The sequence below is a fragment of the Oncorhynchus tshawytscha genome, linkage group LG05 (genome assembly GCF_018296145.1).
Source record: "Oncorhynchus tshawytscha isolate Ot180627B linkage group LG05, Otsh_v2.0, whole genome shotgun sequence".
NCBI classification, from domain to species: Eukaryota; Metazoa; Chordata; class Actinopteri; order Salmoniformes; family Salmonidae; genus Oncorhynchus; species Oncorhynchus tshawytscha.
Genome location: NC_056433.1, coordinates 52,957,894 through 53,086,879, shown reverse-complemented (window position 1 = coordinate 53,086,879; position 128,986 = coordinate 52,957,894). Strand labels below are relative to the sequence as shown.

General features: G+C 42.7%; 3 protein-coding genes and 2 long non-coding RNA genes across 10 annotated transcripts; 3 read left to right on the top strand and 2 right to left on the bottom strand.

Annotated features, from left to right (window-relative positions):
• The first annotated feature begins 75,854 nt into the window (after positions 1-75,854).
• Positions 75,855-78,502, top strand: LOC121846601. The gene is made up of 3 exons (XR_006083523.1): positions 75,855-76,048; positions 78,139-78,261; positions 78,406-78,502. It is a non-coding gene; the product is annotated as an uncharacterized LOC121846601 (long non-coding RNA).
• On the bottom strand, positions 78,035-78,820 carry LOC121846602. The gene is made up of 3 exons (XR_006083524.1): positions 78,795-78,820; positions 78,395-78,497; positions 78,035-78,198 (listed from the first exon to the last, which is right to left on the bottom strand). It is a non-coding gene; the product is annotated as an uncharacterized LOC121846602 (long non-coding RNA).
• A 10,501-nt stretch (positions 78,821-89,321) lies between these two features.
• On the top strand, positions 89,322-96,796 carry cirbpb (cold inducible RNA binding protein b). 3 transcript variants are annotated; one of them, XR_002953581.2, is made up of 8 exons: positions 89,322-89,448; positions 90,461-90,570; positions 92,289-92,395; positions 92,485-92,620; positions 92,727-92,913; positions 93,068-93,135; positions 95,618-95,685; positions 96,379-96,796. XR_002953581.2 is itself a non-coding variant. In XM_024421327.2 (7 exons), the coding sequence occupies exons 2-7, from the start codon at positions 90,471-90,473 to the stop codon at positions 93,582-93,584; spliced, it is 612 nt and encodes a 203-aa protein (XP_024277095.1). In that variant the 5' UTR covers positions 89,322-89,448; positions 90,461-90,470; the 3' UTR covers positions 93,585-94,536. The 3 variants fall into 3 exon arrangements, 2 of the variants coding, with proteins under 2 accessions (XP_024277095.1, XP_024277094.1); XM_024421327.2 differs by lacking the exons at positions 95,618-95,685; positions 96,379-96,796 and adding an exon at positions 93,571-94,536; XM_024421326.2 differs by lacking the exons at positions 95,618-95,685; positions 96,379-96,796 and having other exon boundaries at positions 93,068-93,581.
• A 571-nt stretch (positions 96,797-97,367) lies between these two features.
• Positions 97,368-104,847, top strand: LOC112250844 (cold-inducible RNA-binding protein B). 4 transcript variants are annotated; one of them, XR_002953582.2, is made up of 8 exons: positions 97,368-98,052; positions 98,959-99,073; positions 99,193-99,299; positions 101,292-101,463; positions 102,111-102,201; positions 102,446-102,480; positions 103,176-103,282; positions 103,817-104,847. XR_002953582.2 is itself a non-coding variant. In XM_024421328.2 (7 exons), exons 2-7 carry the CDS (start codon positions 98,974-98,976, stop codon positions 103,834-103,836), a joined length of 525 nt encoding a protein of 174 aa, XP_024277096.1. In that variant the 5' UTR covers positions 97,870-98,052; positions 98,959-98,973; the 3' UTR covers positions 103,837-104,847. The 4 variants fall into 4 exon arrangements, 2 of the variants coding, with proteins under 2 accessions (XP_024277096.1, XP_024277097.1); XR_002953583.2 differs by having other exon boundaries at positions 97,396-98,052; positions 101,292-101,442; XM_024421328.2 differs by lacking the exon at positions 103,176-103,282 and having other exon boundaries at positions 97,870-98,052.
• A 3,825-nt stretch (positions 104,848-108,672) lies between these two features.
• si:ch211-212d10.1 (granzyme-like protein 2) lies at positions 108,673-113,127 on the bottom strand. Its single transcript, XM_024422736.2, has 5 exons — positions 112,988-113,127; positions 110,505-110,667; positions 109,709-109,838; positions 109,262-109,489; positions 108,673-109,104 (listed from the first exon to the last, which is right to left on the bottom strand). Exons 1-5 carry the CDS (start codon positions 113,043-113,045, stop codon positions 108,973-108,975), a joined length of 711 nt encoding a protein of 236 aa, XP_024278504.1. The 5' UTR covers positions 113,046-113,127; the 3' UTR covers positions 108,673-108,972.
• Positions 113,128-128,986: the final 15,859 nt, after the last annotated feature.

Below are 128,986 nucleotides of genomic sequence, written 5' to 3'. Positions count from 1 at the left end.
TTTAAAACACTGAGAAGTGGGGACATTTCAACGGTCCCCAAAAGGAAAAATGTTGTTTTTAGGCTTAGGGGTTAGGTTTAGGGTTGGGGTTAATGTTATGATTAGCATTAGGGTTAAGGTTAGGGTTAGGGGTTAGTTTTATGGTTAGGGTTTCAGGGTTAAGGTTAAGGTTAGGGTTAATGTTAGGGAAAATTTTGTAAAAGAAACGCATGTGTGTGTGCACCTGTAAATTATGAGTTCATTGAAAGGGCTATACAACACTGAGCTGACCTTAGGGACTATAATCTCAGCCACAGCTGCCGAGGCAGAAGCAGTGCCTCACAGGGAGACAGAATGAATAAATCCAAGATGGCGTAGCGGTCAGATGTCTTTGTCTTTGTCTTGTCTCATCCTATGTGTATATATCTTTTTCTTCGCGTTCTTTTTAATATTTTTCCTAAACCTCAACTTCAAAATACTCTCCTGCAACCCGCCTCACCCAATGTGGTATGGATCTGTTTTTTTTCCTAAAGTATTTCTATCTACCTCCGAACTGGAATACCTCAACCGAAGCTAGATAGCTAACTAGCTACCAGCTATCAGTCAGCTAACCACTGCTAGCGGTCATCAGCTAACCTTTAGCTCGGAAAGCTCTCGCCAGTTCGTACAATGAGTTTCAAACCAGAGCGTACTGGACCTATTTTTCTCTCCATATCCCCGAATTCCTACCACAAACTCTGAACCCTTTCATCTGGATCATCACAGCTAACCGCAACCCGGGTTGACTACTCCTGGCTAACGTTTCCGTCACAGAGCTCGCACATGCTAGACCCATCTCCCGGCTCACTCCTGAGCTACAATATCCGGACCCCTTCTACTGCCGGTATGGGGCACGGAACCCCACCGATTCTCTACGACTGGAATACTGACATAATCTGCCCGAGGATTCCAACAGGCCCCTCAGGCGCGACGCCCGCTGAAGGCCCATTCTGCTAATCTGCTAGGCCTGCTAGCATCCTAGAGCTACTTGGAACCCCACTAATCCACGACTGGTCTATCGACATCACCGCACCAAGAGGCAAAAACAGACTTACCCCCATCGCGACTTCCCCATAGGCTAACTTGCTAGCCCCGGTCTGCTAACTGCTGGCTTGCCTACCCCGGTCTGCTAACTGCTAGCTTGCCTGCCCCAGTCTGCTAACTGCTAGCCCCTACTAACTGCTTGCTTGTTAACCCGGTCTGCTAACTGCTAGATTGTTTAGCCCCGGCCTACTAACTGTTAGTGTATTAGCATCGGCCTGCTAACTGTCTAAAGTGCCGTGTCCCCAGTCAGCCTAACCACTCACTGGACCCATATGTTCACTTGGCTATGCATGCCTCTCTCTTGTATCAATATGCCTCATCCATTACTGTCCTGGTTAGTGTTTACTGTCTTATTTAACTCTAGAGCCTCTGGTCCTGCTCAATATGCCTTAACCAACCATGTTGTCCCACCCCCTACATTTGCGATGACATCACCTGGTTTAAACGTCTCTAGAGACTATATCTCTCTAATCATAACTCGATGCCTAGGTTTACCTCCAATGTACTCACATCCTACCTTACCTTTGTCTGTACACTATGCCTTGAATCTATGCTATCGTGCCCAGAAACCTGCTCCTTTTACTCTCTGTTCCGAACGTGCTAGACGGCCAGTTCGTGTAGCATTTAGCCGTACCCTTATCCTACTTCTCTTCTGTTCCTCTGGTGATGTAGAGGTTAATCCAGGTCCTGCAGTGCCTAGCTCCACTCCCACTCCCCAGGTGCTCTCATTTGTTGACTTCTGTAACTGTAAAAGCCTTGGTTTCATGCATGTTAACATTAGAAGCCTACTCCCTAAGTGTGTTTTACTCACTGCTTTAGCACACTCTGCCAACCCGGATGTCTTAGCCATGTCTGAATCCTGGCTAAGAACTGCCAAAGAGGGTGGTGTTGCAATCTACTGCAAAGATAGCCTGCAGAGTTCTGTATTACTGTCCAAGTCTGTACCCAAACATTTTGAGCTTCTACCTCTAAAAATTCACCTTTCCAGAGACAAGTCTCACTGTTGCTGCCTCCCTCTGCCCTCGATACCATATGTGAATTGATTGCACCCCATCTATCTTCTGAGCTCGTGCTACTAGGTGACCTAAACTGGGACATGCTTAACACCCCAGCTTGATGCCCTCAATCTCACACAAATTATCAATGAACCTACCAGGTACAACTCCAAATCCGTAAACACGGGCACCCTGATAGATATCATCCTAACTAACTCACCCTCCAAATACACCTCTGCTGTCTTGTTCAATCAAGATCTCAGCGATCACTGCCTCATTTTTTTTCTCCTTTATTTAACTAGGCAAGTCAGTTAAGAACAAATTCTTATTTTCAATGACGGCCTAGGAACAGTGGGTTAACTGCCTGTTCAGGGGCAGAACGACAGATTTGTACCTTGTCAGCTCGGGGGTTTGAACTTGCAACCTTCTGGTTACTAATCCAACGCTCTAACCACTAGGCTACCCTGCCACCCCATTGCCTGCATCCATAATGGGTCTGCGACCAAACGACCACCCCTCATCACTGTCAAACGCTCCCTAAAATTCTTCTGCAAGCCTTTCTAATTGATCTGGCCGGGGTATCCTGGAATGACATTGACCTCATCCCGTCAGTAGATGAAGCCTGGCTATTCTTTAAAAGTGCCTTCCTCGCCATCTTAAATAAGCATGCCCCATTCAAAAAATGTAGAACTAGGAATAGATTTAGTGAGTTAGGCATGCTTTCCACTTAGCTACCCCTACCCCGGTCAACAGCCCTGCACAATCCACAGCAACTTGCCCAAGCCTCCCCCTTTTCTCCAGCATCACTCACACAATCTAGAACTGGCTTCCTATATTGCAACAAAGCCTCCTTCACTCATGCTTCCAAACATACCCTCGTTAAACTGACCATCCTACCGATCCTCGACTTCGGTGATGTCACTCTACTCAACAAACTGGATGCAGTCTATCACAGTGCCATCCATTTTGTAACCAAAGCCCCATACACTACCCACCATTGCGACCTGTGCGCTCTCGTTGGTGTGCCCTCACTTCATACTCGTCGCCAAACCCACTGGCTACAGGTTATCTACAAGTCTCAGCTAGGTAAAGCCCCGCCTTTTCTCAGCTCACTGGTCATCATAGCAGCACCCACTCGTAGCACGCGCTCCAGCAGGTATATCTCACTGGTCACCCCCAAAGCCAATTCCTCCTTTGGTCGTCTTTCCTTCCAGTTCTCTGCTGCCAATGACTGGAACGAACTGCACAAATCTCTGAAGCTGGAGACTCATATCTCCCTCACTAGCTTTAAGCACCAGCTGTCAAAGCAGCGTACAGATCACTTCACCTGTACAGGTACATAGCCCATCTGTAAACAGCCCACCTGTCTACCTACCTCATCCCCATAGAGTATGTATTTATTTATCTTGCTCCTTTACACCCCAGTATCTCTACTTGCACATTCATCTTCTGCACATCTACCATTCCAGTGTTTAATTGCTATATTGTAATACTTCGCCACCATGGCCTATTTATTGCCTTAACTCCCTTATCTTACCTCATTTGCACTCACTGTATATAGACTTTTTGTTTTCTTTTGTTCTACTGTATTATTGACTGTATGTTTTGTTTATTCCATGTGTAGCTCTGTGTTGTTGTATGTGTCGAATTGCTATGCTTTTTCTTGGCCAGGTCGCAGTTGCCAATGAGAACTTGTTCTCAACCAGCCTACCTGGTTAGCCTACCTAAATAAAGGTGAAATAAAAAAATACAAATAAAAATGTGACACCACACCGGGGGGGGACTAGGGAGAGAGTGGAGGAAAGGCCAGGGACAACTGTAATGACACCTACTGTTGGTTCTTCTCATGTCAATGACATGTCAATCATCCTCTGCATTATCTTATCATCTGTGTTACTGACAGTGGAATTCATGATTAGAGCCGGGAGTTAATCCTGGTCACGTCCTGACCCTGTGCCCAGAGTTTTTCTTGGCCAGGTCCCGAGGTCAGAAAAAAACTCCTGGCTCTACTCATGGTATGGCCAAATATGTGATAGGATACCTCCATCAAAATAATACCTCTGTCAAAATAATACCTCTGTCAGAAATACTGTTCCTGTTCTGTTTCTCAAAGTCCTTCCTGTTACCTGGCTGTATCAGGGCTGTGATATAACACTGCGTGCAAGACTGGGTGCATGCCGAGTCCTGTCAGTACTCTGCTGTATGTAGGACAGCATGAGGGCTGATAGTCTCAGCACTGTCCTTCAGATGGCATTCTCTCTCTCTCTCTCTTTCTCTCTCTCTCTCTCTCTCTCTCTCTCTCTCTCTCTCTCTCTCTCTTTCTCCCTCTCTCTCTCTCTCTCTCTCTCTCTCTCTCTCTCTCTCTCTCTCTCTCTCTGCCCTCATGTGCTGTGATGTTCGGAGCATGAAGTACCAAACAGATACAGTGGTAGGGACATAGCCTGATGGGACAGAATGTCCTATGGTGTAGAGTATGGGTGTTAGACATTCTGACACAGTTATGTAATGTAAACAACAGCCTGACTATACCAAACAGTCATTATCTAGAAATGTACCACTTACAGACAATGAGTTGAAACACTTGTAATTCCTGTATTGCTTTTTCAAATGATCGCAAAGAAAACGCTAATACATTCTTTGTGGGTTTTAATGCACCGAGCAGCCAAATGCAAGTGATAAACTCATTCACTGTCTCTCTCTGTGTCTCTCTTTGTCTCGTTCTCCCTCCCCTCCATTGCCTCTCACCATCCCTACCTTTTTCTCTCTGCTGCACTCACCCACCCCACCCTCTCTAGTGTCAGGTTGAGAGTGTGGGATGATGGAGTGGACTGTCTGTGCCCCCCTCCATGCCCACTGGCACTGCTGTTGGCCCGGTTGGAGTCAGACAGAGAAACCAGCCTAATGCACCAAGCACCATCTGAATGGAAATCTTCTCTCCTTCTCTTTCTCTTTCTGATAACTTGCTTTTGAAAGATGTGCTCCTCTGCGAATGCGTGGGTTCATATGAAGTTCAAGGCAGGAAATGAAAGGAACTGGAGAGATGCAATCTTGGGTGGAATGAGAAGAGAGGAGAGGCAGAGCACCAACCACTCACAGAAGAAAAGAGAGAGAGAGAATGGAGAACCATCTCACCATTCTCAAATTCCAGGAAATCTGTGTGCATTGACCTATTCTCACCAGGATTAGAACAGCACTAATGATTTAAGATTCTTGAGATGGCAACACCATTTACACTCATATTATGAACACTCCAAAATATTACAAATATCATGATCTAGTATATTTTGAGAAAATCACATTCGGATGAAAATCACATTTGGATGAAAATCACATTTGGATGAAAATCACATTTGGATGAAAATCACATTTGGATGAAAATCACATTTGGATGAAAATCACTATGGTGAGAAAAAAAGCTATTTTGTCAGAACAGCATCAAAGCTTTAAGTCTAAGATTGAAGGAGTCAGTATGATTGAGCTTCAATATGTGACCCCTCCTCACCTCCTCCACTGCTCATCCACACAGATCTAAATGATATTGACAGTGGAATAAATTTTCTGCATGAAATCTTGTCACCCCCCCCACCTCTCCTACCCAGTGAAGTGCTAAATAATTACATTAATATCCAGAGCCTAATTTGACTGAGAGCAATAATCTAGTCACACGACATCATTTATTTTTCCTTGATTTCAATGTCAGTTGTGGTAAATCAAATTGAACGATAGGTTGTGACCAATGGTCCCATAAGCACAGCTTCCATTGTACAAATTCAGAAAGGTTGTATTCTCTTAAGAGTGATTTTTCTGTGGTTGACGGAAGTGTCCCAAAAATTGGCTGTTTTTATTTTTAATGGAACGTTAATCAAGTTCACTGCGTTTCCAAGTCCTACTGTGTCCTTTCTTCACAGTCTAGTGGATGCTGACCACTACAGAGGGAGGCACGTTTCTGAATGTTTGGTATCGTTGTTGTCTGCTTGGTGTCAGTGGGTGAGTAATGGAGTATGTGCCTCTGTGGTGTTCACTATTGCTGGTATGTAAGTAAAGTTGAGTCTGACTGGTATTTCCAGTGCGAGAGCAGGGAGTTTCTGCCCCCTGGTATTTCAATCACTTTGTGTCTGACTTCTTTAACAGTGTGACTTCTTCTCTTTGTTATCTCTGGGAGGATAATGAGGCGTTACATCACCTCTGGAGGGGAGAAGCGCCTCTATCTCGCTCTCTCTCTTTGTCAATCTACTGAAAACCTACCACTTCAATTAAAACTAGACAATGCTAGACTAATCTTGCAATTGCCTGATTGATCCAAGTGTAACCCAGACAAAATGTTGTTTAATGATTCAGGAAACCTAGACATTCAAGTGGATGAAGAAGCATTACTCCATTGTGTTATTGTTGTGAAAACCCATTAGCGCACTATGCAATTCCATCTCAACAGATTTGTAGTGTAGTGAGAAACATGAGGTTTGGCATGGACAAAGGTAGTTTTCTGCAGGGTGAAAGCAACCTCGGCTAAGTACCATTCAAGCTTCCTCTGGCCGAAAAGCCTTTTAATCCCGACACGGACAAACAGCGTGCTGATGACAGAGCAAGGGGTAACACTGAAGGATGAATGATGATAATGATGAAAACAGAGAACCTGACTGCCCCTTTCCCATGTGTAGACACACACACACACAGAAATGCATGCACATACGCACGCTGGTATACTCAAGCCTGAACCTAACACGCGCGTACACACGGACGAATGCGCACACAAACACACATACACACTCACACACACACTCAGCGAAAAAACACATTATATAAACAGACATCATTGTGTGTACAGGAAGCTAACATTCCCTGTTCTGAGGGAGTCACATTTCTCGCCCTCTTTGACACAAGCTCTCCCACCTCCAAATGTATTACATCTTACCATCATCATTGCCCCTGACCCCAAAGCTCAAGGCAGTTTTACCCAAACTTCCCTCCCTCCCGCTCCCTCACTTCCCTCCCTCTCTCTCGTCTTTCGCCTCCTTTGGCAGCTGTGTCAACACACACATGGCCCTGGCCTTAAACAAACCCTGACCAGCGCTATTGTATATTCTCCCCTTGTAGAACTAGCTACAGGAAGTCAGGACAGACAACTCTAGAAACGGCGAGAGTCAGCCCACAGAATAACATACATTTCACAAAATGTCTTTTACTTGGTTTATTTTTAGGGAGTTTCTAATGGTTAAAGGAAAAAGGAGCTTATGGGGCCGATTGATATTTGTGTTCATTCTCCATTTTCCATTTTCTTTTTAACTTGTTCTTAAATAATTTTTGGACACACTCATTTCCCTTTCGCTCAATGGGTCTTTATTGCTAACATAAATTTCGAGTGCAGGCTTTTTCTCCAAGATCAGGCCTCTCTGGTCAAGGAGTTTAGGTGGATATTATCCTAACTGCTGGACATTATTTATCTTTAATTTGGACATTCTCTCGTTTCCCCTTTAGTATGTTTTTTTTTCCACCCCGCCTGTTGTTTTGTGTCATAACAAACTACCGTGCCCTAACCCAGTGGTTCTCAACCAGGGGTACTAGGACCTCTGGGGGTACTTGGCCTATCCACAGGGGGTACTTGAGAAGACTCATGTATCCATAGGGTTGCTGGTCAAATGCACGTGAGGGGGTACTTCAGGGCTACTCCGGGCAGAGCAAAATGTATTTGGTGGTACAGTAACCAAAACAAATTGGGAACCATTGCCCCAACCTATATTCCCTCATCTATTTTCATATGCTATACTCGGAGTGTGATTTTGTGTGTGTGTGTGTGTGTGTCTTACCACTCCACAGTGATTCTCTGCCTGATTTTCAGTAGAGCAGCGATGCACAACGCCTGGCTAGTTATTTCCTCTCCTGGTCATGGGGTGTTAGGCTATTTTATTTCACAAGGCATGTCTGTCGGGGTGGTATGACGTCAGTGGCTTGGAGGGTCACTGGGAGCTGAGGTAGGTCTGTGCGTCTGTGGACCCATTACGGCTCCCCCTGTTCTGTCCTGAGACTACGTAGTGTAAGTGAGTCACATCTGCCATACCCTTTATGGGGCCGGTGCCACGGTGGAGCTGAGACCAGAGAGCCAGGTGATGATAGCCGCCTGCTGCCCCCTGACACTCCACAATATTAACGGTAGCTGCGGCCACTGCCAGCTCTCTGTTTCCACCACTCGGCCTGATGGCATGTAAAGGTTCTGGAGTTAGCGAGCTCCTCCTGGAACCGCCGCAGGCTTGGCTCAAGGCCCTGCCGGGATCATAGCGTCACACAGCCCGGTGAGTAATGGGCCTGGCTGGGTCTAGGGACACACACGCACAGATGCACGTAGACAGCACTTATGCACGCATGCATGCACTGAGGCACACTCTCTCTCTCTCTCTCTCTCTCTCTCTCTCACACACACACACACCCACACGTACGCACAAGAGTACACACACACAGGGCAGGGCTCTGTCTGTCCCTCTTGTCTGTCCCTCTCTGCCCTGCAATTCAGCAGTAAGAGAGAATGAGAAAACACTGGGGTAGAGATATACTACTGCCAATGGCGACACAGGGGGATGCTGCAGGCAGGCCAGGACAGAGGCCACAACAGCTCTAGAATACGACTTGCTCTCAGGATAAATTACATAATGTAGCTACCAAAGACAGCCTGCGACCCATCTAAACAGCATGCAGCAGAGAACTGACTGAGAATTACATCACACATGAGTCACTGCGGTGAGAGGGCACCGGGAGCAGACATGATGTACTATCTATCTACAGTGCCTTCAGAAAGTATTCACACCCGTGACTTTTTCCAAATGTTGCTATATTACAGCCTGAATTTAAAATGTATTAAATTAGGATTTATTTTTGTGACCAGCTTACACACAATACCCAATAACGTCAAAGTGGAATTATTTTTTCTAAATGTTTACTAACTAATAAAAAAATGAAACGCTGAAATGTCTTGAGTCAATAAGTATTTAATCCCTTTGTGATGGCAAGCGAGTAAAAATGTGCTTAACAAGTCACTTAATAAGTTGCATTATCGGTAAGGTCCCTTAGCCAAACAGTGGATTATAAGCACAGATTCAACCACAAAGACTAGGGAGATTTTCCAATTCCTTCGCAAATAAGGTCACTGATTGGTAGATGGGTAAAAAAAAAAAGCAGACATTGAATATCCCTTTGAGCATGGAGAAGTTATTAATTACACTTTCAATGGTGTATCAATACACCCAGTCACTACAAAGATACAGGCGTCCTTCCTAACTCAGTTGCAGGAGAGGAAGGAAACTGCTCAGGGATTTCACCATGAGACCAATGGTGACTTTAAAACAGTTACAGTTTAATGGCTGTGATAGGAGAAAACTCGGGATGGATCAACAACATTGTAGTTACTCCACAATACTAACCTAAATGACAGAGTGAAAAGAAGGAAGCCTCCTAAATAAAAATATTCCAAAACATGCATCCTGTTTACAACAAGGCAATAATGTAATACTGAAAAGAATTAGGCAAAGCAATTAACTTTTTGTCCTGAATACAAAGTGTTATGTTTGAGGCAACTCCAATAAAACACATTGCTGAGCATATTTTCAAGCATAGTGGTGGCTGCATCGTGTTATGGGTATGCTTCTAATCGTAAAGGACAGGAAAGTTTTTCAGTAAAGAAATTTATGGAATGGAACTAAGCACAGGCAAAATCATAAAGGAAAACCTGCTTCAGTCTACTTTCCACAAGACACTGGGAGATGATTCACCTTTCAGCAGGACAATAACCTTAAATACAAGGCCAAATCTACACTGGAGTTGCTTACCAAGAAGACAGTGAATGTTCTTGAGTTGCTGAGTTACACTTTTGACTTAAATCTACTTGAAAATCTATGGCAATACCTGAAAATGGTTGTCAAGCCATGATCAACAACCAATTTGACAGAGCTTGAAGAATTTTGAAAATAATAATGGGCAAAAATTGTACAATCCAGGTGTGGAAAGCTCTTAGAGACTTAACCAGAAAAATTCACAGCTGTAATCACTGCCAAAGGTGCTTTTACAAATTAATGAATACTTATGTAAATTAGATATGAGATATTTCTGTGTTTTCAATCAACTTGAAAACATTTCTAAAAACATGTTTTCACTTTGTTGTTATGGGGTATTGTGCGTAGATGAGTGAGAAAATCATACATTTATTCAATTTTGAATTCAGGCTGTAACACAACAAAATGTGGAATAAGTAAAGGGGTATGAATCATTTCTGGAGGCACTGTACATGCAATGATAAGGACTCAGCTGGACTTCGAAAGAGTAAAGATAAACATTTTCTCTTCAGGTTACTTCCTGGCCCCGGTTCTAAGTTTGGTCCTGGCAAGAACCAAGCACATCTCACCCAGCCCAACATGTGGCTGGGGGCCATTTCCTGAAGTCTTTAACCTTTCTGTCTCTCTGCCGGAGATGAAGATCTGTGAGGCCCGGCTGCTGACACATCAAACCACAGAGAGAGAGAAAGACAGAGACAGAGCAAAAGAAAAGAACTGCATGGCTGACAATGCTCTTGAGCAGTGATTGTTGAATAAAATCCTGGTGAATGCTGAACTAGGGTACTGCTCCCTGGTCGCCCAGCACAGGAAGCTACCCTTTTATGTTGAGCTTTTTAACAAAGAAACTAAATGCTGACCACACACCACTGACCCCGGCACACAGCGCAGGCACTTTTATTGGTGACCTTCAGATTGGTTGGTTGGCTCTCTGATACTGCTTCTCTCTTAACTCTCTTATCTTCTATTTTAAGGGATCTTTGAAAATGGCCTCTCCTCCTTGTGTGTTGACTCTGTTTGCTTTGTCCAGGGGTTCTCAACAGAAGTAATCTTTTCAGCTTCGCAGAGCGATAAACCATGACTGGGCAAAGAGAGAGAGGACTCAGAACTACTTGCAGATGTCAACAAAACTGCACTTCCCATGTCTACACCACTGTTGTTTTTCCCTATGGGGTTGCTTCCTCTTATTTCTTTGAAAGGTCCAATGCAGTTTTTACCTCAATATCAAATCATTTCTGGGTATAAATTAAGTACCTTACTGTGATTGTTTTCAATTACAATGGTCAAAAAGAAACAAAAATAGCTTCTTAGCAAAGAGCAATTTCTCAAGCAAGAATTTTGCTAGGACTGTCTGGGAGTGGTCAGATGGGGAGGGGAAAACTGACAATTAGCTGTTATCTTTTCAAAGAGCTCTTACACTATCATCATTTTCACAATTATTCCAACATGATATTGTGGAAATATATATAAAACACTGGAAATTCTAGTTTTTGACTGCACTGGGCCTTCAACAGCTACAACATTAAATGTATCATGAATCAATGTGTTTTTCTCATGTAATCAGAGTAAACTCAGTCTGAAAATATGATTTACATTATATTAGGTTGTTCCATTACTACCATGTTCCAAATATTACCATTCTTCACCGAAATCAATATCCCACTGATGTGAAGCTTACATAAATATTGTTTTATACTGTGATCCATTTGTGTCGGACAGCACTATCCATGTGTTCAAACTATACTTTGACTGCCACAAAACCTCTCGTCTGTATGGTTTTGTCATTACATGCCCCATTGACTGAGCTTTCTGACCACAGCCCTCTAGTAGCGGTTGCGTGGGTAAAATCAATGGGGAAGCCGAGCCAGTTAAAAAGCCATATTACAACCGGTGTTGTGATAATTGCATTGTTTTCTCTATAACCCGTTTGTTCATTTGCCACCATGATATATACAGTGGCTTCAGAGAGTATACATACCCCTTGACTTGATTCCACATTTTGTTGTGTTACTGCCTGAATTCAAAATGGATTAAATAGATTTTTTTTCTCACCCGTCTACACACAATTCCCAATAAAGACAATGTGACAAAATTAATTACAGAAATACAGTATTTAATTTCCATAAATATTCACACCGCTGAGTGTTAGAATCACCTTGGTCAGCCATTCAAATCAAATAAAACTTTATTTGTCAAATGCGCAGAGTACAACAAGTGTAGACAGTGAAATGCTTACTTTACAAGCCCTTAACCAACAGTGCAGTTCAAGAACAGTTAAGAAAATATTTACCAAATAAACTAAAGTAAAAATAATAAAAAGTAAGAAAATAAAACAGCAATAACGATGTCAGGATGAAACAGAGGTCACCAAGCGCAACATAGCTTCAGCATGTAAATCAGCTAGAAAGATGTGTCGGCATCGAGTAATTGTCTCTGGCCCCCTCCCAGTTAGGGGGAGTAATGAGCTCTACAGCAGAGTCTCACAACTCAATCGCTGGTTGAAAACTGTTTTCTGCCCCTTTCTGGGACTCACCCACAAACAGGACCAAGCCTGGCCTGTTGAGGAGTGACGGACTCCATCCTAGCTGGAGGGGTGCTCTCATCTTATCTACGAACACAGACAGGGCTCTAACTCCCCTAGCTCCACAATGAAATAAGGTGCAGGCTAGGCAGCAGGCTGTTAGCCAGCCTGCCAGCTTAGTGGAGTCTGCCACTAGCACAGTCAGTGTAGTCAGCTCAGCTATCCCCATTGAGACCGTGTATGTGCCTCGACCTAGGTTGGGCAAAACTAAACATGGCGGTGTTCGCATTAGCAATCTCACTGGAATAAAGACCTCCTCAATTCCTGCTATTATTGAAAGAGATTGTGATACCTCACATCTCAAAATAGGGTTACTTAATGTTAGATCCCTCACTTCCAAGGAAGTTCTAGTTGATGAACTAATCACTGATCATAATCTTGATGTGATTTGCCTGACTGAAACATAGCTTAAGCCTGATGAATTTACTGTGTTAAATGAGGCCTCACCTCCTGGTTACACTAGTGACCATATCCCCTGCGCATCCCGCAAAGGCTGGTGCTAACATTTACAATAGCATATTTCAATTTACAAAAAAACGTTTTCGTCTTCTGATCTTCTAGTCATGAAATCTATGCAGCCTCACTTTTTATAGCTACTGTTTACAGGCCTCCTGGGCCATATACAGCATTCCTCCACTGAGTTCGCTGAATTCCTATCGGACCTTGTAGTCGTAGCAATAATATTCTCATTTTTGGTGACTTTAATATTCACATGGAAAAGTCCACAGACCCACACCAAAAGGCTTTCGGAGCCATCTTCGACTCAGTGGGGTTTGTCCAACATGTTTCCGGACCTACTCACTGCCACAGTCATACTCTGCACCGAATTTTGTCCCATGGAATAAATATTGTGGATCTTAATGTTTTTCCTCATAATCCTGGACTATCGGACCACCATTTTATTACGTTTACAATCGCAACAAATAATCTGTTCAGACCCCAAACAAGGATCATCAAAAGTCATGCTATAAATTCTCAGACAACCCAAAGATTCCATGATGCCCTTCCAGACTCCCTCTGCCTACCCAAGGACGGCAGAGGACAAAAATCAGTTAACCACCTAACTGAGGAACTCAATTTAATCTTGTGCAATACCCTAGATGCAGTCGCACCCCTAAAAAGTAAAAACATTTGTCATGAGAAACTAACTCCCTGGTAAACAGAAAATACCCGAGCTCTGAAGCAAGCTTCCAGAAAATTGGAACGGAAATGGCACCACACCAAACTGGAAGTCTTCCGACTAGCAGTATCGAAGAGCCTTCACTGCTGCTCGATCATCCTATTTTTCCAACTTAATTGAGGAAAATAAGAACAATCCAAAATGTATTTTTGATACTGTCGCAAAGCTAACTAAAAAGCAGAATTCCCCAAGAGAGGATGGCTTTCACTTCAGCAGTAATAAATTCATGAACTTCTTTGAGGAAAAGATCATGATCATTAGAAAGCAAATTATGGACTCCTCTTTGAATCTGCATATTCCTCCAAAGCTCAGTTGTCCTGAGTCTGCACAACTCTGCCAGGACCTAGGATCAAGGGAGACACTCAAGTGTTTTATTACTATATCTCTTGACACAATGATGAAAATAATCATGGCCTCTAAACCTTCAAGCTGCATAATGGACCCTATTCCTACTAAACTACTGAAAGAGCTGCTTCCTCCTATGTTGAACATAATAAACGGCTCTCTATCCACCGGATGTGTACCAAACTCACTAAAAGTGGCAGTAATAAAGCATCTCTTGAAAATGCCAAACCTTAACCCAGAAAATATAAAAAACTATCATCCTATATCGAATCTCCCATTCCTCTCAAAAAAAATGGAAAAGCTGTTGCGCAGCAACTCACTGCCTTCGAGAAGACAAACAATGTAAACAAAATGTTTCACTCTGGTTTTAGACCACATCATAGCACTGAGACTGCACTTGTGAAGGTGGTAAATGACCTTTTAATGGCATCAGACTGAGGCTCTGCATCTGTCCTCGTGCTCCTAGACCTTAGTGCTGCTTTTGATACCATCGATCACCACATTCTTTTAGAGAGATTGGAAACCCAAATTGGTCTACACGGACAAGTTCTGGCCTGGTTTAGATCTTATCTGTCGGAAAGATATCAGTTTGTCTCTGTGGATGGGTTGTCCTCTGACAAATCAACTGTACATTTCGGTGTTCCTCAAGGTTCCGTTTTAGGACCACTATTGTCGACCACTATTTTACCTCTTGGGGATGTAATATGAAAACGTAATGTTAACTTGCCCTGCTATGCGGATGACACACAGCTGTACATTTCAACGAAACATGGTGAAGCCCCACAATTGCCCTCACTGGAAGCCTGTGTTTCAGACATAAGGAAGTGGATGGCTGCAAACTTTCTACTTTTAAACTTGGACAAAACAGAGATGCTTGTTCAGGGTCCCAAGAAACAAAGAGATCTTCTGTTGAACCTGACAAGTAATCTTGATGGTTTTATAGTCGTCTCAAATAAAACTGTGAAAGACCTCAGCGTTATTCAGGACCCTGATCTCTCTTTTGACGAACATATCAAGACTGTTTCAAAGACAGCTTTTGTCCATCTACATAACATTGCACAAATCTGAAATGTTCTGTCCAAAAATTAATCCATGCTTTTGTCACTTCTAGGTTAGACTACTGCGATGCACTAAATAAACTTCAGTTAGTGCTAAATACGGCTGCTAGAATCCTGACTAGAACCAAACAATTTGATCATATTACTCCAGTGCTAGCCTCCCTACACTGGCTTCCTGTTAAGGCAAGGGCTGATTTCAAGGTTTTACTGCTAACCTACAAAGCATTACATGGGCTTGCTCCTAGCTGTCTTTCGGTCCTGCCGTACATACCGTACATACCTACACGTACGCTACGATCACAAGACGCAGGCCTCCTAATTGTCCCTAGAATTTCTAAGCAAAAATCTGGAGGCAGGGCTTTCTCCTATAGAGCTCCATTTTTATGGAATGGTCTGCCTACCCATGTACGCAGACTCGGTCTCAACTTTTAAGTCTGTATTGAAGACTCATCTCTTCAGTAGGTCCTATGATTGAGTGTAGTCTGGCCCAGGAGTGTGAAGGTGAACGGAAAGGCACTGGAGCAACGAACCGCCCTTGCTGTCTCTGCCTGGCCGGTTCCCCTCTCTCCACTGGGATTCTCTGCCTCTAACCCTATTACAGGGGCTGAGTCACTGGCTTACTGGTGCTCTTCCATGCCGTCCCTAGGAGGGGTGCGTCACTTGAGTGGGTTGAGTCACTGACGTGATCTTCCTGTCTGGTTTGGCGCCCCGCCTTGGATTGTGCCGTGGTGGAGATCTTTGTGGGCTATACTTGGCCTTGTCTCAGGATGGTAAGTTGGTGGTTGAAGATATCCCTCTAGTGGTGTGGGGGCTGTGCTTTGGCAAAGTGGGTGGGGTTATATCCTTCCTGTTTGGCCCTGTCCGGGAGTGTCATCGGATGGGGCCACAGTGTCTCCTGACCCCTCCTGTCACAGCCTCCAATATTTATGTTGCAGTAGTTTATGTGTCGGGGGGCTAGGGTTAGTCTGTTATATCTGCAGTATTTCTCCTGTCTTATCCGGTGTCCTGTGTGAATTTAAGTATGCTCACTCTAATTCTCTCTTTCTCTCTTTCTTTCTTTCTCTCTCTTGGAGGACCTGAGCCCTATGACCATGCCTCAGGACTACCTGGCATGATGACTTCACCCGGCACAGCCAGAAGAGGACTGGCCACCCCTCATAGCCTGGTTCCTCTCTAGGTTTATACCTAGGTTTTGCCCTTTCTAGGGAGCTTTTCCTAGCCACCGTGCTTCTACACCTGCATTGCTTGCTGTTTGGGGTTTTAGGCTGGGTTTCTGTACAGCACTTTGAGATATCAGCTGATGTAAGAAGGGCTATATAAATACATTTGATTTGATTTGGGTACTGGTACTGAGTCCGTGTGTGGGGGTACAGGTTAGAGGTCATTTGTACATGTAGGTAGGGGTGAAGTGATTATGCATAGATAATAAACAGCGAGTTGCAGCAGTGTACAAAACAAATGGATGGGGGAGTGTCAATGTAAATAGTCCGGTGGCCATTTCATTAATTGTTCAGCAGTCTTATGGCTTGGGGGTAGAAGCTGTTAAGGAGCCTTTTGGCCCTATTGCCTTGCGGTAGCAGAGAAAATTGCAGTCGGTATGGATGGCTACTACGATTTTCTCTGTTTCCTATTTCTAGCATGTTCAATATTAGCCACTATGAGTATCAACCTTCAGTAGGCTTAATAACAACACATATTCAACTGCCAATTTACTGTTAGTTACCTTCAGTTTGTATAGCCTACATTATCATTCAATTTAATTCCATTGTTTAGTTCACCTTCATTTACTTCCTCTGTAAACGCCGCCACGGTCGTGTGGTTGTTGCTGAGGATCATTATAAACAGTTGACACTATAAAAAAATACATGAATTAAATCGTTATGGAGCAGAGCGCAGACCAAGTCGTAACAGTTTAAACCCAACTCATGGCGCAACACTTAGGTGTGTCATCACACAGTTCCATAGTTAGTTCAGGCAATAGAGGAGGGTAATAGCCTACATTTGCACGCTGTTCTACCTATTTTAATTCTATGTACACTAATCTTCCAACATTGCCATGGGTTAAAGAACTGAATGTGGCAATATTCTGAATTAATCAAACCACTGTATTTCTTATTCATCAATATATTTAGTGTGTGAAGGCTCTCCAAACCATTTTTTAAATGATTCACACATCTTCCTAACCCCAAAATGTGCCTAAATAATCAACCAGATCAGAGTATTTTTTTAATTTACCAGGTAGTGTTGAAACAGAGACTAATATACATATACATATACTTTCATTGATTCCTATTTTCTGAACCTGTTCTCTCAAAGTACTCTACTCTGTTGACAAAATTTGAATTAAAATGTACAATGTATTTAAAGGGATGGCTTAAGATAAATGTAAAACTGATACATGATCAACTGAAAACCCTATTGAATGAATACTCTGCCAGCCAGCAAGTGGAAGTGTTTTCAGCGGTTGAATTACATTTATCAGTGAGCGCAAGGGAACCAAGCCTGCAAAACCCATTATGCTCCTTCATAAAGTCTAAATACCAACTACTGAGATGTGTGTAGGAAAGGCGTGCATAGAAAAGGAGATTTTCACACCTGGATTGTACAATATTTGCACATTATTCTTTGTAAAATTATTTGAGCTCTGTCAAGTTGGTTGTTGATCATTGATAGACAGCCATTTTCAAGTCTTACCAAAGATTCTCAAGCTGGTTTATGTCAAAACCGTGGGGGTGGGACTGTCATTACGCACATCTGGTCCCTATTCCCATTTGATTAGTAATTGTATAAGTGTGCCTTTTGTTCACCATTGTCCTGTTGATTATTGTTCCAATGTCCGTTGGTTTGTGTGAGTACTTGTGTTGTTTTTGGCTTTTGTGCCTCATATATTGTGCAGATGATTACGGGTCTCGTCCCGTGTGATAATCATTGTGCGGTTGTGTATTTATTTGAGGAACTCCTGGCTCTTTTGTTTGGGTTTCATCCCTGTGTTTTGTATAACGTGTTTGGTCTTCGTCCCCGTGCCTTTACACGACACAATGTCATTTGGGAAATAAAAACCCCTATTACGCATTCCTTCGCCTGTCTCACGATCCCTTCATACCAACGTGACACAATTCAATAATACTTTTCTAAAACAGTTAATAGCTATCTTACAAACTAATGTAACAGTATTTATTCAACCTTAAAAAGAGTAACACTTCCATGGCCACTTTATGAGGTTACTGTAAATATAAATGTCCTCTTCTATAATCATAGACAGCGTGCATGTTCAACATAGCATGCAAAGGTCACAGATCTGTGGAAATCCTCACAATTGCTATAATAATCTGCACAGAATCTCGAACAGCATTGATCACTTTCATTATGTACTTTTAATGTAATATCAACTACAATCCAGTTAATTTGGTTCTGCTATTAGATGAAGCACAGTAATAACACATTAATTTGTTGTATAAATACAACATATCTGGCATTGTATTCCCATTTGAACTTTGTTGTGATTTTAAATGCAATCCCGTACCTTTCTGATTCAGAGGGGTTGGATGAAATGCGGAAGACACATTTAGGTTGAATGCGGTCAGCTGTGCAACGGACTATGTGTTCCCTTTCCTTTTGTAAATGTATTTTGTAAACAATACAAAACATCCACATACATACAAACGACAATATACAGACGCACAACATACAGACGCACACAAACATCCACAACATCACTGCTGCCCAGACCCATCTGCTCACACCCACATCTCCAGTGTCCGCATCACTCTCCGCCACATGGCCTCAAACTGCACCATTCTGTTTCTCTCTGTTACCCGCACACTTTAAAAAAATTAAGCATTTGTCCTTTCAATTGTGTTAACAATGGTGGATTGGTTAAGTTCCAGTTTTTAAGTATACATTTTTTTCAAGATGATTGATGAGAAAAGTGTCGTCCGACCCATCGGTATCTTACTGTACCCTCATATGCCATGTTTTGAAATACGCAGACAGACAGATTAAACATACATTTACATTGTAATACTTCTGACAACCAACTTTCTAACTCCGCCCATCACTTGTGGACTGTTTAGCATTCCCAGAATGCATGGATTATAGAGTAATTGTTAGTTTTACACTTAAGACATGACTCTGCCATTGTGCTGTAAAATTTGTATTTTGTCTCTTGTGTATTAGACATGTTAAAATATTCTTGGGATGAGCATGTGCATTTTCCATAATGTACCCATTGTTCCTCTTTAGTGCATTTCAAGCCCTGGGTGGAGAGTTGATACAATTCCAAGTCCGGAAGGTTAAATCCACCCTCAGACTTAGGAAGATGTAAAATTTTCCTTTTTAGTCTATGAGTTTTATTTGCCTATATAAAGTCTGTTATGACCGAGTGTACTTTTTTAAAGAATGTCTTCGTTGGCATAATTGGTATTACTGAGAATAAATATATAAACTTTAGGAGCCATGCCATTCTGACGAGGTTTATTCTACCTATAATGTTTATGGGAAGATTGTTGCATTTAATTAGATCTGCTTTCATACGGTTGAGTAATGGGATAAAGTCATCTTTATATATTTGTTGTTTGTTGTCACTTATTAAGCATCCTAAGTATTTGATAATTTTTTTGGTCCACTTAAAGGATTACTGTAGATTATGAGTTATTGTTTTTCTTTATCCTATTGTCATTTTTCTCTTGCGAATTTTATACAGTATCCAGAGATTTTAGAGTATTCTGAAAATATTTTTTTGCAAGAGGGGCATTGAGGTTTCAATATTGGTCAGGTATATCAGGAGATAATTTGCATATCAGTTTAGTTTAAATTCATGTTTACCAATACTGATACCTGTTACATGTGGGTCCTGTCTAATTCTTTCTGCATGAGGTTCAATTGCCAGTGCAAACAGGAGGGGGGAGAGAGGACATCCCTGTCTTGTGTCCCTTTCTAAAGAAAATGTCATCAGTTTATGTATTATTTGTGTATATCTTTGCTTAGGACATTTATGTAATATTTGTTATTTATAGCTTCCGAAGTTTTGAATAGAAAAGGTCATTCGTGATGGTCAAAAGTCTTACAGCATCAACAGCTGTTATTGATTAATCTATATCTTCTTTTTGAGTATTGTATTAAACTCAAACATGTTCTTGTATTTGATTGTAAGTGTCTATTCTAATAAATCCTGTTGATTGATATGTATCAAGTCTGGTAAGACTTTTGACATTCTATTGCTTTTGATCTTTGTTATTATTTTATCAAAATGTATTAAACTTATAGGTGTGTAATCAGCAGGGGACTCTCCAGATTTACATGTTTTTAAAATAACTGAAATAACTGTTTGATACATGGAGCTAGGAAGTGTGGTGTCATTTGTGTAAATAGGGGTGCTACTTTGTCCCAAAATGTTATATTGAATTCTTTGGGAAAGCAGTCCAATCCTGGTGCTTTTCTCCGTGCTAATGTTTTTTTTCAATGTCTAATATTTATTTTTGGGTGATCTCTGTTTTTAGTGATGATTTTTTTGTCTGCTGATAATTGCTTCAGTGTTGTTGAGTCTAAGAAGGCTATAGGATCAGTCCAACTGTTGTTCAATTTTGATTTATATAGATTTTCATTGAGCTTTTAAAATGGTCATTAATTGCATTGTTGTTTCAAATTAACACATTTGTATCTTTAGCTTTTAAAATTATAACTGGTTTGGCATGTACTCATTTTGTGAGGACTGTGAGATGTTTACCATGTTTATTTATCATTAAGTATTATGCTTTATTTGAGTTTAACTTGTAGTTGTTGGCTCTCTTCAAAAGTTAAAGATCATATTCCTGGTTCGTTCAGACATTTAATATTTTTCTTTACCTTGTAAGACTTTTTTTAGGGGCTTTTCTAAAATAGTAATTTTTCTTACATTTTTCTTAAAATTTTATAATAATAAAAAATATGTCTACATATTTTAATATATTTTTATTTATTTATATTTTTGGCACTCCAAAAACAAACTTATACATATACTGAACAAAAATGTAAACAATTTCAAAGATTTTACTGAGTTACAGGTCATAAGCCTGGAAATCAGTCAAGTTAAATAAATAAATTAGGCCCCAATATATGGATTTCCCATGACTTGGAATACAGATATGCATCTCTTGGTCACAGATTCCTTTTTAAAAAGTTAGGGGCTTCCATTTGTGACCACCATTTGCCTCATGCAACGCTACACATCTCCTTAGTTGATTAGGCTGGTGATTTTCTTAAATGTAACTCTTACAGGAAAAACACATCTACTGACAATCTCTTTAAGTGTTCAATAACCGTATGCTTTTTTTCCCCATCATGGAGCCCATGCACATTCCATGTAATAAGTTGGATTTTGCTGATCTTTACTTGCATGAAATCAAAGTTAACCTTGTCTGTTCCGTCTGTTATTGAATCCCCTTTCCCTGTCTCTTCCCTTAAATGGTTGAAAGCGTTGTAATAACACATTTAGATGACAAATAAATAAAAATATATAAATGTTTTTGCCATTTGAATTTGGATGTGCTTTTAGAATGTTGAAAGCATAGTGATAACATTGTCATGTTCTGACCTTAGTTCCTTTTTTATGTCTTTGTGTTAGTTTGGTCAGGGCGTGAGTTGGGGTGGGTAGTCTATGTTCTTTTTTCTATGTTGTATTTCTGTGTTTGGCCTGGTATGGTTCTCAATCAGGCAGCTGTTGGCAGCTGTTGATCATTGTCTCTGACTGAGAATCATACTTAGGTAGCCTGTTTTCCCCATTTTGGGTGTGGGTGATTGTTTTCTGTTTAGTGTCACCTTACAGAACTGTTTAGTTTCTTCTATTTCACTTTGTTATTTTGTTTTGTGTGTTTAGTCAATAAATTATGACGAACACCTACCACGCTGCATATTGGTCCGGTCCTTCTTACTCTTCCTCAGATGAAGAAGAGATTCGTTACAAACATATAGGAATTTAACAAACTTCTGGCTGTCCTTTTTGAGCTGGTGAAATCTCATTGATCAACATCGCAACCAAATATTACCCAAATTTCCACATTGAAATGATGTGATGCGCCCAGTGTGACGTTTGAGTGAGAATAAAGATGAATTTTGAGTAGTAAGACGTCTATAAAAGCAACAGATACCATTAACAAGAAGTGGCTAGAAGCGTCCTATATGGTGAGCTACCGAGTGGCTAGGACAGGCAAGCCCACACTATTGTAGAGGACTTAATTTTCCTGTTGCCCGGGATATGGCTGGGACAATGCTGGGGGAAAAGGCCAAAAAACTATACAGACAATGCCTTCATCAAACAACATTGTTTCACGACGCACCAGTGACATAGCAGGAGATATTTTGAAACAATTACTGCTTCGCATACAAGCGAGTGAATTCTATGTGTTACACCTCGCACCGCTCCTGGTATATGTCCCTACTTTTACGGGGGGTCAATTAAGGAAGACATCCTATTCTGCAAACCTCTGGAAACCAGGACATCAGGAGAGGACATTTTTAAAGTACTGGACAGCTTTGTGACATCAAATGGACTTTGGTGGTCAAGATATGTTGGTATCTGTACTGATGGCGCAAAAGCCATGACAGGGAGACATGGTGGAGTGGTAACACATGTGCAAGCAGTTGCTCCCGAGGCCACTTGGGTAAACTGCAGCATCCACCGAGAGGCTCTTGCTGCCAAGGGAATACCTGACAGCTTGAAAAACGTTTTGGACACTACAGTGAAAATGGTTAAGTTTGTTCAAAGCAAGGCCCCTGAACTCTTGTGTATTTTCTGCATTATGCAATGATATGGGCAGTGACCATGTAACGCTTTTACAACATACAGAAGTGCGCTGGTTATCAAGGGTATTGACACGTTTTTTTAAAATTGAGAGACGAGCTTAAAGTTTTCTTTACTGACCATAGTTTTCACATGTCTGACCGCTTGCATTATGACGAGTTTCTCACACGACTGGCCTAATTGGGTGAAGTTTTTTTCTCGCCTGAATTATCTGAATCTAGGATTACAGGGACTCTCCGCAACTATATTCAATGTGCGGGACAAAATTGAGGCTATGATTAATAAGTTGGAGCTCTTTTCTGTCTGCATTAACAAGGACAACACACATGTCTTCACATCATTGTATGATTTTTTGTGTGCAAATGAAGTCAAGCTTAAGGACAATGTCAAATGTGATATAGCGAAGGACCTGAGTGAGTTGGGTGCGCAATTACCCAGGTTATTTCCCGAAACGGACGACACAAACAACTGGATTCGTTATCCCTTTCATGCTCTGCCTCCAGTCCACTTACCGATATCTGAACAAGAGAGCCTCATCAAAATTGCAACAAGCAATTCTGTGAAAATTGATTTTAGTCAGAAGCCACTGCCAGATTTCTGGATAGGGCTGCGCTTGGAGTTTCTTGCCTTGGCAAATCGCGCTGTTAAGACACTGATGCCCTTTGCACCACGTACCCATGTGAGAGTGGATTCTCGGCACTCACTACCATAAAAACTAAATACAGACACAGACTGTGTGAGGAAAATGATTTAAGACTTAGACTCTTACAACCCAATACAACCCAACATTGCAGAGTTATGGGCATCCTTTCAAGCACACCCTTCTCACTAACATGTGGTGAGTTATTCATAATTTTTGATGAACAAATAATGTTTTATATGTAAGATGGCTAAATAAAAATTATTGATTATTATTATATTATTATTTGTGCCCTGGACCTATAAGAGCTCTTTGTCACTTCCCACGAGCCGGGTTGTGACAAAAACTCACACTCATTCTTATGTTTAATAAATGTATCATATAGTGTGTGTGTGGCAGGCTTACAATGAGGCAAAAAACAACATTTGAGAGTGTACTGACCATGGAGCTAGAGGGGGTATGGAGGTTAAATGTTTGAAGTGGTATGGGACTATAAAAAGTTTAGGAACCACTGACCTATGCTAATAGAGTGACAATTTAAAGATACCAAAAACGATTTAGTCTAATCAATGTAAGCTAAATGTCATGATGCTGATTTATGTGTGTGTGTGTGTGTGTGTGTGTGTGTGTGTGTGTGTGTGTGTGTGTGTGTGTGTGTGTGTGTGTGTGTGTGTGTGTGTGTGTGTGTACTCCGTTCTGACACCATTGGTCTCTTGGCCCTCCCGCTCAGCACACTTCAAGCTCTTCTCTGTCCTGGCACCCTAATGGTGGAACCAGACCCCCCCCCGAAGCTAGTCCCTGCCCATCTCCCGAAAACATCTGAAACCCTACCTCTTCAAAGACTATCTTAAATAATCCCTACTAAAATACTTGTTTGCATCAATGAGCCAGCTAGTTAACATTTTCATAGACTACTACATCTAACTAGTTACATATTCAACTTCCATCCTCTCAGGCCAGGGGCACAATGTATGGATTAATGTTTGGATCAGAATCACCATAATAATTACTGTCCGGAACAGAGAATTAAGTAAAACCACAGGTCCAAATTCCCATCTCCATCCATTTAGGAAAACGATTATTTTAGCTAGCTAGCCACCGGAGGACAACGATACAACGAGATGCAACAATTACAGTTTTTTTTATGTCAATTGTGTTTTGCTTTTGATGTGATATGATTGGTGTGAAGCCAAATCCAAACTGGCTTCCCTTGACAGTTTTTTTGGGGGGGACAAGGACCATTCACATTTGAGCTCACTCAGTTTAACTCAACGCTGATTGGCTATGCTTTTATATTTTTTTATCAAGGGAGACCAAATGCTCCCTGGTATTGAATTCAATGCAACAATGTCTTACCATTTTTGGCCAGACAGTATCAGATACATGGGCTATGCATATTGAGACAGAGGGGAGCTGTTTCGCTCACTCGGATGTTTTCTCTGGTGAGATACATTCAGCCATTTGCGAATTGAAGAAAAATTATGAAACAGAATAGACGAAAGATACATTATTTCATACGTTTTCTTTCTTTTTTAAAGTAAAATGTTTTAGGGAAGCCTGGCTTCCCTTGGCAACCATGAATACACGCCACTGCAGCTATCAGCCACTGTATGTCCCATCTCCACCCCTCTCTTTCTCCCTGACCAGTCTCTCTACCAGGCCTGCTAACAGAGAGAGAGAGAGAGAGAGACATCATGGCCGACTAGTAACACCCCACTTCCCTCCACCACTGCTCTGTTTACCAAACACTAGTCTGGTACTGATTACTCAGACTGTACCAGGCCTTGTTGTGTGTATACGTTTGCTGATAGGTTTTAGAGGGGGAGCTGCCCGGGCTTCTTCAAAAAGGTCTTGTTGTGAAATGTAGATGGCAGTTATCTGGGCGAGCGCTGTGGTCACTTCTTACATGACACTTACTTAAACACTCTCCACGATTAGGTCTGCAGTGTGGGCAGGAGATTTAAAAAAAAAAAAAAAAAACACAGTGAGAGTGGAGGAGAGGAGAGGAGGGGTGATGAGGAGGGGTGAGGATAAGTCTATGCCCACACAGGGGCACTTCCCACAGGCTCTGTGTCTCCCACGCTTGGCCCAGTCCCCTGTTCTGTGTCAAGGCTTGGGTCTGTCACACCTCAGCCCTATCACTGGAGCTTCTGGCATGTCTGGCCTAGCCGCACGCTGGCGGTGCGTCACCACGCCTCGCTCTCTCTCTCTCTCTCTCTCTCTCTCTCCCTGTTCCTCTCTCTGTTGCTCTCTCTCTCTCTCTGTTGCTCTCTCTCTTGTTATATCTCTCTCTCTATTTCTCTCTCTCTGTTTCTCTCTCTGTTGCTCTCTCTCTCTCTCTCTCTCTCTCTCTCTCACTCTCGCTCTCTTTCCCTCCTACTCTCTCTCAAACAGTGGGATGTAGACATCTACGGCTCAGATGTTTCTACAGACTGGGACACATCATTGTGCCCAGGATAGAATGGTCAGTCAGTGGCGGTCTGATGATATCATCTCCACTGGTGTCCCTTCTGGGCTATATCATCATGCAGAAATTCAAATAATGCTTTAGACGCTCCGAGAGAGAGAAGTACAGATACTTAATTAACGTCATGCTGAATAAAGTGATTTATCTGAACACAGGGGTAAATAGGCAGTGTGTGTACAGTATCTAAATAGTCCCCTAGGCAAGACAAGAATGCATTAGCATATGACGCAGACTCCCTCACACTGTTGTGATTCAAACAGGAGAAGGATGATTGAGCAGGAACGATATAAGGAGGGATATATATTGTACTGTATATCTGAGCTGGTTTTGTGTGGTGGTACTGGTAGTGGTGGTGGTGGTGGTACTGCCTGGCTCTGAGAACTATGTTTATACCCTGAGTTTTAAGCGATGGGATTAGTCTGTGTGATTGTTGGCGGCATTGTGCACTTAGAGGATAGGCACCAAAATCCCCTTTTTCAGCCACCACTACTTATCCTTGTCCCTGTGTTGTCTCATTCAAACAGAGGGGCCTCGCTCTACACGCATGTAATCTAGGTGACAAGAAGGAAAAGAAAGAGAATTGAATTTGTGTGAAGGGACTGGAAATGGGACGGCGGAGGGGTATAAGGAGGGATAGAAGACTGCGACGAGGAGGCAGGGGAAAGTGAAGGTGGATTAGCCGTTTGTTTTGGTGGCGGAGGTACCTCATCTTTTTAAGTACATTTCAAAGAGGGTGGGCAGCCTTGTAACGTGAGCACAGTGCACTTATGTCTGACATCAGCATGTGAATAATTCATACTCAACTTCAAACGTTAATTATTGATGTGTGAGGAGAACAGAGAGACAGGCAACAGAACACGAACTTGCTGTCTGTAGCTGTCTCTGCTGCCTGCCTATGGAGGCTAGCCAGACTGATGCAATGGAGAGAAAAACTATTGTTTTATCATTATATTCCATACTTATTCATACTTTTAGGGAAGTTGTTCCCAATTATCCACAGACATAGTGAACTAACCCAAGGGGATTGAGGAGCAACTGTAGTCTGAAAGGCTCCAATGGGTCAGCAGCCCCCTACCTGCTATTGTCACATTACATTTTTACTCTTTTATTTAACTAGGCAAGTCAGTTAAGAACAAATTGTTATTTATAATGACAGCCTACCACTGTCAAATCCTAATGACGCTGTGGCAGTTGTACTCCGCCGGGCCAGTTGTACACCGCCCTATGGGACTCCCAATCACGCCCGGTTGTGATACAGCCTGGAATTGAACCAGGGTCTGTAGTGACACCTCTATCAATGAGATGCAGTGCCTTAGAGCGCTGCGCCACTCAGGAGACCACTACGCCACATCGGATGCAGTGCAATGTGTTGTTTTACTGCAAAGGTCTCTAACCTTTTCTAGCATGACAGCTTTCATATAGGCACTCTCTTTGCATTTTCCCAAATTCCGTTTTCTCTGTTTAATTTTTCCTGGTTTGGGAGGTTTTTTGATAGTTTTCCACTTTCAAAATTATAATTATTCATAGTGAAACAATGAAATTGTTCTGTTTCCATGTCAATGACTAAATCACATCAGAATACAATTCTTGAGGGCTGGGGGAAAAAATAACAAATTCAGATTTTTTTTGTGTAATACCCCTTTAATTGCGAGAGTGGCATGCCGCTTCATATGTCATGACAGAGTTTGCAAAACAAAAGCCCATCCAATTGATACAAATAATCATGATATCATTCTGCCAGGTAAGCCTACTTTACAGTTAACATTTAATTGAGAAGGTTTTGGGGAAAGTCTTTCTGTCTACCCAGAAGCCAGTTATCATTTACGCTAACTGTCTACACAAACTGAATGATAGACAATCTGCACACCACACACACCACACAAACATACAGAGGCAATATTGCTGGAAATTAATTGACAGATATTGTGTTACGTTTGTTTTTTTAAGCTAATTGTGACCAACTAGCTGTAATGTCAATGTGGATTGAATTGGACAGTAGCCGGGGGCTTGAGGTGTCTGATACTTGAAAGTTTGCATAGAGTTCTCATTCTCAGGCCACCTGACAGGCACAAATGCCCAGACCGATCTTATAGCCTACAGAATAATAAAATGCTTGATTGTGCGTATTTAAAAGCATGAATGACTGAGTAATGGCACAAATTAATGATTGATTGATTATATTGAAGTAGACTAAGTTACGTTAAGACAGATAAAACAGGACACGCTCTCACAGCTTGATGGTGGATAGATTATATGAGGCCACTACGTGGTGAGTCAAAATATAAATAATATATATGATTCAGGCTATATTATTGCATGCTAAATGTTTCTGATCAGTGATAGATGAGAAAACAAATAAATGAGCTACCACTTCCACTCGTTCATCCATATTTAACCAAATATACAGACAGAGATTCAGTGAAACAAAACAACATTGATTGATTATCAGACAGGCATTTGGTCGGGTGTAGGACAGGCTACTACGTGAGTGGAGAGCAAGCTACATAACATGCTAGCAAAATCAGCTAACATGTGAGCAAAGTCAAATAAAGATGATGAGCACTCACCTCGTTTTAGCTAACACAGCCTAATTGTTAACAAATATCCGAACGGAGAGTAATAGAAAACAAAAACATGACATTGATTGATTTATAAAGAGGAGTCCTCCACGCTCGTCGCACATCAGCGCGATGGCACTGTCCCAATCAAAATGTGCTGAAATGATCACACACATGACAATTGCTTTAAACAATTCTGAAAAAAATCACACATTTTTCAGAATGATTTGCTACTCAAAGGTGAACTGTGAGCTCACGATTGACCTGTTGGAGACCCCTGTTTTACAGGGTCAGCCATAGAAGGACTGTACCCTTGGAGCAAATTAAATTGAAGTGCCTTGCACAAGGGCACATCAACCGATTTTTCACCTTGTCAACTCAGGTATTCAACCCAGCAACCTTTCAGGTACTGGCCACGCTCTAACCACTAGGCTACCTGCCGTTCATAACTGCCCAAATCACCATGAGAAGAGAAACAGAGAGAATCAGAGAGAGAGAGCGAGAGAGAAAAATATAAATAAAAAAAGAGAAAAGAAATTGAGTGAGTGGGATAAATAAATAGAAAGCGAGGCAGGGAGAGGGGGACCTTCCCCTTCTCTCCAAGTCTGTGTTCTGGGAGGCCACAGAGAGGCCAAAAGCAGGTCAGTCAGTCGCTGTGCTGAGGGGATTGCTGCTTGGTGAGCTTGAGGGGAACACTACTAAGAGTTAATGAAGCACTCTCTCTTTCTTTGTCCTGTTATCCCCTACCCACAGCTCTGTGTGTGTGTGTGTGTGTGTGTGTGTGTGTGTGTGTGTGTGTGTGTGTGTGTGTGTGTGTGTGTGTGTGTGTGTGTGTGTGTGTGTGTGTGTGTGTGTGTGCGTGCGTGCGTGCGTGCGTGCGTGCGTGCGTGCGCGTGTACATGTGTGTTTCTATGTGTGTGTATCTGTGTGCGTGCGCGTCTATGCTTGTGTGTGTGTCGGCTGCTCGGAGAGGCACGGGGCCCAGACACTTGGAATCATTTAGTGAGAATGTCGAGTGTGGGAGGAAAGGAATGTGCACCCAGATAAAAAGAAAGAAAGTGAAAGAAAAACAGAGTGGAGAGAGGGGGTGGAGAGCGAGAGAGATAGACACAGATAGACAGAGAGAGCGAGGGCAAGGAGAGTGAGGTGGGTGAGGAGAAGTGGATGGATGGAAGGAGAAACATTTGGAAGGAGAAACATTTGGAGTGGAGGAAGACAGGCGTGGGGTTGAAGAACATGGAGGTGAAAGAGAGGGCATTGAGAGAGGGGGACAGAAGAGGGAGAGTGGGAGAAGGGGATGGGGAGAGAATAACAGACAGTGGGGGATGGGGAGAGAATGACAGACAGTGGGGGATGGGGAGAGAATGACAGACAATGGGAGAAGGGGATGGGGAGAGAATGACAGACAGTGGGAGAAGGGGATGGGGAGAGAATGACAGACAGTGGGAGATGGGGAGAGAATGACAGACAATGGGAGAAGGGGATGTGGAGAGAATGACAGACAGTGGGAGAAGGGGATGGGGATGGGGAGAAATGACAGACAGTGGGAGAAGGGGATGGGGAGAGAATGACAGACAGTGGGAGAAGGGGATGGGGGGAGGAGAATGACAGACAGTGGGAGAAGGGGATGGGGAGAGAATGACAGACAGTGGGAGAAGGGGATGGGGAGAGAATGACAGACAGTGGGAGAAGGGGATGGGGAGAGAATGACAGACAGTGGGAGAAGGGGATGGGGAGAGAATGGGTGGGAGAAGGGGATGGGGAGAGAATGACAGACAGTGGGAGAAGGGGATGGGGAGAGAATGGGGTGGGAGAGGGGATGGGGAAGAATGACAGACAGTGGGAGAAGGGGATGGGGAGAGAATGACAGACAGTGGGAGAAGGGGATGGGGAGAGAATGACAGACAGTGGGAGAAAAGGAGAGAGAAAGCAGTGAAAAGCATCGAGCCGTGCAGCCCACTCCTTACCTACTGTTCTCCATTAAGCAGATTTTCAAATGGCTTTTGCAGGTCTCGCTTAGGGGAACATCTATTCCTATCACAATGCAGCCTACACACCTCGCCGTGACAGGCAGAACGTGGGGGAGACAGAGAAAGGAGAGAGAAGGAGAAGGAGAGGGACTCCTGTATGGCTCTCTAACGATGCAAGCAGAGTAAACAGAGCATGGAGACTGTCTGATTCTCCCCCCAGGTTAAAGTGAGCAGAATGAAGGACAGAGATCAGATCTCCCAGATCTCATTCTAAAGGTCGGAGAAAGGTCTCTACTAAGATCTGTCCTTCCATTGTTCTCTCTCTCTCTCTCTCTCTCTCTCTCTCTCTCTCTCTCTCTCTCTCTCTCTCTCTCTCTCTCTCTCTCTCTCTCTCTCTCTCTCTCTCTCTCTCTCTCTCTCTCTCTCTCTCTCTCTCTCTCTCTCTCTCTCTCTCTCTCTCTCTCTCTCTCTCTCTCTCTCTCTCTCTCTCTCTCTCTCTCTCTCTCTCTCTCTCTCTCTCTCTCTCTCTCTCTCTCTCTCTCTCGCGCGTACGCGCGCTCTCTAAACGCTCTTATCTGTCTTTCATTTCTCATACCCTCTTTTTGTAGCTGGCCCCCTCTTCCTTTTTTCTCCCGAATCATTCCTTTCTCCTCAATCCCGCCCCTCTTCCCTCGCTGCCTGTCAAAGCTGACAGTTCCATGTGAGCATCGCTCTATCTCCTTCTCTCTCTCTTTCTCCCACTGTGTAGGACTGCAGTGGAGTAAGTCTGCCTTTGCTGCCAGAGAATTCCAACGAAATGCGAATGATATCCCCGCTTTTCCGAGCGGGAGAAGGGGATGGGGAGAGAGGCCCAGTGTGCAGGGAACAGACACCTGTCCAATTTAGCTTCTGATCCAGACGTGGATGATATTCTAAGGCTGATATCGCCGAGCTGGAGATGGGAGGAATTCCAATGAGAGGATTTTGCAGTGCTTCCAATATACTGCCATACTGGTTCATAATATTTGTGGGTGATCAGTTGTTGTGATAAATTGTGTTGTATGTTTTTGTAAGGTTCAAATCCAGAGACATTCTCCAGTAGCAATTTGATTGACAAAGGTTTAAATGAATAGGCTTTGATGATGTTTTGATGAAATTTGCCTGCCCATGCACAGCTAGCATTGGCCTTGTGACCCAGTTGATGAGGTATGCAGCGGTTGGGGAGACAGTGAAAGCAACACCAAATCAGCCACCATTGTTGGCTATTGACCAGACGATTCCCTAGCCAGCACCCTGCCTGCAGGTCAAGATGATTGCCATCCAAAATCAATCCGCCAGAGTGTGCATATGTGTGGCCTAGCCTTATCTAGCAGGGATATATGCGCAGGCTGCAAATTAAAAAATCTAATGACAAATCACAGTTCCATTGATGGACGTAAGGTGCTATTCACTCACAAAGGCAGCAAAATGAACTGGCCAACCTGACCCCGTGGCCTGGCAACGAAGCGGGCACATTCAATCTCACTTGACCCACTCAGCTTTCACCTTTGACCACTGGCCAAGCCCATGCAGCATGAACTTTCACCCTTGAAGATCAATGGTTCTTGACCATTGCCCGGGGCCCGGGGACCTGATAGTGAGGAGGGATGACCTCTGAGGTGAGAGGGCCAGTAGGGCCAGTGTCTAATGATGATGATGATGCAGGCTTTCATAGTGGAATGGGCCTGTGGGGATGAGAAGGGCTGAGGGGGCTGCTGTGAGGGAGAATAGCATGGGTATGTGGATTTGCAATCTACCATCTACCCTTTAGCCTATATTAAATAACTATCATTCTCACCATGACTTTGGCTGTGACTTGTTCCTGTGGTGTTACGAAATAATACTTTTTCCCAACTCAAACTGTTTGGATTTTGTCTGTCTGTTTGTTTGTTTTTGTCATCTAGTTTAGAATGAAAGCGAAGCTAATCCTCTTATGCTGGAACAGAGTGCTAGTATCTGCAAGTTGAGGTGCCCTGCGTATTAACAAACAAAGAGAACAGGGCTTTGATCCTTTGTAATGAAAATACTCTCCCGTCATTGCTTGAATTGCACTAGATTTCAATGTCACTCACAGCAACATAACCTCAAACAGACTCAAATACCTCAGCTGGTCACATCCTTTGGCCAATGGGAACTTATCTAATGTCATATAGAGCCCCACAGTGGAAGTGTCATAATACCTAGCGGTCAAACAGGGAAATGGTTCCAATCGTTTTTCCCATTAGGGGATTTTATAAAGAATTAAAATAAATCAAATCAAATGTTATTGTCAGATGTTATTGTCGGTGTAGTGAAATGCTGTGTTTGGTGTAGTCCTACCCTGGCATGACGTTTTGATAACCATGTCAATCTCTTGGACAAGGTGACTTTTATCAATATATTCGGCTCAATGTACTCTCAGATTAGAAAACGCTAATTAGCATCAAAGTAGACATCGTGCGAGACTACACATCCATGCAAGCCCCTGCACGTCGTCTCTAGCTAACACCTTTGCTAACAGATAATGTGTCACGGGAGGCTGGTGGCACCTTAATTGGGGAGGACGGGCTCATGATAATGGCTGGAGCAGAATGGGTGGAATGGGATCAAATACATCAAACCCATGGTTTCTATGTGTTGGATGCCATTCCATTCGCTCCGTTCCAGACAGTATTATGAGCCGTCCTCCCCTCAGCAGCCTCCTGTGTATTGTGTTGGGCCGCTACACGCATGTAAATTAAACGTAATTCCCTTTATAGACACTTTTCTCGTATTCTGAAATTGAACTTAAGTATGGGGAAATGTATGTGCCAGCCAAATCAAATCAAATCAAATCAAATTTTATTTGTCACATACACATGGTTAGCAGATGTTAATGCGAGTGTAGCGAAATGCTTGTGCTTCTAGTTCCGACAATGCAGTAATAACCAACAAGTAATCTAACTAACAATTCCAAAACTACTGTCTTATACACAGTGTAAGGGGATAAAGAATATGTACATAAGGATATATGAATGAGTGATGGTACAGAGCAGCATAGGCAAGATACAGTAGCTGATATCGAGTACAGTATATACATATGAGATGAGTATGTAAACAAAGTGGCATAGTTAAAGTGGCTAGTGATACATGTATTACATAAGGATGCAGTCGATGATATAGAGTACAGTATATACGTATGCATATGAGATGAATAATGTAGGGTAAGTAACATTATATAAGGTAGCATTGTTTATATATTTACATCCTTTCCCATCAATTCCCATTATTAAAGTGGCTGGAGTTGAGTCAGTGTCATTGTCAGTGTGTTGGCAGCAGCCACTCAATGTTAGTGGTGGCTGTTTAACAGTCTGATGGCCTTGAGATAGAAGCTGTTTTTCAGTCTCTCGGTCCCAGCTTTGATGCACCTGTACTGACCTCGCCTTCTGGATGATAGCGGGGTGAACAGGCAGTGGCTCGGGTGGTTGATGTCCTTGATGATCTTTATGGCCTTCCTGTAACATCGGGTGGTGTAGGTGTCCTGGAGGGCAGGTAGTTTGCCCCCGGTGATGCGTTGTGCAGACCTCACTACCCTCTGGAGAGCCTTACGGTTGAGGGCGGAGCAGTTGCCGTACCAGGCGGTGATACAGATCAGCGGGGAGGAGATGTTGTTGCCTACCCTCACCACCTGGGGGTGGCCCGTCAGGAAGTCCAGTACCCAGTTGCACAGGGCGGGGTCGAGACCCAGGGTCTCGAGCTTGATGACGAGCTTGGAGGGTACTATGGTGTTGAATGCCGAGCTGTAGTCGATGAACAGCATTCTCACATAGGTATTCCTCTTGTCCAGATGGGTTAGGGCAGTGTGCAGTGTGGTTGAGATTGCATCGTCTGTGGACCTATTTGGGCGGTAAGCAAATTGGAGTGGGTCTAGGGTGTCAGGTAGGGTGGAGGTGATATGGTCCTTGACTAGTCTCTCAAAGTACTTTCATGATGACGGATGTGAGTGCTACGGAGCGGTAGTCGTTTAGCTCAGTTACCTTAGCTTTCTTGGGAACAGGAACAATGGTGGCCCTCTTGAAGCATGTGGGAACAGCAGACTGGTATAGGGATTGATTGAATATGTCCGTAAACACACCGGCCAGCTGGTCTGCGCATGCTCTGAGGGCGCGGCTGGGGATGCCGTCTGGGCCTGCAGCCTTGCGAGGGTTAACACGTTTAAATGTCTTACTCACCTCGGCTGCAGTGAAGGAGAGACCGCATGTTTTCATTGCAGGCCGTGTCAGTGGCACTGTATTGTCCTCAAAGCGGGCAAAAAAGTTATTTAGTCTGCCTGGGAGCAAGACATCCTGGTCCGTGACTGGGCTGGATTTCTTCCTGTAGTCCGTGATTGACTGTAGACCCTGCCACATGCCTCTTGTGTCTGAGCCGTTGAATTGAGATTCTACTTTGTCTCTGTACTGACGCTTAGCTTGTTTGATAGCCTTGCGGAGGGAATAGCTGCACTGTTTGTATTCAGTCATGTTACCAGACACCTTGCCCTGATTAAAAGCAGTGGTTCACGCTTTCAGTTTCACACGAATGCTGCCATCAATCCACGGTTTCTGGTTAGGGAATGTTTTAATCGTTGCTATGGGAACGACATCTTCAACGCACATTCTAATGAACTCGCACACCGAATCAGCGTATTCGTCAATATTGTTATCTGACGCAATACGAAACATGTCCCAGTCCACGTGATGGAAGCAGTCTTGGAGTGTGGAGTCAGCTTGTTCGGACCAGCGTTGGACAGACCTCAGCGTGGGAGCCTCTTGTTTTAGTTTCTGTCTGTAGGCAAGGATCAACAAAATGGAGTCGTGGTCAGCTTTTCCGAAAGGGGGGCGGGGCAGGGCCTTACATGCGTCGCGGAAGTTAGAGTAACAATGATCCAAGGTCTTTCCACCCCTAGTTGCGCAATCGATATGCTGATCAAATTTAGGGAGTCTTGTTTTCAGATTAGCCTTGTTAAAATCCCCAGCTACAATGAATGCAGCCTCCGGATAAATCGTTTCCAGTTTGCAGAGAGTTAAATAAAGTTTGTTTAGAGCCATCGATGTGTCTGCTTGGGGGGGATATATACGGCTGTGATTATAATCGAAGAGAATTCTCTTGGTAGATAATGCGGTCTACATTTGATTGTGAGGAATTCTAAATCAGGTGAACAGAAGGATTTGAGTTCCTGTATGTTTCTTTCATCACACCATGTCACGTTAGTCATAAGGCATACGCCCCCGCCCCTCTTCTTACCAGAAAGATGTTTGTTTCTGTCGGCGCGGTGCGTGGAGAAACCCGCTGGCTGCACCGCCTCGGATAGCGTCTCTCCAGTGAGCCATGTTTCCGTGAAGCAAAGAACGTTACAGTCTCTGATGTCCCTCTGGAATGCTACCCTTGCTCGGATTTCATCAAACTTGTTGTCAAGAGACTGGACATTGGCAAGAAGAATGCTAGGGAGTGGTGCACGGTGTGCCCGTCTCCGGAGTCTGACCAGAAGACCGCCTCGTTTCCCTCTTTTTCGGAGTCGTTTTTTTGGCTCGCTGCATGGAATCCACTCCGTTGTCCTGTTTGTAAGGCAGAACATAGGATCCGCGTCGCGAAAAACATTCTTGGTCGTACTGATGGTGAGTTGACGCTGATCTTATATTCAGTAGTTCTTCTCGACTGTATGTAATGAAACCTAAGATGACCTGGGGTACTAATGTCAGAAATAACATGTAAAAAAACAAAAAACTGCATAGTTTCCTAGGAACGCGAAGCGAGGCGGCCATCTCTGTCGGCGCCGGAAGTATAGCTAGGTATTGGTTTGGCGTGGAGATCACGGAAATTGAGGTGTGGCAGAGGTGTGTCTACAGATACACCGTATTCTGACGTTGACTTAATTTCCTAATAATTCCACCACCTTTACACATGAGGAAATTACGAGTAAGGTTGAGCAACCTGCTGGTTCCAAGTGGAAAAAACAGCGAACACATTTTTTCCCCCGATAGAAATAACACCATTCTCCATGCAATTCATCTATTCATGTCCAGCTGCTCTTCTGTGGTACCCTGGATGGGTGAGGTGAATGCATGCCATCTCTCTCTCTGCCTCTCTTTCTTTCTCTCCCTCTCTCCCTGCAATGTAATTCATACATTTATAAGAGGTATTGATAAGAGCTAGGTAAATGATAAATCCATTTGGATAAGGGGATTGTAAATATGAATACAATTTGTTTTAGATCTATTTTACCTTATGATCCCTGGAGACATATCAGTTCCATGATCGGTGAGGATTAGGGTAGATGTATAGGACTACAGGTAAACCCTTACTGTTGCAGTCTTCTCCCCTTCCAATATTGAACCACCGAATGGCAACTTTCAGGATGAATCAAAACTGTATTTTTAATTCCCCAATATATTTTGTGTGTAAAGGCTCTGAAAACCATTTTTTTTATGAAGTAGGTTCCTTACCCACAATAATCAACAAGATCAAATCCTTCTTACATCTGCCAATTGGTGCGGAAACGGAGATGTGCATGGGCCTATAGTTTGATGGCTTTATTTCATTGATCTGGTCTACTATAGTGAGTCTGTCAAGAAAGTTTAAGGTACACAGTATTTAAAAGGATGGCTCTAGCTAGATAAGTGTACTGAAAACCCCGTTGAATGAAAACTCTACGAGGAAATCTGTTGGCCATCAAGTTGGAGAGTTTTCAGCGCTTGAATTAAATGTATTCAGTGTGCATAATGGAGCTTCTACCAAACAGCTGTTGCACACCAGCGTAAAGTAAGTCTGCATACCAAATACTGAGGATTGTGTGAATCAAAAAGCATAGGAAATGCATACATTTCCATTGTCTAAATCAGGTCCATACTGCATTGTCATATCCGTCTCCATGGAAACGCGAGCCATACTAAATGAAAACAATGTTTGATTGTCTTTAGTGAGAGGCTGAGTGAGTGGAATGCTATCTCTGCATCTCTGTGCAGATAGACAGACCAGCTATGTCTCAGTGGGGAACAAAAACAAACGCCTGGGTGGTGTTACAACACCACTGAGTCACTGACAGCAGCCTGGCAGAACACAGAGAGAGCAGCTCCCGTCTCTGAACGCAGCCTGACTGGCCCTGGAGACCTGGACCCAAAGACAGACTCTGACCCACATCTAAAGTTATTCAGACAAAGTTCAAGAAAAAATCCTCCAAGAACTGAAGTTGCATCCATTTAGAACTATCTTTATCAGAAAGGTTGAAAATCTTCTGTAGATCCAGTTTACTCTCTCCATTTCATGCATTCAATTGTAATGCATCTTGTCCGCAAGGTTGAAACAATAGCCTATGTCTCAATACTCTTCCTAACCAACAAGAACTTGGAATGTAGGTCTAATTAATGCTCATCACAGGTCATCCAGTTCCTCTCTGGCTCAAATCTGACTCATCCTAGAGAGCTCATAATGTGACCCATGTCTGTCTGCTCTCATTTCCCATGCTGTCTGTCTGTCTATTTGCGGGTTGAGAGACAGCAGAGTCCATCTCACGAGATGAGAACCATGACTCACATGGCTCGCAGGGCGGTGAGTCAGAGAGGAACGAGGGAAGAGAGAAAGAGAGAGCGGCAGGGAGAGAGGGAGAGAAAGAAAGAGAGGCAGAGAGAGAGATGGCATGCATTCACCTCACCCATCCAGGGTACCACAGAAGAGCAGCTGGACATGAATAGATGAGTTACAGCATTACCCCCATTCCACACGCACACAGACACACGCTCACACTCGAGCCAGAGCAGGCTGAATATAGGCTGTGTCGAAACAGAGACCCTCCACAACATCTGCTAATTATCTGGCAGATAACCGGGATGGGCTGTGGATCAAAGCTCTGCTCTCACAGCTGTGGCATAGGGAGAATGGCGTTTTTCAATAGCAGACAAAGGGCTGTACCAAAAACTAACCCGCCTAGCCCACTGCGGCCAGAGCATGGATCAGTCTGTCATAAACACACAGATTTATTTGATCCATGTGTGCTGTGGAGAAACAACCAGGGCCCAAACCCCCAGCCCAGCCCAGCCCAGCCTTCCAACTCCATTGGCAGGCATCGCAATATCCTTGACAGGCGTCCACCCTCCTCCACTGCCTCTAGCTCTCTCCCTTCCTCCCCCTCTCGCTCCGTCCCTCCCTCCATTGCTCTCCTCTGCTCTCAGAAAAAGAAAGACAAACTAATTTCCATACAAATGGAGTGTGAGCCTGCAGCCCAGGGACCCTGTGGAATTGCAAATATTTCATCTTTGCCTAGGAGCCTGCTGCTATTACTCCTTAGCCATTACCCTTTCTCCTCCGCTCCCCCCTTCCCTCTCTCAATCCATCCCTCCATTCTCTACCCAGTGCCCACATTCCTGGCCACAATGGGTGCCCAGCAGCTGCAGGGTCAACACAGGTGCCCGGGCACAGCTTACATTGGCATTGCCCTCCCCACAGACTAGCTGCCAGTTGTGGAGACAGGCACATCAGAGGTTCACTACAGTAAAGAGGATTAAAGAATCTAAGAGATTTTCCCTCCGACCCACCAGGTATCCCATCCTCTCTCCCAGGTCTTTACTTCCAATTAGTCCACAGGAAGCCCCTGTTGGCAGCAGTGATGGATGCAGTGTCTTATTTTGATCATTTTCCTCTGACTTTTCTATCAGGTGGAACAGAGGGAGGACATGAGAGGCCCAGGTGATCAGGGTGTAATGCAGTTAGTTATAGTTAGCCAATTTGCCCACACTGCCAGCAGCTCCGATTACATGATCTATTTATCCCTCGCTCTTTGGCCCCTTTGTTCCTGTCCCACTCGTCCCGCAGCACCCAGGCCACACACAGGCCAGAGATGAAGGGAGACAGAAGGACATAGTTTTTATTTATTTATTAGACATTTTGCAGGATGAAATCTTTCCAGATGCACCATCTCGCTTTCAAGGGTGTCCAAAAGAGAGAGAAAAAGAAAACAAAGTAACAACAATAATCGGGTAACTACTGTCTAATAATATTTTGTTTTCAAAATCTTACATTAACAGCATATTACGTTGTATAACTAATAATAGGACTACAAGTAATACAAACTACCGCTACAACTACTAATACAACTAATAAACCTAAGCACCTGAAATATACATACAGTATACTGTACATACATACATGTTTATAAATATATTCACATGATGATGTTTCTACTAGTTAAAAACACAAACAGTTTGTTCTTAACATTTGAAAAATATCTTTCTTAAATTAACTATGTGATTGTAATACCCTGAATTCTATCTGTAATTGATTCCAGTCAGTTGGGCCTTTGTATCTGAAATATCTTACTCCAACCTCATGATGTACCCTTGGAATTTCTAGTTGCTGCTGTTTGTAATTGCTGCTGTTTGTAATTGCTGCTGTTTGTAATTGTTGTTGTTTGCAATTGCTGTTGTTTGTAAATGCTGTTGTTTGTAATTGCTGTTGTTTGTAAATGCTGTTGTTTGTAATTGCTGTTGTTTGTAAATGCTGTTGTTTGTAATTGCTGCTGTTTGTAATTGCTGCTGTTTGTAATTGCTGCTGTTTGTAATTGTTGTTGTTTGCAATTGCTGTTGTTTGTAAATGCTGTTGTTTGTAATTGCTGTTGTTTGTAAATGCTGTTGTTTGTAATTGCTGTTGTTTGTAAATGCTGTTGTTTGTAATTGCTGTTTTTTTTTATTGCTGTTGTTTGTATGCATGCAGCTGTAGAGAGGATGCACAGCAGCACACGGTGTGAAGGACTCCACAGCTTATTTAGGAAGCTTTATTTTCCAACAGGGGAGCAACATAAAAATGCAATGAAGGTATTAATAATTCAGTCTCAGTTTCCACCAAGAAAACGGGTTTTCTGGGAAGATAGAGAAGAAATCAATGCTGCTTCTCTCTCTCCTCATACGTGCAAAGCAGAGAGAAATGGAGATTCGTTATGTGTGTGTGTGTGTGTGTGTGTGTGTGTGTGTGTGTGTGTGTGTGTGTGTGTGTGTGTGTGTGTGTGTGTGTGTGTGTGTGTGTGTGTGTGTGTGTGTGTGTGTGTGTGTGTGCGTGTGTTTTCTGTGTGTGTGGGCTGTGTGCTTGATTGTTCGTCTTTGTGTGTGTGTGCACTTCTCAATGTGAGTGTGTGGTGTGGACGTCAGCAGTTTGCATGATTGGCCCTGCTGCTCTTACTCAATATATCTCCCCAGAGGTGCAGATTCATACCCAGTCATCACCATGTCTTCAGGAATCTTGAGACATATCTTAGAAAATGAAGAAGTCTTTAAATACCAATGTCTTGAGACATCCGACTTAAAGACATGCTCTGGATCAGATCAAGCGTTAATTCTTAAAAGTCTAAGGCGTTGGAGGGGTGGGGGCATGTCTAAGCAGCCATATGGAATTGTTTTAAGATGGACATACCATGGGCCATTTAGCTATTAGATTTAGAATTTCAGGGCTCCTTTAGGTATAAAGAACAAATATAAACATTTTTTTATAAAATATTGAATTTGGCCTTTACATATTGAATAACACATTCATAAATGGAAAAAATGACAGTGAAAAAAATTTATGATAAGGAATAAGGATTTTGTTAAATGATAAGGAATAAGTGTCTGTTCTATATCTAGGAGATATAAGAAAGCTCAGGAAATATATACAGTATGTATATATATATATATTATATATATGATATATATGTGTATATATATATATATATTTTTTATTTTTATTTTTTTTTTTTTACATATATTGAACCCCTTTTTTGGGGGTAGGCACAAAACTACCTCCATACTTCCATTCATTTTCTAAACAGGTACAGGTAACCTTCAGATGAGTCCCGTGGCACTTGTGGGGTTCGTAGAGAAAAACAGAGAACACAGTTGTGTTTGTGAGAGTCTCATCTTTCAATGGAGTGGACACTTGTGGACGTTTGTGTGAGAAGACCAATTTTTCGGGATGTCTCATGGTCTGACAGAGCTCCAAAGTTCCTCTGTGGAGATGCGAGAACCTTCCAGAAGGACAACCATCTCTGCAGCACTCGACCAATCAGGCCTTTATGGTAGAGTGGCCAGATGGAAGCCACTCCTCAGTAAAAGGCACATGACAGCCTGCTTTGAGTTTTCCAAAAGGCACCTAAAGGACCCTCAGACCATGAGAAACAAGATTCTCTGGTCTCATGAAACCAAGATTGAACTCTTTGGCCTGAATTCCAAGCGTCACATCTGGAGGAAACCTGGCACCATCCCTACGGTGAAGCATGGTGGTGGCAGCATCATTTAAAAAAAAAACTTTTATTTAACTAGGCAAGTCAGTTAAGAACAAATTCAGAGGCAGAACAACAGATTTTTCCTTGTCAGCTCAGGGATTCGATCTTGCAACCTTTCAGTTACTAGTCCAACACTCTAAACACTAGGCTACCTGCCGCTCCAGCATGCTGTGGGGATGTTTTTCAGCAGCAGGGACTTGGAGACTAGTCAGGATCGAGGGAAAGATGAACAGAGCAAAGTACAGAGAGATCCTTGATGCAAACCTACTCCAAAGCACTCAGGACTTGGGGCGAAGGTTCACCTTCCAACAGGACAATGACCCTAAGCACACAGCCAAGACAAAACAGGAGTGGAGTCTCTGAATATCCTTCATAGTGGCAGCCAGAGCACGGACTTGAACATCTCTGGAGAGACCTGAAAATAGCTGTGCAGCAACGCTCCCCACCCAACCTTACAGAGCATGAGAGGATCTGCAGAGAGGAATGGGAGAAACTCTCCAAATACAGGTGTGCCAAGCTTGTAGCATCATACCCAAGAAGACTCTGGGCTGTAATTGCTGTAAAAGGTTCTTCAACAAAGTCCTGAGTAAAGGATCTGAATACTTATGTAAATGTGATATTTCAGTAGTTTTTTACATTTGCCAAAATGTCTAAAAACCTGTTTTTGCTTTTTCATTATGGGGTATTGTGTGTAGATTGATGAGGGGGAAAAACAATTGAATCAATTTTACAATAAGGCTGTAATGTAACAAAATGTGGAAAAAGTCAAGGGGTCTGAAAACTTTCCGAATACCCTGTATAAGTACTTCCCAGCTAACATGACCCCATTGGCCCCATGTGGGTATTCAGTGGGCAAGGTGGGCACGGGCTAGCCCACACCAAGCCAACACCAGCCCGACACGGGCTTAGTCACAACAAGCCCAACACAGGCTGGCCCACACCAGCCCGACACAGGCTGGCCCACACCAGCCCAACACAGGTTTCGGCCACACCAGCCCAACACAGGCTGGCCCACACCAGCACAAAACAAGCTAGCCCACACCAGCTCAACACGATACAATGTATCACGTTACCTAAATAGCTATAAGGCTTGAAAATGGTGCAATTTATGCATTTAATCAATGCGCATCGGCTCTATGTGGGCAGCCTACATGGGGCCAATAATTTAATTTCATGAATGTTGCCCTTGAGGCAGCACTACGCCAGCTGCAAAGTCAAAATTGGCTATATTGTAAACATTTTTGTTCTTAATTTAAGGTTGGGTTAGGCATTAGGGTTAGCAGTGTTAGCAGTGTGGTTAAGGTTAGGGTTAAGGTTAGGGTTAAGTTTAACATCAGATCTTATGACCAATCTGCAGAGCTGCCTCCAAGTACATGAGTCTTGACAACATATGCCAACATGCGTGCCAATGTGGACATGTTTGCTGTGAAAAGATTGGCTTATTTCAGGTAAAGTGAGGGCTGCCCCCACCTGACATGGGCTACCCACACCGGGCCACACTGGGCAAAGGCGTTAAAAGACCAACGTGGAACCAATGAGCAAAGGCGCATTGGCCCAATGTTTGCAGCCTACATTGGGCCAATATTCTAGCCCGCATTGGGCCCACATTGTGCCAATGTAGGCATGTTTGCTGATTTGACACCTTGCAGGGCCATACAATTACCCAATTGGCAATTACATTCACTTACCCATTATGCACAACCAGAATGACACACACATATGGAAACCAGAGAAAACCCAAAAACCATACATTGAATTAAATAAGCAGAACTTTTACTTCATTAGATTTGTGAATGTTCATTTAAACATTGCGACCACTCAGAAGGCAAGAAATGGTCAATAAAAATGTATCGTATGTAACATGAAACAGAAAAGTGTTGCAATAAACTGTACGGGATGTACTGATTAAACACTAGCAATTATTGTAGGATTAGATGGACTATAGATTTATCACATATGCATTTAAACGTGGGAAAGCAACAGCAAACATTTCAACAAGAGAACAAAGCGGTCTCCACTGGCGGGACTTTGGAGATCCCAAGTGGATAGACACGCTGTCACGACAGATTTCCTCCTCTTCCTCTGAAGAGGAGGTGTAGCAAGGATCGGACCAATATGCAGCATGGTAGGTGTCCATGTTATTTAATAAGAAAACTCAACATGAACACAAATACAAAATAACAAAGTGAACTGGCAACGAAACAGTCCCGTGTGGCACTGACACAAACACAGACACAGGAAACAATCACCCACAAAATACCCAAAGAACATGGCTGCCTAAATATGGTTCCCAAATCAGAGACAACGATAAACACTTGCCTCTAATTGAGAACAAAACTAGGCAACCATAGACTTACATAAACACCTAGACCCAGAAAACACCCCATAAACATACAAAACCCCTAGACCAGACAAAACACATAAATCCCCCATGTCACACCCTGACCTAACCAAAATAATAAAGAAAACGAAGATAACCAAGGCCACGGCGTGACACATGGCTTAGGTGCGTCTTTGCCACAGACAAATTCCAAATCTAAGCTTCATAAATAAATCCTCAATTTCCAGCAATTATCTCCATGCCAAAAGATCAGTATGCTAGTAATTGTTGCTTGTTAACCCATTACTGGAACAGCGCATTTATTTATGACAATCCTTTCCCTACAATTTGGCGTTTGCGCTGCAACCGATCCTATAGCTGTACAGCAAATCAGATATCTGTTCGCTAGCTCACCCGACCTGTGGTGATTGACAGTTTGCTGGTCCAATCAGAGGGCCGAGTGTGGATTTCACTAGCCAATCTGTTGCATGTTTTTTTTTTGCAAGGGTGATGCTGCGGCTACTCTCTCTGGCTGTGTGGAGAGTAATCCACAGAGACTCTGTGCTACAAGATGAGAGACAAAATATTACAAAATCTCAGTCTCAAGTCAAAGTCGAGTCCCAAGTCTTGAGGCTCTAAGTCCAAGTAAAGTCTCAAGTCATATATATTTGACTAGAGTCCAGATTTTGGCTAAAGCACATCTGATTGAATTAAGTATTTTTTTAAACCTCCCGCTTTGGGATGGATGTGTCAATGTGTTGTTCAAACATGCATAATCTATTAACAGAATTTCTGAGACTGTTTTTCTGGAAGCTGTGCTGCGCCATTTTCCCTACATTTTCCCCCACGTGGGCCAGCACCCTAGCAATTTGAGTTCAACCAATGAACTTCAGCCCCTCACCATATGATTGACAGTAAGCAAGATGCACACACATGATGCACACACAGCAGAGCGAGGGAGAGAGAGAGAGAGAGAGAGAGAGAGAGAGAGAGAGAGAGAGAGAGAGAGGAGACAGACAGAGATAGAGAGAGAGAGAGAGAGAGAGAGAGAGAGAGAGAGAGAGAGAGAGAGAGAGAGAGAGAGAGAGAGAGAGAGAGAGAGAGAGAGAGAGAGAGAGAGAGAGAGAGAGAGAGAGAGAGAGAGGGAGACAGACAGACAGAGAGATAGAGACAGAGAGAGAGAGAGAGAGAGTGAGAGAAAGAGAAAGAGAGAGCGAGAGAGAGCAAGAGAGAGGGACAGGGAGAGAGAGGGACAGAGAGGGAGAGAGAGAGTGAGAGAAAGAGAAAGAGAGAGCGAGAGAGAGCAAGAGAGAGGGAGAGAGAGAGAGAGGGAGAGAGAGGGAGAGAGAGGGTGTGAGAGAGAGTAATGACTTAGTGTAAATATTTGCACATATGTGACGTAGTATGTCATTTTCTGGGACCACTTTTGGCTCGTGAGCAGTACTTTCAGAACTAATGTATAAAAAGTATACATAAGTATCAATCAATCAATCAAATGTATTTTTAAAGCCCTTTTAACATCAGCCGATGTCACAAAGAGCTGTACAAAAACCCAGCCCAACCCCAAACAGCAAGCAATGCAGGTGTAGAACAAGATTATATCTTTAAGACATCTCCAGATAATTGATCATTTATTGTTGTTTTCATGTTTTACTAGTTATTAATAGTTATCACTCACTATAGAACTCTCGTTCACATCCAAAAGCACAAATTGTATTTCATACCCAATCAAAGTAATCGAGATTTATTAACCAAAATAACAATTTCAGATGCAACTAAATAACTTTTGGTACGGGCGGTTTAGAGCTCCAAACAACGGCTATCTTCAAGTCTTTACAAACAGATAGTCATGTCTTTTTGGGTATCTCAGATCTTAGAGCAGCTCCTCTTAACCTCCAGGGGGGAATGCCATTAGGTATCATATCATAAGTATAGCAACATTAACAACAATACCATATCTACCTTGCTATTTTCTTGTACTTTAATTTGAAAGAACAAAGCCCTACTGTCCATGAGGGCTTAATGTTTGACACCAGATAGGTCACCAGCTTTATTACACACCCAGTCTGAAAATAGAATGAATCGGTTAAGCACTGTGTGTTCTCATAGAAGAAATGAACATGTGTCATGTTCCTTTTTTGCAATGCAGTGTAGGTAACTTTTATTTGCTGGGTGACACTTGTATATGCTGGATGACAGTTTACAGTTTCAGTTTGAGTTGAGTTGCTGACGTGTCTTCCATTCTCGTATCCTGACACGAGAGAAATAGGCCATGTTCATTACACAATAACTATCAAAGCATTCCAGCATCCAATCATAACAAACCTCCTCAGCGTACCCATGTCTAGAGGTCAGCACTCAGATACGTCCAGTCTACTCTGCAGCATGAGAGGTTGGTGTCCCTGATCAATAAAACAAAACAAAACAAAATCAATAAATGCTCGAGCCATTTATCTATCATTTATTTTTGGGCTATAGTTGATGTAACATTTCAATGTATTCTCTATTTAATAAAACTGTGCAGAAAGTACCAAAATTGCAGTCACCTGTTAACAAAGGTACTCTACTTCATGTCTCAAGTGTTCACTAAGGTACTCTACTTCATGTCTCAAGTGTTAACTAAGGTACTCTACTTCATGTCTCAAGTGTTAAAACCTCTTGAGCTTACTTGAGACGCAGACGTCCCACCTAGAGCTCTAGAAATGCACATGCGCGACGCTACATGCTAATAGTATTAGTTAAAACGCAAACGTTCATTAAAATACACATGTTTGGTATTAAAATAAAGCTACAGTCATTGTGAATCTAGCCACCGTGTCAGATTTTTTAAAATGCTTTTCGGCTCATGAGAAGCTATTATCTGATAGCATGCAACACCCCAAAAGACCCAATCAATGTAAACAAAAGAATTAGCATAGTCGGCGCTACACAAACCGCACAATAAAATATAAAACATTAATTACCTTTGACCATCTTCTTTCTTTGCACACCTTGATGTCCCATAATCAATACTGGGTCTTTTTTGGATTAAATCGGTCCATATATAGCCTAGATATCGATCTATGAAGACTGTGTGGAAAACGGAAAAAGAGCGTTTCATAACGTAACGTCATTTTTTAAAAGTTAAAAATTCGTAAACTTTCACAAAACACTTCAAATACCTTTCTAATGCAACTTTAGGTATAACTACAAATAAGCTATAAAAATCATCAGAGGCAATGTAAACTTTTGATAGCCTGCCGTGTGGAAAAATGTCCGGAAAAAACACAGAGACAATGCCTCAAGTCGGTGGTCAAAGAGAATCGGTTCCCTTTGGTCGGATCTACAAGAATCAATTCAGATTCAAATGAGGAGACTCTATACACCCTGTGGAAGCTGTAGGTACTGCAAGCTTGGCCTCATATATTACGGTTCACCTTTAACAATTCATGGGAGTGGCGCATGGATATTTTTTCCCATCTCCAGTGATCAGATTTTCCTGCGCTTTATGAAACAGACGTTCTGTTATAGTCACAGCCGTGATTTAAACAGTTTTGGAAACGTCTGAGTGTTTTCTATCCACACATACTAATCATATGCATATACTATATTCCTGGCCTGAGTAGCAGGACGCCAAAATGTTGTCATTTTTAACAGAATTTCCAAAAGTAGGGGGAAGCTTAACAGGTTTTAACTAAGGTACTCTACTTCATGTCTCAAGTGTTAACTAAGGTACTCTACTTCATGTCTCAAGTGTTTACTAAGGTACTCTACTTCATGTCTCAAGTGTTAACTAAGGTACTCTACTTCATGTCTCAAGTGTTCACTAAGGTACTCTACTTCATGTCTCAAGTGTTCACTAAGGTACTCTACTTTATGTCTCAAGTGTTCACTAAGGTACTCTACTTCATGTCTCAAGTGTTTACTAAGGTACTCTACTTCATGTCTCAAGTGTTAACTAAGGTACTCTACTTCATGTCTCAAGTGTTCACTAAGGTACTCTACTTCATGTCTCAAGTGTTAACAAAGGTACTCTACTTCATGTCTCAAGTGTTAACAAAACTCTACTTCATGTCTCAAGTGTTCACTAAGGTACTCTACTTCATGTCTCAAGTGTTTACTAAGGTACTCTACTTCATGTCTCAAGTGTTCACTAAGGTACTCTACTTCATGTCTCAAGTGTTAACTAAGGTACTCTACTTCATGTCTCAAGTGTTCACTAAGGTACTCTACTTCATGTCTCAAGTGTTAACTAAGGTACTCTACTTCATGTCTCAAGTGTTTACTAAGGTACTCTACTTCATGTCTCAAGTGTTAACTAAGGTACTCTACTTCATGTCTCAAGTGTTCACTAAGGTACTCTACTTCATGTCTCAAGTGTTCACTAAGGTACTCTACTTTATGTCTCAAGTGTTCACTAAGGTACTCCACTTTATGTCTCAAGTGTTAACAAAGGTACTCTACTTTATGTCTCAAGTGTTTACAAAGGTACTCTACTTTATGTCTCAAGTGTTTACAAAGGTACTCTACTTTATGTTTCAAGATGGCTGTGATGGCTGAGCTATCATCGAGGTTGAGACGTTTGACATGATTCCCTTCCCCACGCAAGCTTCAGCCTCACCACTGACAGAAAGGGTCAGGGGAGAAAGATTCAGTGGGCCAGGACAAAGACAAACAAAACAAAAGGGAGCACGTGCAGAGAAAAACAGGCTGCACATTGACTCCCATTCAGAATGAGCTTCTCTTGACGATCAAAAGCTATTTTGAGGTCGATGCATTAGCTGAATAGACAAAGAAGCGGATTATCACTCCTGTCAAAGAGACATGGGAGATTGGAAAGACAGCCAGGCAGACATGCTACTGGTGCATGGTCTAGTTTTATTGCCAGCTCTTCGAGGTTTCGATATACTGACCCTGCCCGACTCCTACTGAACCCACAGGGAACTACATTTTATTAACAATCCGTATTATCTGAGCCCTGCACGCTGCCTGGTCTCTTCTCTCTCTCCCGGCTCACTCACTGCTCCCACTGCGCTGGGTTGTTGTCACTTGTCCTCCACAGTAATTGACGGATGGGTGTTTAAACAGATGCTAAAAGAGCATGTGGGGATCAAAGCTCATAAATGGTTTCTGAACACTTCAATTCTTGGTTAGGAGGATTTTTGTGACGTGAGGCTTTGACGTGAGGTGGAGATGTAGGACAGGGAGATCCGTGGGAGGAAGGCTGTTGCCCTCTGGTTCTAGTTCACTTCTTTAATTCAATCCGCATCTCAGAAGTTCAGTGTAACAGCGTGATTGAAATTTAAAGACAATGTTTCCGCTTTAGTGGAGACTGCATTTCCGGTAACTGTTGCATATGTCGACTCAATCAGAAATTACCTTTACATTTCTATCTCTCAATCTGTAATCTTTCAGCATTACAGACTGAAAAGAGCACTTTGTGTAGATAGGCTTGATGTTGTTGGGAGAGAGAGAAAGCATCGATGACAGATGAAGGCTGTTGGTCTTATTTGGTGGTACATAGGCCTCCAGAGGCAGATAACAGTCAACATGGACTTCCTGGGATTGTGGAGGGGAAGCCTTGTGCGGCGTGAGCATCTGGCACCGGGATATGAGTGTGTGTGTGTGTGTGTGTGTGTGTGTGTGTGTGTGTGTGTGTGTGTGTGTGTGTGTGTGTGTGTGTGTGTGTGTTGTGTTTGAAAGATGGGGAGGCTGTGCACCTCTGAGATGGGCACTGTGTCATACAGACATATCCAGGGTAGAAAAAATCATTAATGTTTTTTCACAATAATAAATTAGTCAGTTGAAGTAACCCAAGGCAAGGTAATACAAGGTTAATAATGTGCTGTTATTTCCCACTGGCAGAAGTAAACAATCTCCTATGTTTATTTGCCTTTTTCTACTCCCACGAGATGAGAGAAGAAGCAGGACAAAGGCAGACAGGGAGAGAACGATAGAGAGAGAGAGAGAGAGAGAGAGAGAGAGAGAGACTGAGGGAGGGGAGGGAGGGAGGGAGGGAGGGAGGGGGAGGGAGGGAGGGGAGGGAGGGAGGGAGGGAGGGAGGGAGGGAGGGAGGGTGGGTGTTTGGGGGGAGATGGAGCAAAAGAGAGACAGGGTGAGAGAAAGTGGGAAAAAAGCAGAAAGATGACAGATGGATGATGTTCCAATCCCACTCTGCCTCCCACCTCCCCATCCTGCTGGGCCCTCGGTCCAACCGTTGCTGCTGTGAAAGAAACAGGTCGACCCACGTCTTTCCTTTCTCTCCATCGGTCCGCTTCCCTCTCTCTCTCTTTCTCCCTCCCTTTCCCTCCCACACCTGCCCATTGTGTAGGTCAGGAGTCACCACTGGCTCTTTGGAACACCCCCTCCAACCTCCTCCTCCCTCCCCCTCCTCACTTTCATTCATCCATCACTTCCTACAACTGACAGCAGCTGTCGGCCCACTCTCCTATCAGTTCTCCATTTCTCACGGATGACAAAATGAACTTCATTGATTTCCATGTACTGTATTTAGTCTTCTATGTGAATATTTTATGTTGTAACATTTGATGTTTTTTGGAGGTATTATTGTAATGACACCATTAATAATGCATATTATAATCATCATTATCATAATACCACATTATCCTAATCACTCCCATACATTACCTCAATCAAGCAGGTTCTGTAGCCTCTTCCGTTTGTGCTTGCCAACCCATATAAGTGTTCCACGGTGCCTCTTTCATATACGAGCTGAAATCACACCCACACACCCACACACCCACACCCACACCCACACACACACACACACACACACACACACACACACACACACACTACACAACCCAATTGGCTCAGCTCATAACGCAGTCATCACTCCCAGCAGGTGTAATCACACATTCCAGGCTGCGCTTCTCAAATGACACTCTGTGCCCTATACCCTACATGGTGTATTACATTAGACTAAAGCCATTCCCTATGTAGTGCACTTGACCACATCCTTTCATGGCCCTGGTCTATAGAGGAATAAAGTGTCATTTGAGATTTGCAGACTTGAGTAGAACATAGCTGAGGGAGGGACTAGCTTCCACCGACAGTATCTGTCTCTCTGTGACCATGTCACACCAGGCAGGGTACGTGTGTGTGTGCATGGTGAGACCCCTGGCCATTATTCACAGTGAGGTTTCTTCATTAGGCAGGCTGTGTGTGGTTCACTGTTAATTACACCAATCAGCTGGAGGGACAGAGGAATGTTCTGATAGAGCACAGGCCTATAATCAGCCCCCCTGGACCAGAGACGAGAGGAGTGGAAGGACTGAGACAGTGTTTTACATCTCAGAGACTTGTAGTGCACAATAGTGTCTCTAACCTACTGTTTCTATTCACACACTCCAGTTTCTATCAGTAAAGTCTTTCATTCTTAAGGCTCGGAGAGCCAGTGTCACTTTTGAACTTCTCAAAGTTCGGCAACCACACTTTCAGATGAGAGCGATCCATAGAAAAACCAGTGTAGTAATGGACCAAAAGGCCCATGCTTGAGGCTATGTCCTCTTCCATGTCTCTGTTTCTCACCTCACCTCCCCTCTCACTCTCTCTCTCTCTCTCTGACACTCTGGCATAACAGGATGTTCCCTAGTGATTAGATGGGGGAACAAGTTACAGCATGTGGAGAGAACAGTGGCTGGCAATGAGAACACACACAGACATCCAGGCAGACAGTTGTGACCTCAATACTCTTCTTCCAGAAGCGCCGCTTCTCAGAACCGTTTACCTTCCAAGGAAACCTGTGATGCATATGGAGGCCTAATGGGAGCTTTGCTTCCAGGTGAAATAAAGGAACAAAAAAGCCTTAACGTAAAGAGAGATCTTCAGGTTTATTAAATCAAATCGAATGTTATTTGTCACATGCGCCGAATGCAACAGACCTTACAGTGAAGTGCTTACTTACTACAAGCCCTTGTAAGCCTTTAACCAACAATGCGGTTTTAAGAAAATCCCCCCAAAAATAACAGATAAGAATAACAAATCATTAAAGAGCAGCAGTAAATGACAATAGCGGGGCTACATACAGGGGGTACCGGTACAGAGTCAATGTATCAATGTGCGGGGGGCACCGGTGTCGAGGTAATTGAGGTAATTATGTACATGTAGGCAGAGTTATTAAAGTGGCTATGCATAGATAATAACAGAGTAGCAGCAGCGGGAGGGGGGGGGATGCAAATAGTCTGGGTAGCCATTGGATTAGCTGTTCAGGAGTCTTATGGCTTGGGGGTAAAAGCTTCCGGGGCTCCGGTACCGCTTCCTGTGCGGTAGCAGAGAGAACAGTCTATGACTAGAGTGGCTGGAGTCATTGACAATTTTTAAGGCCTTCCTCTGACACCTCCTGGTATAGAGGTCCTGGATTACAGGAAGCCGAGGTGATGTACTGGGCCGTTCGCACTACCCTCTGTAGTGCCTTGCGGTCGGAGGCCGAGCAGTTGCCATACCAGGCAGTGATGCAACCCATCAGGATGCTCTCGATGGTGCAGTTGTAAAACGTTTTGAGGATCTGGGGACACATTCAAATCTTTTTTTTTGTCATGCCCTCTTCACGACTGTCTTGGTGTGTTTGGACCATGTTAGTTTGTTGATGTGGACACCAAGGAACTTGAAGCTACACAGGCATATTGTACTATACCTCTGGTCGTGGAATATCAAGAGTGAACAGGGGATGATAGAAAATGGTGGGAGGCAGCGAAAGACACTGCAGAGTGAAAAGAGAGAAAGAGAGTAAAGAGTAGAGAGATAGAAAGAGCTAAAAAGAGCAGACAGGCCTGTTATTCGTACGCACAGTGAGGACCCACCACGGGGACTGGCTAACTAGGTCATTCAGGACCTTTGGGTGTCTTTGAATGCGCTGCACTTTTTTAACGAGAGGAGGGTGACTTATCTCCCTAAGTAGAATAGAGAGTTGTGATTCAACTTGTCCAGCCTAATTTCCAACTAGGGAATGCCTATTAAAGTCTAACAGCCACCCAGATCATTTTTTAGCATTTCCCCTGATAAACACTTATTTTATGCGTCTGCCTCGGGTCTCTTCTGCGCTGTCGGTGCATCACTAGAATGAGGCCAACATCAATCTATTGATTTCTTTACAAGGTATACGCTCATAGGAATGATCGCAGAGCAGAGCGCTCTTAAAATATGGGCTCATTTAGGTGAGAAAACCAACCATCTTTCTCTCCATAGGGGCTCTCTCGCCATTTGTCCTGACAGTATAAAATATTCTTAACATACTAGTGAGGAGAAATGGTTGCGGTATCCCAACCATTGGGGTGGCATGTAGCCTGGTGGGTAGGAGCGTTGGGCCAGTAACCCGAATGGTTGCTTGATCGAATCCCCGAGCTGACAAGGTAAAGATCTGTCTTTCTGTGTCACACCCTGACCATAGTTTGCTTTGTATGTTTCTATGTTTTGTTTGGTCAGGGTGTGATCTGAGTGGGCATTCTATGTTGTGTGTCTAGTTTGTCTGTTTCTGTGTTTGGCCTGATATGGTTCTCAATCAGAGGCAGGTGTTAGTAATTGTCTCTGATTGGGAACCATATTTAGGTAGCCTGTTTGGTGTTGGGTTTTGTGGGTGATTGTCTCCTGTGTCAGTGTTTGTACCACACGGGACTGGTTTCGGGTTTTCACATTTATTGTTTTGTAGTTTGTTCATGTATAGTTTTTCTTATTAAAAAACCATGAACTTCAACCACGCTGCGTATTGGTCCGCCTCTCCTTCGACGGAAGAATCCCGTTACATTCTGCCCCTGAGCAAGGCAGTTAAACCCATTGTTCTCCAGGCGCCAAAGATGTGGATGTCAATTAAGGCAGCCCCCCGCATCTCTCTGATTCAGAGTGGTTGGGTTAAATGCAGAAGAAACATTTCAGTTGAATGCATTCAGTTGTACAACTGACTAGGTATCCCCCTTTCTATGGAATAACATGATTAGAGGTCGACCGATTATGATTTTTCAACGCCTATACTGATACCGATTATTGGAGGGCCAAAAAACCCAATACCGATTAATCTGACAATTTTTTGATTTGTAATAATGACAATTACAACAATACTGAATTAACACTTATTTTAACTTAATATAAAATATCCAAAAAATCAATTTAGCCTCAAATAATGAAACATGTTCAATTTGGTTTAAATAATGCAAAAACAAAGTGTTGGAGAAGAAAGTAGTATGTGCCATGTCAAAATGTGTGCCCTGTAAAATGTGTGCCATGTAAAAAAGCTAACGTTTAAGTTCCTTGCTCAGAACATGAGAACATATGAAAGTTGGTGGTTCCTTTTAACATGAGACTTCAATATTCCAAGGTAAGAGGTTTTAGGTTGTAGTTAACATCGTATTTATAGGACTATTTCTCTCTATACCATTTGTATTTCATATACTATTGGATGTTCTTATAGGCACTATAGTATTGCCAGTGTAACAGTATAGCTTCCGTCCCCCTCCTCGCCCCTACCTGGGCTCGAACCAGGAACACATCGACAACAGCCACACTCGAAGCATCGTTACCCATCGCTCCACAAAAGCCGCGGCCCTTGCAGCGCTAGGGGAATAACTACTCCAAATCTAAAAGCGAGTGAAGTTTGAAACAGTATTAGCGCACACCCAGCTAACTAGCTAGCCATTTCACATTGTTTACACCAGCCATTAGGCTGATAGGCTTGAAGTCATAAACAGCGCTGTGCTTGCGAAGAGCTGCTGGCAAAACGCACAAAAGTGCTGTTTGAATGAATGATTACGGGCCTGCTGCTGCTCAGTTAGACTGCTCTATCAAATCAGACTTAATTATAACATAATAACACACAGAAATAAGAGCCTTTGGTCATTAATATGATCAAATCCGGAAACTAACTGTCACGACTCCGACTGAAGGTGGCTCCCCTTCCCGTTCGGGTGGCGCTCAGCGGTCGTCGTCGCCGGCCTACTAGCTGCCACTGATTCTTTCCTCCCCCTCCTTATGTGTTTATTGGTTACACCTATTATGAGTTTGTGGTAATTAGCTGGGCTTTATTAGTCAGCCGGCCCGCCCGTTTCTTTGTGCGGGATTAATTGTTGTAACCTTTGTGTATGTATTAGACGAACGTCTTTGTTCATGGTCTTGGATTTTGCTGGACTGCTTTCGTCCCCCGTGTTTGGGGCATTTGTTTTGAGCACCCAGTGTTTCGTGGGGCGGCCGTTGTTCACCGTGTGTGCATTAAATAGCACTATATTGGAAACCCCTGAGCTGACAAGGTGAAAATCTGTTGTTCTGCCCCTGAACAAGGCAGTTAACCCACAGTTCCTAGGCCGTCATTGAAAATAAGAATGTGTTCTTAACTGACTTGCCTAGTTAAATAAAAAGTATATATATTTTTTTAAGTAAAAAAAATAAAATAATAATAATCGGAAATCGGCGCCCAAAAATACCGATTTCCGATTGTAATGAACTTGAAATCGGCCCTAATTAATCGGCCATTCCGATTAATCGGTCGACCTCTAAACATGATCACATATTTCCTCCTCGTATCATGCCACACACACCTGTCTAATCAGAGGTAATCTGGAGATTTTTCTTTAAGGGTCAATACTTCTCCTGTGATGTGATTGGATAAATGATAGGATCAGTATGGGTTTCTCACACTAAGGGAGTTCAAATGATCTGAGAGAGTAAAAGCAAGAGAGATGTCGGAGGAGAAGAGAGAAGTTGGGGCCTTTGTCTAATTAAAAGCATGTGAGACTTAGCAGGTGTGATGAGGGCCTGCCTACTGGGGATGGGTGGAGGGAAACTACACTGTCACAGAGGAGAGAGAGATGAGAACAGATGAGTAAAAGATGGAGAGGAGGTAGTTTGAGGGAAGAAAGAGAACAACTGAAATGACAACTGAAATGAGGTGAGAAAGAGGGAAAGGGGACAGGATATGTGTGTGTGTCAGTGTGTAGATTGTATGACCTGTACACTTTCTTTTGTGTGTGTGTGTGTGTGTGTGTGTACTCGTACACTATTTTTGTGTGTGTGTGCACGTGATTGTATGACACTGATATCAGTGTGTGCACATCTGCTGTGATTTGGCTTGTTGTGTCAGACAGAAGTGCTGTGAGGTTCTTGGCTCAGCAGCCTGTAATCAAAACCCACACCCAAAATCCACACAGTGCAGTGAAGCCCGCCCATGCACTCTCCCCCACCCCCCACACACACACATTGACTCACACCCACATACACTGAATGCACATCCGGTCTCACAGGCAGGACGTTAAGACCAACCACAGGCATAAACTCTCTCACACACATACACACACACACACCTATAAGTATGTACCTGCTGCTTGCACAGCACTTCCTCTGCACCCATTACACACTTCAGCCACCCACACATTACAGTATTTGTTCTCCTTTTCTCTCCTTGTGAAGCCATTCCTTTCCCCCATAATGAGGCCAGGGAGACAAACAACAGCAGTCATGCTAGCCCATGCTGTTATACCCTGGTCTATGAGTTTTTCCTGGTCATGCGGTGGGGAAAACTCTTACCCCATTACCGTCGCCCCACTACTCACATGTATGGCCCACTCCAGTACATATGGCTGGTCAAGACAAGGACATGGAACTGTTAACTCTATGACTCACAAAAGAGGACCATGAGAGTGACTCACACTCTCTCTCACACCCTCCCCTGCCGTCACTCACACAACTATCCCCAAACCATGTATAAAACAACATAACCGCATAGCTTCACTCTCCACACCCACCCGGTCCACACATACTATTGTTCCTGTTTCATGTGATCTGCTTTCTAAATATACAGTTTGTGTTATTCACCTACTATTGGGTCAGTCATCCACCTTCCCTCCCTTCAGTCTCGTTCAGTAAAAGGCACACAGATGTCACAATAGTGTTTTATTTCACCAAAGTCGCCCACATTTGAAACTTTTCTGAGACATTCACTAGAAAGGTTTGGGTGGGTTGGATTCCATACACGTCAGCAATTAAACTATTATTTGAAGCATGGATGAGTGAAATTGTGAAACATGATTGTATCCTGGTTGAACCTCATCTTTTTCTAAATATGGTTATGTCCCCTGCCTTGGCCATGATGACGGGTTGTAACAAAATGTTCTCCACCGTCACAGTACAGTGTGCTCACATGTACCAAGCAAGATATTCAAATGGCTCCAATGGGGTCATTTTAAACCATTCTGCACCATCTCAGACATGTGCTTGTAAACACATTTCATACCACAGATATGAGTGTTAGATTTTACTCAGACATGTTTATGATGATAGACTGTTGAAGTTATTAGGTATGAGCTATCTGAAAAGATTCATTGCTAATTGAGAATAGAACCGTAAAAGGCACTGTATCTTAGCAGCAGTGGGTTTTTTGAGCTGCTGTGTGTGCAGTGTAGTTCGGGTCAGTCACTGTGGGGTTGTTCTCTTTCTTTCTGTGTTGTGTTCCCAGGCTCTGTGGACCTGCTCCCTGCCTAGCCCCCTGCTCTTTGTCACTCACAGCTCCTCCGGTTACGACCCTGCATCTCCAGAGGCCTCCGAGGCCTCGCCTAAATTGGTTTCAGCAGCTCTGCGGACAGCACCAGGAACCTGAGTTAGGATGTTAGCAGGCTAACCCCTATGAACCTCCTGACTCAAGGCCTCTCAAAGCCTCCCTGCCTTTGAAGTGCCTTATGACTTTCCTTCCTTGCCCCCAAACCACTTCGACCCTATCACCCCCATCCTCGCCACAACCTCCTCCTCACACGCCAAGGTTTCATCACTCCTCCCTTTCCTCTCTATCCCTCCCTCCATCGCTCTGCCCTCGGGCCTTGTACTCCACCCTCGTGTTTCGCCCCTGACTTCCTCCCACTCCCATTCCTCTTTCCATTCCTCCCCCTCTTTCCCCCTTTACCCCTCTCTGCCTCTCCCCTGGCCCTGTCCCCAGGGCGCTGCGTGCCTCACACATTCCTCAGCGCTGACTGGCTGTGTTTACATAGACCCCCTCTTTCTCTCCAGTGTGGACCCGGGCTGCAGTACCGCAAGGGCGGCAGGCTGCAGCAGGGCTGCCACGCCACCAGAACACTGAGACACGTTCAGTAACCCCCCCCTCTGTTCTGCACCACTGGCCCCTACGACTTCTTCTCACACACGTCACTTGCTGTTACAGTACCGCTGTGTGAAAAGTGTGAAAATGCCAGAAGCCTTGATTTGAATTGTATTGGAGAGGACATTGTCATGGAGAAATTCAAAGTTCAAATTGAAGTTGTTATAATATAGCATGGAGGCTGCAGTGGTTGAACAAATGTCGAGAGCAGAGCCTGTACTCATTTGTCATTTCATACGGGAAAACTGTAAGTGGGCCAATGGCGTGTGCCAGATTCATTGATAAATAAATGGTAGGTCAAGTCAATATTCTTATAGCGCTCGTTCGTGGACAATTCAGCAGCCACCTGACTTTGGTTTATTTCATTAAGGAAACAGAAAGAGAGGGGGTGTGGGAAAGACGGTCGTCAATAAGATCTTGACAAACACGACTGAGTGCATTAGCAGTTCCTCTATCATCAATGTACCACTGGCTATGCGTTGCCTGCACTGCGTTACCTATGACAAAACAGTCAGCACATTCAAATATCATTGTCTGCTGCTGTTGCATAATTCAGTCTTTGGAAAACAGTGGTGCAGGTTTCCGATTTCAATGTTCTTATTCACCCTAGTTCCCAGACAATTCCTAGTCTTGTGAACTACATTCCAACCCCCCACCCTGCATCCTCTCCCCTAACCCTCCCATATTAGGATATTATTAGTGTGACACTTGTACGACCATTTCCTGGTTGCACTACTGTTCATTGTGCCTGTACTTGCTTGACAATTTGCCATGTTAATATGTCTCCATACTTAGTATAATAGCCCATTGTGAACTATTTGGAATAATAGAGGCGGCAACAATGGTAATCTTATCCTTTGATCTCCTGCTGCAGGTGAGGCTTGGGTAATGTGTTTGTTGGCACCTTCCATGTTTCATCTCAATTCCAGTAAACCCAGTAACATTGAGGTAAACAGAGGAGTGACCTACTGATGCCCTACCCTCTCTTGTTTGTTTGTCTTTCTGTCTACCCACATTGACACACAACCAGTGTGTGGCCAGGGCATGTCCTTCAGGTTAGGTCACATGATGGTAAATTCCTAGGTAAATGAACCTTTGATGGGAAGAAACATTTGCAGTCTATTCATCTTCTACTTTCATATTATGTTAGTTTCCCAGAAAACTTGCTCAACTCCCAAGCTGTGTCTGCCTCTCTGAGTCTCCTGCCTGCCACCAGTGGGACAGTACAGTAATACTGGAGTGGTCCCTCTTGGAAAGAAAGGCTCTAGCAAGGAGTTAAAAACGCCTGAGACGGAGAGGGGGAGGAGTGGGAGGAGAGGGAGGGAGCGGCTGGCTCAAAGGTGATGAGCTCAGGGCCATGGAATCAGAAGTGCACAGACGTTGCTCTTTGCTCTGATACGCCCCTGCAACACCACTCCACCCACACCTCACGCCCTCTGCTCTGCCTGGAATGCCGGCTCTCGCCCCTCTCCACTCTCCCCCTCCTCTCCCTGGCTCCCTCGTCCCTCTCGCCCACCCTCCGGCCTCAAAAAGGAGCTCAGACGGCTGCAGCATAACAGTTCCATCCAAAAACCACTCTCACTTTGAGGCCACAGGAAAAAAATAGAGCAACCCAGATTCGTGTCTGTGCTCCTCAAATACGCCGCAGCATAAAGAACCATGGACTAAAAATATCCCCGAAAGCAGCAGGAGGAGGAAAAGCCTGATCCATTGGAATTTTAAGTTCATAATTAACCCACAGACGCAGCAAACTCTGATGCTAATACTAAGCTAGTGGTGTGCTGGTAGAACCACAGACACAGTGTTTGTCTATTATCATGTCTCTGTGAGTCAGAATGGAAACTCTCTGTCTGTGATTCAGGATGGAATAAGACTGTTAGACTTTTTTCTCCTCAGCACAAGGTGCCCATCAGGAGCCCATGTTCTTGAATGAGCTGGGTCAAGTTAACCTTTTGAAGGCATGAGACAGACGGCAACACAATCAGGTACTGCTAGAATAAGTACCCATCCCTTTATTCATTACTGTCTGTCTGGTGCTGTCTCAGAGCTGGACAGTACAGACTGTCTACTGATGTTCTCTATGAATTATCTATGACTATGAATAAACCCCCTGGTGATTATTGCTAGTCATGACATTTTCAATTCAAACACTTTGGTTCTGTCACACCCTGATCTGTTTCACCTGTCTTGTGATTGTCCCCTACCCCCACCAGGTGTCTCCCGTTACCTCATGTGTATTTATACCTGTGTTTTCTGTTTGTCTGTTGCCAATTCGTCTTGTCTCGTCAAGTCCTACCAGCTTGTCCCTGTGCACTAGTGGTTGCTTTTCCTAGTCTTTCCAGTTCTGACCTTTCCGCCTGCCGTCCTGTACCTGCCTGACTCTGATTTGGATTACGACTCTTTGTCTGCCTTGACCTACAGGTTGTCTGCCCCTTGTACTGAAATAAACTCTGAGACTCGTACTATCCACCTCCTGTGTCTGCATCTGGGTCTTAGCCTGAGCCATGATAGGTTCAATGTGCGATAATGCTATTTGCTAATACTGTATGTTCCAACATAACAGAAGTGATGCTTTTCCATGCAGTATCATTTTACACAATAAAGCTGTTGGTGTGATTAAGGAGTTAGAGAAAGAACAGCGAGAGAGAGAGTGCAGGGGGGGGTGTGTCTGTCATCCAGTGGAAAAGATTGCCAGAGTCTCTTCCCCTCCTCAAGAAACCAACACTCGACCCCTCTGACGTCCAAAACTACAAATCAACATCCCTTTATTTTCTTTTCAAAACACTTGAGTGTGCTGTCTATGACCGACTCCCTCTCTCGGAACAATCTTCACTAGCCAGCTACCGCAGGTACTCTGCCTGGCACCTTAGACACTGACACTAGCCAGCTACCGCCGGTACTCTGCCTAGCACCTTAGACACTGATACTAGCCAGCTACCGCCAGTACTCTGCTTGGCACCTTAGACACTGACACTAGCTAGCCAAATGTCGTTGTGTTATAGCCTGAATTTTAACATTTCTTTTGCCACTGGCTTACACACAATACCCCATAATGTCATAGTCGAATTATGTATTATTATATTTTTTTTGTACAAAATTCAAACCCCTTTCTTATAGTAAGCCTAAATAAGTTCAAAATGTGCTTAACAAGTCACATAATAAGTTGCATGGACTCACTCTATGTGCAGTAATAGTGTTTAATATGATTTTTGAATGACTAGCTCATCTCTGTACCCCACACATACAATTATCCATAAGGTCTCTCAGTCGAGCAGTGAATTTCATACACAGATTTAATCACAAAGACCAATGAGGTTTACCAATTTCTCACAAAGGGCACGTATTGGTAGATTAATATCCATTTGAGCATGGTGAAGTTATCAATGACACTTTGAATGATGTATCAATACACCCAGTTACTACAAAGATACAGATGTCCTTACTAACTCAGTTGCCGGAGAGGAAGGAAACCGCCCAGGGATTTCACCATGAGGCCAATGGTGACTTTAAAACAGCTACGGGGTTCAATGGCTTTGATATGAGAAAACTGAGGATGGATCAACAACATTGTCGTTACTCCACAATATTAACCTAATTGACAGAGTGAAAAGAAGGAAGTATGTACAGGTTCAAAATATTCCAAAACATGCATCCTGTTTGCAACAAGGCACTAAAGTAATACTGCAAGTAATGAACTTCTTGTCCTGAAGTGGTATGTTTGAGGCAAATCCAACACAATATATCCCTGAGCATCACTCTCTATATTTTCAAGCATAGTGGTGGCTGCATCATGTTACTGCTCTTTTGGAGCTAGAAACATAAGCATTTTTGCTGTACCTATGATAACATCTGCACATCTGTGTACACGACCAATAAACTTTGTTTTGATTTGACCCTAACAGTCAGGCTTTAAGACTGCTCACTAAAACGACACCACTCTCCTCTGTGTCACAGAGGCTCTCCGCTCTGCCAAAGCTGACCCTCTCTCCTCTGTGTCACAGAGGCTCTGCCAAAGCTGACCCTCTCTCCTCTGTGTCACAGAGGCTCTCCAAAGCTGACCCTCTCTCCTCTGTGTCACAGAGGCTCTCCAAAGCTGACCCTCTCTCCTCTGTGTCACAGAGGCTCTGCCAAAGCTGACCCACTCTCTTCTGTTCTCCTCCTCCTAGATCTATCCACTGGCTTCGACACCATAAACCATCAGATCCCCTTCTCCACCCTCTCAGTGCTGGGCGTCTCAGGCTTTGCACATTCCTGGATTGCATTCTACTTGGCAGGTCGCTCCTACCAGGTGACATCGAGATGATCTGTGTCTTCACCACGTTCTCTCACTACAGTTGTCCTCCAGGGCTCAGTCCTAAGCTCTCTCCTCTTTTCTGTATACACCAAGTCACTCGGCTCCGTCATATCTTCACATGTTCTCTCCTATCATTGCTATGCGGATGACAACTCAACTTCTTTTCTCCTTCCCCCTTCTGACACCCAGGTGGCTCTTCATTTCTTCGTGCCTGCCAGACATCTCAGCTTGGATGTCGGCCCACCACCTCAACCTCGACAAGACGGAGCTGCTCTTCCGCCTGGGGAAGGCCTGCCCGCTCCAAGACCTCTCTATCACAGTTGACAATTTCACAGTGTCCCCCTCCCAGAGTGAAAAGAACCTTGGCGTGACCCTGGGCAACATCCTGTGATTCTCTGCAAACATCAAAGCAGTGACTAGGTCCTGCAGGTTCATGCTCTACAACATCCGTAGAGTACAACCTTTCCTTACACAGGAAGCGGCACAGGTCTTAATCCAGGCACTTGTCATCTCCCGTACGGACTAATGCAACTCTCTGTTGGCTGGGCTCCCCGCTTGTGCCATCAAACCCCTGCAATTTATCCAGAATGCCGCAGCCCACCTGGTGTTCAACCTTCCCACATACTCCCATTTCAACACCGCTTCTCCACACACGCCACTGGTTTCCAGTCAGAGCTCGCATCCACCACAAGACCATGGTGCTTGCCTACGGAGCATAAAGGGGAACTGCCCCTCCCTACCTTCAGGCTATGCTCAAACGCTACACCCCAACCCAAGCACTCTGTTCTGCCACCTCTGGTCTCATGGCCATCCCACCCCTATGGGGGTCAGCTTCCTCTCAACCCAGTCAAATGTTTTCTCTGTCCTGGCACCCCAATGGTGGAACGAGCTTCCCCCTGATGCTAGAACAGCAGAGTTCATGCCCATCTTCCGAAAACATCTGACACCCTACCTCTTCATAGAGCATCTTAAATCAGACATATCAGTCTTACTCCCCCCCCACACCCCCACGCACACACACATAAAAAATAAGAAAAAAAGGTTACACTTGTCTTAACCTACTAGCTTTGACTTTGCTGATAACTTCTTTATTGAGCAAAAATGCACTTACATGTATCGGTGGTGACAGTGTTTCCTAGCCACAGTGCAGTGGGCAGCTGGGAGGAGGTGCTCTTATTCTCCATGGACTGTGATATGTGGTTGTCTCACCAAGTTGAATGTAACTGTAAGTCAATCTGGTTAAGAATGTCTGCTAAATGACAAAAAAAATAACATTTTAATCTAAAATGATGGATCATGGAGCCTGAGATATACTAAGGAAACAAACAGCCATCTTTTTCTGGGCACATTGATTTCCACATGAAGAGCAAATACATCCACTCTGTTTGCTCTGGAACCCTTGTGGGTCAGACAAGTTTGCCTTGGACATCATGTCCCAACTACAACATTTTCCGACAAGTTAGAACTGCCAAAGGGGGCGTAGTTGCAATCTACTGCAGAGATAGTCTGCAGAGTTCTGTCATACTATCCAGGTCTGTGCCCAAAACGTTTGAGTTTCTACTTTTAAAAATCCACCTTTCCAGAAATAAGTCTCTCACTGTTGCCGCTTGTTATTTTATTTTTATTTTTTTTTATTTCACCTTTATTTAACCAGGTAGGCAAGTTGAGAACAAGTTCTCATTTACAATTGCGACCTGGCCAAGATAAAGCAAAGCAGTTCGACACATACAAGGACACAGAGTTACACATGGAGTAAAACAAACATACAGTCAATAATACAGTAGAAACAAGTCTATATACGATGTGAGCAAATGAGGTGAGATGAGGGAGGTAAAGGCAAAAAAAAGGCCATGGTGGCAAAGTAAATACAATATAGCAAGTAAAACACTGGAATGGTAGATTTGCAGTGGAAGAATGTGCAAAGTAGAAATAAAAATAACGGGTGCAAATAGACCCCCCCTCAGCCCCCAGCTGTTCCCTGGACACCATATGTGAATTTATTGCCCCCCATTTATCTTCAGAGTTCGTACTGTGACCTAAACAGAGTTTGTTAGGTGACCTAAACTAGGATATGCTTAACACCCCGGCCATCCTACAATCTAAGCTAGATGCCCTCAATCTCACACAAATGATCAAGGAACCTACCAGGTACAACCCTAAATCCGTAAACATGGGCACCCTCATAGATATCATTCTGACAAACTTGCCTTCTACTGTCTTCAACCAGGATCTCAGCGATCACTGCCTAATTTCCTGCGTCCGTAATGGGTCCGCGGTCAAACGACCACCCCTCATCACTGTCAAACACTCCCTAAAATACTTCAGCGAGCAGGCCTTTCTAAACGACTCATCCCGCCAGTAGAGGATGCCTAGTTGTTCTTTGAAAGTGCTTTCCTCACCATATTAAATAAGCATGCCCCATTCACAAAATGTAGAACTAAGAACAGATATAGCCCTTGGTTCACCCCAGGCTTGACTGCCCTTGGCCAGCACAAAAACATCCTGTGGCGCACTGCATTAGCATCAAATAGCCCCCGCGATGTGCAACTTTTCAGGGAAGTTAGGGACCAATATACACAGTCAGTTAGGAAAGCAAAGGCTCGCTTTTTCAAACAGAAATTTGCATCCTATTCCAAAAAATTCCAAAAAGTTCCAAAATTCTCAAAATTAATTCCAAAAAGTCTTGGGACACTGTAAAATCCATGGAGAATAATTGCACCTCCTCCCTGCTGCACACTGCACTGAGGATAGGAAACACTGTCACCACTGATAAATGTATGACAATCGATAATTGCAATAAGCATTTTTCAACGGCTGGCCATGCTTTCCACCTGGCTACCCTTACCCCGGCCAACAGCTCTGCACCCCTCGCAGCAACTTGCCCAAACCCACCTCACTTCTCCTTCACCCAAATCCAGATAACTGATGTTCTGAAAGAGCTGCAAAATCTGGACCCCTACAAATCAGCTGGGCTAGACAATCTGGACCCCTACAAATCAGCTGGGCTAGACAATCTGGACCCCTACAAATCAGCTGGGATAGACAATCTGGACCCCTACAAATCAGCTGGGCTAGACAATCTGGACCCCTACAAATCAGCTGGGCTAGACAATCTGGACCCCTACAAATCAGCTGGGCTAGACAATCTGGACCCCTACAAATCAGATGGGCTAGACAATCTGGACCCCTGGGTTAGACAATACAAAATCAGCTGGGCTAGACAATCTGGACCCCTACAAATCAGCTGGGCTAACAATCTGGACCCCTACAAATCAGCTGGGCTAGACAATCTGGACCCCTATAAATCAGCTGGGCTAGACAATCTGGACCCCTACAAATCAGCTGGGCTAGACAATCTGGACCCCTACAAATCAGCTGGGATAGACAATCTGGACCCCTACAAATCAGCTGGGCTAGACAATCTGGACCCCTACAAATCAGATGGGCTAGACAATCTGGACCCCTACAAATCAGCTGGGCTAGACAATCTGGACCCCTACAAATCAGCTGGGTTAGACAATCTGGACCCCTACAAATCAGCTGGGCTAGACAATCTGGACCCCTATAAATCATCTGGGCTAGACAATCTGGACCCCTACAAATCAGCTGGGCTAGACAATCTGGACCCCTATAAATCAGCTGGGCTAGACAATCTGGACCCCTACAAATCAGCTGGGCTAGACAATCTGGACCCCTACAAATCAGCTGGGCTAGACAATCTGGACCCCTACAAATCAGCTGGGCTAGACAATCTGGACCCCTACAAATCAGCTGGCCTAGACAATCTGGACCTCTACAAATCAGCTGGGCTAGACAATCTGGACTCTCTCTTTCTAAAATTATCTGCCGCATTTGTTGCAACCCTTATTACTAGCCTGTTCAACCTCTCTTTCGTATTGTCTGAGATCCCTAAAGATTGGAAAGCTGCCTCGGACATCACTCTAGACCCAAACTGTTACAGACCCATATCTATCCTGCTCTGCCTTTCTAAAGTCTTTGAAAGCCAAGTGAACAAACAGATCACCGACCATTTCGAATCCCACCGTACCTTCTCCTCTATGTAGTCTGGTTTCTGAGCTGGTCATGGATGCCCCTCAGCCACGCTCAAGGTCCTAAACGATATCATAACTGCCATCGATAAAAGACTCCTTGCTCGCACACGCTTTTTCAGTTCTGCCCACACATTATCTATAGGATTGAGGTCAGGGCTTTGTGATGGCCACTCCAATACCTTGACTTTATTGTCCTTAAGCCATTTTGCCACAACTTTGGAAGTATGCTTGGGGTCATTGTCCATTTGGAAGACCCACTTGCGACCAAGCTTTAACTTTAACTGATGTCTTGAGATGTTGCTTCAATATATCTACATATTTTCCTAACTCATGATGCCATCTATTTTCTGAAGTGCACCAGTCCCTCCTGCAGCAAAGCACCCCCACAACATGATGCTGCCACCCTCGTGCTTCACGGTTGGGATGGTGTTCTTTCGCTTGCAAGCCTAGAAGGCCCGCAACCCGGAGTCACCTCTTCACTGTTGACATTGAGACGGGTGTTTTGTGGGTACTATTTAATGAAGCTGCCAGTTGAGGACTTGTGAGGCGTCTGTTTCTCAATCTAGACACTCTAATGTACTTCTCCTCTTGCTCAAGAATAGTATAAGATTTTCAGAAACAAAGTCCTGATGCTGAGTATCTGATGCTCCAGATTGTCACGCCCTGGCCTTAGTATTTTGTGTTTTCTTTATTATTTTGGTCAGGCCAGGGTGTGACATGGGTGATTTATGTGGTTTGTTTTGTCTAGGGGTTTTGTAGTTTATGAAAACCGTAACACAGATACTCAGCTAGTCTAAAGAAGGCCAGTTTTATTGCTTCTTTAATCAGGACAACAGTTTTAAGCTGCGCTAACATAACTGCAAAAGTATTTTCTTATGATCAATTAGCCTTTTAAAATTATAAACTAGGATTAACTAACACAACGTGCCATTGAAACACAGGAGTGATGGTTGCTGATAATGGGCCTCTGTGCGCCTATGTAGATGTCCCATTAAAAATCAGCCTTTTACAATACTCATTTACAAGGACAATTCTATGTGACCCCAAACTTTGAACAGGAGTGTATGTTTTGAGCAGAATAGTTTTTTCTTTGACACAACTGCAAACTTCAAGGTGTAGGGCATTCAGGGAGTTGGTCTGATGGTGACTTTGGGTTGTCATCGGCCTCCCTCCTTACTTGTGCCACATCATGAGGATACCTATTAAGATGTGCCTCTTGACAAGTATATCAGGTGTTAAATGAGGTGAAAAGAAAATTGGGGTAGGACTTTAAGCTAGACTGGATACTCCCAGTTAGTCTGTCAGAGAGGTGTTGGTTGAAAGAGGCATTAATATTGAAAGCCTTGGGTCTTTAGTGAGTCACTGTGACTAAAGGAGTCTGCATACTAGGTTCGGTTTGCTCCTAGCAGAACTCGGCTAGGCGAAGTAAACGTCTGTGCCTCGCAGACTCCCTTAAAAGACATTTGCTTAAAAAACTAGACAAAAATGGCAATAGTAGTTTGACCCTTTTGAGACGCCTTAGCCACTTCTTCAAAATAGTCTGAATTAATCTAAGATAAATTAAGAAATCGGTCATTCATTTTCACATTTTTGCCGAGGAGGTCTTAGTCGCGCAATTTTACATCTAAGATGATTGGTGCAGTATTTCCCAATGAAAAAATGTGTTGAATGACAGCACTTAATTGAAGAATCCCTACTGTTGACCAATCAAAGGGGCGTAGACTTTGGCTACATAATTTCGGCTTGCCTCGACAAAATGTTTTACATGCCGAAAAAACCCTTGCTGAAGACCAAACGAACAAACATCACAACCTATCGTCATAATATACGCACAAACTGTGAAAGTGATTCCCATGTGGACGCCTTTAGGCATAGAGGAGTCAGGCAAGTTCAGACTGCCTGTTCCTCCTCACAATGAAAAATAAAAAGGTGACATTCACAGGCCTGACCTGCATGGATGGCTGGGACAATGAAGGTCAAGGAAGAGACATACTCATGTCCTGCCATTTAACAGCACCTTTGAAACGGTGGTATTTTCCTTCATTTCTTTCCAGGGGGCATCTCTCAAAGGGGAGACACTCTGGCAGTGGCCATCTGTGTGTGTGTGTGTGTGTGTGTGTGTGTGTGTGTGTGTGTGTGTGTGTGTGTGTGTGTGTATGTGTATGTGTATGTGTATGTGTATGTGTATGTGTATGTGTGTGTGTGTGTGTGTGTGTGTGTGTGTGTGTGTGTGTGTGTGTGTGTGTGTGGCTTTAACGATCTGTGTTACCACCATCTGACTCCACTTGTGAAACCTCTTCATGTTCCACCCACTGAGTTTCCACTCCTCCAAAATGTCCTTGAAGACCTCCACAACCAGAGATACATCCTAAAAGTGAATAAATGTGCTAGATCCATTTTTGTTATGTTATTGTTTATCGTTCATTCTGATGATCATGGAATTGTTATTTTGGGGATTTTCAAATTGAAGTTTTGTTGTGGAAATAAAAAAAAGGCAGCATAGGAGGTCATTGTGTAGAATTCTGTAGATTTGGCTTTGATCAGATAGAGCTGATGCAACCAAAATGTCACCACTCATTCAGCGCGTCCACTGGAGAGGAGCTCTTTTCATCTAACCTTTTATCAACAATACCACACTTTACGCCGTGACGGCAGTGGAATTCCACATTCAATGAGCGCCGTTCTGCCCATACCAAGCCCTTTTTTCAGCATTCCCAATGTGCTTTGAAGAACTGTTGCCCAGTTGGCAAAGAGAGAGTGGATATAAGCGCCTTGTTGACAAGAGGTGAGAAAAACAAAGTTAATCAAACACTTCAGGGTGTGTATGATGTCATGAGTCATAAAAAAAAGGTTTGTTTTGCTGCTAGTTACAACACAGCGAGGCCGTTCAGACGAGGCTGTCCTGTGATATATAAGGCTAGTTCAACTTTGGTCATTGACACACCTCATCTCACAACCCACAGTCTCTGTATTTCTCCACTAGCCTCCTTCCCAAAGCTTTGTCACCTCTTCACAGGTGTCACCTCCCACTGGGTACAAACGGGTTGAATCAATGTAGTTTCAACGTAATTTGTCAACGTATTGTGACATGGAATCTATGTGGTAAATATGTTGGATTTGGAAAAAAGTGATCAACTTAAACTGTTGTTTTGAGGGTTATATCCACAGGATTATGTCATCATGGTAGCATCATTGTCGACAAGTTAACAAATGATATGTTGGATTCACGTCTCCATCTCAACTAAAAATAAAAGTCAAAGAATACGATTAAGTCAGTGGCCCTGATGGAACTATCCAAGCAACAGATACAGCTCCTTTAAATGTTCATATTTGTTTGCGTTGTCAACCAAACACAATTCAATACTACTTTTGTAAGAGAGTCAATAGCCTAAAGTTAAGGCTATCTTACAAAATAATGTAACAGTATTTATCGAACCATTCAAACGAGTAACACATTCATGGCCACATCTTGAGGTTACGATAACAATAAATGTCTTCTTATGTAACCATAGAAAGTGTGCATATTCGGGGTCGCAGGTCAATTGCTATGATAATCTGCAATACGTCTTGATCATTTGGACCATGTACTTTTAATGTAATCTCAACTGCTATCCAGGTCATTTGTTTGTGCTATTAGATGAGGTACAGTGATAACACATTAAGTTGTATAAATAAACAAAATATCAGACATAGTATTCTTATTTCATCTTTGGTGTGCTTTTCATTTTCCATTGGAATTTGGTTATGCTTTAAGATGGTTGAAAGCAAAACTTTTGGCTGTTTTTGAGTAGATGAAAATAGGTTAGAATCTCATCAACGTATCTATCAAATATAACCCAATTCTTCACATTGAAATGATGTGTTGTGCTCAGTGGGCATTCCATTGTTGTATTCCAGGTAAACATCATTCCACACAGACAGTGACACATTGTACAGGCCTATGATTCACAACAGGGTGTTTGTCAGCGTGGGTGTTTGACATCCTGGGCGACCATGTTCTTCTGTAATGTCCACCTGTTCAGTAAACACCAGGGGATGCTCTCAACCCAAATATGGCCATGTAGGCCTACAGAAATCTCTGTTGGGGGACACACAGTAAAACATACAGGCCCTGGGCTGACATAACATGACCCAGCAAGCAGATACCATGAGATGAGATGGCTCAGGCATCAGAGCTTGGCATAACATGAACATATTTCATAATTTGCCTCCCTTTCTTTCTTCCTTCCCTCTAGCTCTCTCCCCCCTCTCTTTCCCATCGCTATTCCTCTCCTCCCATTTTCTGTATCCCTTTCTCCCCTGCCGTCTCCCTCCCCTCCTCCCTGTATCCCCTCCCTGCTCTCTCCACATTCCTCAGTGAGTGGGCGGAAGGTTCAATGGGGATGTGGGAGCCCGAAAGGGCAAGGGTTCGCTATTCGCTAGACTCTGCCAGAGAGATATGTTTTATCAGCCATTCCCATCTTACTGAATGCGGCTACTCCGCTCCAGTAAGTGTAAGTGGGTCACTGGACTGTATGGTTGTCCGGAGCCTTGAAGGGGGCAGAGGGTTTGAAATGTGCCTCAGACAGCTGCTCTATACTGGGGTCACTGGATAGAGAAGTGCTGCAGTTCAGTCACAGTGAACAGATCAGCTGCTCTCTCTCGGGATAGAGAGGACAGTCACAATCATCAGCTAATGAGTGGAGGACCCCTGGTGGACACTAAGCGCTACTCCAGCTCCGCTATAAAATAGATCTTCGCTTTTTCCTTGGAAGTCCAGACTGTTTTATTGGGATGTACTTTGAGACAAGCTTGAGACAAGTGACAGATAAAAACCATTCAGGTTACATGACTTTAACTTATCTGTAATGTTGCTCATAACAGTATTTATGAATCCTAGTGACTCAGCGTACAGATCTAGCCAGAGATCATCTGATCTGGAATGGATTGTTTTTTCTTGCATAATCTTGCTGCAGTGACATGACAGACAGAGCCATTGTTTCCTCAGAAAGAGGATTCCAAAGCCTTCTCTCACTATGTTTGTCTTAGAGCTTTTATCTTATCTCTATCTCAGTGCCTCCAAACAAACTGGTTTTAGATGCAGTGCTGGTCCGTGGGCTGAATGAGTAGGCGACAGAGACACAGGAAGTAGTGGGTGGCCAGTGAACTGTATTTCCTCTTCCTGTCTCCTCACTCCCTATCCCGGGTTATTACTGCAAATCTCAGCTACCCACCATACACCCACATGTGCTTTTGGGAGCACACACGCATAAACACACATACACACGCATAGGTGTATAAACACACACACACACGCACACACTTACTGATGCCAAATGATGTCCACGTATAATTATAGCTTAATAAGCATTCAGTACATTAGCTGTTCAGAGGCATGTATTTTTGTCCTCTAGGAGATGCATCATATTTATCCTCCTCTTCAGCCATTACCCTCCCCACCTACCTAGCTGGCTCATAGGCCAGAGACAGCAGGTGGCAATTAAGTGGGTGTCCATCACTCAATCACTCTGTCTATCACCATTAACGAGGGAGGGAATGCAAGGCAGGACAATACCAAACACAGTGATAATGTGGCCTGTCACACCTCTACTGCCTGCACCTGAACCACAAATATACGCACATGCATGGACACACACACACACGCGCACACACACGCACACACACACAAACACACTCACACATACACACACACACACACACACACACAGTGCGTTGAGAATATTCATACTCCTTTACTTAATACACACTTTGCTGTGTTACAGCCTGCATTCTAAATTGATTAAACACACACAATACCCCATAATGACAAAGTGAAAACATGTTTTTAGAAATATTTGCACATTTGTTGAAAATGAAATACAGAAATATCTAATTTACATAAGTATTCATACCCCTGAGTCAGTACTTTATAGAAGCACCTTTGGGAGCGAATACACCTGTGAGTCTTTCTGGGCAAGTTTCTAAGAGCTTGATCAGTGCTAGACAATCATTTTGAGGTCTTGGCATAGATTTTCAAAACTGTAACTCGGCCACTCAGGAACATTCAGTGTTTTCTTGGTAAGCAAATTTAGTGTAGATTTGGCCTTGTGCCATCAAGTAGACTGAACAAGGTTTTCCACTAGGATTTTTCCTCCATTCTGTTTCTTTTTTGTTCTGAAACTCCCCTCTCCTTGCCGATTACAAGCATTCCCATAACATGATGCAGTCACCACTGAAAATATGTGGAATGGTACTCAGTAATGTGTTTTGCTGAATTTTCCCCAAACATAATACTTTGTATTCAGAACAATAAGTTGCTTTGCCACATTTTTTTGCAGAATTACTTTAGTGCCTTGTTGCAACAGGATGCATGTTTTGGAATATTTTTTATTTTGTACAGGCTTCCTTCTTTTCACTCTGTCATTTAGGTTAGTGTTGTGGAGTAACTACAATGTTGTTGATCCATCCTCAGTTATCTCCTATCACAGCCATTAAACTGTAACTGTTTTAAAATCACCATTGGCCTCATGGTGAAATCCCTGAGCAGTTTCCTTCCTCTCCGGCAACAGAGTTAGGAAGGACGCCTGTATCTTTGTAGTGACTGGGTGTATTGATACGCCGTCCAAAGGGTAATTAATTACATCCCCATGCTCAAACGGATATTCAATGTCAGACTTTTTCATTTTTACCCATCTACCAGTAGGTGCTCTTCTTTGTGAGGCATTGGAAAACCTCCCTAGTCATTGTGGTTGAATCTGTGCTTGAAATGCACTGCTCGACTGAGGGACCTTGCAGATAATTGTATGTGTGGGGTAAACATGAAAAAAAAACATAATTCCACTTGGACATTACGGGGTATTGTGTGTAGGCCAGTGACAAAACAAAATCTCAATGTAATCCATTTTAAATTCAGGCTGTAACACAACAAAATGTGGAAAAAGTCAAGGGGTGTGAATACTTTCTGAAGTCACAGACACAAACAAGCCACCCCCCCCGAAAACACACACACATGACAGATGTTCCAGTACATTGTACAGTTACCTCCCCCCCCCGTCCAGCTCAGAGAACAGAACACGTACTGGCATGATTTATCATGGTGAATCACACAGGCCAATTATACAGCATGCAGAGAGAGGTGTTGCTTTTAACCAGGACACTGGCTATTTATAATGGCATGGGCGTGCACACACTCATTATAGGGCACAGAAGATGGTCACAATGGAAGGGTGGATGAGGGGTAGGGACTGGTTTTGAATGTCACAGGGAAGGTATCCTCTTATCTAAATGGCTGCGGCGGGTCTATTGAAAACACCACTAGAGGACCATTTTAGAAGGAGACAGAGAGGCCCTCGACCCCCTATACGTAAAATGTATGCATGCATGATTGTAAGTTGCTTTGAACAAAAGCCTCTGCTAAAAGGCACATACAGTATTGTTATTAATATCATTATTATATATTAGAAGGAAGGAATAGAAGGGGGTGTTGAAAATCATTGGTGTTGTACTGGTTGGTACACTGGGACATGAGAGTAGTAGAGGGGTTGAGACGGTGGTTGATATGGAGGCTCAATTTGCACTGAAGAGACATGTTTCTGTTCCATCTTGTTTCAACAGGCCAAAACAAAGTCATATGGAAATACTGAAAAAGCAACTGTCACCGACATGAAGTCAATGCTACATTACGTATATCACCAACAGTCATACATCTGAGATCAACCGTGGCAATTTCAGGATAGCCTATCAATTAATATCATATAAAGCTGTGGTGGGTAGCATCAAATAAATATGAATATATTAACCAACCTCCCAACCATGGAAGGCAAACTCTGGAAAAAAAATATTATTTTTACCTTAACAAACTTCTGCTTAATTGGCTTGTTAAACTCTAATTAGTCTAACAAGTTGCAGGAAAACAAATAAACAAACATAATTATCATATCAAATACATTAGCTGTTGGGGATGATAGACTCATTTGACAAACACTTTGTTCTTCTGGTTTTCATTAAAGCTTTTTTTCCCACGTGCCAATCATGCTGCTCCATGCATCAGAGGGAAGTGTGGAGAATTGCTGCCTCATCTACCCTAGCTAAATTCAGAATTTAAATATATCTGTTGTTTGTGGCAATGATTCTGTATTTAAGTGTAGCTGCCTCATTTTGAATAAACTGTGCTGAATAAAGCAGCATTCTCAAACCATCATCACAAATGCCATTGATTTTTTGCATTGACCAGCATTGACCAGCATATAGGGTTGACCAGCATATAGGCTTGACCAGCATTGACCAGCATATAGGATTGACCAGCATATAGGCTTGACCAGCATTGACCAGCATATAGGATTGACCAGAATTGACCAGCATATAGGATTGACCAGCATATAGGATTGACCAGCATTGACCAGCATATAGGCTTGACCAGCATTGACCAGCATATAGGTTTGACCAGAATTGACCAGCATATAGGCTTGACCAGCATTGACCAGCATATAGGTTTGACCAGCATTGACCAGCATATAGGATTGACCAGCATTGACCAGCATATAGGTTTGACCAGCATTGACCAGCATATAAGATTGACCAGCATTGACCAGCATATAGGATTGATCAGCATTAAACTGCCGATAGCATTGATCAGCATTGAACTGCATATAGCATTGTTCAGCATTAAACTGCCGATAGCATTGATCAGCATTGAACTGCATATAGCATTGTTCAGCATTAAACTGCCGATAGCATTGATCAGCATTGAACTGCATATAGCATTGTTCAGCATTGAACTGCCTATAGCATTGATCAGCATTGAACTGCCTATAGCATTGATCAGCATTGAACTGCCTATAGCATTGATCAGCATTGAACTGCCTATAGCATTGATCAGCATTGAACTGCCTATAGCATTGATCAGCATTGAACTGCCTATAGCATTGATCAGCATTGAACTGCCTATAGCATTGATCAGCATTGAACTGCCTATAGCATTGATCAGCATTGAACTGCCTATAGCATTGATCAGCATTAAACTGCATATAACATTGTTCAGCATTGAACTGCATCCTCATGTATTCAAACTCCCTCACAACACAAACATGGAATTGTTGAATCTGGTAGAACAAAAATGTGGAAAATTACAACAGGAACAAACTCAAGAGACAAGGCTGGTAAGAGGTAAGGGGTAAAAACCTAAGGAGGATGATCTGAGTGACTTCATTATCCGACATGTAAGAGCATGCGGTGCTGCTGTACCCACAACTGTTGCCATGGCAACCCTCTTGTCATGTCAGCTGTGTCTCATCTTGAATGAATGGTAACCTGAGTGACATGTGAGGGCCCTCCCCCAGGAGCATGGGGCGGAGTGGTAGTGCGTCAGGCAGCCAGGCAGCCAGGACACACCCACGGCAACCAGGGCTGTTTGTTTGTATCCTCCATGCCAGGATATGGTGACGTTGACGCTGGCTGGCTGGCTTCCTACAAGACTCTCATGTTCTCACCGGAGGGACACCATAACAACAACAACAACAACATAGCAACTCCTCCCTGTTCTGTGTAGAGACACCTCTGGAGCTGGAGGACTATATTTCCTGTAACCTCTATCAAGGAATGTTTGTCTCTGTGCAAAGCCTTGTTTGGAAAAGTAGGTATTGAAATGCAGTTATCCGGATCCATGCGGCTTTTGTGACACCTTGATAGGGGCATGAATAGAGGCAGGTGGAAACCAAGCAGATTAGAATGGATAAGACATAAGTAGGACACCTGAATGCATGTGCTTGTACTTGAGGAGTTCACTGCCTATGAGCAGCACTCTCTCCTATATCTGCAAACAGACCTTTTTGCTTCCACTGTTTTTCCTCTTGATGTCCTCCATTCTCTTGGGTGCAGATAGGAGGGATGAGGGGATGAGGAGGAAGGCACGGCAGGTTTCCATGACAACAGCTTTTTATTTGCTCTTCCTCCATGGCGTTGGTGGAGAGGAAAGGGTCTGGCAGAGATATTAGGCAGAGAGACAGGCTGGTGGGCCGGGGTGGGCAGGCGGGGGTGGAAGCCAGCTCGCTGGAAGCTGGCTTTGTCTAGAACAGAATGTCCTCTTTGTACACACCCCTCCCTGTCAGCCAACTTACCGACTCGCTGCTTGTTTTCCAACACTAATACCCCAGCAAACCACATTGGGACTGTTTGTCCCACACCAGCCCAACATGGGCTAACCCAGCAAGGGCAAGCCGACACCAAGCCCAACATGGGCTAGCCCACACCAAGCCCACACAAGCCCAAAATGGGCTAGCTCACACGAACCCCAACACTGGCTAGTTCACACCAAGCCTAGTCCAGACCAGACCAACATGGGCTAGCCCAGCACAGGCTAGCTAACACCAAGCCCAGCTTGTCAACTACTTCATAATGTAGAAGCGGAGACTCATTAGAATATTTGTGCGTGGGTTCTTGCATACAGTTCTTTTTGTGTAACCGTTACTGAGAGTGTCGTTCCAGTTTAAAAGGAAATTTCACCTTGGCTCTGGCACTGTATATAGTCATTACTATATTAACAACATTATGTTTTGTCATAAACATAAAAAATCACCACACCACAAGCTAGAAGAAGTGAATTTGAATTTCACTAGAAGAGTTTCAACTTCCTGTGTATTCCCGCACTCATAGTGAATGCACGACGCACGGCGTGGCCAGAGAAGGAAGCACTGCCCCACACCAAGCTGTACAAAACGAGGCAACGGTGTGCTTTAGGACCATGTGGACGCCACCGAGTGGCCGGGTAGGCTATTTGGAGTGCTTATCCGACTGGATTACTATTATTATTATTTTTCTTTTTAAGTTGTCCTTCCCACTTCCAAAGTTGTGCCCCTGAATAGGAGCATTTACATTTAACATTGCTGAAAGATGTCCAATTGCTCTATCGAAAAAGGACAAGCATATCTACACGCACACTAACATATACTGCAATCAGTATAACATAGAGGCTTCGCGAAATGCCACAAAGCAGGACTACATTCATTTTCAGATCTCGTCCACCCTGTCAATACACCGGATGAGGTCAGTGGGTGTATCAAACCCAGACACGCCTTCTTGGTAGCCAATTATGTGTGAAACACATCTCACTGACTTAGTAGTGCCTCGAACACAATCAAAACAAACCCAGAATCATATTAAGGTGAAATTTCCCTTTAAGTGTTCTGTTGTGTAACGCTCAAAAAGTGTTTATCTTATAAAAAAAACAAATACAGTATGTGATAACAACAACTTGGTTGTCTTTCTGATGCATTGTAACACATTTCCTAAATAGGTCAAGACATGAAAATTATGCAATTTATGCACTGAGTTAAATTGTGATAAATACAAATCCTATTAAATAACAGAGAAAACTGCTGAATTGGCATAGAGTGGGCTGCCCTGGGCCAATGCCTTGGCGCTAATGTGGAGTGGATGAATAGGGCACATTGCCCCAATGTGGGCAGCCGACATGGGGCCAATATTTTAACCTGCATTTTTGTTCCTCTCTGATAGAGGGTTGATGCTGACCATGGAAGACTTGGTGGACTTTGGAGTTTCAAAATAAACCTTTTTTGCAATAATTCACAAGGACAACACAATCTTGAGTATCCATGTAAACATTTATTTCAACATCGTGAAATATTCAAATCAATTGATTTAGGGGTTTGAGCATGTCATACTGCATGCAAGTTCCTCACTGTACGGGTGTCACTATCTTCACAGACAGATGCATCCCAGACAAAGTACACAGGATGGAGGGGCTCAGTGAACGGGGTCTGGACTCTGTGGAGGAAGATCATTCTGTCAGATGTTGAAGAAGGACAGAGTTCTTGCACTGTGGTCCAGGTACACTCCCAATACTACTATTGAGGGGCGGTAAACAAGTGGGCCTATGGCAGTAGTCTACATATTATTGTGCCAGAAAACCCAGCCACTGCAATGACTCTCCAAACCCCAGAACTGATCACTGCCTCCAAACCTCTTCTGCAGATCCATTTCTATGAGACAGCTAGAGAAACACGGTCCCCGCTGTTTTCTATCTCCCAGTAGCAGGTTCCAGACAGACCTTCTCTACACAGCACCTGGGGTGAGTGGTAAATCTGTATAAGTGACAAGGAACAGATTTGGCCTCCCAACTCCAAGTCACCTCTCTGTCCCCCTCAGACAGATACACATTTTTATTAGCTGTGTGTGTGTGTTTGTGTGTGTTTGTGTGTGTGTGTGTGTGTGTGTGTGTGTGTGTGTGTGTGTGTGTGTGTGTGTGTGTGTGTGTGTGTGTGTGTGTGTGTGTGTGTGTGTGTGTGTGTGTGTGTGTGTGTGTGTGTGTGTGTGTGTGTGTGTGTGTGTGTGTGTGTGTGTGTGTGTGTGTGTGTACTTACAGGTTCTTCCGTCCCTTAGCAGTTTGATATAGGTCACATGGACCATGACTATTTCTTGCACATGCTCACACACACATCCTCACTCAAATGGGCACAAGCACACACATACACAGAGCCGTGCACAGATTTCACACACCGCACACACACACACACACACACAAACACGGATAGTCTGTCTGAGTTAAGCATGACTCACCTCCTCTTCACCTGGAGTACTGCCAACCCTCTCCAGCCTCCACCCCCTTCATTTGCGTGAGCCCTTCAATTCACTCCAGCTCCACTGTAGAGAATTTCAATAATTACTATTAGCTTTAATCACTAGTCTTACACTTAGGGGTAGGGACCGCAGCATGTCCCTGAACATACTTCAACACACTTAATACATTGATTTATTGCATTGAGCCTGCTGTGAATGGGCTTTCTAAGGTGAGTGGGGAAAAAATGCAAAGCCTTTTCCAGGATATGCCTACATCTCAAAAACAATGGATGAAGTTAGCTTTATAATGACAAGTGAAAATGACCAGTGCAGTGTTGAAATCGGGGAAGTGTAGCATCCAAGGCATCAGCTGTGGCCTCCACATAATGACAGAATTAGAGGTCTACTAATAGCGTTGACTAGTCACGGCACAGCACCACTTGGGAGAATCTTTGGGGAAATGATCCAATTTCCACCATGGAAGATCTATAAAGCAGAGAGGACACTGAAAGGACCCCCCTCTCCCTCCCTAATCCATATTGCCCCCCGGAGACACATGTTTCGATACTCCTACACATCTCCACACCACCATCACCACCACTATCCGTCCACCTCCACAAGCAGCATTGTGGACAAACCCAGAATAACAATGTGATCTTATTTTACCTCTTAAAGAGACATGGCCATGGTTTGCGTCAGGAGCTGCTATTTCAGCTGTATATCTGGACGTTTTCAACGTTGATAGATGTATTCTTCTCTTCTGGGAGGTGTGGTCAGTATAATACAGCTTAAAGGGGGAGCAAATGGGAAAGGCTTGCTATCTATGTGATTGGTGCTTGTACTTTTGTTACATACAGTGACTTCTGATTGTACAACGTTCTTGAATTGCAGTGGCATTTGTATCCCTTTGCAACCGTGAAAAACTTTAAAATTGACAAATACACTGAACAAAAATAGAAACACAACATGTCAAGTGTTGATCCCATGTTTCATGAGCTGAAATAAAAGATTCCAGAAATGTTCCATACTCACAAAAAAAAACATATTTCTCTCAAATTTTGTGCACAAATTTGTTTACATCCCTGTTAGCGAGCATTTCTCCCTTTCCAAGATAATCCATCTACCTGACAGGTGTGGCATATCAAGAAGCTGATTAAACAGCTGGGGACAATAAACGGCCAATCTAAAATGTTCAGTTTTGTCACACAACACATTACCACAGAGGGAGCATGCAATTGGCATGCTGACTGCAGGAATGTCCACCAGATCTGTTGCCAGATAATTTAATGTTAATTTCTCTATCATAAGCCGACCTCCAACGTTGTTTTAGAGAATTTGGCAGTACGTCCAACCGGCCTCACAATCACAGGCCACGTGTAACCACGCCAGTCCCGGACCTCCACATCCGGCTTCTTCACCTGCAGAGACCAGCCACGTGGACAGCTGAGGAAACTGTCAGTAAACCGTCTTAGGAAAGCTCATCTGCGTGCTTGTTGTCCTCACCAGGGTCTTGACCTGACTGCAGTTCGGCGTAGTAACCTACTTCAGTGGGCAAATGCTTACATTCGATGGCCACTGGCACGCTGGCAAAGTGTGCTCCTCACGGATGAATCCGATTACATCTGCCGATTACAACTGGTGGCAGACAGCCTGTATGGCGTTGTGTGGGTGAGCAGTTTGCTGATGTTGACATTGACATTGTGAGCAGAGTGCCCCATGGTGGAGGTGGGGTTATGGTATTGGCAGGCATAAGCTATCCACAACAACACAATTGCATTGTATCGATAGCAATTTAAATGCAAAAAGATACCGTGACGAGATCCTGAGGCCCATTGTAGTGCCATTAATTTTCCGCCATCACCTCATGTTACAGAATGATAATGCACAGCCCCATGTTGCAAGGATCTGTACACATTTCCTGGAAGCTGAAAATGTCCAAGTTCTTCCATGGCCTGCATACTCACCAGACATGTCATCCATTGAGCATGTTTGGGATGCTCTGGATCGGCGTGTATGACAGCATGTTCAAGTTCCCGCCAATATCCAGCAACTTCGCAAAGCCATTGAGGAAGAGTGGGATAACATTCAACAGGCCACAATCAACGGCCTGATCAACTCTATGCGAAGGAGATGTGTCGCACTGCATGAGGCCAATGGTGGCCACACCAGATACTGACTTGTTTTCTGATTCACTTCCCTACCTTTTTGTGTGACCAACAGATGCATATCTGTAAATGTTATGTTTATTCATTGTTTGATTAAAGTACTGGGGGTAAGCAAATTGGCATGTCCCAGTAGTGATGTGTAGAGTTGTAGTGACAAGTGACAAGGGATTAAGAGATATATTATTTTGAATGCAGTAAAGTGAACAAAAATATTTAATATATTGTCAGAATCTATAAAAACAAAGGAGGTTATTAATTAAAATAACCATTTTTGTCCCTCAGTTTTATGTCATAGGTAAATGTTAAAGCCTTGTTAATCACTCATTACAAAGACATACAATGATCTTGAGCATTCCTTCCCGTGGCAAACTGTTATTGGCTAATCACACCCTTTTAGTACGTCATAAATTTGAGGATTCCATTGATAATTGGTGTGTCTAAATCAAAGTGTCACTTGGTGTTAGTCAATTTTAATGAACGTTAATTACATTGTTAGCAAAAATGATTAATCATATCACTTCAGTAAATTATTTTTAAAGGGTTTAAAGACCTTATATTAGAGAATATGTGGCCTCCGTATAAGAAAATCCTTGATAACCTAAACATTTGAATTGGTGTTACCATCATACTGGTGGCACAATGGTATCATAATGGTAGGAATGATTCTGCCGTATTAGTTGATTTAGACACACATAAATGATGTTCATTTTTCCCAAAATGCCATGCCCAAATGCCACCGCAATTTAAGAATGACCATTGCGATCCTATTTTAGCAGAGGTCTTGTTTTTTCTTTCGTCATCCGTTTTGACTTGGCAGTGGAGCTCAGAACCAGAGCAGACAGTTCTGTTGTGTGGGATAATCAGTATGAGTTAAGCAACACGTATGGCAGCTAAGCCTGAACACATCCCGGTTCACACAGCCTCTGCAATGCTGCATTCACATAATAGCAATCAACATCTAACAGAGAATCCACTGCCAGGACACAGCACTATCTGCTGCAGTCAATAAACTTCTGGAAGAACTGGTCCAGGCAGCTGGCACTTACAGCAACCCCCTTCATCTGACTGTATGTTAGTGCAGCTATACTAGAATTAAACATTCTGTTAATTTCATCTGCATTCCATTCCATTAATTGAGGTTGCACAGACACACATACTAATACGTAAGTTTAAATGTGCACGTTTTGTGGCATTCATCACTCTTCTCTCACATTAGTTGAATTATTACTAATGTTTTGGGGTCCTGAGTGAATAATGGGACATTGTGAACAAGCCTATAGCTGAGAGAGAGAGCGAGAGTATGAGGAGGCGGTGAAGCAGTCAGCATTGGGTGGAAAACCGTGGTAACGAACAGGAAGCCGCAGAGCGTGTAGGAGGTAAGGCAGAGGATAGCAGCACTCACGTTGGCCCGGCAGCTCTGGTATTTATAGCCTGGCTGTGGTCGGCACCAATATGCTCCTCTGTCTTGTGTAGTGCAAGAACAGCAACATTGGAGGGGCTGCAAAACTGTCAATCTGATCAGACAGGTCTGGTGAATAGGTGTTTTGAATTGCATGCTTATCTCTGGCATGTTTTATTCTGTTTGGTCCCTTGCCTTTGGTTTGTAGACTTAATGTAGCCTACATACAGTAGCTTTGGCTTATTTCAGAGAACAAGTGAAAATGTAAAATCCCTATCTTCAGGAAACATGCCCCCCAGGTATACCTCCATTTTCTCACGTCCATGTGCACCTCATGGTGCCATCCCAGACCACAATGCAGCGAATTGAGAAGTAGCGCCCTGACTCAAATCACAAATAAATTAAAGGGGAAACTGGCTTGTTCTGCCCACAGTGCGTCCTTTCTCTCATTTGAAACAAAGCAGATGTCCTTTCTTGGGTTAGTTTAATATTTGCTCGAACTCAGGTTCCTGCAACTGTCAGTCTAACTCTTACACCAAGTGTAGTCAAAATAACATGACAATAATACCACACGTCTTAAGAGAATGATTGAAAATACAGCAGACCTAGCCTACCCACAAGATTTTATTTTATTTGACCTACTTGTCCACAACAGGGTGGTTATGATGTGAACTATACTGTTGCTTTACCGCCACCCACTGGACTGCGGAGAAACTACTCGAGGCATGCACACACACAACTTTAGTTATTTATTCATGACTCACACAGATGCTCATAAACAGGGAGGGGAAGGGAGGATGACGCAATGCAGAAAGAATGGCGCCAAGTGCAAACCGTTAAAACCTTAGTCTCCCGAATACAAGCCTACTAATCTCACGTATGAATCAACAATGGGAGTGATGTTTTCATGCTCCTCTCCAAAAAACTCAAGATGTTATTGGTTAGTGAAGAGCTCGAAATGTCCACATCATCAGCCACAAGAAGCTGGGCACTTTTAACTCAGTCAAAGAAACCAAAAGTGGACTTGTGTTGATGTTCTGTGTGTCCTCCGCCCAGAAAGAATTAGTGTTGATGTTCTGTGTGTCCTCCGCCCAGAAAGAATTAGTGTTGATGTTCTGTGTGTCCTCCGCCCAGAAAGAATTAGTGTTGATATTCTGTGTGTCCTCCGCCCAGAAAGAATTAGTGTTGATGTTCTGTGTGTCCTCCTCCCAGAAAGAATTAGTGTTGATATTCTGTGTGGCCTCCGCCCAGAAAGAATTAGTGTTGATGTTCTGTGTCCTCCGCCCAGAAAGAATTAGTGTTGATGTTCTGTGTGTCCTCCTCCCAGAAAGAATTAGTGTTGATATTCTGTGTGTCCTCCGCCCAGAAAGAATTAGTGTTGATGTTCTGTGTGTCCTCCACCCAGAAAGAATTAGTGTTGATGTTCTGTGTGTCCTCCGCCCAGAAAGAATTAGCGCTTCATGCTAGGATATGTTATCCAATGAGAGCTTTTGTTCCTGACCCACTACAGTATTTTAGCTGTCAAACTTATGGTAATGTTGCAGAAGTGTGTAGGAGGGAGATTCTGAGATTTAAGTGTGCAGGAGTGCAAAGGCCAAAGGAGTGTTTCGTTTCAGTAGAAAAAGCTGTATGTCAATTGTGGGGGTGCTCATGTTGCTGATCAGAAATGTCTGGTGCAAGAGAGATAGTTTGAGGTTGCCAGGGTTCGAGCAGTGAAGAAAGTGTCATCCTGAGGCAGTGAGGAAAGTAGATGGATGATGTGCAAAGGGTGAGGGAGACTGAGAGGATCCCTGTAAGTAGTAGTAGGCCAGTACAGAGTGACTCAAAGAGTCATAAAACAAAATGCAATTCCATTCCCCAATATTAAACATATTTTCACATGACCCTCCCCTTGTACTGTAAAATAAATTGAACATCCTCTCCCTGCTTAGAATGAACTCAAAATGATGTTTATGACCAAAAACAACAATAACTGTAGCGACCCTGTGTTTATCAATGTGGATATGGCCACTTCAGTATGCTTTTGTGGCACCGTCGATGCCACACAGGGCTACGGGCCAGAATATTGAGAGTTTGTCGACCTCCACAGACAAGCTCACTCTCCCAGCCTGTTTCATTACTTCACAATCAGAGCCGACTGCAGACAATGATCAGTTAGGGGGAATCAGATTTTATACATTTTGATTCAATATTTACAATGATATAAAATATATGCAACTCATTTTCAGCCAACAGGTTTCTGTGCCAATGCACCACATAACCACTAAACAAAGCATACCGAGTTCGGTCACTTTAATATCACAGTTTTATGCATTTGCAACACCAAAATAAAGAGACTATGTCAATATCGACAAACAGAAAATAGATCCCTCCCTACCTTGTAGGTTTACCCAATATCGAAGGCTTGGATTGATAATCTCCAAATGTCAAACTTTTTGGTGTTTTGTAACAGATGTCTCTTTCCATTCATCAGTTGGCCACTGCACAATTTGGATGAATTGATTGACTTTATTTATAAGTTAAAAAAAATACATTTATACACAAAGATTTTTAAAAGTGACAGGGATTGCACAATAAAGTTGGGACTTATTTCCATTGTGGTCCCTATTTTTTACTCAAATACATTTCAATTTCATAAATACAGACACATTACAAAGATACAGACAAAAGGATGCTCAGCCTCCAGATAAGTTTCAGGGGGGAGTTTAAGTACAATTCTTACAAGCTTGTTGGGCTGGTAACTTATTCTTTAGATGTTTGGGAATCCTGGTGAACCATGATGTGCATAATCAAAGTGACATTGGACTAGCTCACTTGCCAGAGTCTTTAGGGTGTCTATAGCTAAGTTTCCACCCAATTCGCGACAGATTTTCATGGGAATATTCTAAAATCTTCATAAAAACATTTCAGAGTTTCATTTAGGAAAATGAAGCGCTGATTTTAAGACATTTGAGAAATTGACCAGACATCCATATGCATTCAGATCGGACATGGAGCAGACAGCTCCATCAATAAACGAGGGATGTTGGCCAAATGAGCCACATTAACGTGTCCTTAAAAACAGCTATAACAATGACAAAAAAACACTATTCTTAAAATAATAATGGTCCACCTCACGGTTCAGCTGTAAGAGATTTGAGTACTAAATATATCAGGGCATTGCATACATAGGCCTTATAGGCTTAGGTGTCCACTGTGTGATATAAATATTTTAATAAATATATATACAGTGCATTCGGAAAAGCATTCAGACCCGTTGACTTTTTTCACATTTTTCACAGTCTTGTTCAAAATTGATTCAAATATTTTTTTCCCTCGTCAATCTACGCACAAAACCCCATAATGACAAAGCGAAAACAAGGGTTTTAGAAATGTTTGCAAATGTATATAAAAAAATGTAAAAAACAGAAATACCTTATTTACGTACACTACTGTTTGAAATTTTGGGGTCACTTAGAAATGTCCTTGTTTGTGAAAGAAAACCATTTTTTTTGTCCATTAAAATAACATCAAATTGATCAGAAATACAGTGTAGACATTGTTAACATAATAAATGTATATTATAGCTGGAAACAGCTGATTTTTAATGGAATATCTACATAGGTGTACAGATGCCCATTACCAGCAACCATCACTCCTGTGTTCCAATGGCACGTTGTGTTAGCTAATCCAAGTTTATCATTTTAAAAGGCTAATTGATCATTAGAAAACCCTTTTGCAATTGTTAGCACAGCTTAAAACTGTGGCGCTGATTAAAGAAGCAATAAAACGGGCCTTCTTTAGACTAGTTGAGTATTTGGAGGATCATCATTTGTGGGTTTGATTACAGGCTCAAAATGGCCAGAAACAAAGGACTTTCTTCTGAAACTCGTCAATCTATTTCTGTTCTGAGAAATTAAGGCTATTACATGTGAGAAATTGCCAAGACACTGAAGATCCCGTACAACGCTGTGTACTACTCCCTTCACAGAACAGCGCAAAGTGGCTCTAAACAGAATAGAAAGAGGAGTGGGAGGCCCCAGTGCACAACTGAGCAAGAGGACAAATACATTAGAGTGTCTAGTTTGAGAAACAAACGCCTCACAAGTCTTCAACTGGCAGCTTCATTAACTAGTACCAGCAAAACACCAGTCTCAGTGTCAGCTCCGGGGTGAGGTCAACTTTAATCATGGGAATTGATGGGAAATGATGTAAATATATCACTAGCCACTTTAAACAATGCTACCTTATATAATGTTACTTACCCTACATTATTCATCTCATATGCATACGTTGATACTGTACTCTATATCATCGACTGCATCCTTATGTAATACATGTATCACTAGCCACTTTAACTATGCCACTTGGTTTACATACTTATCTCATATGTATATACTGTACTCGATATCATCTACTGTATCTTGCCTATGCTGCTCTGTACCATCACTCATTCATATATCCTTATGTACATATTCTTTATCCCCTTACACTGTGTATAAGACAGTAGTTTTTTTGGAATTGTTAGTTAGATTACTTGTTCGTTATTACTGCATTGTCGGAACTAGAAGCACAAGCATTTCGCTACACTCGCATTAACATCTGCTAACCATGTGAATGTGACAAATAAAATTTGATTTGATTTGGGATGCTGGCCTTCTAGGCAGAGGTCCTCTGTCCAGTGTCTGTGTTCTGTTGCCCATCTTAATCTTTTCATTGGCCAGTCTGAGATATGGCGTTTTCTTTGCAACTCTGCCTAGAAGGCCAGCATTCCAGAGTTGCCTCTTCACTGTTGACATTGAGACTGATGTTTTAGAATAAGGCTGTAACGTAACAAAATGTGGAAAAACAGAATACTTTCTGAATGCACTGTATATAGCCTATATAAAGGAAGAGAAGCTTAGGCCTAACCCCAGAGAGATAGAGAGAGATATGCCAGGGGCATGCTTCAACACCGAGCTGTCTTTATGCCAGATGGCTACTGCGTCTGCGATTTAGATATAGACGTACAGAAGGAGGCTAATTCATAAAAATGATATCTAAAATTTTTTTTTATAAAGACGAGCGTTATGTTATATTGTTAGACTATAAGAGTAACTCTGGTAGACCTGAAACAGACTTCCTCACCTCAAGTTCAAGTGTTGAGCCAGTTGGAGCGCTGGGGAACACTGCCTTCATATCATAGTCCTGCAGTAGCTAAAGTTTAATAATAGCCACACCATACCAAGCCTTCACAAACGTTTCTAAACTTTATTATGGTAATATAAAAAGTAAGTCAAGCCATTGTTTATAGGGAAAAAATTAGTAGAAAGGTGAATGTAAAACCAGGGTCAAAACACACTACCCTCCCCTGTGCCCAATAAAAAATATATATTTTGGACCACTGACCCCCTCCCCAGTCAATTTAGATGTCCTTTAGTACATGCCTCACGCACTATATGTGGTTCCTCTGGCCCACACTACGCAGTTGCGGTAATGCACCAATGTTGGATGCCAACCGCACAATAAAAAACATTAAAGGAGGCCGCTAGCTAGGGGACACCGGTACAGTAGTATTTTCACAACTGCTCCGTGATCCTTTTGAAAAAGGTCAAAGGTAATCGTTTTTAAATGTTTGCATGCTTTTTCTCCTTAAGAGAAAACAATCGCTGATTCACAGGGGGTGTGGCAGACTTAAAAACTTTTCCACAAAGGACACTTCCTTGTCAAAATGAGGCTATCGTGGAGCGGAAGACAATCGTCCGTTTGCCTACTAATGAGGACGGAGGATGGACATTTTCCAAATGAGAAAACCCTAGCGTCATTTTCCCCCGCCTGCTTAACACTGCTTTCCCACAGTTCTGGTAACGTTACGGTGAGGGAAGTAGCTAGCTAGCGTAGCCAATCCAACTCTGCGTGGCACTATAAAATAAAAAATAACACATTTTTTTGGAAACTTTGGCAAAGGGTAAAGTCTACAAAACGCAGTCCACTCTGTTACAGATTCTAGTTTTGGAAAAAGAAGACTATGGCTATCAAATGTTTCATCAATCATTTATTTTTGCAAAATGTCGTCCAAAATCCATCTTGCTCCGTCTTCTCCCACTGCCGGCCAATGGGCTTCCTCTCATCACCATATTTGGTAGTGAGTGGAAACGCCAAACGGATGCTTCACATTTATACATCCGGTGCAGTATCTACCTAGTCTGGTACATGAAATCGTATTTGTCACATGCGCCGTGAAACGCTTACTTGCATGCAAACAATGCAGTTCAAGAAATAGAGTTAAGAAAATATTTACTAAATAAACTAACGTGAGGTCAATATAAAAAGGCTGGATGCCCATTTGATTAATTGTTCAGCAGTCTTATGGCTTGGGGGTAGAAGTTAATTAAGGAGCCTTTTGGTCCTAGACTTGGCGCTCCGGTACCGCTTGCCGTGACGTAGCAGAGAGAACAGACTATGACTTGGGTGACTGGAGTCTTTGATCATTTTTTGGGCCTTTCTCTGACACCGCCTAGTATATAAATCCTGGATGTCAGGAAGCTTGGCCCTAGTGATGTATTGGGCCATACGCACTACCCTCTGTAGCGCCTTACGGTCAAAATGCCGAGCAGTTGCCATAACTAGGATGCTCTCGATGGTGCAGCTGTAGAACTTTTTGAGGATCTGGGGACCCATGCCAAATCTTTTAAGTCTCCTGAACTGTCTTGGTGTGTTTGACAGTGGGCGCGGAATGTAAGCATGTAATAACAGCGGTCTGCAGGTAGATCCTTTCTTTTGTGAACAAAATGTGCAATTCACACTCTGACCTGTGAACAGCAGCAATACCCAACAAAGCGTCTAGTATACCGGAAGACCACACGAAGAAGAAGAGGAGCTCATAAACAGGAGCCATTTTAACATCTTTCTCAGACGGCGCCAAACTACACAGAGGTGAGTAGAGAGCCACCCAATTCTAACAATTAGCGGGGGAAACATAGGCCTACTAAAATTGCAGTGTTCATTTCGACCTTGCAGTTTGCGTTCCTATGGCTAGCAAGTAATTTATCAAAGACAATAACTACCCAACGTTAGCTAGCTCTGCAATTTAGACAAGCTAACGTTTACTAGTCGATTGAGAATATATTAACGTTAGCCTTTGATTAACGTTACTCGACCCCAGTTCGCATGTAATTTGCCCTTCAACCTTACTCTATTTTGAGTGACAATTTTACTCTTATTTTCACTATGACGTTACAACTGGATGTTATTCCAAAGTATAAAAGAAGCGTTAACTAGCAAACGTCAGTTACTACATTCCCTACAAAATGGCCGTTCGCTACAGTACGGTAAATGCACGCTGCTAGCTAGCAATCCCGTCGCCTACGTTAGCTGGCTGCGATTTTTACACTGCGTGGCAAGTAATTTTACTTACTGCCGCTAACTTTTAATACGCTAGTTTACTTTGCAGGGTGGGCAATATCTGGCCCAGGCCATGTGTACCGAGTGGCTTGAAATGGCTAATTTGACTGGTTTGGCCTGCTAACGTTGGCTAGTTAGCTGGTCTGGCTTTGTTTGAGACGGTGAGCTGTGGGTGTTTGTCTAGCGTCGCTATCTAGTTAGTTAATCGCCATCTTTGAGCATTTCCAACATTCCCGTGTGACTAGCTAGTTAAATTGGCCAGCTAAATTATACACTATGCATAGCTAGGTAGTTAACTTTGCTGCACGGGTTAAAACATGGCTACTCCACGCATTTGAAAACGAACCGATGGGTGGAAGAAAATGGCGTGCCGTCGCTTAAAATGTATCCCATCTCGTGGTGCCATCCGCATGTGAAAGCCAGTTGGTGCTTTTCTAACCTTTTTACAGGACTTGGTCACATTCTTCAAACAGCGAGCATGTGTTGCCATGCTCAGATTGATGAACTATGTTTGCAAGTCATACTCTTAATTTTTCCCTTCTAGATAATCCAAGATGTCTGACGAGGGGAAGCTTTTTGTTGGAGGATTGTGTTTTGACACCGATGAAACTTCACTGGAAGAGGCGTTTTCAAAATATGGAAACATTGCTAAAGGTATGTTGCATCCAGATCAGGGATTTTTCAGCCATTGTAATTCCAGCTGGACAAAAAAAAAATACAACGGGGTGGGAAACGTGTGAAATTATATGACTAAACTGGACCTATATATTTTTCAATCTGATAACAATCACCATATATCTAGTCAGTGAATTTAATTCCAAAACCACAATGACACATTAGCCATGGGAAAATACACTTAATAGCCAAAAATGAATGTGGTTCAAAGGTGACTTTGGTTCTGGTGTTATACTTTGTATTCAATGTTATAGAACAGCTTTTAATGAATATGTTCAGGATTTACCATTGATCTTATTTTCAAGTGTCGAAAAGGTTGTGGACAGTTGAATGACAACCCCCCCCCATCACATTTTGTCCAATATCTTAAGATTTGGTTGTGCATATAATGAAATTCAAGGTGATAGAACACATAATTAGAATAAAATATACTTTTATGAAATTAATATGCATATTAGCACTACATGAGGAATTACAGTAACTTAATTAAGCTCAATTTTAAATTATGGTGGTCATGTTCACAAATCTTAATGCGAAATCATTTGTAACAATTTCTGCAATTTGTATACTGTTTGAAGAATAATAAATCCACCCAATGTTTGTTTAATGCATGTAAAAACAAATGTTTTCTGGTCTTATCTGATAGGTGACGCTCCAGAACACATTTCTTCGTATCATTTTTTGGGGGGGATTATCTGTTCCTCGTAGTGAATCTTTTATTCAATGTGTTTCTATGGGCAAATAGTGGTAACGTAAAACATTTTTGTTTGAACACATTGGTTTTCATGCTCTAGGACACCCACAAGACTCGTCTGAAGTTGGTACAGCCTCTTGCTGACTTTCGTCTGTAGTGTCTCCGGTTTTAGATGCACACTAATATACCTTATTGGAGAGCTGAGACTCTCACGAACACAATGGTGCTCTCCATTTTGCTCTCATGCCTACAAGCCTAGTCTGAAAGCCCCTGCTATCAGTCATAAGATAAATGGGATCTATAAGGGATAAATGCGTGTAAAAGTTGATCTTCCTGATCCATCTTATGGATCATCTTATCTCCGGACATTTAATTCAATGAACGAAATAAACGTTTTAAATTATTTCAATCCAAGGATGACAAATGTGCTCATGACTTCCCCAATACTACTTAGCAAGATATCACATCGAGCTTAGTCTGGTAGGTTGAGGAATACCTTCCGCCAATGGTGAGTTATTAGTACCAATTTTGCAGGTTTCAAAGGGTTGTCCCCCAGTTCAACCATAGCAAGTCACTTGCTGTTCATTTGGGCTCATAACATACATTTCATGAAGTACAGTATTGATACTTTTAGTCATGGTTAACTAATGCATGCTTTCAAATGATTTATGCATTTTGATGCCTAATTGGCATTTAGTGAGAATGGATTTGTTTACTGCTGTTTGTAGAATTCTCGCATAACGTCAGTGTCTCGTCACTTAACATTTACACAAGAAATTCTCTCAGCGCCATAACAGAATGTATATAATTGCAGTAAACAAGTTGAGAATCTCTGCTTATGGCAAACAATTATTGGTTTAAATGTAACAACAAAAGTTGAATTGTTGCTGACCACTCCCCTTTTGAGCCAGAAAAAAACCATTGGTTTCTACTTGTGCAGTCTAGTGGACTTTGGCCATATTGTGTCAATATTTAGTGGGTGGTTGATGTTTTGTTGTTTCAGTCGACGTTGTCAGAGATCGTGAGACACAGAGATCCAGGGGTTTCGGCTTTGTGACTTTTGAAAACCCAGAAGATGCCAAAGACGCAATGGCTGCAATGAATGGCAAGGTGAGGGGATGGTTTCCCAGACATGCATATCTTTGACTGACGTGAATCGTTGGTATTATAGTTTTTTTTTTTTTCTCTCTCCTGTTTAGTCGGTCGATGGCAGGATGATTCGTGTGGATGAAGCTGGCAAGTCAGGAGGAAGATCTGACCGCGGGGGCGGTTTCAGGGGCGGTTCTGGTGGTTTCAGGGGCGGTTCTGGTGGCTTCAGAGGAGGCAGAGGAAGAGGTAAGTGGTTAGCGTCAATTTGCTCCACGTCACACCCCTCCTTTTTAGTGTTGAACTTGCTCCAAAATAAGGTCCTTTGACTGAAATCCTCTTAATCTTGTCCTAGGTGGTGGAGGTTATGGTGGGGGAGAAAGAAGCTATGGCGGGGATCGCAGCTATGGCGGGGATCGCAGCTATGGCGGGGACCGTAGCTATGGGGGTGGCGGGGACCGCAGCTATGGGGGTGGCTACAGGAGTGGTGGTGGAGGAGGATACTCCTCTGGGGGTGGCAGCGGAGGTTACAGAGAGGCCAGGTAAGAATGTTGTATGGTTTAGTTCTCTAAGTTCAGTCTCCTAGTTTTAATAACATAGTATTTAAGATACCTAAGTTATTTCTAGGATAAACCTGAGCCGACATGTATTTTCCTTGGTTTCTGTTAACCAGCTTTCATTTGTCCCCCTTTTTAGGAGTGGAGGAGAAGGTGGTTATGGTGGCCGCTCTGGGGGATCCTACCGAGACAGCTATGACAGCTATGGTAAGTATAAAGATGTAGCCTAGTTGTTGCCATGATCTCACTGTTAGTACGAACTAGAAATGTTTAGGAGGAACTGGACATGATTGCATAGACTCCCAGAACGACCCCTTTAAGACTTTGTTGCTCAGAAACCGAAAGCTTGTGCCCACTTGGATTAGTATGTTAAAATACTCATGTCTGCTCAAAGAATCAAACATTTCTTTGAAACAATGGATATCCAGCCCTCTACCACCCTATCCAAAAGCAGAAAGACATTCCTAGATTTTTTTCACTCAGTTTCTTTTGAAGAGGCATAGGTTCTTTCAATGCCCTTGTCCTGGTGCTTTCCTGTTGCAATGATAACTGTGGCACAAAATATAAATGGGCTCTAGTCTACTGTGAGAAATGTCAGAATGCTGCAGTGCCTTTACACTTGTGCCTACTTCTTGTCCTCAGCTACACACGAGTAAAAACAAAAACAAACTTCCTGATTGCAAGATCGTCCCATCGCTGGCTGTTTTTTTAAAGATGCGCTCTTCGAAGACTTTTTTTTTTCTGTTTGTGGTATCTGGTTCTAGTGTTTTCTTTAACAAATCAGCATCTTTAGTCCTTTTTTATCGTGTTGAAAGTATTCTTCAGGATCTCTGTCCTCATGGCAGTAACTGAAATCCTGTAGCATTTAATTACTGTAAGCCTTGATGCTCAGTAAGGGTCTGAGTACCTTAAGCTCAATATGCCCTCCTGTTGCAGGGAGAATGCACTGGGAGAAAATCAAATTTGATAATTTTATAAAAATGCCTTTGTTTGCAATTAAACCTGTTTCTACTGTTGAATCGTAACCTGTTCAACACAGCCTGATAGCTTCTAAGACAAATTCAATCTTGACGATGTTCCTGCTCAATCGAAAGACTCAAATATCAGTAGCGACATGTTTCCATTTAATCTCATTTTTAACTGGAGTTGTAGTGAATTCTGGTCTTTAAAAAAAATGAAATCTATGAAATTTACACTAGAAGCTGGAAAAGCTGTGATTGTGCTCTAAAGACATGTTGCTCCTTCAGTTCTGTAATGCATTCCTTTAGTGTAGCAAGGTAGGAATGCTAAGTGGGAGCACTGGTTTCCAGCAGACCACCTTGATATTGCTAAAGATTTGTCAATACTCGGTATCCAAAGAGTGAATTACTTTGACTGGTGAACCTACTTCGGCTCTTTGGGCTGTATTCTAGGTGTTAGTTGCAGCCTTCTGCAGTTGGCCTAAGGTACTTTGCTCTTTGCAAACATGTGCATAATATGCTGATGGACTGAACGTTCACTCTCAATGTTACTTCAAGGATATGTGCTCTCTGTTCTGTTAACCAACACCTAAGATTTTTTTGTATATCCTGGCTTCATGAAGCCTATTAAACAACCCCGTTGAAAATGCTCTGATTTATTGTGCCTTCAAAGAACTATAGCCTGTTCACTAAGCCAGCTGAATGTTATGTAATGTGAGTGGTAGTGAGGGATTTAGTAAGTGGGTTGAGTGAAATGATGGAATAGTCTGCTGGAAAGGGTATTCTGCAAAGCAGGATTTCATTATGAAAGGGTGGCTGGGTGTAAGTCTCATTTAGGAATATTGGGAGGTCCTCTGAATTAATACTCAAAACATGCTAAAGGGTCTACCCTGATGCTGAAGCTAGTCAATGTACGGGGGTGGCTGGGGGTGTTGAAAGCAGAATAGAAATGAAATGTCATCCTGGTGCTGGCACTGGTTCTTTTATAACGCTTCATTGCGCCCAAGAGCTCTACTATCGTTTTGGAAATCAACAAAGTCCTTGGAGAATGAAGTGTTGTGCCTACCGACATGTGAATCCTCTCTGGTGAATGCTGCTCTCTTGGCTAGTTCATAAGTGGATATAGGCCAGTAATGTGAGGTAACGACTTTTGCTCTCCTGTTCGCATCCCTCAAACAGTTCTCATTTTGATGTCCATCTTATCTACCTTCAACTTTGCCCAAGCACCGCTGTCACTTCCTCAGGCCCTAGACGTTACTGTTCAATACCCAGAGTTGCATGAGAACGTCCAGTAAAGTATCCAGTTTTTGGAGAAACGTTTCACCCTGTCCCCCATTAGACCGAGGGGACTGCTAGAGCCTCTGAAAATCAACATTGAGCTTTTGCAAATTCCATGAGCAGTCATTGCTAAAGTATCCCTAGTGTAAATCACAATATTCTAAGTTTGATCCATCTGTGAAACCAGTGTTTTGTACTGTTCTCCCAGTGATTGCAAAGTTGTCTTCATCTTAAATTCTAGACTCACCTTTTTCTTGTCAAGTATCACTATGTACAGTTTAGTAAATGTCCAGCTTTCAAAACTTGATAATATTGTCTAATGCTAAAACTTAATGCTGTTCAGCACATCTGTAGTTCTTTACTAGCTTGATATTGATAAGCAAATGCATGCCTTGTCATTGTTGCCCTCAGACTGTACTACAAACTAATTACCCTTCTTGTTACACGATTAGGTTAAGCGTTGGATGTGAGCAACTAACTCGAGGCCTGACTGCAACTGGTTCCTGCCGATGCTTTCTAGGTGGGTGTCCTCTGGCATGTGTACTGAATGCCTTGCCGCTGAAGTCATAGGCCCTGTTTTGTGTTCCCCCTTCATTATGAAATCACTGATCTGACGGGAATGGATTGGTGAAAGCAGTGTTGTGGAACCATACTTTCATCGGTCCTTTAGGCAGGTGGCTTTATCACTGCTCTATGGCCCCCACATGAATTGAAGTATGGAGGGTGTGTTCCTCTGCACAGGTGTGGCTAATGCCTGCCAGAACTACGCCTGGATTTTGCGTTTCAGTTAACTGTCAGTCACCAGTGTGGCATGCAACCATTGGTGGATGCATGAATGCATATTAAATCGTTTACAACTTACATTGTCCTCGGGTCAACTTTTCAGACAGTTCCATCTGTCAAGAGATGGACTGTAGGTCAGACCACCGAATCTTGCCATACATCCGGCAATGGATGACTCCCATTGGAGAGAAACCTTGCAGCAGACTAGTCAGACTGGCTGATCTACAAATCACCTTGACTAATAGATAATTACTCATTAGTTGTAGTTCAGAAGCACCAACTTGACATTTTGTGGACCAGCCTCAACTATTAGCAGTAGCATATACTCTGCATGGTAAAACTGACTTTGTTTACAAATATAGCAGTGCTATGTACAATAATCATGTCACTTTACTGTTTCTTCTCGTGCTAATTGTGGCTTCTATTCCAGATTCAGCACAGGATGGCTTGCCCTGAAACGGCAAACTGCTCCTTGGGAGGTCGCTACCAGGAAAGATCTTGAAGGCTGAATTAGATGTGCTGCTGAACTGGACCTGGGGTGTAATTCAGCAGGATGCAGCGTCTTTGAAATATGCCATGTAGATCAAACATTACTCTCTGACAAGTATAGTAAGGAATCCTGTCCACTTTATTCATGGCATATCTATCTGCTTTGTTAGACATTTGGCACCTGAACGTGGCCCTGACTCTGTCAAGACCAGCCTTAAAATGGGATTGGAAATCAAATCTGGTACTAACATGCACAATACTGTCATTTTTGCATGCTAATTAAATGCTGTATGCAGTGATGTGTTCATGGATGCCAAACGAAGCCAGGCTTCAAGAAATAAAATTCAAAACACATGTTAGTCTGTTTCAAATTGTTTCTTCAATTCCTCAGAAGTCGACTATTACAGAAGAAAGCGTCCGAGGGAGCTAACACTGCCTCCTTGCGTAGGTTATCTGATGCTCTCTGGTCCAAACGAGTGACGTTGCTGCCTCTAACTAGCCAACGTTGGCCATGAATGGGAGTTGGGAGAGCAAGAATTTTAGCCAGGTAGCCCAAACAAATGAGCACTACATGACATGGTGAGAGTGTTTCGTCAACATAGTAAATGGTTGCTCTACAACTAGGGTGAGTTTACATATATTTTTACTTGCATGAACACGCGTGCGGTCAATCGGAACCATGGACAGCCACATTTAGCTTACGTTGATCGGACTATCTTTTGTTTTATCTTTTAGTTGTCACTATTAGACTAGGCAGAGGTGCTTTGATTATAAAAATGGTGCTGGAATAGTGGGGGCAGTGCCTGTTTTCTTTGCGTCTTGCGGAACTCAGGTTCTAAATCTGTCTGAAATGAAGTTGCTTGACCATGCTGTAGGTCATGTTAGTGTACATGCAATATGCTCTGGACTTCACTGGACAGAGGTTGCTGTGTGGTTTTGTGATTGAGCAAAGATGTAGTGTAATTTATTCTGCAACAGTCTTATCTCAGCCTTCAGGCAAGGCATATGAAATAACCGGTTATCAAGTAAACACTTATCACAACACAGGTTGTGGTTTTAACCACGCACTGCTACTGACTGTCACAAGATGCAACATGAAATACCTATCTTACCAGTATACGTAACTGACATTTTTTGGTGTTAAGTCATCAAATTAACTGAGTGGTCCATTAATTTAAGTTTTTGCTTCTCTGGTATAGTTGTTTATAGGACATTCCTTTAATGTCAACATTTAGCTATGTTGTAGTACAGGACACTAAGATGTAATACTTAGTTTTTATTTAGAGGACTTGATGTGAACAACTAAATCATTTGACATTCATATTGACCCAAAAAAAGGCATCGACTTAAATGAGGGCACGGGCATTTATACTTTTGAGTTTACTTAGTCTAGTTGATGCTACAACTTAACATGCATGATTTCGCGACCATTGACTGATTAAAAGCAAGTCGAGTTGAATTGATATGCTGGGTCAGATGGCGTGTACCTACTTAATATTAATAAGATGGGCGTAACCGCAAAGATCTCATCAATACATAAACCAGGAGGCCCCGCAACTCATTCGTTCCCATCTACTGCAGGTCGGTCGGAAGAGTCTCACGGTTTTTGTCGGCGGTAAGCGCTTGTAATAGCCTTTTGTTTAAACTTTTAAGTTGGGGACAGTAACAAGATGGTGTCGCGGTAAATTAGGGTCTGACACCCGAAAAGTCTGAACGTGGCTATATATGTAACTAGTAGTCTACGATAACATTCTCATGATTGTAAATTTAATTCAAAGTCAATGTATGGACAATTATATTGTGGTGGCATGCGAAAGTCCCCCTTCCTTGCATTCGTCGTTAAAGCAAGGCAATGCCAACCATTTTACTCTGCGAGCGCGTTCCACTAGTCGATGCAATGACGCAGTGATGGCTGGCTACCAGGGGCTTCCATTACATTACTATAGCACTATTGTAAAGGCCGTTGTGGTTTAGCTGGACAATGTTGAACAAAGGCAGTTGAATCTAGCTAGGCATAGTACACATGGGGGCGGGAATTGCATTGTGTACATACACGAGTTGGCTAGTTTACTGATTCAAATAAACAAAATCGCACCACGGTCATCCGCTTGTCCAGCGAGGCGTGCTTTTTGTGAGAACGCACATTTCATTGGCTAGGTAGCTCGCTAGCAACCTTAATGTTGCGCTCTAACTACGGTCTATAGGAAAGGGAAGACGGCAGAACTAGCTAGTTATCGGGGGAAGGATGATCTTGGGCCTTTCCGACGTAAACCCCCATACGCGTTTGCGCTTCTCTCGCTCGACTATCTCAAACTCTGCTAGGATCTCGCTGACTTTTAATTTTTTTTATTTTCGCAATACAAAATACTTTAAGTCAAGCCATCAACTGTTAGATATAATTTTATTTTATTACTGCGTGTATTTGCACCATTGCAAGAATAGAACATGAACAGGTGTTTGAATCCAAAAATAACCTGCTACAATCTGAACCACATAATAAACATGTTATTCCCTTCTACAGTGGTTAAAAGGAAGGATGTCTGACGAAGGGAAGCTTTTTGTGGGTGGCCTGAGCTTTGACACTAATGAACAGTCATTAGAAGATGTGTTCTCCAAATATGGGCAAATATCTGAAGGTAACTAACTGTTGGATATTGGGTGCACCGTAATTCTTTATTTGGGCATGTGGTCTGCTATTTCAAAGTGGTTTGAATGTCTATGGTCTAACTTTTAAAATGTTTTTTCCTCTGTGTAGTTGTTGTAATTAAAGACAGGGAAACTCAGAGGTCCAGGGGCTTTGGTTTCGTCACCTTTGAGAACCCGGATGAGGCAAAGGATGCTATGCTGGCCATGAACGGCAAGGTGACAAATTAAACGGGGGGGACACTCTTGACCCAAACTGCTACAGACCTATATCCTACCCTGCCTTTCTAAGGTCTTCGAAAGCCAAGTCAACAAACAGATTACGGACCATTTCGAATCCCACTATACCTTCTCCGCTATGCAATCTGGTTTCAGAGCTGGTCATGGGTGCACCTCAGCCACGCATGGTCCTAAACGATATCTTAACCGCCATCGATAAGAAACAATACTGTGCAGCTGTATTCATTGACCTGGCCAAGGCTTTCGACTCTGTCAATCACCACATCCTCATCGGCAGACTCGACAGCCTTGGTTTCTCAAATGATTGCCTCGCCTGGTTCACCAACTACATCTCTGATAGAGTTCAGTGTGTCAAATCGGAGGGTCTGTTGTCCGGGCCTCTGGCAGTCTCTATGGGGGTGTCACAGGGTTCAATTCTTGGACCGACTCCCTTCTCTGTATACATCAATGATGTCGCTCTTGCTGCTGGTGAGTCTCTGATCCACCTCTACGCAGACGACACCATTCTGTATTACTTCTGGCCCTTCTTTGGACACCGTTAACAACCCTCCAGGTGAGCTTCAATGCCATACAACTCTCCTTCTGTGGCCTCCAATTGCTCTTAAATAGAAGTAAAACTAAATGCATGCTCTTCAACCGATTGCTACCGGCCCTGTCCAACATCACTACTCTGGACGGCTCTGACTTAGAATATGTGGAGGACAACAAATACCTAGGTGTCTTGTTAGACTGTAAACTCTCCTTCCAGACCCACATCAAACATCTCCAATCCTAAGTTAAATCTAGAATTGGCTTCCTATTTCACAACAAAGCATCCTTCACTCATGCTGCCAAACATACCCTCGTAAAACTGACCATCCTACCAACCCTTGACTTCGGCGATGTCTTTTACAAAATAGCCTCTAATACCTTAATCAATAAATTGGATGCAGTCTATCACAGTGCCACCAAAGCCCCATATACTACCCACCACTGCGACCTGTACGCTCTCGTTGGCTGGCCCTCGCTTCATACTCGTCGCCAAACCCACTGGCTCCAAGTAATCTACAAGACCGTGCTTGGTAAAGTCCCCCCTTATCTCAGCTCGCGGGTCACCATAGGAGCACCCACCTGTAGCACACGCTCCAGCAGATAGATAGATAGATATATATATATATATATACATACATACATACATACATACATACATACATACATACATACATACATACATACATACATACATACATACATACATACATACATACATACATACTATCTATCTAGATACATACACACACACTAGTAACCTTCCGGTTACTAGTCCAACGCTCTAACCACTAGGCTACCCTGCCGCATATCTCTCTGGTCACCCCCAAAACCAATTCTTCCTTTGGCCGCCTCCTTCCATTTCTCTGCTGCCAATGACTGGAATGAACTACAAACATCTCTGAAACTGGAAACCCATCTCCCTCACTAGCTTTAAGCACCAGCTGTCAGAGCAGCTCACAGATTACTGCACCTGTACATAGGCCATCTATAATTTAGCCCAAACTACCTCTCCCCCTACTGTATTTATTTATTTTTGCTCCTTTGCACCCCATTATTTCTATCTCTACTTTGTACATTCTTCCACTGCAAATCAACCATTCCAGTGTTTTACTTGCTATATAGTATTTACTTTGCCACCATGGACTTTTTTTTGCCTTCACCTCCCTTATCTCACATTGTGTATATACTTATTTTTCTACTGTATTATTGACTGTATCTTTGTTTTACTTGATGTGTAACTCTGTTGTATGTGTCGAACTGCTTTGCTTTATCTTGGCCAGGTCGCAATTGTAAACGAGAACTTGTTCTCAACTTGCCTACCTGGTTAAATAAAGGTGAAATAAATAAAAACCTAAACTCTGCCCTGGAACACAACTCTTTGACTGTTCAATGATGATCTTAATGGTGTTTTATCTTCCCACCCAACCTTATCTGTGTCAGTCACTTGACGGCAGACAGATCCGTGTCGACCAGGCTGGCAAGTCTGGTGGTGGTGGCAGGTCCGGGGGCGGATTCCGAGGGGGCTCGTCGGGTGGCAGAGGTGGTGGAGGAGGATACTTCCGTGGAGGCAGAGGTGGTGGTGGTGGAAGAGGTGGGCGTGGCTTCTCACGAGGCAAGTTTGTTGTTTTCTATCCTCCAGCATCCAGTTTCCCTCCCATGTTTGCCTTGGAGTGACTGACAGACACCCCAGTACCAACCCTACAAAGATGTCCTCACACCTTCGCTAGCCTGGGATTCTGTGACTTGCAGAACTAACCAGAAGTAGTCAGTGTGTGCACCCCGTGCTCTGACCCTCCCCTCTGGTCCCTCATCCTTAATAACCACTCCTATCCCACTGGGCAAAAATGGATTGAATTAATGTTTCCACATCAAATAATAATTGTCCAATCAATGTAGAAAACTGATTGGATTTGAAAAAGTAATCAGCCTGGATTTTGTCATAAAAAATCCAATGACATGGTGAATCTTTTGTTGTTGATTTAATATTAGTTAACAACTCAACCTACTGTAAGTTGAAACTAGAAGTTGAACTTATGCCTGTGCCCAGTGGGTTGTCCTCGTGTCTTGTTTTTGTTTTGCAGTGACTGTTGCTGTTGTCTGGTAGCTGTAGAGGTTTGATTGAACCATCTCTTAGCCTAGTGATAGCATGTCAACACTAAAGTGTCCAAAATTCTCTTATCAACTAATTGAACCATAATATGAATACCGTACATGTTTAGTCCACCTTGAGGCAGCTGTTGACCACAAGTTCTATTACAGGTGGTGGGGAGCGGGGATATGGCGGTGGACGTTACGACAACAGAAGTGGTGGCTCATACGGATCAGACCGAGGCTACTACAACAAAGACAGGTGACTGATACACCACCTCGGATACATAGATGCTACATTTGCATATACATCTCTGTTAGACAATCGCTGGGATTTGAAAAGACAGGATAGATTCTATAAATTAATCTTAACACATTTCAAGAAGCTTATGTGCCCACTTTTGATAATAAGCAAGCACTTTTTAGGAATAACGTTTTTTCAATTTGATATTACTCAAATGCTCATCCAATTCTTGTTTACTGATGTACATTTCTTCTGCCCACAGAGCGCAAGGAGGAGGATATGGAGATCGTTCTGGAGGTTCGTATAGAGACAGCTACGATAGCTATGGCGAGGCTTCTTATAAGCTTACACAAGTGTAGGGAGTCAGGATAGGCGGCCAATCCGGTGCCTGGACAGCCACATCACTGCAAGCTGCCATAGATATGTATTCAGCCAATCGACACCAGAGCTTTGGCAGGTCCTTGACCTGTATAGCAGCTGGATGGACTTCAATCAGACTGGGTTTGCCCCCTCTGGTGTTGGGGCCAACCGATGGAAGAAAATATCCGTTAAAGTAATGAAATAAGTAATTTTCTCAATGTATGAAGCTTTCCTTTAGTCATATGTAATGGAGAAACAGGTTCCCTATTCCCATTCTTGCCTCACTGTATTAAGAAATACACCCTCCCAAGTTACACTTTTGTCTTTCACAATATGCGCTATATAATTCATCTTAAAGAAGGGTTGCAAATGAACCCAGTGGTGGGTTCACTGGGCATTTCCAACGAACAAATGCCCTACCTGGTTAGTATTGTAAAATTAGTCATTGGTGCTCATTAAAGGTATGTAGTATATGAAAGACCCAAGATGCCACTTCAGCTCAGCATCCATTCCTTTAGGGAGTAGCAGTGGAAGAGATGGTCTGCAGATGGGCCTTAGTGTACTTGTTTCCCTCCTTGTTGGAGAGCCTTGGACTTCGTCATTAACCACTGGGCTTTCTCTTCTCTGAACAGGCGGTGCTGTTCTCTGGTGCACAGTGAGGCTGCCTCCTGTAGTTGAAATATGTTGAACAGAAGAAACAATATGTTGATGCCCCAGTTTAGCACTGCAAAAAGCCAAGGTAGGCTCTCGGTCTGCAACCGTCTTGGCGCGAGCTGTCAGGGGTTATAGCATTAGCTCTCTACTTCCTGCTTTCCTTGTCATAAGCTTTTTCTGTCTTGCAGCAGCTTGTTTGTATAGGTATATTTTACTTTTCTTCTTTACCTTGCAGTACTAGGATCTGCATACACAGTGGAGTCAGTCACCTTTCTGGTTGATGTAATCTGTTATTTGCAAGAGTAGGAGGACAGTTGTCCTATCTGTCTGCTTTTGTTTAGTTCTTTAAAAAAAAATCTGTCCATGGAATATACCAAGGTAATATTGCTTTTGTGGAGCGACTGTGTTTGCTGAATGGAAACAATGAGTTTATACTCGGATGGCCTGCCTTCAGATGTTTTTGTCACAGTGCCGTTCACACCAGCATAAATTGCTACCAAATCTTAAGTATCTTCAAAAGGGATTAGCGTTCAGTAGCAGCAGGGCCCCTTTCGAAAGACGAGCCTCATACCTTCCACAGAATCATGGTAAACTGTGTGTTTTCCGACTTCCTCTACAGGTGACGAGGGCGGCTGGTAGGACGGAGACGACCGGATTGTCTGTCGTCTGGGCACGGCCCCTGGCATGGCCCGGTCCCAGCCCAGGGCCTGCTGCTCCGCAACACTTTAAATCTTCTGAAACCGACCATGTAGATAAGAGCAGTCCTGGATAAGTGCGGGGAGGGCTGGCTCGCACTCCGAGCCTCCCACCACTGGTCTATTCCAAGTTTTTGTTTTTTAACTTTCTGATTCTCCTTATTTGTTATTGAAAACTGCAGAGAACTACTTTTTAATTTACAGTTTTTGTGGGTAGCTCGAAAGAGCAAGGCTCGTGCTGTAGGCCGTTGCCTCACTTTGGGCCGTGCACGCAAAGAGGCACAACCTAAAAGACAAGGAATATATCTTGGATAGATAATGTTAACGCTTTTGTAGTTTTAACTCTGCTTTGTAACAAAGTACAAAAATGCTTGCACTTATTTTGTTTATGATTGACTGTTTTGCCAACTGATAATGGTGATGAGCCCGAATGAGGTAAATGCACACAAAGGTCTGAAACCATCACCACCATGTCTGCTCTGTTCTTCCTGACCGAGAGAGGAGAGTATGAGTAGAGACGTTCTCTAATCCACTGGGCTTGCTAGGATCGCTGTGGGTTCCAATAAATGAGAACTTACTCATTGGTTTTCTGGAGCACTGACCTGTTGCTTGACTGTCCTGTCTATGGCAGGTTCTTGTCTAATTTATTTTGGTTTCTACTGAGAATGGTTTTTATTTTATTAGCTGCACATTTTAAATAAGGAATGTTTTTTTGTGTGTTTCTGAGTCACAATGGTTTCAAGTACACACAGCGCTGAATTAATGTGAAGTGGGACAGTTCTACTACTTGCAAGCTCTTTTCAACAAACATACTTTCTATGAGGATACAAATAGTGATTTCACAACTGTTCTCGTCATAGCATCAGATTGGTTTTGTATTAGATTTTTTTAAGCGTTCTGTATCTTCATGGTTGTATTTTTCCTAAATAAAAAATAAAAAAAACATTTACTAATCTGTTGCTGGTTTGGTCAGGTTTCATTACATAGGCATATCCATAATCTAGTCATCTGCAAGTGTTTAAAAAAAGAGGTGACTTAATAGCTATACACTCAGTGGCTGGTTCATTAGGTAAGCCACCCCATTCACGAAAATGGTTCGCTTTTACATATAGTGAGTCATGTGGCTTGCTATATAAAGTAGGCATTGAGGCATTCAGTTACTGTTCAATTGAAAGGTAGAATGGGCAAAATGAGTGACCTGAGTGTGGTATGATCATCGGTACCAGGTGTGCTGTTTCCAGTATCTCAAACGTCTGGCCTATTCACGCATGTCTAGGATTTACTGAGAATGGTGTGACAAACTAAAAACATGCAGTCCTGTGGAGGAAAACAGCTTGTTGATGAGCGGTGAATGGCCAGAACCATGCAAACTAACAGGAGGGCCGCAAATAACGCCGCAGAACAGCGTCTCGGAACACAACTCGTCGCTCCTGGTCACTGATGGGCTATTGCAGCAGATGACCTCAACGGTACAGGCTGGTGTGGATGTTTTCCTGGCATATGTTAAGTCCCTTGATAACAATTGAGCATGTTTCCATGCCCCAAAGAATTCAGGCTGTTCTGGATGACTGGTACTAGATGCGTGTAAAATAAACTTATCACTGAGTACTTGAGATTCTATTGAAAGGAGTATCTGGGTAGAAGTGTGTGTGAATTATATATATATATATATATATATATATAATCATTTTTTAAAGGTACTCACATGCTAATGAATAAATAGAAGTCATGCTAGCTATTGGAACATCCAGGCAAGAGTTAATTATTTTCTGGAAAGTCACGTGAAATGTAGTAGTTCACTGTTGGAGGGTTTATAGGCCATGCATGTATAAAATAATTCCAACAGAGGGGGCTGTTGTCCTGTAATCTATTCCATGTGTAGACAAAACTACCCTGGAACTCAAGAGTATTCTGTCGACCTGAGGTCCCGATCAAACCAATGATTCACCAGTATTCAACAGATCTAGCCTGGCATGCCAGGGCTGATAACGGGGATAATATTATGTAGGTCGGTTGGAATGCTATCATGCTCCATTGAACCACATTGATATATGACTTTTCTTCTGTTGTATCGCTTCTGTTTGCCACAGTATTAGCGATCTTATCGTTAGGCCTATGTAAACAAGTCACGAGAGAAGTTGCTTCATTTATTGCAATTAATTTTGCCCTTGGAATACATCCCAGACTGTTTTGAAGGTCCAATATGTTTTTTTAAATCTCAATATCAAATTATTTCTGGGTAACAATTAAAGGGATAATCCACCTCCAGAAATACAAATCACAAAACTCCTGTCAATTTGGTGAAAGCCTATGTTCTATCATTGGGTAAAATACACATTTTCCCCATGATTGAACTTGTGGTCCATCTGTGAAATCAGGTGTATTATAAAACATCTAATATAATCTTTAAGATCAAATGGATACAAAACTATTTAAAAAATAAGGATTGCATTTGGAATATAATCCCTTATTTAATATTCCAACAGATTGGTGGTCTAGAATTCTTACTCAAATGCAACTTTGATGTGGGTAAAATCCCCATTAAGCTTGCAAACTTTCATGAACAAGTACTTCTAACTTGGAAACTCATGTACAAACGCAATTTCTCCCCACATAGTTATACAATCTGTAGTAATAAAGAAATAAAATACAAAAACAAGTCTTTGTTTTTCCAGAACTGGTTTGACAACATTATCTGGGTTAAACAATTATTGAATAATGATGATTTTATTCTATATGATTATCCAGAATTCATGAGAACATACAATGTTACATTTACTCCCGAGGAGTATCAAATTGCATTTTATTAGATATACTATATTTGCCAGACAAGAACACTTTGTTCCAGTTCACTTGTCCTAGGGCTGCATTCCATTACATCTAATAAGGTGAAAGAAGTATCATACCAACTCATTCATAGAATCTACCCTGTAAAGACCTTTATTATACACAGATTCAAAATAGCTATTGATAACAAGTGTGTATTTTGTGGTTGTGACCCAGGAACTCTTGACCATTTATTTTGTGACTGTTCTTATGTCAGAAGATTTCGGAGAGAGTTAGATTTTATTTGAAAAGAAACGACTATTAATGTTAATCTGAGAGACTGATATTATGTTTTGTTTTGATCCAAATGATATGGACCCTGATTTAACTTTCATTGTTAATTTGTTTATTTTTCATGGAAGATTCTTTATCCATAAAATGAAGTGGGCAGAGAACAAACCCCTCTTCACATTATTTAAGATATAATTTAAATATTATTTTAAAATTATCAGTAAATGTAAAAGCAAAAAAGCAATAAGCACCATAAAAGTTTTTGACAAATTTAAAATGTATTCGATATGTAATACCCCTTGTCTGTTAGGTTTATGTGCTCTTGTTTGTATATTTCTGTTTTTTTATGTTTTCAAAATGTAAAAAATAAATAAAAAATCTAAATATATATATTAATATATATATTAATATATATTAATATATTAATACAAAAAAGTACAAATTTGAAAAAAAAACTGTGAAATCAGGAAATCGTGTAGGAATGCGTCATAGATACATGGTTCTCTTCACTGGAAATAGAGGATAACATGCTATCACATTTCATAAAGCTTTTAAAACAATTACCTGCACTCCAGATCGCCAAATCAGCCAATATATGGTATGGGCATATGTGTCTATAACACATCCATCCGTTTATATCATTATGACAAAGTATATATGTCGCTTAGATGTGCTCAATCAATTATTCAACTCAGTTTTTCCTTCTCGCAATGCGCCTTGTGTGTCTGGGAAACATGGGAAAGGCAATTGTTGCCGTAGCAACGTCATCTGCCCTTGCTCTGGGCCATTTTTATTGTGCCTCAGTGCTGTAGGCAGAGATAATTGCAGGTTGAATTCGGTGAAATAGACTCCTAAATTGATAGTGCAGTTTAAGCGATTTTACAGCTAGCTAGTTAATTCACATGCTGATATTGACTTTGGTATTATACGTTTGCTAGCTTAGCTACCTAGACAGCCCAGAGAAAGTATTGCATTGTGGGTTTTTAGCTTCAACAGATTTCAACAACGATTTTCTCATGTTGCTACCAAGCTTATTATAATGAGAAAACGAAACATTTGTTCACCAAAAATATTTTTTTCACATATTAGTGTTATTTAACACTGTTAATCATGGGCATTTGTGGTTTGAGGTGGATACCCTTTAAGTACCTGTTTTCAATTAAAATAGTTTTTAAAAAATTAAAAAATAGCATCTTAGCAAATAACAGTTTCTCAAGCAAGAATTTTACTAGGACTGTCTGGGAGTCTGAGTGGGGAGGGGAAAACTGACAACTAACTGTTATGGTCAGAGAGGTTTGGAACGCTTTCTTATGGGTCTATTAACTAACTGATGTCACCAGGCAGGCTGACATTTCAGGCAGCCTTTTCAAACAGCTCTCACACTAAAAGGGCATTATCATAATTTTCACAATTTCACAGTATTATTCCAATCTCATAGTGTGGAAATATATATAAAACACAATAAATCACGTTTTGGACTGCACTGGGCCTTTAATGTATTTTACATGGACTGTATGTTATTCAGATGTGCACAAGGGGGCAGTCTTGTTAAGATTTTTGATATGCTCGATGTCTTTTACTGCTCATATATTTTCAATATAGCCTACTCCAAAATGCAGTAAGCATTGTGTGATTGCCTCACTGTTTAAGGGACAACTTGATCAAAGCACCTCTTCCCAGTTTGCTCATATTGATATTCACAAAATAAATATGTTCAATAACATAAACTCTCTACTTATTTAATCCCACGATTCACAATTTAAGATTTAAAACAGCTGCAGCACAGAACAGGACTTGAAAGCATTGTTTGACAGATGGAAATTCAGAGGCTTCAACACAGAACAAGGAGGTTATACTAACAATCTTTGGCTTACTGCATGAAGTCACACAGACATTAACCAGCACCGTTAAATCAATCAGAAAGCATCATAAACACATTCAGATTCTGCAGTATCATAATCATGCTTCTAGGGACCTGGGTGAACAAATGAACAAACTGTAGAGGTTTCTGGTCAGTGTCGTATCAATTATTCATGGTGTTGGTGATCCAGTCCAGGTAGTCAGGGATGCGCGTGTAAATGTAGAGTTTGTCTATAGAGCAGGACACCACCCCATAGGCCACACCGTTACAGACCAATGGACTTCCGGAGTCTCCCTGGAAATAACACATGGTGACCACGATACTGACCAAATGAACAGGCACATTTCACTTGGAATGATTCATGCCATCCATCAAGGTGAAAGTATTGTTTTCTTTCTTTACTCCCATGTTCTTTCCCCTGCAAAATGACATACTTTAAGACGCCACTTACCTGAGCAGGTCCATTTAGTCCTGAAGAGCAGAACGCATGGTTGTCTGAGCATACTTGACTCGCAACCAGTGTCACGTTGAGGTCCAGTAGCACAGAGGATCCTTTGTTTACTCCCCTGATATTGAAGCCCCAGCCTGACACCAGACAGTCCTTGGGCACCTCCTCATCTTCTGTCTGCGGGAGGCCAATGGGTCTCACACGGTCGGTGACAAGCACATTCTTCTCCAGCTGGGAGGCAGAAAGAGCGGGGATGTCAAATGTTACAACTTACAACCTTAGATGTTCTATAACCTACCTTAATAGTGGTAAACTAATAATTATTATTTGTTGTGACATGTCTGATACAAAGAGATTGCATACTTTGACATTGTAGTCACATCAACATGCATTGCACAATTAAACATAAAAACAGTATGCGTAACTTTAGGTCCTAGCTAGGAGATTTACCTTGAGTAGCATGATATCATTATCATGTTCTTCATTATCATAATGTGGATGTGGAAATGCCTTTTTCACAAATATTTCCTGAGCGCTTTCCTGTTGCACGTTGTGGACTCCCAGCTTGACCTTAATGGATCTGTAACATACACAGACACAATGTAATACAATATACTGTGGTCTTACACATATCTGCAGCAGGCAGTAGTGGGTTAATCACAGAGGCTGATTGAAAACATAATGTTAATCTATGTCATGTCAATCTACAGTATATTCTTGCACTCCCCTTTGTTTAGCATGTGGCTTGACATTTCAACAGTCTGCAATACGTCTTAATGGTGCGGGATCCAATGTATTGGTAGGTTTTTCATACTGGACCTTTGTTTGGCTATTGGAGCTCTTAGCCCTGGGCTAAGCTGTGTTTCACATCTAAATTCTCCAAAGGGTACGTTAGAAATGCATGATGTCAAAATGTGTAAATGCAAAATTAGGAAGAGCTGTGTGAAACAAGGGGTAGCGTAGGATAGCCCTAGCCTAAAAACAGTAGAAAAATATTCAGGTGTGAAAAACCTAGAGACTTTGAAATGGTGGCCTATTAAAATGTCCTTTTAATAGGTGGGATTGCAATAAATATCAGTGTTTGACTAGCAATAATTTTGCACTTGTTTTGGCTGAAATCTAATTCCCTGCATATATAAGGTAGGAAAGAGAAACAGTTGCATGATTTATAGGGCAGACAATGGCTTATATCTCCCCATATGTTTGCCCCTGGTATTCTCTCACTAGATAAGCAGACATTACTGACCTCCCATTGCAGTGGGCAGCAGTCATCACAAAGTCCTCTCTCACTAGAAAGCCAGCACAGTTTTTGGGCTTCAGGATGTTGGTGGTAGCCCTCTCCAGGAGGACCATGTAGGGTCTACTGTAAGGCACGGCCTCCTTGCCCCCATAGATGCGCCCTGCATGCACTGTGACAGCACCAAAAATCAGGACCCACAATATTTAACGATAGATGTGCATTTTTCATCTTGCCCTCATAAAGGTTATGCAATACTTGATGTACACCCCCCTCCATATCTATTTGAACATTGAAGCTAACATTTCAAATTTGGCTCTATACTCCGGCATTTTGGATTTAAGATAGAATGTTTCACATGAGGAGACAGCCCAGAATGTCACCTTTTATTCGAGGGTATTTTCAGACATATCTGTTTAACCATTTAGAAATGAAAGAACTTTATATATCTAGTCCCTCATGATCTTTGTCCCTCTGTAACTTTCTAACTTTTTATCATTCACAATCCATTTGTGATTACTCATAATCATGGTAGCATCTACATAAATGTAGATGTGTTCAGAAACTATTCTAACTTAAAATAAAAGTGACTCCAAAATGACTCAATACATTACTAACCATTCACTTCCTGTTGAGCAAAACATAATCCGAAACACAACCAAAACAAGCTGTAAAAGCATCCAAAAAGTTTGTAAAGCCAAAAGCTTGATGTAGTCATTGTGTGCAAGGAATATGGGACCTACCAAACTTTTAACTACTTAATACACTATAAGTGAATTTGTCCAAATACTGATGAGGGTACTAGGTACAGTCGAAGGTTTACATACACCTTAGCCAAATACATTTAAACTCAGTTTTTCACAATTCCTGACATTTAATGCTCATAAAAAAATCCCTGTCTTAGGTCAGTTAGGATCACCACTTTATTTTAAGAATGTGAAATGTCAGAATAATAGTAGAGAGAATTATTTATTTCAGCTTTTCTTTCTTTCATCACATTCCCAGTGGGTCAGAAGTTTACATACACTCAATTAGCATTTGGTAGCATTGCCTTTAAATTGTTTAACTTGGGTCAAACTTTTTGGGTAGTCTTCCCCAAGCTTCCCACAATAAGTTGGGTGACATTTGACCCATTCCTCCTGACAGAGCTGGTGTAACTGAGTCAGGTTTGTAGGCCTCCTTGCTCGCACATGCTTTTTCAGATCTGCCCACACATTATCTATAGGATTGAGGTCAGGGCTTTTCTGATGGCCAATCCAATACCTTGACTTTGTTGTCCTTAAGCCATTTTGCCACATCTTTGGAAGTATGCTTGGGGTCATTGTCCATTTGGAAGACTCATTTGCGACCTAGCTTTAACTTCCTGACAGATGTCTTGAGATGTTGCTTCAATATATCCACAATTTCCTCCTCATGATGCCATCTATTTTGTGAAGTGCACCAGTCCCTCCTGCAGCAAAGCACCCCCACAACATGATGTTGTCACCCCCGTGTGTCACGGTTGGGATGGTGTTCTTCGGATTGCAAGCCTCCCCCTTTTTCCTACAAACATAACAATGGTCATTATGGCCAAACAGTTCTATTTTTGTTTCATCAGACCAGAGGACATTTCTCCAAAAAGTATGATCTTTGTCCCCATGTGCAGTTGCAAACCGTAGTCTGGCTTTTTTTATGGCAGTTTTGGAGCAGTGGCTTCTTCCTGGCTGAGCGGCCATTCAGGTTATGTGGATATAGGACTCATTTTACTGTGGATATGGATACTTTTGTACCTGTTTCCTCCAGTACCTGAAGGTAGACCTTGAAATACATCCACAGGTACACCTCCAATTTACTCAAATTATGTCAATTAGCCTATCAGAAGCTTCTAAAGCCATGACATCGTTTTCTGGAATTTTCCAAGCTGTTTAAAGGCACAGTCTACTTAGTGTATGCAAACTTATGAACCACTGGAATTGTAATACAGTGAATTATAAGTTAAATAATCTGTCTGTAAACAATTGTTGGAAAAATTGCTTGTTTCATGCACAAAGTAGATGTCCTAACCTACTTGTCAAAACTATAGTTTGTTAACAAAAAATTTGTGGAGTTGTTGTAAAATGAGTTTTAATGACTCCAACCTAAGTGTATGTAAACTTCTGACCTCAACTGTAGATACATGTATTTATTTTCTAAATGGTAAAACAGATATGTTTGAAAATATCCTTATTTAAAATATGACATTCTGTACTTTCACCTCATACCAAACATTTTTGTCTCAAATCCAAAACGCTGGAGTATAGAACCATATTTAACATTTTGACTTTCTGTCCAAATACATATGGAGGGGAGCGCGTCAGCTGTCTTTTAACAACACTTTTCAGACACATTTTCTTCCTGTACATTCCTTGAATTCCCTTCAATACAATTTTGGATTGGTAGTAGTAGACTGCAAAAGTACATCAAGACCCTGAATCAATACATACATTTAATGTCTAGGTATTTGCTTTCTTTACCTTCGCTGTAGAAAATGAGCATTAGGACCAGAGTACCCAGGTTCAGTGGAATGCCCATAGTGAATGGAGTTCAGTTGAGCAATTGATGTGGTTGGAGACCTGTGAGAAATGTCCTTCAGTCTCTTACTACACTCCAGCTTTAAACAGGCCTTGGGGGAGACAGACCAGGAACTAATCATCTATGCATATATTATGAGCGATTGACACTGAGAGTGATGAATGACAGAGCTTAAACCCTTTCATGTTGTGTGCCTGTCATTTTTCCTGTTGTGTGCATCTTTCATTTAACATTGGTTGTGCATGTAGCCTACTGCCTCTGAACCACGACATAAATATTTGAAATGGTGATACTATAGCTAGGCTAGTTGTTGTGGACTATAGGGGTCTTTCGGGAATATCATGGGACTGAAAGGAAAGAACACAGACACATGGATTATTTTTGAGAACTATTGTCTGCTGTAACGAGAGAAGACCCTTGCGGGTGACATTGAACAAATATCCTATGATGATGATTTATGTTTTGATAGGTTTATACGATGTGAAAAGCCACTTCTAGTGTGTGACCCAAGGCTGACTTATAATTGAGTCTACTGGTGCATCCTTTAGCATAAATCAGGCCATTTGGCCGACTGTGATCCAAATACATCCGTCATAATTTACCATTCAATGTCTCTGAGGTAGAAGCAGCAGACAGCTTTGAAGATTCCCATTCCCTGTTCAAAGTCATGGCTCTTGTAAGAGCCTCTTTGTCTGCCATCAGGCTCCAGAGGTAACGCTATTTCAACGTAACCCCAGTCAAAAGAGAGTGTATCGAAATAGGATTGGTTTGATACAAGGGTTACTTATACCAAGTGCTTTCTGATCTGGGTCATTTGTCTGGTATGAAGAAGGCATTAGAGTCCTTTGGGAAGAAGTCAAGAGGATCAAGTGACTCTCTTACAGTATATTATATTAACATGCACAGACAACAGTGAGCATCACGGTCAGTCATTCTACTTCCAACCAGAAATCCAAATAAAATTATACCACTATTAGAAATATTAATGGATGGCATAAATCAAACGCAGTTAATGATGTATCTTGGGAAAAGTAAAGGAGAAGCTGACTTGAAAGGTATGGGTACCCTCGGTCGTAAAATACCAGCGCTCAACATCGTTATTCTCTTTGAAAATAATATTTGAAGGATGTTCCATTTATTCAAGTGGAAAAATTATTTTAGATTGGAATTAAACTTCAGGGTCAATGATTGGACCACGGACTGTCACACAAGTATCAGAGCTGCCTCAAGGATTTAAGTCTAGATCACTATTAGGAATGTCCATTAATCTTACACATTTTGCATTTTCCCCATTGGCATGGTGCAATTTGTTTCCAATTGCTTCAGTTGATTTTAGTTCATAACATAATAATAGCAGGGTATTACTAGTATTACTATTTGCCAGAAAAGCAATGAAACAGTTGGCTCCTCTTCTCCCTGTGACCCATGTGAACATATCTATTATTGTACTGTCTCTCACACCCACACACAGGGATGCTGAAGCTGCTTCTAGTTGCCATGCACATCTAAACCAAAGGTCTATTTTCTGATACTTTCAAACCACATGAACCTCCTTTCTCCCTAAGTGACCCTCCTGTTAAGCTGTTCCAGATACCTTTATGAGATGTATAAAACCTACCAACCAGAAATGCATAAACAAAATGTGATTTGGTAACAACCTATTTCCCTTGGCTGAAAAGGGTACCCATTTGTTTCTGGTATGCAAATAAACTGACCGCATAGCCCCAGGTATGTCTATTACATACCTTCCAGAGTCTAGACTGAATAATACTCCCTTTCATACCTGAGCCACAAGCTTTTTATTTTAATTGTTTGGAATAATGTGCAACAGTGAATTTTGTGAGGAGAAAAGTGGCAGGGAGAAGTGAATGGGCTCTGGGAGCTGTGTGATGGCGTAATGGGAATCACAGGAGGAGGCAGAGAGGAGCTGGACAAAGAGGCAGCCCAGCAGGAGAGGCCTTTACCGTCAGCCTGTCAGCTTTATTGGAACCGCGGGGGTTGCGCTCCGCCTGGTTTAGCCATTGGCCATTGAGGTAGAAAGCGGGGGGAAGTAGTTACAGTCGTAAAAAGTCCATAAATCATGTTGCAAATTACATGTTTATTAAGAAGAAAACAAAACGACAACACTAAAATGAGGACCAAAAAAACGGACATTACTTGACCATCTTATTGAAATCACATATGTGGTAGGCAGGGGATTCATTCCTGGCCCACTGTAGAGTTGTGGATGTGGCATTATCTCTGTAGTATGATCATGTTATAAAGAGGGCTACTCTCAAACTCTCTCCAGAAGTTCAGTGAGGATTTCTGAATGATCCAATGTTGACCTAAATGACTAATGATGATAAATACAATCCACCTGTGTGTAATCAAGTCTCCGTATAAATGCACCTGCACTGTGATAGTCTCAGAGGTCCGTTAAAAGCGCAGAGAGCATCATGAAGAACAAGGAACACACCAGGCAGGTCCGAGATACTGTTGTGAAGAAGTTTAAAGCCGGATTTGGATACAAAAAGATTTCCCAAGCTTTAAACATCCCAAGGAGCACTGTGCAAGCGATAATATTGAAATGGAAGGAGTATCAGACCACTGCAAATCTACCAAGACCTGGCCGTCCCTCTAAACTTTCAGCTCATACAAGGAGAAGACTGATCAGAGATGCAGCCAAGAGGCCCATGATCACTCTGGATGAACTGCAGAGATCTACAGCTGAGGTGGGAGACTCTGTCCATAGGACAACAATCAGTCGTATATTGCACAAATCTGGCCTTTATGGAAGAGTGGCAAGAAGAAACCCATTTCTTAAAGATATCCATAAAAAGTGTTGTTTAAAGTTTGCCACAAGCCACCTGGGAGACACACCAAACATGTGGAAGAAGGTGCTCTGGTCAGATGAAACCAAAATTGAACTTTTTGGCAACAATGCAAAACGTTATGTTTGGCGTAAAAGCAACACAGCTCATCATCCTGAACACAACATCCCCACTGTCAAACATGGTGGTGGCAGCATCATGGTTTGGGCCTGCTTTTCTTCAGCAGGGACAGGAAAGATGGTTAAAATTGATGGGAAGATGGATGGAGCCAAATACAGGACCATTCTGGAAGAAAACCTGATGGAGTCTGCAAAATACCTGAGACTGGGACGGAGATTTGTCTTCCAACAAGACAATGATCCAAAACATAAAGCAAAATCTACAGATGGTTCAAAAATAAACATATCCAGGTGTTAGAATGGCCAAGTCAAAGTCCAGACCTGAATCCAATCGAGAATCTGTGGAAAGAACTGAAAACTGCTGTTCACAAATGCGCTCCATCCAACCTCACTGAGCTCGAGCTGTTTTGCAAGGAGGAATGGGAAAAAATTTCAGTCTCTCGATGTGCAAAACTGATAGAGACATACCCCAAGTCTTACAGCTGTAATCGCAGCAAAAGGTGGCGCTACAAAGTATTAACACTGAATAATTTTGCACGCCCAATTTTTCAGTTTTTGATTTGTTAAAAAAGTTTGAAATATCCAATAAATGTCGTTCCACTTCATGATTGTGTCCCACTTGTTGTTGATTCTTCACAAAAAAATAGTTTTATATCTTTATGTTTGAAGCCTAAAATGTGGCAAAAGGTCGCAAAGTTCAAGGGTGCCGAATACTTTCGCAAGGCACTGTAAATAGTTAACCAAATAGCTACCCGGACCATCTACATTGACCTTTTTTGCACTCATTGCATACGCTGCTGCTACTGTTAATTATCTGTTACTTTATTCATAGTTATATTTGCATATCTACCTCAGTGAGCTCATACCCCTGCACATCAACACAGTACTGGTACCCTGTGTATATAGCCAAGTTATCGTTACTTATTGTGAATTTATTTGTACTTTTATTATTACGTGTTTTACTTTTCTATTATTTCTCTATTTTATTTGTCTCTGCATTGTTGGGAAGGGCCCGTAAGTAAACATTTCACTGTCAGTCTACACCTGTTGTTTACGAAGCATGTGACAAATAAAATGTGATTTGATTTGTGTTGATAGGATGGAGAGGTACTGAAGACTGACTTCCTGAGTCCTCCATCAGCTCAGTTCTGATTTGTCTATCCAGATAACTAGCTACAATGCCTCCAGCCTCTGACTGACATCATGCCATGTTTATTATAGAAGTAATCCTTTAGCCACATGTCCATCGTGGCCTCTGAAGCGGCTCACATGACAGCTGAGTGGTCTATGGGACTCTTGGTTGAGAAAGTAAAAATCAATAGACATAAAATCTATAGGGGCTCCAGAGTGGCACAGCGATCTAAGGCACTGCATCTCAGTGCTAGAGGTGTCACTACAGACACCCTGGTTCAATTCCAGGCTGTATCACAACCGGCCGTGATTGGGATTCCCATAGGGCGGCGCACAATTGGCTCAGCATCGTCCGGGTTTGGCCAGTGTAAGCCGTCATTGTAAATAAGAATTTGTTCTTAACTGACTTGCCTAGTTAAATAAAGGCTAAATATTTTTATTTTATTTTAATTAATAAATAAATATATATATATCTAAAGTCTAGATGCTGTTCTTTAGATGAGGGGGGAAAAGACAACTTCAGTAAAACTTTTTACAAGGCACATAAACTGAAATATTGTTTCTAAAGTTTGGTTTTTCACAATTCCACAGATGTGTGTTTCAAAATCCCATTCACACTATCAACAATGAAAACTTTGTAAAACCCAGTCGTATGTATTTGAGGGTGTTTTTTTCGAGGAGCAGGGTGAAATCAGGCCATAGTTATGCACACATTGCCCTCTCTCTCTCTCTGAGAGGAGAGCTGAAGAAGAAAGGCCCATGTTTGCTGGGGTCCCGCCGGGCCCTGGAAGAGGGCCCTGCCAAACAGATGCACACTAGGCCAGGGGAGAGAGAGAGGAGCCCAGAGCAGTAGCTCAACCCAACCACGGGACCAGGGGACGTGACTAGTCCAGGGGACAGAGAGAGGAGCCCAGAGTAGTAGCTCACCCCAACCACTGGACCAGGGGACATGACTAGTCCAGGGGACAGAGAGAGGAGCCCAGAGTAGTAGCTCACCCCAACCACGAGACGTGACTAGGCCAGTGTTCCCAAATGGTCCCTTACCCCCTTTCCACTTGCTGAACCAATGAAAATGCTAGTTTAAGTAGGCTTACCCAAGGAGGAACTCATGCCTTTCCCCTGCATAGAGAAAAAAAATGGGGGTGGATGCACTCCCTCTCTACAAGATCATAGGTAATTGCTATTTGTTTGACAGCCTGGACTATTTAGAGAGCCAGAGGTTATGCTGTTAATCTTCTTGGCAGACCTCTGTGCATGACTTCATCTGATGTTTTTCATAAGCTTCTTTATGACAGAATCAATAACAAAATATTAATGGTAATAGTAAATGGTAATAACATTTGACAGCTGGTCACCTGTGATTCTTTTCACCAAGTATCATGTTGAGACCGAGGCCAAGTGCACATCTTCTGCCCTCCTCACTCCATTCTATCATTGCTGTATGTTTCCAAAGATGACTCCTGCTGTACGAAAGTGCTTGGAACCGTTTCGAAAGCATGCAATTAACAGTAGCATGCGTTTTCTGATGACTGGTGAACCGTACTGTACTAAAAAACAAGTTATCTGATCAGGTGCTGATATCTGTATTGCTTCACAAGATATACAGGTTTATTCAGCCTTACTCCTCCTGTGACACAGACAAAAAAAGTATCTATATCATCTGTCATGTAACCGCTATGCACACGGCTCAGTCCACTCAAACACAAATGGAATTTGTTTCAAAATGACATGTGTAAATTCTTTCTAACTATCGTTATTGTTTACTATCTGACAGGACCACACAGCAAGCGATATACTGTACGTCCTGAACATCTTTAAGCATTTGGATGAGTAACACACTCAGGAAATGTGTCTTTGTGAAAGTCATGCACTTTAAACGTTTATCATGATGAGTTGACTGGCCACGCTTCAGCACGTAGTGTATCTCTACTGTGATTATTTACAAAAACAGGCAAGAACAGAAATTAAGTAAATAGATATGGCAAAGGCAATAGGCCAAAAGCTTCATGGTGATTAACTAGCCCCTTCAACTGTCTGTGTGCCAGACCCTCTTGGCCAAGTCAACTAGATGTATGCCTGTCGCCATGGTAACACCACAAGGGTTGCCAAGGCACTAAGGATATTACCTGACGTCCCACTGTCCAGCACTCAGCGTCTGATGAAAGTAAGACTTCATGCAAAAGTCTCTATCCTATTTACACAGCTGGAAATGTACTGGGGCTACTCAGGTAGCTCATGCTTTCCTACAGTTACTGAAGGCCAGGGAAATAGCAGAGATCCACCTGCGATTTCAATACATGATCTCCAAGTCACGGGTTAAAATGTTTTTTTGTTGAACTAAATGTAGCTTTTATACTTGCAAATGATCTGTACATCAACACAATGAATGGGATTAGGGTTTCTTAACTGACTGATGGAAGTCCATGGGGGGGGGGGGTTGGATCAGTAATCAGAGAGAATTAACATGATGAGCTAATGTTGTTATTAATGTGATTAAGAATAGAAAACCTGCTACTGCTCGTTCTCCTGCGCCTGCAGAGACACAGACACGCACTCTGACTAGAGTTTTAACTAACTTTAGCCCAGGGCAGGGATATAGCTAGCTAAATAGTGCCTGGCGGGCTAGCTAGTTAGGCACCTTGGTTGGCTGGCTACATTAGCTAACGTTAGCCGAACTTCGAACTTCCCCAATAGACGGTGACATGCTAGCGAATGTGCCTAATGTTAGCGATTAGTTCTAACTATTGAACATTAAATATCCCTTCCCTGATGGACTAGCTAGCATGTCACCACCTGTAGGGTCTGGGAAAAAGTCTGACTATATGTAACAGTATAATTTTAGACCGTCCCCTCGCCCATACTCGGGCGCGAACCAGGGACCCTCTGCACACAACAACAGTCACCCACGAAGCATCGTTACCCATCGCTCCTCAAAAGCCGCGGACCTTGCAGAGCAAGTGGAACTACTACTTCAAGGTCGCAGAGCAAGTGACGTCACCGATTGAAACACTATTTAGCGCGCACCACCGCTAACTAAGCTAGCGTTTCACATCCGTTACATATACAAACAATGATTTAACGTAACTAGCTAGCTAAACGTTAAATAAATATCCGTGCCCTGTTGGGTTAACATTAGCTAGCATGTTACCACATTGAAAATGGTTACTACACGAACAGTGCGCTAGAAAATAACTCGCTGGCTAGCTAGCACACAATGGACTTGTAGGCTAAATGTTTTCCAATAAAAAACACATGGTTTTGTTCCACGAGTGTGTAGTATCTGGGATCTACATCGGTTTATATTAGTTACTGTGCGGTTACTAAGCAGTAATGCATTACGGCAGTGTTACGTTAGTACACCTAATAGGAAATGCACATGCGCACTGAGGTGCCGGGAACTGTAGAGCACGAGGGGTTTTGACTAAACGAAAACTAACTGTACTCCTGTCTCCTGCCTGGTCATTTCTCCACAACACAAATATTACAGAGTGCATCTGCTGTACATGACTAGTCAGATAACTTGTGAAGTCAGTTATACATGTCAGCATGGACGGTAATTAAGCGAGCCTGAGGCTGGTACTCTTCACACTCGGCTAGTAGACTATGTGCCAAACTAGCCTGACACTGCAATGAAATGGCTAGTAGAAAATGTGCAAACTAGCCGGACACATCAGTGAAATTTTACCTTTATAACCATCGCATGCCACAGATTTAGGAATTGAATGTGCTAGTAGAAATCGAGGTCAGTGCCCAAAATCCTTATGTTCCATCCCGGAATGAATCCTTATAACTCTTGGTCCTCCTCAGTGACCTCAAAGCTGAGTGTAGTATAGCTCATAGTGCAATACTTCACCTCTTTAAGCAAATAGTACCCTAGATTGTCCTGATCATGTAGTTGAACATTCCAGATAATTCCTCCATCCCAGCAGAAATATCCCAACCACATAGTAGGATTTTAGATGTGCAGATAGACCAAAGCCCAGCCTATTTTACTGTGGCTATGATCAAATCTGTGGGTTAAGGTATTTTTTATTTTATTTATTAATTAATATTTACCCCCCTTTCTCCCCAATTTCGTGGTATCCAATTGTTAGTAATTACTATCTTGTCTCATCGCTATAACTACCGTACGGGCTCGGGAGAAACGAAGGTCGAAAGCCAAACACAACCCAACCAAGCTACACTGCTTCTTAACACAGCGTGCCTCCAACCCTGAAGCCAGCCGCACCAATGTGCCGGAGGAAACACTGTGCACCTGGCTACCTTGGTTACCGGTCATACCCTCCCTAACCCAGACAGGAGGCGCAATATGAGTTTGTAAGAGGTCATCGCACTGAATGGGGATGGTGATGGAAGCTTTTGTGGTCCACACAACGAGAAGTGACAGGAGTTCCAGTCATGTTGAGCTGACATTGGACCTGCTGCCAGTACGGATGATCTTCAGTATATCCCTCCCTCCTTGATATCGAAATCCTTTGACGTCACTGCTTCCTCAATGGTAATGTAACTTGCACCATAGGGACACTTGACCTCCCCAACTGCTGTGGTGCCCATCAGGCACCCAGGATCCCAGGCCCTGTGACCCAAAGCCCTGACTCCTGCACATCCATCCCTGTAGCCATATTGAATGCCTTGATGCCCTCCTCTTCGTTATCTGTATTCTACTTTACAGACAACACCCCATTCAACAATTGTGATCTGAGGACCCTTTTTAGCAGCGATGGAGTAATGCGCTTGGCCCTAACCACTGCTCCATAATTGCTGGTCGTCAACTTCCCTCTCCACACTTCTCCAATTTTAATGCTCTTATGCTCATCCTTGAAAATGCCAAAAGTTCTGAAATAGACACCGAAGTCGACATATTGTACAAACAATTATCTAGGCTAAGTAATACAACATATTTTTTGATCTACTGCTCTGCTAACTAGCTAGCTAAAGTGTAGTCATTGGCTAGCTAAGACAGAGAAAGGGGACAGAAGAAGTTCAACACTTTATTAAATGAATTTCAATACAGCACATGGATTCATCATGGATTGGACACAGGTCTCTGATCACACTGGTGAACGGTAGCTTCCTGCAAGAATTTGTAGTCTTCCTGAGGTCTTGTCTGTTGCTAATCAGCATTTCACTTTTTTTTGTTGAGTAAATTGAGGCAAATATATTGTTGAAACTCACCTTGTCAGAGAGAGAATTACACAGTTATCAAATTGTCACGCCAAGGTAAGCCTACACCAAACACATACCTAGTTTGCAGTGTTTGTAAAATTCACAATGTGAAAAATTAATGGTGAAAAAACAATGGGAACCATTTCCTTGTTTGACTGCTAGGTTTTATGGGTATTATGACGCGTCTGATTGGTCAAAATGACTGAACAACCAGCATCCCCTACCCTATTCCACATGAATCAGGGAACCCTAACAAAATGGCAAAATATTTTTTAAGGGGTATAGGAATCAGACCAAGAATGATCATTTGAAAAAAACTGTAACACTTTATTTGGATAGTTTGTAGAGCATCTACAGATAGACTATCTACAGACTCAGTAACATTTCCACAAACTATCTACTTGTCACGTTCTGACCTTTATTTCCTTTGTTTGTCATTATTTAGTATGGTCAGGAGGGCGTGAGTTGGGGTGGGCAGTCTATGTTTGTTTTTCTATGATTTGGGTATTTCTATGTTTCGGCCTAGTATGGTTCTCAATCAGAGGCAGGTGTCATTAGTTGTCTCTGATTGAGAATCATACTTAGGTAGCCTGGGTTTCACTGTGTGTTTGTGGGTGATTGTTCCTGTCTCTGTGTTTTGCACCAGATAGGGCTGTTTTGGGTTTTCTTGTTTTTGTTAGTTTGTTCATGTGAAGTGATTTATTAAAACATGAATCAAAATAACCATGCTGCGCTTTGGTCCGCCTCTCCGTCAATGGAAGAAATCCCTTACACTACTAACCCTAGCCCTAACTTTAACCCTTAACCTAACCCTTATTCTAAACCTTACCCTAACCGCAACCTTAGCAAGCAGTTGCTATCAACAGTTTGTTGATAGTATGACCATCTGTAGAGCATCTACAAATGGAAAATCTTTACAATTCGAATGAAGTGTGACCAAAAAACCCAACCGCAGTGTGAGTGTGAAGAACGTTCACTGTCTGTGTCTGACAGACAGATGGACAGAACTGACTCAGTCTGAAGTGTCATGCCATGCTTAGAAGAGAAATAATAGAGGTATCATAGCCTTGTCTGGGGCCTGAAGGATATAAATCATGTCTTCCCGTGTGGATGTTTGGTGTTCTGCTTGAATCATTGTGATCCGCAAAGCATATGGTGTACATTTTCCAAGGTATCAGATATACAGCAGAATAATAGGAGATGGGGAACAGTTCTGCAAATGAGGCTCCTCTAACTCTCAGTCAGTGAGACCATGCAGAGAATGCGGCAGAATGTCAAACTGAAAGCATCGTACACTTGAGACTTCATCTCCTGTGTGGCTACTCAGAAAAGAGGAAATGGAAGGAAAAATAAACTTGCCACTGATTAAACAAGAAACTAACAGAGGTGAAGCCCTGTCAGAAGTCAGAGATACAAGGAGATAAACCATATCAGGGATCTTGGCTGACAAACTTTGCAGCTTTGCACTTCTGTATTGGTTTTAAAGCAATCGGAGAGAAAAATAAACCGACTCATCGTGCAACCACAAGATAATGGTTGTGTTAGAGGAGCTAGAGCCCCCTCCTCACTCCTCCGCTTGTTCTATTGACAGAATTCATGCGCATCATGAAACTGAATCTTCTTTAAAGTCAGCTCTGTCTGAGGAATACAAAGCCTCAGGGGAACTACCATGGGATATAGACCCACAGTGGACACTCTAAAGATCCCACTCTGTCTCCCTGTTTGTCATTAGACATATTGAGTGTTCCTGACTACAGACAAGGGCCATGAAATGCTAAGGTGGCGGCCAAACAGTGTGAAAAGGAAAACAGACCTATTGTATAGATTTTTAGTGAAAGACAATGAAGTTTGTCATTTTTATTTAATTTATTTTTATTTCACCTTTATTTAACCAGGTAGGCCAGTTGAGAACAAGTTCTCATTTACAACTGCGACCTGGCCAAGATAAAGCAAAGCAGTGCGACAAAAACAACAACACAGAGTTACACGTGGGATAAACATACTTACAGTCAATAACACAATAGAACATCTATATACAGTGTGTGCAAATGTAGTAAGGAGGTAAGGCAATAAATAGGCCATAGTGGCGATGTAACTACAATTTAGCAATTAACACTGGAGTGATGGATGTGCAGATGAGGATGTGCAAGTATAAATACTGGTGTGCAAAAGAGCAGAAAAACTAAACAAATATGGGGATGAGGTATGTACTCACTCACTCTCTCACTCTGTGGGTAAGACATCATTTAAACATCACAGATATAAATTCCCAATGTGCCCATGATAAAATGCAATATGAATTGTGTTGTACTACTGAATGAAACTGTGAGGAGATGCACTCAGACCAGCCTTTGTAATTGAACTTACGTTAACTACATTACTATGTGGAATATTTAGAATATTTTTGGACCATTGGAAACAGGTACTGACAGGAGGCACAATATAAGTTTGTCAGAGGTCATCGCACTGAATGGGGGTGGTGATGGAGTCTTTGTGGTCCACACAACGAGAAGTGACAGGTGTTCCAGTCATGTTGAGCTGACATTGGACCTGCTGCCAGTACGGATGATCTTCAGTATGTCCCTCCCTCCTTGATATCGAAATCCTTTGACGTCACTGCTTCCTCAATGGTAATGTAACTTGCACCGTAGGGACACTTGACCTCCCCAACTGCTGTGGTACCCATCAGGCACCCAGGATCCCAGGCCCTGTGACCCAAAGCCCTGACTCCTGCACATCCATCCCTGTAGCCATATTGAATGCCTTGATGCCCTCCTCTTCGTTATCTGTATTCTACTTTACAGACAACACCCCATTCAACAACTGTGATCTGAGGACCCTTTTTAGCAGCGATGGAGTAATGCGCTTGGCCCTAACCACTGCTCCATAATTGCTGGCCGTCAACTTCCCTCTCGTCGTAGTGTGCCATTTGGGGTTGGTGCGCTGTCCAAATGTTGCCTGCCATATAGCCTTCTGCTGCTTCACTGACAGCGCCATGCCAGCCAGGATAACTGCATGCCCCAGGTGCCCTTGTTTTTTAGCAATGTCCAGTACAGACAGGGATGACAGGGAGGATAGCAGTTGTTCTGGCTCAGGTTCAATGAGACGTTCTACTGTACCTACCCCGGAGACAGTTCCTTAGCCAATGAAGATTCTCCTCTGTGGGCTCTCAGGACAGACGGTTGTAGTCTTCGGGCCGGTACAGGTCCTCCACTGACTGCACCTGGTTGGGCACGGCTGGCTTCCTCCACTCCCATTCCACATCCGTACGGCCAATATTGTCAACCACCAAAATAGGCTGCATGGCTACACTCATGAGCTCCACGGAGGCATTTGCATGTGGTATAGAGAATCCCTTGGTCACCTACATAAACCTCCCAAGAGGAAGGATGTTAAGTGCCACATGCCTTTCAAAGCATGACCTTGAACACCTTGAAATGTATTTGTTGTAAGAAATTTGCTATTTAATATATACTTCTCCACATGGCCAGACTTATAGCGGTCTTCTACACTTTTTTTAATGCTCTTATGCTCATCCTTGAAAAATGCCAAAGGTTCTAAAAGACACCAAAGTCGACATATTGTACAAACAATTATCTAGGCTAAGTAATACAACATATTTTTTGATCTACTGCTCTGCTAACTAGCTAGCTAAAGTGTAGTCATTGGCTAGCTAAGACAGAGAAAGGGGACAGAAGATGTTCAACACTTTATTAAATGAATTTCAATACAGCACATGGATTCATCATGGATTGGACACAGGTCTCTGATCACACTGGTGAACGGTAGCTTCCTGCAAGAATTTGTAGTCTTCCTGAGGTCTTGTCTGTTGCTAATTAGCATTTCACCTTTTTTGAGTAAATTGAGGCAAATATATTGTTGAAACATCACCTTGTCCAAGAGAGAATTACACGGTTATCAAAATGTCATGCCAAGGTGAGCCTACACCAAACACATACCTAGTTTGAAATCAAAATCAAATGTATTTATATAGCCCTTCTTACATCAGCTGATATCTCAAAGTGCTGTACAGAAACCCAGCCTAAAACCCCAAACATCAAGCAATGCAGGTGTAGAAGCACAGTGGCTAGGAAAAACTCCCTAGAAAGGCCAAAACCTAGGATGAAACCTAGAGAGGAACCAGGCTATGAGGGGTGGCCAGTCCTCTTCTGGCTGTGCCGTGTGGAGATTATAACAAAACATGGCCAAGATGTTCAAATGTTCATAAATGACCAGCATGGTCAAATAATAATAATCACAGTAGTTGTCAAGGATGCAGCAAGTCAGCACCTCAGGAGTAAATGTCAGTTGGCTTTTCATAGCCGATCATTGAGGGTATCTCTACCGCTCCTGCTGTCTCTAGAGAGTTGAAAACAGCAGCTCTGGGACAGGTAGCACGTCCGGTGAACAGGTCAGGGTTTCATAGCCGCAGGCAGAACAGTTGAAACTGGAGCAGCAGCAGTGTTTGTAAAATTCACAATGTGAAAAATGAATGGTAAAAAAACAATGGGAACCATATCCATGTTTGACTGCTAGGTTTTATTGGTATTGTGATGTGTCTGATTGGTCAAAAGGACTGAACAACCAGCATCACCTACCCTATTCCACATGAATCAGGGAACCCTAACAAAATGGCAAAATGTTTTTTTAAGGTATAGGAGTCAGACCAAGAATGATCATTTGAAAAAAACTGTAACTTTATTTGGATAGTTTGTAGAGCATCTACAGATAGACTATCTACAGATTCAGTAACATTTCAACTAACTATCTACTAACCATAGCCCTAACCTTAACCCTTACCCTAACCCTTATTCTAAACCTTACCCTAACTGCAACCTTAGCAAGCAGTTGCTATCAACAGTTTGTTGACAGTATGACCATCTGTAGAGCATCTACAAATGGAAAATCTGGACAATTCGAATGAAGTGTGACCAAAAAACCCAACCGCAGTGTGAAGAATGTCCACTGTCTCCATCAGACAGACAGACAGACAGACAGACAGACAGACAGACAGACAGACAGACAGACAGACAGACAGACAGACAGACAGACAGACAGACAGACAGACAGACAGACAGACAGACAGACAGACAGACAGACAGACAGACAGACAGACAGACAGACAGACAGACAGACAGACAGACAGACAGACAGACAGACAGACATGCTTAGAAGAGAAATAATAGAGGTATCATAGCCTTGTCTGGGGCCTGAAGGATATAAATCATGTCTTCCCGTGTGGATGTTTTGGTGTTCTGCTTGAAGCATTGTGATCCGCAAAGCATATGGTGTACATTTTCCAAGGTATCAGATATACAGCAGAAAAATAGGAGATGGAGAACATTTCTGCAAATGAGTCTCCTCTAACTCTCAGTCAGTGAGACCATGCAGAGAATGCGGCAGAATGTCAAACTGAAAGCATCGTACACTTGAGACTTCATCTCCTGTGTGGCTACTCAGAAAAGAGGAAATGGAAGGAAAAATAAACTTGCCACTGATTTAACAAGAAACTAACAGTGGTGAAGCCCTGTCAGAAGTCAGAGATACAAGGAGATAAACCATATCAGGGATCTTGGCTGACAAACTTTGCAGCTTTGCACTTCTGTATTGGTTTTAAAGCAATCGGAGAGAAAAATAAACCGACTCATCGTGCAACCACAAGATAATGGTTGTGTTAGAGGAGCTAGAGCCCCCTCCTCACTCCTCCGCTCGTTCTATTGACAGAAATACATGCGCATCATGAAACTGAATCTTCTTTAAAGTCAGCTCTGTCTGAGGAATTCAAAGCCTCAGGGGAACTACCATGGGATATAGACCCACAGTGGACACTCTAAAGATCCCACTCTGTCTCCCTGTTTGTCTGTAGACATATTGAGTGTTCCAGACTACAGACAAGGGCCATGAAATGCTAAGGTGGCGGCCAAACAGTGTGAAAAGGAAAACAGACCTATTGTATAGATTTCAGTGAAAGACAATGAAGACAATGTCATTTTTATTTTTTATATTTTTTATTTAACCTTTATTTAACCAGGCAAGTGGGGACCTGAGACTCCAATGTATTAGTCATTTAGTAGGGGTTGTTTGTAATTAATAGGCACTGAAAGGTGATACCTATATTTAGACATTTCCTTGATCCTCAGTTGAGACAAGGGGGATAAACAGACATCCAGATGTAGGCCTAGCTTGTCCAGTCGTGGACAAATGCCGTATTGGCTCAAGGGTTTTCTTCATGAAACTTGTTCTGTAGAAGATTAATTGAACTCCTGTTTATTCTGGCTGCAGGGCAGTCGGAGGAGGAAATGAGGGAGCCGTCATGGAGACAGGTGACTGACTGTTCCCATTCCCACTGCCACGTGGAGTGACAGACAACCAGGCATCCTCTCAGCCTCTCACAATGATGTGTTGCAAGCTTAACAGCCGGAACATGTTAGATTTTCTCTGCCGGCATTTCTCTAAAGAACCCAAATTGTATTACATGAGAGAATGACAGTCACATTTTCCACGGTTCTAAATGAGTAGCAATATAGTCCCTACTCTGACTACATGTTCTCATTTGACAGGCCACATGTGTGGTGCCCTCTTGAGCTATGTTGAGTGCTTATATTCTCATTTTCTAGAGCGATATAATAATTTTTCTATAGACACAGCTAGAGATGTATTATATTTCCTCTCCACACTTCCTCAAGCTTTCATGACAAGATTGTGCAATATG

Bases quoted from the DNA above. Each gene is read 5' to 3' on its own strand.
- LOC112250844 (XM_024421328.2), top strand. From the start codon at position 98,974: ATGTCTGACGAAGGGAAGCTTTTTGTGGGTGGCCTGAGCTTTGACACT. The intron at 101,464-102,110 runs GCAAGTTTGTTG...GTTCTATTACAG, and splicing joins TGGGCGTGGCTTCTCACGAG to GTGGTGGGGAGCGGGGATAT. The intron at 102,202-102,445 runs GTGACTGATACA...TTCTGCCCACAG, and splicing joins GGCTACTACAACAAAGACAG to AGCGCAAGGAGGAGGATATG.
- cirbpb (XM_024421326.2), top strand. From the start codon at position 90,471: ATGTCTGACGAGGGGAAGCTTTTTGTTGGAGGATTGTGTTTTGACACC. The intron at 90,571-92,288 runs GTATGTTGCATC...TTGTTGTTTCAG, and splicing joins ATATGGAAACATTGCTAAAG to TCGACGTTGTCAGAGATCGT. The intron at 92,621-92,726 runs GTAAGTGGTTAG...ATCTTGTCCTAG, and splicing joins CAGAGGAGGCAGAGGAAGAG to GTGGTGGAGGTTATGGTGGG.
- si:ch211-212d10.1 (XM_024422736.2), bottom strand. From the start codon at position 113,045: ATGGGCATTCCACTGAACCTGGGTACTCTGGTCCTAATGCTCATTTTC. The intron at 110,668-112,987 runs GTAAAGAAAGCA...GTGCTGTCACAG, and splicing joins GCTCATTTTCTACAGCGAAG to TGCATGCAGGGCGCATCTAT. The intron at 109,105-109,261 runs GTAAGTGGCGTC...TGTTATTTCCAG, and splicing joins GACTAAATGGACCTGCTCAG to GGAGACTCCGGAAGTCCATT.